Source organism: Phocoena phocoena, chromosome X, assembly GCF_963924675.1.
Source record: "Phocoena phocoena chromosome X, mPhoPho1.1, whole genome shotgun sequence".
In the NCBI taxonomy this organism is placed as follows: domain Eukaryota; kingdom Metazoa; phylum Chordata; class Mammalia; order Artiodactyla; family Phocoenidae; genus Phocoena; species Phocoena phocoena.
Window position 1 is genome coordinate 114,272,913 of NC_089240.1, and position 144,179 is coordinate 114,417,091.

At 41.3% G+C, this 144,179-nt stretch overlaps 2 protein-coding genes across 3 annotated transcripts; one reads left to right on the forward strand and one right to left on the reverse strand.

Annotated features, from left to right (window-relative positions):
* Positions 1–12,505: 12,505 nt before the first annotated feature.
* MMGT1 (membrane magnesium transporter 1) lies at positions 12,506–20,641 on the reverse strand. The gene is made up of 4 exons (XM_065901296.1): positions 20,563–20,641; positions 16,721–16,773; positions 14,269–14,372; positions 12,506–12,665 (listed from the first exon to the last, which is right to left on the reverse strand). The coding sequence occupies exons 1-4, from the start codon at positions 20,639–20,641 to the stop codon at positions 12,506–12,508; spliced, it is 396 nt and encodes a 131-aa protein (XP_065757368.1).
* A 14,433-nt stretch (positions 20,642–35,074) lies between these two features.
* On the forward strand, positions 35,075–87,551 carry SLC9A6 (solute carrier family 9 member A6). 2 transcript variants are annotated; one of them, XM_065901124.1, is made up of 16 exons: positions 35,075–35,404; positions 44,176–44,375; positions 45,999–46,076; positions 46,369–46,445; positions 46,749–46,861; positions 49,098–49,203; positions 55,256–55,397; positions 57,241–57,346; positions 57,643–57,731; positions 59,996–60,109; positions 65,938–66,049; positions 66,970–67,123; positions 73,048–73,078; positions 75,353–75,432; positions 81,102–81,207; positions 84,855–87,551. In XM_065901124.1, exons 1-16 carry the CDS (start codon positions 35,077–35,079, stop codon positions 85,125–85,127), a joined length of 2,109 nt encoding a protein of 702 aa, XP_065757196.1. In that variant the 5' UTR covers positions 35,075–35,076; the 3' UTR covers positions 85,128–87,551. The 2 variants fall into 2 exon arrangements, with proteins under 2 accessions (XP_065757196.1, XP_065757198.1); XM_065901126.1 differs by having other exon boundaries at positions 35,077–35,404; positions 44,176–44,279; positions 84,855–85,127.
* Positions 87,552–144,179: the final 56,628 nt, after the last annotated feature.

The following is a 144,179-nucleotide window of genomic DNA, read 5'->3' on the forward strand; positions in this document are numbered from 1 at the left end:
TCAGAAGTATAGAAGGCCATCCTTAAGCTGTTATCATCCAAGGATAACAAAGACTATGTCCCCCCCCCATTATTTGAATAGAGTCATGATAAAGAATGTTTGCATTTCCCATAATAGAAGAGTCCAAAGAGGGTGAAGACATTTCATTGAGCACTTACTACCTGCCAGGTACAATTCTAAATGCTTTACATCTATTAACTCACTTAATCCTCTGCAGAACCCTATGAGTTAGGCGTGATTACCATCCTCATTGTTATAAATGAGGAAACCAAGGCACAGAAAGATTAAGGAAAAATCTAATTAACTAAGGATTGGGGTAGATGGAATACAATTATATCTAGTTTTTGTTAGACAAGCATTATTGCATGTTCTGTACCTTAATACCAATGGCCTCTTCCATGAGTACAGATATAATGTGCCTCTCCCATCCCTGCCAGGACTGAGATAGAGCTCCAAAGAAGAGCCACCTTTCAGGGCTTAGAAAGAACACTCAAGGGAAAGTACCACTCCCAGGACAGTTAGAGCACCCAAAGAAATGCCCCCACCAGGGCTGAGATAACAGCTCCCAAGGAAAGCTCTGCTACTGCATAGCTGAGATAGGGTCCCCAAGGAAACTTCCTCCCCCAGTACTGACATAAACACCCAAGAAAGAGTGCCATAACTTGGCTGAAATAGAGTACCCAATGAAAAGTCCTCTCCAGGGCTTAGAGGGAACGTAAGGGGAAAATACTCCCCTCCAAAAAGGTTGAAATCCAGTTCTTGTTAGAGAGACCCAGCCGTGACTCAATGTGTGGCAAAGAATTTTTGTGGTGCCACAAACCCACCCTCTGGGATTAGAGATGTAGCACCCAAGGAAGAATCCCTTTGGCTGGGGCTGAGATCAAACACCCAAGGGCAAGCCCCTCCTTTAACACTACTGAGATAGAAGGCCCTAGGAAGAGCTCCCCTCTGCCATGGGGCTGAGACAGGGCACTCAAGCACCTCCCACCCATGGCAAAGATAGAGCATCCAAGGAAGAGCCCCCGCCCCAGGGCTAATATAAAGCACCCAAAGTAGAGTTCTTCCCAAAGTCTAAGAAACAGCCCCAAACCCAGGGCTGAGATGGAGCAATCAAGGAAGAGACTCCCCACTCCATGGCTGATAAGCATGCAAGGAAAATCCTTTCCCCCAGCATAGCTGAGATGGGGAGCACCCGCAGGAGAGTCCTCCCCCAGCACTGAGATAATCACCCAAGGAAGAGACCCTCCTCAACGGACTGAAATAGAGCACTCAAGGAAAGCCCCCTCATCAACATGGCTGAGAGACAGTGCCCGAGGGAAAGTTCTCCCACAGTGAGAGAGATAGTCACCCAAGGAAGAGTCCCCCCACCCCATGGCTGATCTATAGTACCGAAGGAACAGTTCCCCCTCCCAGGGTTGAGATAGATCGCCCAAGGAATAGTACCACCCCCTAGACTGAGAACACACAAGAAAGAGCCCCCTTGCAGGGTAAAGCACCCAAGGAAAAGTATTACCCCCGCCCAAGGGTTGAAATCCTGACCTTGTTGAAGGAAACTAGAAGCAACTCAGAGAATGGCAGTAAAGTTGTGGCACCACACCAGTGGAAATTTCTAGAAATCTGCCTCTGGGGTATCTGAGAATGTTGTATACAGAGATGTCTCACCAGAAGCAGTCTGATGTATACTACTGCCTGAGAGGGTTTCAAGGGAAGCTGCTGGCCATCGAGTGCTGCTGGCCACTATGCCCTGCACCAGCCTGGCAGTGGAGAAGCTCTGTGCAGTGCAGGGCCTGGCATTGGAGAAGCCTGGTGCCCAGCAGGAACTCTCTGTGCCAGCAACCCAGGACCCAGAAGCAAAACTTTCCCCTTACACTGTCTCTGGCGCCCTCTACAGACAAACTTCTGTGACAACTGTTACAAGAAGAAGAAAAAACAAAAATTAAAGGAAACCACCATTTCCACAGATCAGACAAAAACAGATTAATTTGGAGCTGAGAGGCAAGAAATGAATAACCAGCACACTGTATTAACAAATAAAGGAGGAAAGTCATACAATCATCTTAATCAATGCAGAAAACACAAGCGATAAAATGCAACAACTATTCATGAGGACAAAATTAAAAGCATTTGTTAAGAAGTGAATCTACCAGAAATCTATAGTGTACATTATTCCTAGTTGTGAAAAATTAGAAGTACTCCTTGCAAGATCAAGACAGGGATGTCAACCACTTCTATTCAACACTGCACTCCAAGAATCCCTAGCTTGCACCCTAAGACAATAAAAGGTAAATAAGTTATTTGGCTAAACCTAAAACTCAAAGTTGTCTACAGACAAAGAATTTGACAAAGAGAATAGCTATAAAATCAACACATAAAAATTAACTGTATTCCTATATAACAGCAACAAGAAATTCAGGAAATGTAAGTTTTTTAAGCTATTACTAAAATTAGCAAGATTATATAATAAATAAATATTAAAATACATATATAGGAATATATATAGCATATATGAAATATATAGAGAATGTGTGTGTGTATGTATGGAATGAATATAACTAAACATGTCTAATAACAGCAGACAATTATAAAATTTTATTGAAAGATACCAGAGAAGACTTAAAGCAAGGTCTACACATAGGTAGGAAGACTCAGTGTCCACTTCCTCCGCCCCTCAATTTAATGTATAAATCTAACACACTTACAATCAAAATTCCAATAGTTTTTCATGGAACTTGACAAGCTGATTCTAAAATCTATATGGAAAAGTAAATGCCCAAGAATAGCCAAGACAAACACAAAGAAGAACAAATTAGGGGGATCTGCCTTACTATCTCAAGACTTATTATTATTAACCTTTAGTAATAAAGACAGTGTGATACAGATGCAGAGGTACACGAGCTGAACAATGATATAGAATAGCAGAGCCTAGAAATAGTCTCATGCATATATGGGAATGTGATACATTTCAGAGGTGTCATTGAAGATCGCTGGGGAAAGACTAGACTTTCTTTTTGCAGCATATGGTGCTGAGACAATTGGCAATCTATGTGAAAAATAATACAATTGGATCTCTTCCTCACACCATATACAAAAAAAAATTTCAGATTGATTAAGTACTTAAATGTGAAAGAAAAATTAAGACTTTAGAAGAAGTTAGAAAAGAATATCTTTAAGACTTCAAAAATAGGAAAATATTTCTTAAAGAGGACACACAAAAAAGCCCACTAAACATAACAGAAAAGGTTGATGCAATAGTATTGGTAATGCTCTTGTTCTTAAGTTTGATGTGAGTTTACGCAAGTCCCTTTTGTTAAGTTTCAGCTTACATATATGCTCCATACATTTTTGTATGAACCAAATACTACATTATAAAATGTTTGTCTGCAAAAAAAAGGCATATAAATTACGGCAGAGAAAGAAGTCAGTACCCTTAATAACAAAGGAAGAAATAACCCAACTTTTAGCAGAAATCTAGTTTCAGTAGTGAACACGTGGTTTAAAGAAAGTATTATAAAGGCAGGGTTAACATTAAAGAAAATCATAAAAACCAAAAATCCTAGCAAGCTGTTATCTTTAATGGATATTCGTTTCACCCCATGAATGCAAAACTGGGTCAACATTTGAAAGTCTATTCTTACAATTCACCATTGTAATAGGTAAAAGAAGAAAACAACACATGACTATCTCAATAAATACCAAAATTACATTTGACAAAATTCAAGATCCATTCCTGAATTTTTAAAATAATGATAAAAAGGAGTAAGATACAAGGTTAATATACAAAAGTCAATTGCTTTCCTAAATGCCAACAATGACTACCGGAATTTGAAATTTAAAAAAGAATACCATTTACAATAGCACCAAGATAATGAAACACATATAAATCAAACAAAATATGTACAGGATCTCTATGTGAAAAACTACAAGATCTATATAAATGTAGAGATATTCCATGTTCACAAAATGGAAGATTCAATATTATTAAGATGTCAATTCTTTCCAATGTGATCTATAGATTCAAAGCAATCCCAATCAAAATCCCAGCAAATTGTTTTGTAGATATCGACAAACTGACTCTAAAGATTATAGAAAAAGATGAAAGATCCTGAATAGCCAATGTAATACTGACAAATAAGGACAAAGATGGAGGGCTCACACTACCCAAATTTAAGACTTAGTGTAAAGCTACGGTAATCAAGACAGTGTGGTATTGGTAAAAGAGTAGACATGTAGATTAACGGAATAGAGTAGACAGCCCAGAAATAGACCCACACATATATAGTTGACCTATTTTTGACAAAGGAGCAAAGGCAATTCAATGGAGAAAGCAGAGTCTTTTCAACAAATGGTGTTGTAACAATTGGGCGTCCATATGAAAAAAAAAAAAAAAAGAACCTAGACACATCTTATATCTTTCACAAAAATTAGCTAGAAAGGAATCATAGACCTAAATTTAAAATAAAAAACAATAAAACTTCTGTAAGAAAACATAAGAGAAAATCTAGATGGCTTTGGGTTTGGAAATGAGCTTTTAAATTTAATACCAAAAGCATGATACATGAAAGAGAAAATTGATAAGTTGGACTGTAGTAAAATAAAAATTTCTCTGTGATAGACATTGTTATGAGAATGAAAAGGCAAACCATGGACTGGGAGAAAATATTTGCGAAACACGTATCTGTAAAGGACTTGTATTCAAAATATACAAAGAACTCTTAAAATGCAACAGTAAGAAAACAACCGGGTTTCAAAATTAAGCAAAAGATCTAAACAGATACTTCACCAAAAGAGAAATACAGATGGCAAATAAACATATGAAAGATGCTCAACATCCTTTGTCATTAGGGAACTGTAAATTAAAATGAGATATCACTACACATCTATTAAATAGTTAAAATTTGAAACCTGACAATACCAATTGCTGGCGTGGATGCAGAGTAACAGGAAGTCATTCATTGCTGATGGGAATGCAAAATTGGTAAGGCCACTTTGGAAGACAGCTTGGCAATTTCTTATAAAGCTGAACATAATCTTACCATATGATCTAGCAGTCATGCACCTTGGTATTTACCCAACTAATTTGAAAAAATAGGTCCACACAAAAACCTGCATGTGAGTGTTTATTCGTAATCATCAAAAACTGGAAATGTCTTTCAATAGGTGATGGATAAACAAACTGTGGAACATCTATACAAGAAACTATTATTCAGAGATTTAAAAAATGAATTATCAAGCCACAGAGAGACATGGAGGAAACTTGAATGCATATTGCTAAGTGAAAGAAGCCAGTCTGAAAAGGCTACATACGGTATAATTCCAACTATATGACACTATGGAAAAGGCAAAACCATGGAGACAATAAAAAGATCAGTGGTGAACAGGGGATCAGGGGAAGGAGGGGGTTGAACGTGTGAAGCACAAGGGACTTTTAGGGCTGTGAATTTATTCTATATGATAATACAATTGTGGATACATAACACATGGATTTGTCAAAACCCACTGAACTTTAGATCACAAAAAGTGAAACTTGATGTATATTTTTAAAAATCATTTAGGTCAGGGGAATCCCAGGATAGAATGCAGAATGTGACAAAACAATCTAACTATATTACAAATTTTTGAAACAAACGTACTGAAGATAGTGGGCCGGAAATGTGCCGACCTAAGTAACTTTGGAAATGAGTGGAGTCTATAAAACGAATGGCAAAAAAACCTTATACAATCACTGTGCTTTGGTTGAAAAAGTTGTTTCCCATGGGAATACGTGTTAACAATTCTGAAAACACTGCACTTGTATACTGGAATTAAACAATTCAAGTAAGTGGGTAGCAGACAGTGGGAACCAGGTCTCTCAGTGTTGGGGTGGTTTACAGATAAGCAAGGGGAGGAGGTTAGAATGATACATGTGGTGGTGGATCAAACATCAGTAAGAACTTGTGCTTCACTTAATAGAAATACAGATGTTACATACAGGAATATTTATACATATGTGTATAGGCACAAGTTAGTACACACCCATATATTTCCTTGCTCTGTTAGCTGGAAGGGCCTTGAAGAGACAAAACACCAGGAGCAACTGAGCACAACTAGGGCCCAGATCTTGGTTTCTAATACCATTCTCCAATAAAAAGAACCAGGTTCCTTGGAGAAAAGGCTGACTCTAGGACTGGGGAAGGAAATATACAAGATGAGCCTGGAACATCTCGTAGTGCCAGAAAGTAAGAACTGCTGGGGAAAAAATCCACAGTAATGGGAGTGATGTCAAAGGGACACAAGAGTCAAATGAAACGGCTACCAATGTTCAAAACTGGAACAATTCCAGCAACAAAATGAAGTAGTATTACATGATAACCCAGAGTACAAAATAAATTAATATCCATGAGCCAAACTCATATAAATAAAATATTGAATAAATTAACAAGTGGGGGAGAAGAGACATACCGCCCGTGCAGAATTCCAAATAATTGATGTAGATACTCCATCCTCAAGAAGGTGAAGCATAACTCCCTACTCCCTAAGTGTGGGCTGTGCACAGCGACTTCTTTCCAAAGAGGACAGTACGGAAAGGGTAACTCTACAATGGAGAAACCTGACAAACACTGCTTTAGGTGATCAAGAATAACATCAACAGGGAATTCCCTGGCAGTCCATTGGTTAGAACTCCGCGCTTTCACTGCCATGGCCCAGGTTCAATCCCTGGTCGGGGAATTAAGATCTTGCAAGCTGTGTGGCACAGCCAAAAAAAAAAAAAATCAACATTTATAATTCATGTTAATAAATGTATGCCCTGGGTATGATAACAATGGCACACATAATCCAAGTCTAATAATTGTAAAAAAAAAAACACTGGACAAATCCCAGTAGAGGCACATTGTACAAAATACCTGACCAGTATTCCTCAAAACTGTCAAGGTCACCAGAAATAAGGAAAGTCTAAAAAACTGTCACGGCCAAGGAGAAGCCTAAGACATCGCAGCTAAATGACCCGGCACAGCCAAATAAATAAATAAATATTTTTAAATGAAATTTAAAAATGCAATGTGGTATCCTGGATGGAATCCTGGAACACAAAAAGGGCTTTTGGTAAAAACTAAGGAACTCCGAATATTAACTCCAGTTAAAAATAATGTAGCAATCTCTGTTCAAGGATTGTTATCAAATGTACCATGCTAACATGTTAACCAGTGGTGAAACTGAGGCGGGCTATGTGGGAATTTTCTGCACCATCTTCCCAATTTTTCAGTAAATCTAAAACAGTTCTAAAAAATAAATTTAGAAAATACCATTTTAAAAAGGAGGTAGAAGGACTATTTAAAAGAGACTAGAGAGACAAACTAACCAATGTAATTTGTGAACCTTGGTGGGGGCAGCTATAAAAGTCATTCTGGGGATGCATGGGTAAATTTGAATAGATCAGATGGTTCATCCTTTCCTTAAGTGTGAGAATGGTATTGTGGTTAAATGGGAAAATGTCTTCACTCTCATAGGAGAGGCATGCTGACATATTTAGGAACGTCATGATGTGATGAAGTGTGATGATGAAGTCTGTAACTCACCACAAACAATTCAGGAGGGCTTTGAAAGAGGCACATTTGGAGAGAACAAAAGCAAAAGTAACAAAATGTTAGGAATGGTGAATCTAAATGAAAAGTATTTTGGCACTCATCAAACTATTCTTTGACACTTTCTGTAAGTTTGAAATTTTTCAAAATAAAATTTTAGGAAAAATATCAATAGGATTTTAGAATTGGATAAAATGATACTAAAGTTCATCTAGAAATATAAACATGCAAGAATAACTAGGAAAAAAATCCTGAAATAATATTGTGGTATGGACTAGCTATGCCAAATATGAAAATGCGTAATAACTTAAAAGACTGCAGAGTTCAGAAACAAATCTAAATATATATGGAAACAATGTATGAGGGATGGTTTTTCAAATCAATGTGGAAAAAAGTCAACAAATAGGGTTGGGATAACCAGATAGCTATTTGGAAGAGAAAAATCTTGAATTCTTACCTCACTCCTTCCACCTAAATAAATTCCAAATGAAGCAAAGATTTAAAGGTTAAAAAAAAAACTTAAAAGTACTGGAAAAATACATTAAATTTATTCTTAAATGTAAAGAAGGCCTTTCTAAAGCAAGGCACAAATCCCAGAAGCCATAAAGACTGATAAGTTTAACTACATAAATAAATAAAACTCAGGAAAATATTATTAAACATATGACAACAGACCAATTTTCTTAGCTTACAAAGAGCTCATACAAACTAATAAAAAACAAATCATCTAATAGAAAACAGAACATGACCACACAGTTCACAGGAAATGAAATATAAGTAACCAATAAACATGAAAATGTGTTCCATCTCCTTCGTTAAAATGCATTATAACTTCATTAAGATGCAAAATACCATTTATTCACTTTCAGATGATCAAATTTTAAAAGGTTGAGGGCCCAGTATTGGCAAAAGCCTCATAAATAATTATTCTTATACATTATATGTGGAAGCATAATTGGGCAAAGATTTCTGGAGATCAGTTTGGCAACAACTACTGACCTGAAAATGAAAACTATCCTTTGACCCAGCAATTCTATTGCTAGGAAGTAACCTTGTTAGTTTAATCTCATTATATGTACAAGTAAGTTCACTGCAATATGGTTTAGCAATAGTAAAACATTGCCAACAACCTGAAAGCCCATCAATGTTTGAACATTTATTACACATCATATATTAGAATACCACACAGTCATTAAAAAGAATGAGGTATTTCTGTACATACTGATACAGAAAGATCTTATAAGACACAGGTAGCAAAAAAAGCAAGGTACAGAAGAGTGTATACAGTCTGATTCCATTAATGTAAAAACTTTTTAAGTATATATTTGCTGGCAAATAACGTTTTTCCTGAAAGAATATACAAGACACTTAAAGCTGGTGACCTTTGGAGAGAGGTATTAGGAGGAGGGAAGGGAGCAGGTTTTAACCTCATGCCTTTCTGTACCATCTGGGGTTTTTGCCATGTGCATATATTATCTTTCTTTTTTTCCTTTTAAAAGAATACTTGATTAGTAGGTTAGTTTGAGATATTCCTGTGTAGATTTGAATACTAGTAGTGCTATCTTTCAAAATACTGCAGATAAACGCCAAGCTTTGCGAACCAGAACTTCCTCTTGGATTTCCATTAAACTTTAGATTTGTCCCCTGATGCTTTAATCATAATGATTTCCTGTTAAGTATAAATTTCCATTTTGTCATGGCAGTTTGGCTATACAACACATTTGTGCTGGAATGATTAGACACTGCTACTCAAAGACCAATATTCTTATACTCCAAAGGGCATTTGATAATTCATAAATATAAATATAAATGAGATTACACATTCTATTTCAACTCTAAAAAAACATAAAATTGCAGTAAGACTTTACATGTACAATGAAAAGTAAAGTATCCACTGAATTTAGTAAAACAGCATCACATTGGAAAAAATAGTCATTAAAATTAGATCTTACGTTTTTCTGGGGACAGAGAAACAGAAGAAAATGAGATTAAAAGTAAAACGAACAAACAAACAAACAAAACAAAACAAAAAAAAAAAACCACTACCAAAAACAGGGTGAGACAATCATTTATTTATTGGACAGGGCAAGGTCATTTAAAGAGAGGAAACATATCCAAAAGACTGTGTTTAGCTTGGTGTTACAGGCATCGATGCTCACAACAAACAACACTACTCAGTACATCATGGAAACAGGCCACATACAACCAGGGGGATGCTGTCATGCCACTCAAAAATAAGCCACAATGCTTAGAAAACAATCATTAGGGAGTTACAGAGCATCACAGTCTCTAATTCACCAATCTGCATTTTCTGCAGCTGGCCCACTAGGGCCATAGCATTTGGCTGGTTCCCTGGTCATTAAGTCTTCCGATATTCTAGAGAGCCTTCAACAGTACACACTTCTGAATGTCACTGAAATCACAGTCAACTGCAGGCTTAACTAGCTCGCATGACTACATTTTTGGCTACCTTAGTACTGCCTCATAGTAGTATAAATAGAATTCTGAACTTAATCCATTTAGCGCTGTTATGAAGCACCCAAATCACCCAAATCCTATGGTACCTACTTTTAAAAGACAGCATAAATTCATTGGAGGAAATTAAAGAAAAAATTTGGGAAGCTCACCTGACCAGAGGTATACAAGCTCCTAGCAAAATTAGACACAACTGAAGACTGCTATGTCAATTATTTGCCACGTTATTTGGCATCATATTTAGCAGGACTTTCCTGACTGGGCTATCCATATCAATATCCATTCTAGAGACTAGACAAAAATATTATAAATAGTAACATATCATGAATGCTTGGTTCTGAGAAAAAACTATTCAGCATAAGACGGACTGAGAAACCTGTTAGGTATGTGACCCTCCCTCCTTACATCTATTGATTTTTACAAACCACTTCCTTTTACGGCAATCAGTTCTCAAGAGGAGAAGTTCTCACTCCACATAGAACGAAACCATATTTGGGAAGCCAGTCATGAAAGCCCAGATACTGCAGGAATCCATTCATATTAAATGACCAGAATAGACACATCTACAGAGACAGAAAGTAGATTAGTGGCTGGGAGGCATTGGGGGAAAAAGACACGTAACCGCTAAAGGGCACAGGGTTTCTTTCTGGGCTGATGGCAATGTTCTCAAATTCACTGCGATCATGGTTGCACAACTTCATGAATATATTACACCAGTGAATTGTACCCTTTAAATGGGTGAATGGTAAGGTATGTGAATTATATCTCAGTGAAGTTATTATTAAAACATATTAGGAAAGAAAGACAGGCCCCCAAAGAGAAGAAAATAAGACGCTCTTGCGAATCAAGTCATACCTGAGGAAACGGTACACAGGCCTGATGTAAGGAGCTTGTTTCTCATACACTGTTCTGATTTAAATACAACCACTTTAACCCCTGACTTCACATTTTAAACTCATTCCTAAATTATTTTAGGTTTTCAACAGATTTCTAACTTTGTTCTCCTTAGAGAGCAGAGTCAGTGTTCCACAGACAGATTGGGTTGGCAAAACAAAATTAAACAATGAATAAAAACCCAATGACAAAATAGTCTTGTACTTCAGGCTGTGTTACCAGGCAGAAGAGAAGAGCTGAGGTTCATTACTAATAGGAAAAAATGTCTTCAAGGATAAGGACATCTCATGACTCTTGCCTAAAGCACATTTCCTTTTCAAATCTGCATACAGTTATTCCCTTTATACCTATACAATTCAACAAAAGCAATGTTTCCATACCTGTATGATTCAACAAAAGCAATGTTTTCTATGAAGAAATGTAGAAATGTTAAGCTTCCTGCAGATCAAAGAGCTAGCCAAATTCCCCTAAAACTGAAACTATTGTTTCTAAAAAAATTCTTCTCTGTACCCTCATCCTCACCTTCAGCAACATACAATGAAGATGGAAAACAAATCAGAAGCTATGAAACAATTTCTTCAATGACCTTAATTATTTTTAAAGACATGAGTTCCAAATATTTAGAACATATTTGGCCCAATTCTGTTGAAGTCTACCTTTAATGAGAAGGTTTCCTTTATTTTTACTAATTCATTAGTTTAGTATGCAATAAAATAACAGATTTTGAATAAGTTAAACTGGTTAATGACAAGTAATCAGTTTTCCTCAGTGATTACTATTCTTCTACACAGGCAGGATAATTAATTCATGGATGGTCTTTTTGGTCTATCTTCAACTATTCTTACACTACATAATCAATTCGGGACATTTTTTACCAATAAATGAAGAGAACACAAGTAGCTTTACAGCAAGCTGAGTTCGTTAAGTATATCTGTATGACAAAGGATTTCTGACACAAAAATTGCTCGCTGCACACAGAAGCCCAGAGAAGTGATGAAACAAGACTGATGTTAGGAGGTATATGGGAGCAGGGTAGGGTGAGAAGTAATGGGTAAATTAAAAACTGGCAAGTATCTGCTGAAGCAGAGCCACTTTTTAGGGGGCATAAGAAAAACTTATAAGTCACCATTTTGGTCTACTTTAGAGAAGTCCATTTGTTGTTAAGAACTTAAGACCATTTTACTATCATTCACGCTGCAAAATGCAGTAGTCACACTATCTCCAAAAGGATCCTAAAAACTGTAGTGCAAAAGAAAAGAAATCTAAGAAAATAAATAATTACAAAACCATCATTTTTCAAAGAAATGTTTTCAAAACAGTGACTTTTACAAAACATGTGAATTTGTTTTAGATGAAAAAAGAATTCTCTCTCTATGAAAGATCAAAGACTCATTTCACAGATAACTTATATTGCATTAATGATTTGATTAACAGTGTATAAACAAGGGTCATAGACTTTTTTAATTAGGTCTGAAAGATCAATATAAATACTGATGGGGGGGAGTGTTTTGTACCCCAAACTCCAATATTCCAGCTCTGTGTCCTGTCCTATTCTGTTATTATAATTTGTAAAAATCTTAACGACGCAGTGATTCAAGTTTTCGTAACTTCAATGATGTGTTAGAGGACAATGCATCTTGGTTTGAAGAATTTGTTGTATCCGAAGGCCGGAACAGTACTCGACCGCGATGATTAAATACATAAAATGATGGGTGATTCCTTAATGTGTCAAATGTCCTTAAAAGAAAAAAAGCATCAATTTTAGATAAACCTTTATAAAAGCTTATTTGAAAATAAGCAGGCTTCTAATAAATTATGAATTTGCTATGGATTATAGTTTTAACTAAGTTTAAATCCGTAAAATCAGACTATAATTGGTAAACATACTGTATCTCACTTTCTTCCTGTACAAGGAAAATAAGAAACCCGGAAATGTAACATAAAACCCTCAAATTTTTTAATTCAGGCATTCCTTCCAAGATGCCTATGAAAACACAAATAATCGCTCAACTTTAATCACCTCTATAAATCTAACACCAGCCCATGCCAAATAGTCCTTAAAAAAAAACAGTACATAGAGTATAACTTTGATTATTCTCACCTGGCCCTCACTATTCAAGCCATCTGATAATTGTACAGATCTGTCTTCTAAGAACCAAGTACAACGGAAAATTCCTTTTGGCCCTTCTGTACCTGCTGTTGTCCAAACTCGTATATTTTGCTACCACCTACTAAATTCATGTATCTTGCTACCACCTACTTAATGCCATTCTGTTTTACTTCTTTCTTTCTAAGCCCCTTGCCTGTGATTCTTGGTAGACTCTTTGTAAGAACTGTAGTGGGTAGTGATAGTGGAGTATCCTTCCATCTTTCCAGTGAGATATATGCAGTCTAAAAAAAGTTCACAAACACCTAAGTGTATGGCTTTTGGTATTGGTTTGTTTTTAAATATTAATTTCCTGGAAGGAAAGAGAACTTTTCTTTTGATAAAAACTCAAATCTCAAAGTCAGCCCACCTGAAAATCCAAGCATACCCCAACATAAAATGGGAAGCCTGAGATGTGACTATTTAAAATGTAAATTAAAAAGTAAAAGTAAAAAGGGGATGAATTTCCTCTAACACATAAATGTTTATTGTGAATTCTTCTAAGGAAATACTGTGTTAAAATTTCTAGGATCAAGAAGGTGGCTAAAGTCCAGAGACGGAATTGAATAAAGCTAAAGGATGATTTTATGCAATTCAGAAATATGGAAAAGAAAAGCAAGCAAAGCTCATGAAAATAGCTTAGAAGTAGTATAGGAGAAAAAAGAAAGCAGAATAACAAATATACTTTAGTCCAAGGATAGAAAAGGGCCTAAGAGCAGAGTTTATGTCACAGACTAGGTTCAAGTGATAGAGGAAACAGAAAACCTCTTAATCTTCCAAAGATTAAGCTGGGTCAAGAGGATAAGAAGAGGAAAAGGGAAGGGAGGGAAGGGAGGGAGGAAGGAGAGGGAGAAGCAAGGCGGGTGGGGAAGAAAGAAGGAAAAAATTCCTGAGGGAATATCTTCCTATATATCTATTTCCATCCACCTATCTATCCAACCAGCCAACAAGTAATTTAAGAAACCATAACATAACATCTTATTCTGATGTCAATAATCTGTCATTCAACTTCCATTTTTCCTGACACATCAAACACTGCCTCAATTTTTTTACCTCGTTACTCATACAAACTGCATAATCGAAATGTAAAAACAAAACCGACTTTTATGTACCATAAAAAACATAGATTTTAAATTATGTAAATGAAGCAAAACCCCCATGAAATTAAATGCCTATGAAAAGGAAAAGACTTACTTATTTTTTAGTTCTGAAGTGGCATCCATGTCTTTAAACTCCCCTGCAATATGAACTATACCATAACAGGTAACTGCAAAGGCCAGAAGTGTCTGAAGAACTATCTGTGAGTATAAAGATTGAAATTACTAAACAACATACAAATATTACTATAAAAATTTACAATTTTCTCTCCATCTCTTTCTAGCCTCTTAACAGGTATTTCTTCTAGATCCTATCAAGGAGTCTCACTTTAAATGATTTGGACTCAGACAAAACAGTATCTTCTATAAGTTCTGTGAATCGGCTGCAAAGATACTTCTGGGTTTTGCGCAAATAGCAAAAACAGGTACCAAGCCATTCAGAACTCAGTTATCAACTATTACCAGCTTCTAAGAGCAACTATGAATGTTTTAATGTATTATTGTTAAATATCACAGAGTATAAAAAGAACACCCCTTAGCCACCACCTAGCTTAAGAAACAGAACATTACCAGTACCCTTCAAGGTCCAGGTACCCCTCTCCAATTATATCCTTCACCCTCCCTCCCAGTTAACTATTGTCCCCAATTGTTTATTAATCAGTTCCTTGCTTTTATTTATAATTTTACCAGCTCTGTATGTACCTCTAAAACATACATTGCTTACTTTTGCCCATTTGAGCTTTTTTTGGGGGTGAGATTCCTCCCTGTTGAAGTACATAGTTGTAGTCCATTCATTTTCATTGTATTTCATTACGTGAAAATCCCACAATTTATACATTCTACTGTTGATGGCTATGTGGGCTGTTTCCTGTCTGTGACTTCTACAACATCAGGATGGATATCTTTGTGTATGTCTCCTGGCACACGGGAGTGCAACCACTGGTGTAGAGTATACACAAATTCAACTTTATTAGGTAATACGAAACTGCTTTCCAAAGAGGTTCTGCAAGCAAAAACTTGCAATGTTTGATATTAACCAACATGGGATTACAGGCATATTTTATTTTCTTGATTGTGATTTTCTGTATTTTTCAAATTTTCTCATTTGTAAACAGAAGAAAGTTATTTTAAACAGATATAAATGAGTGTGTATATGTGTGTGTGTGCGCGCGCATCTACCACAAAACAAAGGTGACGGGAGAATGAGTTAATAGCCATATCCACCATGTCTTTAATTATGACAATTAAAGTCAAAATTAGCCACAAGCTATTATTCTTTCTAAACTAAAATTTAATGTCATCTGTTATACTGGTTTACATCCCCACCACCAGTGTACCAAGACCCATTTCATACAATGCAATCATAGGCATCATTAACAAGGATGTGGTAAATCTATGAGTTGTCATGAAAATATGTCAAGATAAATTGTTAAGTAATAAAAAGCTAGTTATGAAAGTATACATATATACACATAACTCTTTTAAAAGAAACACTCTGTGTTTTGATTACGTAAAACTATACATACACAAAGATAATGTTGTTTATGCATAGAAGAAAACTAAACTACTGATATACTCCAAACTGTTGGGAGTAGAGGTAGAATTGTGAGCAACGGGGTCAGTTTCTTTTTTTTTAATTGTATGGGGTCAGTTTTACTTTTGACACTTACTGGTTGATTCTATTACAAAGAACTTACTACTTTCGTTCTTTAAAATCTAATAAAGATTTTAAAAGGGGGGGAGGGGAAATTCCCCGGCAGTCCAGTGGCTAGGACTCTATGCTTCCACTGCAGGGGGTACAGGTTCAATCCCTGGTCGGGGAACTAAGATTCCGCAAGCCACACGGCGCAGGCAAAAAAACAAAACAAAAATCCAATAAAGATAAAAAACTGTGAGTGAAGTTCACATATTATTTCAGCTTTAAAAAAAAGCACTTCCTATTTTTCTTTAGTTTTACCACCTATGTATCTCTCCCTAAACAATGTTTTGTTAGTTTTACTTGTTTTTAAACTTTATGTATAAAAGGAATTTTCTTAAAAAAAATAAAGTCAAATAATCAACTTAAGTCCATCTCAGACTACAGACAGAGCAACTTCTAGAAAGACTATTATAAACTAAGTTCTAGGGAGTTCCCTGGCTGTGCAGTGGTTAGGACTCCACACTTCCACTGCAGGGGGCCCGGGTTGGACCCCTGGTCAGGGAACTGAGATCCTGCAAACTAAGATCCTGCAAGCTGCGCGGCATGGCCAAAAAAATAAACTAAGTTCTAGAAACCAAACAGAAATCTTTTGTTTCCAAATCTTTGGGTTTTATAATGAGTGACAAAATGTAGATAACAGATATGCTATTTCATCTCTGGAAAATTAAGAGAATAAAAAACCAAAAAAAATTTAAAATATATGTTAAGCTATGTGGCTGATTTTTAAAATATATATACATATATATTTTTTATTGAAGTATAGTTGATTTACAATATTGTATTAGTTTTAGGTATATGGCAAAGTGATTCGGTTATATATATTTTAATGGAATATAAATGACCAACTTACATCTATTGGCAGTGATTCATCTTCTTTTTCTGTTAATCGCATATAAGAACGATCTATAAACCAGAAGCATACCATTAAAGAAATTGTAGCCCATTTTTCTTAAAATGCAAGCAAATCTATATACCAAAGAAGCAACTGACATGTGCTACAAAAAGTAATGCTAATCCCGGATTCCTCAAAAACCTCTATCTTCTAAGGCAGTCAGTCTGATCTTGAACTACTTTATTCCCATCATGACCTGCTTTGTCACCTTATAAAACAGGAGAAGAGTGAAAAGTGAGCAAATATGAGGAAGAAATACCTAAACATAATTTTTCTTTCATTACTACAGGAAAACTAGAATTCTCTGAAATTCTTTCACTAACTGGTCAAAGAAATCACAATTATTTAAAAATTAAGTCTACAAAAAATCTCAACTCTGAAATAGCACCACCATCACATAATATGGACAAAGTAATATTGTTATGGAAATGTTTTTCCTGAGACAATATGCTGGGGGGTGTTGGAATAGGAGAAATTCCGGGACATCAATTGCTGCTTATATGATTTAATTATAATTCTGCTACTGCCTTAGCCTCAGGAGGTAGCAAGGTATGAAGGAAAAGGATCAGGATTTGGAAGCTGAAAAGCCGAGATCATAATACCAGCTCTTCAATTTATCGTAATCTCATTCAATGTAAGACACCCTCGTGGATTGTAACATGTATCTCAATTTCAGAGTGTTAAAATGTAGGAGTGGGAGGTGGAATGTGCCTGAGAATCAAAAAAATACAGTATCTATCTTTTCACTGCCTAAATTTCTGCAACTGTAAATTGGGAATATAAGGATCAAATGAGACACAGGATAGGAGGTCTGCCATAACAAAGTTCGTCACGGCAAAGACCAGCATGGCACAGCACCCCAGGGTGCTACCTGCTGCCACAATCTGACAGGACACAATTAGCCTCAAAGGTAAATATTGGTCTCTTTCCAACATGAGGATTATAAAGAGGTCCCACTGCAGTGACAAATGCCACAAGGCATGCTCACCTCACATAAAAACACAAAATCCTAATTCTAGAGGAATCTTGCACAATCCCTACTTAATCACATGCTTAAAACCTCAAATTATTGTGAGTGAGTATGCACTGACTCTTAAAAGAGAATGTGTCTAGAAACATTTCTTAAGTTTTATCTCACAGGTTTCATCATAAGGACAGGCGTAAAAGAAAAATCAAACCAATACCCAAATAGGTTTTGGCTAACTTCCTACTGCCTGTTCAATTCCCAGCTACCTTTCTTCTTTGCATGAAGCCTAATCTGACTCTAACTCCAGCTTTAGCAGGGCATTTCCTCATCTGTAAAATGAAGGGGTTGGACTTCGGTCATCTATCTCCTTGCTCTAGGATAGTAAGATTTTACAGCTGAAGTCTATTGTAGAAAATGACGCAGTACCACTGTACCCTAATCTCCTCTAGGGAAGCTATTCTAAAATGAATGTACATACAAATCACCTGGGGATCTTATTAAAAAGCAGATTTGATTCCATAGATCTGGGGTGGGGGTGTCTGAATTTCTGCATTTCTGACCAGCTCCCAGATGATTTCCAAGATGCTGGGCTAAAGACCACACTTGATCAGCCAGACTCTAGGCACCTTTCTTAACCCCTTCCCCCCACCCCCTGAAAAATGACTACTCCCATCTCCATGTATTTTTACATACTTTTAGCATAGCATCTATATTACTTTATGGTGATTGTTGCTTGATGCACTTCTTTCTCCACTTGACTTTGAACTCCCTCAGGACATCACTGCACCTTCTAGCACCTAAGCACAGCGCAATTTCAAGCAATTACTCAAGACTGAATTTTACCAAGCAGTGTAGCACACAGGCTCTAGAATCCAACTGCTTGTCTTTGAAACCCAGCCCCACCATTTATCATCTCTGTAATTTTGCACAAGTTTCCTAGCAGTATGTCTCAATTTCTTCATCTTGCAAAGACGATAATAACAATAATATCTACCTCCCAGGGTTTTTGGTAGTATTGAATTACACAATACACGTAAAATGCTTAGCTCAGTGCCTGGCACATGATAAACATTTAATAAATGTTAGCTATTATTATTGTTATCATTCAAGATTGGAGCTTTGGAGAAACTGTCACAGAAAGAGGAGCCTGAGGAAACATGACAACTAAATGTAATATGATATCCTGGATTGATTCCTGGAATAGAAAGAAGACATTAATGGGAAAACTGGTGAAATCCAAATAAAAGCTAGACCTTACTTAATAGTAGTATACCAATGTCAGTTTCCTAGTTGTTACATTATAACATAGTAATGTAAGGTGTTACCAATGGGGGAAACTGAGTGAGGGGTATACAGTAACTCTCCGTACTATCTTCGCAACCTTTCTGTAAATCTAAAATTTCAAAATAAATTAAAAAAAAATAAAGCTGAATTTCTGCCAGACAAATGTTGTCATAATACCTGTATGTAAAAAGTAATTTTAATAATTGGATCATTTAATTATGTACAATAAATAGAACAAAACGTTTTATCTTGAAAACAATTGGAGCTTTGAGGAATTCACATTTCATTTGCTACTTTATTCCTGAAGATGGAAAGTAAGGTAGCAAATAAAGGAATAAAGTTCAACTCTGAATTTCTTTCCTTCATTCAACAAATTTATTGAGTACCTAGCTGGGAACATTGTGCTGGGCACTGACATTACAGCAATGAACAAAATACACATTGTCCCTGCCCTTATGGGCTCTATAGGTTAGGAAAGAGCTCAGCAAACTTTTCCTGTAAAGGGCCAGATAATAAATATTTTAGCTTTTGCAGGCCTTATTATCTCCATTGTAACTACTCAACTTTGCCCTTAGAAAGCAGCCAGACAATACCTAAACGAATGGGCGTGGGTGTGTGCCAATAAAACTTCACTGATGGACACTGAAACTTGGATTTTATATAATTGTCATGGATCATAAAATTATATTCTTTTGCTTTTTCCCCCCAACAAATTAAAAATCTAAAAACATTCTTAGCTCATGGCAAAAACAGGAGGGAGGCTGCATTTGGCCCACATGCCAGAGTTTGCTAACTCCTGGTCTCGGAGAGAAGGTAGACCTCAAAACAGATCAGCTGTCTCACTGCACTGCATCCTCTGCTGGACTCCAAGTTTCCTCTTGACAATACAATTGTATATGTGTGATAAAGCACTTTTGTTTTTTTTTCATTTAAACTTCCCAATCACTCTCTGACATAGAAAGTGCAAGAATTAAAATCCACCTCAGTGAAGCCTCAGAGAAGGGACATGATGTGCCCAAGGTCACAGATTTAGCGGTAAAGCAAGTTTCTAAGAACCAGCCCCTCAGTCCGGTGCTCTTTGCCCCGCATCACAGTGCCTCCCTGAGGCAAATGGTCATTTAACTTGTCAGTACGCCTGGACAACCCAGGAGTGCCCAAGACGTTGTCCACCTAGTTGTCATGGGACCATGAGCATCCGAGGTCCTCGATCTGAAACTTTGCCAGCCCCACGCTGGATCTGACATCACTTGTCCCGGATTCCCGGATAGATCCCCTCTCTGCCTACCCTGCAGCCCACCGGTCCCGTACTGAGCCCTCTCCCCAACACCCACTTCCAACCCTGCTGCAACCCCAGGTGCCCCACTCTTCTCAAACTCAGACTCCAAGCCTTCCACCGGGGAGCCCCGCACTGCTTCTCACAGCCACCCCAAACTCTAAGGTCTCAAATGACCGTTCCCGGGACACGCGGTCCTACACTCCCTCAAGGGTGCGCCCACACGCCGCCCCCGGAGTCCCGCACGGAAGCGATCGCCGTCCCTCAGGCACTTACGCTGCGCAGCGGAAAAGGCCGCGTGGGCTAGGGCAAAGAGGCCGATGCCCACCAGCCCCTTCCACAGCGACGGCGCCATGACTCCGGAGGAGTAGCAGCCCAACAAAAGAAGCGAAGGGCGACGGAGCTATTCCTTCCTCCACCGGCGGGTGTCCGCGCAGCGCAGAGAGATGACGTCAGTGAACCTCTGGGCGCGAAGCGCCCAAGAGGTGGGAAAACCAAAGAGCCGTGAGAAAGCGGAAACGGGGATGCCGGGAAGAAGGGGAAGCGACACGGAAAACAGTCCGCGAGTACCGAGGGGCAGGGCCTCCACCGCGCTGCCGCTTTGCGAGGGGCGGAGCTGAGCGGACGGCGTAAAAGAAGAGGCGCAAGCGGATCAATGGGGAAGTGGAGTGGAAGGGCGCCAGCAAATGAACGCGGGCCGCGGGGCAGGGGGCGGGGCCTGTGGAGAGTTCCGGGCGGGGCAGAGGGACCCTGGGCTCTGCAGGCGGTGGTTAAAGGCGGTCAGTGCTGGCTCCCTACCCCTGGGCTGGGAATTTTTGTTTGTTTGTTTTGCTTTTCCCTCAAGCTGTGCCCTTTGTTTTCTGTGGACCTTTCCTGTACTTCAGACTACTGGGAACCGCGGAAGGAGGCAAGGGTGTGAAAGCGAGGGGGCGGGTGGGGTGTAGAGGAAAACCACCCGGCATTTGGAGCCGCAAACACGTCGCACGCGGGGGACACTCAGTAAAAGTTAGTTCCCTTCTCCTTACCTTCAAAAGGTCTATGAGAAAGATTCACGCCCAAAAGGGTGTAGCGCGGTGGGAGTGTTTTCGTCACGTAGAGAACCAGTTTACACTAGGGAGAAATGAAAGGAGAGGAATAAAGTGATGCTAACAACAAAGGCCCATCCATCTTCTGTCTCTCTGATCAGGATAAAATATACTCTCCTTTCTCGATTTTTTTCTTTGTCTTCATCCCCTACACTATAGACATTTTACATTGACCTCTTTCCACTCTATTCTCCTTTGGCCAGCTCACCTATTCATACCCACTGCTTTCAGCCATCGTCAATATTAGTGATTCCAAGTCGACATCTCTATCTCAAATGTCTTTCCTGCGCTCCAGACCTGCATTTCCAACTCCCTGCTGATCATTTATTTCTATCCTGTGGCCTTTAACACTTACTATGGCCAAAACAGAATTCACCCCTTTTCCCAAACTCCACCAACTCCTCCAGTGCCTCCTGACTGGTTGGCACAATGTTGTAAACTGCATATCACAAGGTAAATGCAAAGTGTGACCACCATCCTTTGCCCTTAGCCCTGTCAGAATTCTACGTTTTAGCTGCATCAATTTGCTCACTCTTACTGGCTACTAGACGCCTATCCTCTCCACTCTTTTAAATTTGCATTCTTTCCATTCCTGATCTCCCTCACCTGCTCTATTTTTATATCACCTTCTAACATACTCTATAATTTACCTATTTATTATGTTTGTTGTGTTATTATTGTTTACCAGCTCTCTTCCTCCAGGAATGTAAGTTCCAAGAAGACAGAGATTTCTGTCTATACTTAGAACGTTGCCTGTCACATGGTAGGCATTCAGTGTTTGCTGAATGAATGAATGAATTATGGGAAAGAAGTAGAGAGGGATGTATCCTCCTTTGAAAGAATCTCTATAGAGAGTCCGTCCATTATTTTTGAAGTGGATTCAAAAATCCCTGTGGACTTGTACACACCCTTAGATTTTGGTAGCACTTTGATTGATGATAAGCATTTTCCGATATACTTGAGCTTCCTCAAAGCTGAAAACGTTGAGAAAATAAAGAAGGCATCCAAGAGTCATCAGATTTCCTCAACTTTACCTATATAGTTTTTGTCCTGGATCCCATTTTCCAAACATTTAATTATAGTCATTATTTTTCTCTGGGCCCTCTCCAATTTCTTCACCTCTAAGCCGAGAGTTGACACGGTACTTGATCAATGTCAAGTACAGTATATTGTATTCCTTACAAATGTAGCCCTATTTATAGACCTCACAATCAGGTCGAACCAGGAAATAATCTCTCTGCACTTAACAGGAAAGTGCTTCCTTCTCCACCGCTGGGAGGTGACAAGGTTGAAAACATAGGTGATCCAAAAAAAAATCTTAAAACTTTGTTTTGGCTTTGATAATAGTCAAATTGAAATTAGTTTTTTCAGGTACCCTATTAAATTACTTCTGTTAATTTATCTGAAGCAGAAAATGATTAGAAGTTTTCTTAAAGGAGCTGAGATCTGGTGACTTTCTTTTAAAAAGATGAGGTTATAGAAAAAAGAGAGAGCCAGTAAGGAATCTGGTATTTGTATAAGCCACCAATACATTATCCTAGTCTTCAGGGAAGTGACCCCTGTCCAGGCCTTGAGTTTTGTTTTCTCCGTTACACTCTTAAAATGCATTCCCCACTCTCTTATTTTGAATCTGTTACCCACATACTGAGTGCAAGCTACCTAGTTTTACATTTTCTAGAAATAAATAGTTAACTCATATTCATGAGGTAGGATTTTGTCTCATCTATAGATTCCACCCTGAAAGGAAGCCAAGATATTCATAGTCACAATTACTAAGGAATTTACTAAGTCACAGTTACTAAGTAGCTTGGGTCCACTCATGCAGTGTTCTCTACGTTAGAGTTAATCCCAAAGGTGCAAGTTACAGCTAATGGCAGCAGTGTTTTCACGAGCTCTTAGAACAAAAGTCAAACCTCATGAGAAAGAGCATTTAAATTCCTGGGTGACCCAAGAAGTGCCTTTAGTTTTCCCAAAGAAACAGCCATCGTCCACATGCACAGTGGATAAATGATGTGGATGTTATTAAAGGTGGGGATAACCATCTCTAAAGCATTTCCTATGGAGATGGAGATGTTGTTTATGAAGGCTCATCACTGTTTCCCCAGGATAGTTCGTTGAATAGAGAAAGCACTGCAATCCCAGAATTGTCTTCAAGTTAATTAACTTTGTTACATGCCACCCAACTGGAGGAGTAACTTCATACACCACATCCATGTACCCATTTCCCAAGCAGATTCTCCCTCTACCTAGCACGCTCTGTCCTTTCCTACTTAGTTCAAAAACCCACCTTCCCTAGAAATATATTCCTGACTATTATAGGTATCTATAGGAGCCATATATCTATTGTAGATGCTAAACCTTTCTTCAAGCTATTTATTACAACCCCCCGGATCACAAATTCTAGAGGTTTACTACTATATAAACTAGTGTTTTATATATATATATATATATATATATAAAATTCTTTACAAAAGTAATGTCTGCTCAGTCTAAGAAATTCAAACAACAAAGCAATGTGTCTTCCTCTTAAAACATTAAGTGGTGTGTTGGTATTCTGAGTTTTGAATCTTAGTAAAAAGACTGGTTACTTGATTCATATCTTTAAGATTATTTTGCTGGAAGGTTTATACTACTGTGGTTAAGAACATATGCTCAAGAATCAGATTGGGTTTATTTTTTTATTTATTTTTTTCTTCCAGTTTTATTGAGATATAACTGACATACAGCACTGTATAAGTTTAAGGTGTACAGCATAATGATTTGACTTCCATACGTCATGAAATGATGACCACAGTAAGTTTAGTGAACATCTATCATCTCATATAGACGCAAAATTAAAGAAATAGAAAAAAATTTTTTTCTTATGATGAGAACTCTTAGGATACTCTCAGCAGCTTTCATATATAACACCTAGCAGTGTTAGTTATATTTATCATGTTGTACATCACATCCCTAGTACGTATTTATCTTTTATAAGTGAAAGTTTGTACCTTTTGACCGCCTTCATCCAATTTCCCCTCCCCATAGCCCCCATCTCTGGTAACCACAAATCTGATCTCTTTTTCTATGACCTTGTTTGTTTGTTTTGAAGTATAATTGACCTACAACACTATGCTAGTTCCTGTTATACAACATAGTGATTTGGCATTTCTATAAATTTCAAAAGGATCACCATGATAAGTCTAGTTATGATGTCACCATTCAAAGATTTTACATAGTTATTGACTAGATTCCCCACACTGTACATTTCATATACATGACTCATTTATTTTTGCAACTGGAAGTTTGTACCTCTTAATCTATATATGTGATTATTTTAGGCTTCTGATCTCTTAAGTTCAAACACATTTTAACAACCCTGCATTTTTACTCCCCTCCCCCCATATTTACTGTTTTGATATCATGTTTTACATCTTTTGGTTTTCTGTATCCCTTAACTAATTATTGAGAATATAGATAATTTTATAACTTTTGTCTTTCAACCTTCCTACTAGCTTTATACATGGTTGATTTACTACTTTAATGTGTTTTTGCCTTTACCAATGAGATTTTTCCTTTCATAATTTTCATGTTTCTAGTTGTGGCCTTTTCTTTTCCACCTCAAGAAGTTCCTTTAGCATTTGTTGTAAAGCTGGTTTAGTGGTGCTGAACACTTTTTTTTTTTTAGAGGTTTGAGAGACGAAAATTATTATTTATTTATTTATTTATTTATTTATTTTTGGCTGCCTTGGGTCTTCGTTGCTGCACGTGGGCTTTCTCTAGTTGCGGCGAGTGGGGGCTACTCTTCGTTGTAGTGCACTGGCTTCTCATTGCGATGGCTTCTCTTGTGGAGCACGGGCTCTAGGCGCGAGGGCTTCAGTAGTTGTGGCACGCAGGCTAAGTAGTTGTGGCTTGCAGGCTCTAGAGCGCAGGCTCAGTAGTTATGGCGCATGGGCTTAGTCGCTGCGCAGCATGTGGGATCTTCCCAGACCAGGGATTGAACCCGTGTCCCCTGCATTGGCAGGCGGATTCTTAACCACTGCACCACCAGGGAAGTCCGGTGCTGAACTTTTTTAGTTTTTGTTTGTGTGTAAAACTTTTGATCTCTCCATCAAATCTGAATGAAAGCCTTGCTGGGTAGAGTATTCTTGGTTGTAGGTTCTTCCCTTTCATCACTTTAAATATATCATTCCACTCCCTTCTGGCCTGTAGAGTTTCTGCTGAAAAGTGAGATGATAACCTTATGGGAGTTCCTTTGTACGTAACGTTGCTTTTCCCTTGTTGCTTCTAATAGTCCCCCTTTATGTACAATTTTTGCCATTTTAATTACAGTATATCTTGGTGTGGTCCTCTTTGGGTTCCTTTTTGCGATTCTCTGTGCTTTCTGGACTTGGGTGTCTGTTTCCTTTCCCAGGTCAGGGGAGTTATCAGCTATTATATCTTCAAATATGTTCTCAGTCCCTTTCACTCTCTCTTCTTCTGGGACCCCTTTAATGTGAATGTTAGTAGCTTGATGTTGTTCCAGAGGTCTCTTAAGCTGTTCTCATTGCTTTTTTTTAAGTTTTTTTTTTTTTTGGCTGTGTTGGGTCTTAGTTGCGGCACGAGGGATCTTCGTTGAGGCATGCAGGATCTTTCGCTGAGGTGCGCGGGCTCTTTGTTGCGGCACACGGGCTTCTCTCTAGTTGTGGCACACAGGTTCCAGAGTGCGTGGGCTCTGTAGTTTGTGGCATGTGGGCTCTCTAGTTGAGGCCCACAAGCTCAGTAGTTGTGGCATGGGGGTTAGTTGCCCCACAGCATGTGGGATCTTAGTTCCCTGACCAGGGATCGAACCCGTGACCCCTGCATTGTAAGGCAGATTCTTTACCACTGGACCACCAGGGAAGTCCCTGTCCTCATTGCTTTTTATTCTTTTTTATTTTATATGCTGAGCTTCAGTGATTTCCACTACTCTGTCTTCCAGTTCGCTGATCCGTTCCTCAGTATCATCTAATTTACTGTTGATTCCTTCTAGTGTATTTTTAATGTCAATTATTGTATTCTTCATCTCTGTTTAGGTCTTTATATTTTCTAACTCTGTTAAAAACTTCTAACTTCTCACTCTGTTCATCCAATCTTCTCACAAATTCTTTGAATATATTTACAATCATTACCTTGAACTCTTTATTGGGTAGATGGCCTATCTCCACTTCACTTAGTTCTTCTGAGGTTTTATCTTGTTCCTTTGTTTGGAACATGTTTCTTTGTCACCTCATTTTACCTAATTTGCTGTATTTATTTTTATGTATCTGGTAAGTTGGTTACATTTCCTGACCTTGCATAAGTGGCCATTTGTAGGAGATATCCTATGCGTCCCAGCAGCACACTCCCCTCTGGTCAACAGAGCTATATGCTCTAGGGGTGCCCCCTATGTGAGATGTGTGGGTCCTTCTATTGTGGTTGGTAGTCTGGTAGGCACAGCTGGCCCCCAGTCTGATTGGTTGCCAGGTCCTGACTTGTGCAGAGGCTGCAGGCTACTGGTGGGTGTGGTCAGGTCACAAGGTTGCTGGCTTGAGAGCCCCAGTGGGTCCCAGGGCTAGTGCTGGCCCACTGGTGGGCAGAACCAGGTTCTGGGGTGGGTGGTTGGAAGGCCGAGGTTCCCAGATCTGCTGTTGGCCTGCTGGTGGGTGGGGCTGGCTCCTGACAAGGTTGGCTGTGGTGTCCAAGGTGTCCCAAAGCTGGCACTGGCCCGCTGATGAGTTGGGCCAAAACCCGGGGTGGCTAGCTGAGCAGTCCAAGGTGTCTCACAGCTTGTGTTGGCCTGCTGCTGGGAAGGGCTAGGGCCCAGAGGATCCCAGGGCTAGTGCCAGCTTGCTGGTTGGGCAGAGCCAATTTCTCGGATATCTGGCTGCAGGGTCTTGGAAGTCCCAAAGCTGGTGTCAGCCCACGGGTGGGTGGGACCAGATCCCAGGCCACTGGCTAAGGGGCCCAGAGTGTCCCGGAGCTGGTGTTGGCCTGCTGGTGTACAGGGCCAGGTCTTGAGGACTGTGTCAGCCTGGTGGGTGGGGCCAGGGCCCTGGGGATCCCAGGATTGGTACCCACCCACTGGTGGGTGAAGGTGATCCCAGGGCTACTGCCAGTCCACTGGTAGGTGCAGCCAGGTCCCAGGGTCTCTGGCTGCAGGGCTCTAGGCGTCCCAGGGATGGTGCCAGTGCACTGGTGTGCAAGGCCAGCTCCTGAGCCCTCTGGTGAACAGGGCTGGGTCCCAGGGCAGCTGTGGGCTCAGGGGTTCTTAAGGCAGCAGGCCTGCTGGTGAGTGGCTCTATATCTCCTCTCAGCCAGTTGCTTGGCCTGAGGTGTTCCAGTACTGGTGCCAACAAGCTGGTGAGTAGGGGCAGGGCCAGGTCCCTGCACTAATAAGCTAGAGGGAGAATTCCAAAATGGCACTTGATAGCACCAGTGTCCACGTGGTAGAACGAGCTCCCAAAAATGGCTGTCGCCAGTGTCTGTGTCCCCAGGGTGAGCTGCAGTTGCCTCCCGCCTCTCCGGGAGACTCTCCAAAATCAGCAGGCAGGTCTGACCCAGGCTCATTTCACATTACTGCTTCTGCCCTGGGTGCCGGAGTGTGTGAGATTTTGTGTGTGCTGTTTAAGAGTGGAGTCTCCGTTTCGCATAGCCCTCTGGCTCTGCCAAAAGTAAGCCTGCTGGCCTTCAAAGCCAAACATTCTGAGAGCTTCTGTTCCTGGTGCAGGACCCCCGGGCTGGGGAGCCTGATGTGGGGCTCAGACCCATTGCTCCTTGGGGAGAACCTCTGCAATTGTAATTATCCTTCTGTTTGTGGGTTGCCCACCCAGGAGTACAGGTCTTGAGTATACTGGGTCTCTGTTCCTCCTACCTGTCTCATGGGGGCTCCTTTTTTATATCTTTAGTTGTAGAAAATCTTTTCTGCTAGTCTTCTGGTCTTTCTCATCAATAGTTGCTCCACAAATAACTGTAATTTTGGTGTGCCCATGGGAGGAGGTGAGCTGAGGGTCTTCCTACTCTGCCATCTTGGCCACTCCCCCTAGAATCAGATTGGGTTGAAATCCTGGCTTCTCCTTTACTACCTGTGGCAGATTGGACAAGTTACTTAACTTCACTGTGCCTCAGTTTCCTCATCTGTAAAGTGGGAATAATAATAGTACTTACCTGTTAAGATTGTTGTCAGAATCGAGTGAGCTGTTTACAAGTTGTTTACAATAATCTCACACACAGGGAGCACTCAATAAATTTTAGCCATTGTTATTATTGTTGTTGAGGCTCCTGTTGCCTCTTCTAGCTATTTTTCCAGACTGAACAGGCTCTGTATCCCTTTAGTCTTTCCTAAAACATCGGTTGCTCCACCCCTCTGATTTTTTTTTTTTTTTTTTGCGGTACGCGGGCCTCTCACTGTCGTGGCTTCTCCCGTTGCGGAGCACAGGCTCCGGACGCGCAGGCTCAGCGGCCATGGCCCACGGGCCCAGCCGCTTCGTGGCATGTGGGATCTTCCCGGACCGGGGCACCAACCCGTGTCCCCTGCATCGGCAGGTGGGCCCTCAACCACTGCGCCACCAGGGAAGCCCTGATTATTTTAATTGCTATTCTTTGGACTGTTTCCAGATCCACTAATATTTCTCATGGGGTTTCATTAGTACATCTGCACAAAGTATCCTAGGTTACTTGTCTGAGGTTAATACGAGTATTCATTTCAAATAGCCTTGACACTGAAAATGACACCAAAAATCTTATTTGCTTTTTTAGCACATTGGGCTGGTATGTTCAGGAAATAAACTGAAAACTCCAGCATAATTACGTTGAGTTCTAACTGATATGTGTGACCTTCTATTCTTCCTTCTACTCTTTGAATATAGGCTTTCCCTATACTACTGTCCTAGTACTGGCTCTCTTTCTACTCCCTCTTCTTTGGAGAACACATGACTCCCACGCTTCAATATTGTGCACATAGCTCCAATTTCTGTCACTGGTCCTGACTTCACTCCTGAACTCCAGACCCCAGCTTCTAACCACCCATTTCGATACCTCCACTTGGATATCCCACCAGTCCCTTAAATCCAACTTGTCCAGAGCTGAGCTCTACCTTCTGACTCCCGTTTTAATGCTATTAGTAGTCTTATGCTTTCCAGTTGTCCAGGTTCAAAACCTTGGAGTCATCTTTCAATACTTCTTCCTCAAGCGCTCCCCATCCACCCACCAAATCAGCTGCTAAAACAGGTTGTCCTACCACCCTCCACGTTGGCTTTCTCACCCAGCCTCCCGTTTCCATTCCTACTGCATCCCAAAAATTAAGGCCTCACTTCTTTTCAGCAAGACTACCTTTCCAACCTCTTAACTGGCCTCCCCCATCACCCATCACTCTGCATTTCATTTATCCCCCTTTCTGTTGCCAAATTAATACTGGAGAGGTTTTGAGCAGGGAAATGAATGAGTTAAAATTATTTGTGGCATTAAGACCTTCCACAATACGGCCTCAACTTAGCTTTTTCAGCCTTTCCCCCAACATATGAATTAATTAATTCAATGTTTATCACGCACCTCCAAAGAACCAAGGACTGCAGCAAATGCTGGCCTAAACTTATGTACACTTTTCAATTATTAAGTCCTTCCTGAGCACTTACTATGTACCCAGTACAGTAAAGTCCTCTTTCTTTTATCCTTGAACTGAACCTAGGTACCTAGGGGAATTTAATGTCATCTACAAACATGGAGATTTCCTTGGTACTCAGTGAAATTGAAGAGACATTCACTGATGCTCAGATATGTTGTATTGAGTACCTGTTTTGGTTAGGCCTTCGGCTAGAGGCTGTCAGTAAAGAAATAAGTAATGCCTGGTTCCTGCCCTCAAGATACTCATGACCTGTGGCATCAGAAACATTTCAATCAAACATAATATTTCAGGAGGGCTAAGAGAGAGATTTGCCTGGGGAGGGGGCGGGGCTCTGGAAGCCCATAAAAGGAGCCCCTAACTCAGCCTGAGGGCATCCTGGAAATCTTGGTGACCTTTAAACTGAGTTTTGTCAGATGAGAAGCTAGTTAGGTGAGGAATGCGTTGAAGGACTCTTCAAGCAGAGGAAGAACATGGCAAGGCACATAGACACATGAGAGCACATGAAGCTTTCAGGAAACTACAAGGAGTTCAGAAAGGCTGAAGCACAATATATTTGGGGGAGAAAGACAGGATATATGGTGAAGAAACAGTCTGGAGTCAGGATGTGTGGAGCTCCGTGTGCCAAGCTAAGGAGCCAGAACTGAAGGCCATGGGGTCAGTGGAGGGTTTGGAGCAGGGCTGTGATATATATAATCAGACTTGTGCTTCAGAAAGATCCCTCTGGTAAAAGTGTAGAGTAATGATTGGCAGAGGCCGAGGCAAAGGTCAGCAAACCTTTCCTGTAAAGGACCAGGCAGGAAATACTGGAGGCTTTGCAGGCTATACAGTCTCTCTCTCTCTCTCTCTCTTTTTTCCCTCATATTTTCTTTTTTTTTTAAACATCTTTATTGGAGTATAATTGCTTTACAGTGGTGTGTTAGTTTTTGCTTCATAGTGAATCAGCTATACATATACATATACATATATCCCCATATCTCCTCTCTCTTGCGTCTCCCTCCCACCCTCCCTATCCCACCCCTCTAGGTGGTCACAAAGCACCGAGCTGATCTCCCTGTGCTATGTGGCTGCTTCCCACTAGCTATCTATTTTACATTTGGTAGTGTAGATATGTCCATGCCACTCACTCACTTCATCCCAGCTTACCCTTCCCCCTCCCCGTGTCCTCAAGTCCATTCTCTATGTCTGCGTCTTTATTCCTGTCCTGCCCCTGGGTTCTTCAGAACCATTTTGTTTTAGATTCCATATATATGTGTTAGCATATGGTATTTGTTTTTCTCTTTCTGACTTATTTCACTCTGTATGACAGACTCTAGGTCCACCCACCTCACTACAAATGACTCAATTTCCTGTCTTTTTATGGCTGAGTAATATTCCATTGTATGTATGTGCCACATCTTCTTTATCCATTCATCCATCGATGGACACTTAGGTTGCTTCCATGTCCTGGCTATTGTAAATAGAGCTGCAATGAACATTGTGGTCCATGACTCTTTTTGAATTATGGTTTTCTCAGGGTATATGCCCAGTAGTGGGATTGCTGGGTCGAATGGTAGCTCTATTTTTAGTTTCTTTTAAAGAACCTCCATACTGCTCTCCATAGTGGCTGTATCAATTTATATTCCCACCAACAGTGCAAGAGGGTTCCCTTTTCTCCACACCCTCTCCAGCATTTATTGTTTGTAGATTTTTTGATGATGGCCATTCTGACTGGTGTGAGATGATACCTCATTGTAGTTTTGATTTGCATTTCTCTAATGATTAGTGATGTTGAGCATCCTTTCCTGTGTTTGTTGGCAATCTGTATATCTTCTTTGGAGAAATGTCTATTTAGGTCTTCTGCCCATTTTTAGATTGGGTTGTATGTTTTCTTGATATTGAGCTGCATGAGCTGCTTGTAAATTTTGGAGATTAATACACAGTCTCTTTTGCAACCACTCACTCTGCCTTGTAGTCCTAAAGCTACCACAGACAATCAGTGAACAAATGGGCATATCTGTGTCCAGTCAACTTTTACTGGTGGACACTGCGATATGAATCGCACGGGATTTTCACGTGTCAGAAAAGTCTTCTTTCGATTTTACTTTTCAACCACTAAAAAATGTCAAAAGCATGCCATACCAAAACAGGCGGCAGTGCAGACGACTCTTTTGAGAAGCTCGGTCTGAACGGGAGGAGAGAAATGCTGCGGTAGAAGAGGGGCGTGTGGACTGGAGGGGCGCGGGCGGGGTGCTGTTTCTTAAAAGAGACCTGAAGGCGGTTTTAGAGAACAGGAAGGGGGTGGAGAAGGAGTCGCCGAAGATGGTGGAGGGAGATGACAGTTGGAGTAGGTCCTAGAAGAGGCAGGAAGGAGGTGGCGGGATGCGGAGCGTAAACTGGGGCTTACGTTTCATAAGGGAGGAGGGAACAGCTCTAGCACTGAGGCTGGAGGGCAGGAGGAATGCGTGGGCACTGTTGGTATATTGAAGGGAGACCGCAGGCTGAGGACGGTGAGGACGGTGAGGACTGTTTACCTGAGGATCTTGATTTTCCCAGTAAGAAAGGAGGCAAGTCTCGAATTCCGTGTGACTTACCTGTACGAGCATCGAAGGCGGGGCTGAGGTGGGTAGGCGCGGGGCGGTGGGGGGGAGGGGAGAGGAAGCTGTGAAGCAGATACCCAAGTGCTTGGTGAAAGTGCGAGAGAGACCAGGAAGTCGTTAGAAGACCGGGAAAGGAGAGGGTGTTAGCGCTTCGAGGCAGGGTGGAGCAGTAAGGAGCCTGGAACAACAATCAATGGGGAGTGAGCGGAGTTCCCGCTCCTCCTTCAGGCCACCTGATACTGGGCGTGAGCGTGAGTGTGTGTGTGTGTGTGTGTGTGTGTGTAGGACAGTGGAGTGGTGAGGAAATAAGCAGCCTCCACTTGAAACAGCGGCAGAGCTTGTGATGTCCTGAGCAAGATTCAGGTACCGGGAAAAGGAGGAGATGGAGAGGGCATCGGTGCAGCAACTGTGAGGGCTGGGCAGTTTGTTCCTAGTGGAGGGTACTCCAGAAAGCACATGACAAGGCTTGGCAGGGGGCAGCAGTACTGAGAGGAGAAACTGGAGGGCGAGAGGCACACAGGGCACTGTTGGGTTGAGAAAGAAGTACATTCTGAGGGGAGCCAAGGGCTCATGGAGTTGGCCTGCCTGATAAAATTATCGGCCTCTCAAGATTCCTCCTGGAACTCTGCTCTAACGAGGTTGCTGGGGAAAGGGTGAGAGTGGGGATACTAAATCGCTGGGGCCAGTAAACAGAGGTAGAGTCTGGAGCTTGGAGACGTTTGTTAACTCCCGCCAGGCAAGCAATCTGTGGCTTTCGTTTTGTTTTGGTTTTTTCTTGAGCTCCAAACACTAGGAGAATGAAAAATGGTTTTGTGCCGGGGCAAAACAGCCTTGGGTTGGGTGGTTAGGCCTGAAGAAGCGGGGATACTCCTTTGCTAGGTCTTCTGGGGTGACAGAGATAGGTCTGGGGCAGGGGGGCAGTGGGGAGACTGGGAAGGATCCTCACTTGGGTTTCTTGTCTCTACACAGCCCAGCCCTGTTCACACAGGGCAGTGAGGTTAGGCTGGAGGCAGGGTATAGGGGACGGGCAGCCATGAGGTTGGGAAGGGACAGGCAGACCCAGGTACTAAGAGGAGAGACTGGGCTCAGTCACTGGCACAGCTCCTGACCCAACAGGGATAGAATTCAGACTTAAGCACCATTCCAGCACTTTTTTTTTTTTTTTTTTTAGCTCACCATCCTCACAGAACTTAATGAGCTGGTTAATGGGAGTGAATCCACACTGGGACAGCTGGGAGTTGCCTGGATGTTGTTTGCCTTAGCAAAGAGGTTATATGGCCGTAATGGGGCCAAAACGTTTGAGAATCATGACTTCTAGGCAGAATGATAGGAATTGGATTGATAGCTAGTATCATCAATGGTATGAAAGAATTGAGAAAGACTATATGTCGGTAGGGGTAAAATGAGCTCATTTAAAAACATTTTTAGTTTTGGAGATTGGTAGGAGCCTCAGCAGGATATGCTCAGCATCCAACAGGTAGAGGCCTGAAGGGAGGGTGGCAGGTCAGGACTTGGGATCTGGAGTTCATTCCTGCAGAGGTAGAAATGAAACATTCTAGAGAAAGTCTAGAGGGAACAAAAAGCCCACAAAGACTAATGAGTGATCTGAGGAGAATGGAGAAAATAGAAATCCGCTGTTCTCAAAGAGGTGAGGACTGTGAAAATTCTGGTGTGCAAGGTTGAGAGGCTGAGAACAGGGAAAATACCCTTTGAGGAAGAGAGATGAGATATGGTGTCAAAGGTGGCTTCTGAGCTGGGGAGATCTGCTTTAAGATAGAAGGGGAAAGGAGCAAGAGGGGAAGGAGAAACTGATCACAGCACAAAAGATTTCTTCCTGGGGAGGGAGGGGAGTGTTTGGAGCATGGGTGAATTTGAGCACAAACCGATTGAATCTTTGTGAGATTGAAGACTTTCTCTGCAAGAGATGACTCACACCAGGTAATTTATGTGTAGAGAAAACCGAGCATACAGACACACACATAATCCTTGCCTTTGAGTCAATTATTTGTGAACTACTACAGTGCTGTTGTTTTTTTTCCCTACGAGGACAGAATAAACAGAATCCGATTTAAATTACAGATGGGGATTTAGGCCCTTCCCAAGAGGACAACTTCTTATCCTGTTAAGAGACACTGGGGGACAATATTGAGATGGGTTATGAAAGATCGATTCCCCTGAGAGCTCTAAGAATAGGATCGAACTAGACAGAGCGCAATCTGCCACGCTTTGATTACGCTGAGCCCAGGTTTCTTTTCCAGAAGGCAGTGGGCTAGATTCGACGGTCTTTCATTGCCTGGCAGCGGAGCCTGAGCGGGGAGCTGGTGCAGTGGGGGACAGAAGGCCAAAGGCTTGGGGCCCAGCGCGCTGGGAGTGTCGCGTCCCCTTTAAGAGCGGCGGCGGGGGCGGCGGCGGCGGCGGCGCGCGCTCCGACGGCTTCCCTGGGGCCCCGCCCCTTTCCCGTGAGGCCTCGGGGAGTGGTCCGACAGCCGGCGACTGCGGGTGAGGAGCGGGGCCGGGGGCGGGGGGAGTTATGTCTCGGCGCGGCTGGCTGCGGGCGCCCCTCCGCCGCGGCGTCGGCGGCGGTGGCCCCCGGGCCCGCCGGCTCACGCTGCCGCTCTGGTTGCTCCTCGCAGTGGGAGTCTTTGGCTGGGCCGGGGCTTCGGACGGCGCTGGCGGAGAAGCGAGAGCCATGGACGAGGAGATCGTGTCAGAGAAGCAGGCGGAGGAGAGCCACCGGCAGGACAGCGCCAATCTGCTCATCTTCATCCTGCTGCTCACGCTCACCATTCTCACGATCTGGCTCTTCAAGCACCGCCGGGCCCGCTTCCTGCACGAAACCGGCCTGGCTATGATTTATGGCAAGTGCCTCAAGCCCGTGTCCGCCCCTGGCGCTCCCCCCCTTCTCTGCTACCCGGCTGCCTCGCCTCCTCTCCTGGCCCTGCACGGCCTACGTTCGGCTCCCCTTCCAATTCCTTCCATTTTCCGTCTCGCCTTTCTCCCCCACCCCCGTTTCTCTCCTTCGCGCTCCTTTTTTTCTGCTATGCCCCTCGTTTCTCTGCCTTACCCCGTTTCCTCCTCAGCCTCGCCCCCCGTTTTCTCCGCCTCGCGGCCCCCTTTCCTCTGCCGGTCCGCACCTTTTTTTCCTCCGACCCCACCCCCTTTTTCTTCCGCACCCGCCACCCCCTCCGCCTCTGCCTACCGAGCTCGGGACCTGGGATTGAGGATGGGAAGGGAGTGGGTGCGGTGTCTCAGATTAGACTGAGGACTGGGGGAGGGGAAGCCAGCATAGCGATCCATTTCTCTGGGTGTCAGTTCGTTTAAGGTCCATTGAAGCTGCAGTAGTATCTCTGCTGCTCAGCATCTGACGTTCTTTTGGAGCCAGAGTCCACCTGTCCTCATCACCCAGATCTTGCTACGCCCTGTCCTTTGGAGGCTGAGAATGAAAAGCTGACTCCCGTGTACCCCAAGTAAAAACCTGAACAGGAAAGAAGCCAAAGAAGGCTTAGGGCATTTTTGATGACGTTCTGATGTATTGTACTATGCCTGTAATATCTGATATGGATACGTATGGTTGCCTCTTCTAATTCAGGCCGTGCCGCGGTGAGGACAAGAGGTAAAGATCTTCCAGCAGCATGTTGTACTGTAGGATGATCAGGACAGTTCGGCCAAACAGTAATTAGGAACACCACGCATATGCGGTATTATGGGTGACTTGCTGGTAGCATAAGATTATTGACGGATCGTTGAGTAAATGGCTTCAGTTCTTGTGTCTTAGTGTGCTTTCTTTGCGAGGTTTCTTATTTATCTTTATTTTTTGGTCATGAGGAGAGAAGGGCAAATCAAACCATGGACTCGGAGGCATTTTGGCCTCATGAGAGGAAAAGATGCATATTGCTGACTGTCTTAATCTAAGATGACCGCGGAGGCATGTATGGCTGGAGAGATGAGGGCAGACAAACAATCCTTTCTGTGCAGTACACGAGTGAAGATTATCTTCATTTGGAACAGGCTTAAACTGATGAGCTTGTTGAGCTTTGTGTCTCAGGCTTGCAGATAGGTGGGAGAAGCCCTGGCACAAAAGGACCTTTCTCCACACACGCCTCACCCCCCCCCCCCGCCCCTTTCCAGTAAATACAGGCTTCTGGAATGTGCAGCTCAAGGGTAGCATAGCAAGGAAAGGTAGTTGTGTCCATCAGGAACATGCAGGAACTCAGGATTATTTTTCATTTGTAAGGTAATAAAATTCTAAGCCTGTGTGCAAAATATCTTTGCTCCCTAGGATTCTTAGTTTTTAGACATATTGGGTGGTTTTCATATTTCATGGGGGTTTTTTTGCATTCTATTTGCAGCGCTCCTTAAGCTAAATTAGCCAGATAAGCTATATATCTCTATATAATTTCTCTGTATACCTGTATGTGATTTATTTACTGTCCTCAACAAACCTTTGCTACTCAGCCTACTATGTTATGCACAGAAAATACAAAGAAGTATGTGATCCCCACCTTCAAGGAACTTATCCTTCTTGGGTAGACAGGTCATATAAAGAAAATAAAGGCATCTTAAATTCCATTAAATGCCAAGTAAGTATTACGGTGTTAAAAGAAGGAACTGATCACAGAAACCTCTTTCCTGTAGAGAGATATAGTGTGATGAAGTGGTTAAAGATGTAAGGCTTTAGACCAGAGGTCTGCAGATTTTTTCTGTAAAGGGCCAGAGAGTAAATATTGTCGGCTTTGTGGATCACATCAATCTCTGTGTTGTGAAAATGTGTTGCATTTTCTTCTTTGTTTTGTTTTTTTCCTTTCTGTAAACCTTTAAAAATTTAAAAGCCATTCTTAGCTCTTGGGCCATACAAAAACAGACCATCACTGTGATTTCCAACCCCTGCTTTAGAGTCAGACCTGGGTTCCTGTCTTACTATGCCAATAACTCTGTGTGATCTTAGGCAAGTCCCTTACCTTCTTACACTGTCATCTATAAGTTAGGAACAATGATAGTAGCATTATTGTGAGGAAGAAATGTTTTTAGCTTAGTACCTGACCCCTAAGTAAATGCTCATTAAATGAGAGCTGCAATACTATTATTATTATTGCTGTTATAACTGCATTTTCTCAGGTTAGGCTCAGAATAGTTCTTTTAATTATTCAGTCTTGTAAGTTAAGAGGCAGATATAGTATTTTTTATAAAAATCAAATAGGGACTTAGAATTTCCCCGAAAATATTTGCTCTTTGGTTGTTGATAATCATTAACCTCCTCTAACTCTTGGGCTAAAGGAGAAAAGTGGGATTACTGATTGCTTTCCCTGATGTTTCTAAGTTAATGAAAAGTGATGGAGTACCTTAGTGTTGGTATTTTGTGAAGGAAAAGCAAGGGTATCTCTTGTGGAATATAAAGTGAAAGAGTGTTATCTGTGAGTCGAATTGGGTTGATTTGCCACGACTTGGCATTCTTTAGCCTGTCTCATTTTCTCAATATGGGTGATGGGGGCTGTGGATGAACAGCCTCCTGACCAACTCTCAAGTCCAGTTTGAGAAAAGATGGGGCTGGGTCAAAGTATTTTCACTGCCATGGAAATGGACATTTTCTAATCCTAATTACCATCTGCCATTTACCTATTTTTACGACTCTTGTACCATTATAGCTGTTACGTTAATATATTATTTTAAGACCTTTATTTTTCAGCTTGACTTCCAGATGAAAGGGCTTCTTACTCTGGGAATGTCCAGACCTCCAAGATTCAGCCCACTGATGATTTAGCTCTAAATCCCAGAAAAATGCTACTTAAAATAAGCTTCTCCTTTATTTTTTTGAGAAGCCGGGGTAAAAAGAGAGAGAGAGATTAAGTTGCCAATGTGGTCAGTTTCTAGATTGTAATATAGCCTAATTGCCCCAGTTACAATGTCGAAGCACCCAAGTGTTCTGTTTATTGGGCTAGCTTGCTTAAGAAGCTTAAAAGTGAGTCACCGTTAGTAAGTCTGAAAAGTGATCACTCACTGCAGTATGCTTACAGATGGTATAAAAATCAGAAGACAGGGAAGCAATATTTATTATGCCTTAAACTACAGCATCCAGAGTCCTAGGTTTAACTAATGCGATTTATCAATAAATATTTATTAAGTGTCTTTGATGTATGCGATATGATGAGAAATACAGATATGAGTCATCATCCCTGTCCTCAAAGCACTTACAATCTAGTGACTGAATAGGTAGTGTTTACTGAGCATTATAATGTGTTAGACACTGCTTAGGTGCTCAACAAATATCATCTCATTTAAACCTCATAACGACCCTGTGAGACAGGTACTATTATCTTTCCCATTTTACAGATGAGGAAATTGGGGCACAGGGAGGTTAAATGACCTGCCCAAAGTCACATAACTTGTAAGTATTAAGGCAGGATTCAAACACAGTCAATCGGCCTCAGGAGCCCCATTCTGTTAGCCCCTTAAACCATATTGCCTCATGTTGAAGAGATAAAACTTATCTATAAAGACAAAACAGGTTAGTAGTATCATCACTACATATGAGGAAACTGAGGTTCAGTGAGAAGTTATGTACCCTAGGATCACAGACTAGAACTTGATGGAGCCAGAATTCATACTTCTATCTGCCTTCCAAACTTGTGCTTTTTCTCCTACACTCTACTGTACTAAATTTAATAAGGTTGGATATGAAGGGAGTTAACACTTAAAGTTACAGGGGTTTTGGAGGTGAGTTGTGAGGGAAGCTTATGAGAGAATGGAGACATAATCACCAGAGAGCAAGTTAGTAGTGATGAGAGAGCAAGCAGGTGATTAGAAAATTATAGAGACTTTGGAAATAGAAAACCCAGATTTCAGTTCTGGTTTTGCCACTTAATGCCAAATAATGTTGGGCAAGTCATTTATCCCCATTTTATAGATGAGAAAATAATGACTGAGAGATTTGTAGTAGTTCAATTAGCTTTTCAGACAGAATCTAACAGCATTCTTCAAGAAGTAGATAAGTGTTATATATGTACATACACACAATATACACACACACATAAATAAATACACACACACATACATACACTTTTTAATCTGTAGAAATCTTATCAATTTTGGCCGCACTCAATACCCCAGTGATGTTCCTTCCATATTTTTGACTATTAGAGGCTTCTAGTGTGATAATCTGGAAGAATGTGCTGAAATCCATTAGAAAACCAATTTCCACTGTGAGACTCATACAGTGTTGCAGCCTTGGGTGATACTGAGTTCTGTATCCCTGGGAGGGTCTCCAGCACAAGAGGGTCAGGAATGTGTAGGAGGAATGGGACTTCTCTGTTTTGTGAAAGATATCTCTTTGTGATTGTACTCTTTGTTGCCTGTTAGTGATAATTTTAAATTTCATGATATCAGTAGTTTTTGTGCCTCTATCTATGTAGGAGGCTAGAATTTTCTGCCTTATCCCCTTAACAAAGCACTCCTTTTGTGTACTTTCTGTTTAGTGAGAATTGCTTTAACTCTGTGATTAGGATTTGACCTTTCACAGAACCCAAGTTAACTTGATCTGTCAACTGTATTCAAAGAAATTCCAATTTTTCAGCTGTCTGATGCTTTTATAAAAGGATCTTGATTTTTTCCAACCTAAGTAATTGTTCTCCTTGCTGGTGTTCTAACTGTCAAGGTGTGTGTTTCAGATTTGTCCAAGTGCTGAGCCCTCCTCAGAGCACCCAGTGACATTTCAGCATTGGGTCAGGGCGCGGTAGAACCAGTGGGTACTCTTCCTTACACAGTCAAGCTTGGGGATATGGAAAGAATTTATGCTGATATTTTTACTGTTTGTAGTAGCTTAACTGTGATTTTTACACATAAATGTAATGCGACAACTTACTACTACTGAACATCTTAATTAGAAGGTCTTGTGAGATAGTAGAGAAAAGAGCTGTTCCTATATCATATAGGCAGGATGACTATGGATTGATAGCCTTTTCTCTCCCAGGTTATGTTTATCAAACACGGTTGATATCCAGCCATCACTTTTTAATTTTGTTTCTTTTTTTGGAGGTGAGATATTTTCAAAGTGTATCTTTCATTTATTATTTTTAAATTTTAAATAAATTTATACCCCCTTCACCCATTTCTACCACCTCCCATCCCCATCCCCATCCCCATCCCCATCCCCATCCCCATGTCTCTGGCAACCGCCAATCTGTTCTCTGTATCTATTGAGCTTTGTTTTTTATTTTTTTTTTAGATTCCACATATAAGAGAGAGAATACGGTATTTGTGTTTCTTTGTCTAACTAATTTCACTTAGCATAATGCCCTTGAGCTCCATCCATGTTGTTTCAAATGGCAAGATTCCATTCTTTTTCGTGGCTAAATAATATTCCATGGTGTATATGTACCATATCTTATCCATTCATCCATCAATGGACACTTAGGTTGTTTCCATATCCTGGCTATCGTAAATAATGCTGCAATGAACATAGGGGTGCGTATATCTTTTTGAGTTAATGTTTTCATTTTCCTTGGGTAAGTACCCAAAAGTGCAATTGCTGGATTATATAGTAGCTCTTTTTTAAATTTGTTGTGGAACCTCCATACTGTTTTCCATACTGGCTGCACCAGTTTACATTCCCACCAACAGCACATAAGGGTTCTCTTTTCTTCACATCCTTGCCAACACTTGCCATTTTTTCTTTTTTATAATTGCCATTCTAACAGGTGTGAAGTGATATCTCATTGTGCTTTTGATTTGCATTTCCCTGATGATTAGTGATATTGAGCATCTTTTTATGTACCATTGGCCATCTGTGTGTCTTTTTTGGAAAAATGTCTATTTAGATCCTCTGCCCATTTTTTAATCAGATTGTTATTTTGGTTTTGAGTTGTATGAGTTCTTTATATATTTTGGATATTAGCCCCTTATCAGGATATGATTTGCAAATATTTTATCTTTCATTTATTTTAAATCTGAACCTTTGTTAAAACGTTTTTTAGGGTCGATGTCATTGTACTGTTTACCAGTTACTCGTTGCTGCTCACTTAAAAAAATACATGTGACTGTAAGTTGACCAGAAGGATCCTTCATCTCTGCTTCCTTCTCCCTTCTCAGCCAACTACTGCTCTTACACTCCCCGTTTCTGCTTTATCACTTCCCACTCTGGTCTGGCTTCTGCTCCCACCTCTTCACTCAAACTGCTCTTAGCAAGGTCACCTATGACCTCCTTGTTGCCAAACCCAATGGACACTTCTTAATGCCTGTCTTCCTCGACTTTGCTGCAGCATTTACTAGTTTTCACCACTTCCTCCTCTGTTCTTCCTACTCCTGTGGCTTTTCTTTCTTAGAGTCCTTCATCATCTCCTTCTCCTCTACCAACCCCTTAATTTTGGCATAAAACTCCGAGCATATATCCATAGTCCTCTTCCCGCTTTGTTTGCTCCCTAAGTAATCCCATCTGTGCTTCACTTCAACCATCTTATGACTGCTAAGTGTATATCTCCAGTCCAGATCCACCCCCTTCCTTGAGGTCCGGATCCCACATACTCAACTGTGCATGTGTCACAGGTACATCAAACTCAACATGTCCAAAACGGAGCTGCGCATTTCCCCCTGTAAGTCTGTTCCCTGTCCCACTGACTGGCCCTCCTACCCCCCGATTGCCTAGGCCAGCTTACCCACCTAGTTGCCAAGTCAATTTAGGTTCCTCTTAGTTTTTCATCTCCCTTCCTCCCCGTCCAGTCAGTCACCGCATCCTTCTACAAGATAATACTTTCTAAAAAAAATCCCCCTCTCTCCCTATCTCTGCTCTCTTAGATTAGGCCCTGCACTCTTAGTGCGTGAATGACCTCAGTGGCCTTCTATCTGGCCTTTCTGAACCTCTGTAGTCTAGACCAGTCTTGCTAAAATAAAAATCTGATGTCAAGCCCTTTGACATCTATGGTTCTGTGGCTTCCTTTTGCTTTCAGGACAAAGTCTACACTCCCTTCCCCAACACGTGAGGTCTCTTGTTTCACACCTCAACTCTTGCCACTTTATATCCCAGCCATACTGAACTATTTATGATCCCCTAAACGGGCTGTGTTTTCTCACTCTTCCTTGACTGGGTATGTACTACTATTCCTCCTACCTAGACAACCATTTTCTCTTACTTTGTTACTTGCTTAGGTGATACCTCTGGAAAGACTTTCCTAATGTCCCACTCCCTCAGGCTTGCTTAGGTACATCTTTTCTGTTTTTATAATACCTTGTATATATGTGTATGTGTGTGTGTGTGTGTATATACACACACACACACACACACACACACACACACACACACACATATCGTGTTATAATTGTTTATTCAGTCTGTTTTCACCAACTGGACTGAGAGCTGCTTGAAGGCGGGACCTTGTTTTCATTTGCGAACCCCGGGGGCCTACTTAGCATAGTAGTCCAATCATATATATTAAAAGAAAGGCTGACTGGTTAGGGTGAAAGAGAAAGGAGAAAGGAGACAGGAAGGTAAAATGCCACTAATAGTGGAGTTAAGGAAAGTTCCAGACGTTTGAGTTCAATTTGCAGTTGAGGTATATCTATACACTGGAACATTATTTGACCGTAAAAAGGAATGAAGCGCTGATACATGCTGCAATATGGAAAACCCTGAAAACATTATGCTAAGTAAAAGAAGCCAGACATAAAAGGTCACATATTGTAGGATTCTACTTATATGAAATGTCCAGAATAGGCATAGAGAAAAAGTAGATTTGTGGTTGCCAGGGGATGGGAGTCAGGGTGGGGGAAATGGAGAGTGACTGCTAATAGGTCTAGGGTTTCTTTGTGGAGCAATGAAAATGTTTTGGAATTGGATAGTAGTGATCAATATCCAACTTTGCGAATATACTAAAAGCCACTGAATTGTACAGTTTAAAAGGGTAAACTTTGTATAGAATTCTATCTCAATAAAATCATTATTAAACATTTTGATCAGTATAGGTTTATAGTACCTAGATCATTGTGCATATTTGAATGTCAATATGATGATCTAAGTAAAATTCCAGCAATACATTGACATCATAGTGTCAAAGTCAGGACTTCTGTTCCATGTTTTGATTTTGAAACATATTTTAAAATTAAAATCTCACCTTTTAGTATTAGAAGAACTCGATCAATCTAGAAAAATTATTGACTTTCCAATTTGTAAAATTTGTGTTATTTGGCCAGCCATGTGATTTAGGAATAACTTGAGAAATGCATGTGTTTAAGTCTTGTGAATTGATGGATGGAGGTGGTAAACACATTTCTAACATGATTACACAGTTAGGTTGGGACACCTTGGAGCATATTCTGTGTACAGATGACTTGAAGGTATTTCCTCATTTTGTTACCTTCCTAATCACTTATTTATATCTTGATCTAGGGACGCAATGATACACGTTGTTACCCTAGGGAATGTTTTCCCTTCCTGTCCCACTGGCTTATATGAATATCGAACTCTTAGATTTGTGAATTTAGTAATACTTTAAAATGTAACTTCATTTGGTCTAAAAATGAGTTTAGAATCACAAGGGACTATCATAAGAGGTTTTCTGTTATCAATTCAAAGGTATGTGTGGGGTACAAAAGAAGTAGTCTCTGTCTGAAAGAAGAGCTTATATTATTCTTTTATTATTTCCAGGTCTTTTGGTGGGCCTTGTGCTTCGATATGGCATTCATGTTCCAAGTGATGTGAATAATGTGACCCTGAGCTGTGAAGTGCAGTCAAGCCCAACTACCTTATTGGTAAATGTTAGTGGAAAATTTTATGAGTATACGCTGAAAGGAGAGATCAGTTCACATGAGCTCAATAACGTTCAAGATAATGAAATGCTTAGAAAGGTAAGTTCTTCGTTAAAGGGAATCTTTGGATTTTTTTTAAGGTATATAATAGCAGCAAAGTGATTCAGGAGAAAAATAATGCATTTTTAATGATATTTAGAATAATCAGTCTTTTCAAATGGAGTAAAACCTCAATTAACGAATGTAATGCAAGGCTAAGGAAATTGACATGTCTATAGTTTGCTTTTCTGATTGAGGCTAAGTACTACAACCCTTTTTGTTTCACTCTGTAGTGTTTACAGTTGTAATAAATGGTGACCAGTATTGAGTGAAGCAGAATTTATAAGTGTTTCTTTCAATTTGCTTATGGCCCTTAGAGTTTTATAGTACTTTAGCACATTGAGTTTATTTGATAATACCTAAAATATTCCATTAATATTTTTTTGAATTCTTTCTTGCCTTGATTGTGTTCTGTGCTGAGCACAAGTTAATCTTTCTTTGATTCATAATCTGGCACAACTTCAGGGGCCTCAGCCTGAGTATCAGGTACTGTACCATGGTGTGCGTGAAGCTTGATGTAGGTTGGGTTGCAGTCTTACTGGCTTCCAGACATTCCTGGAGTTGCTTTCTCCTGTCCTCCCCATAGTTGCCATCCTGAAGCTTCTCAGGGCCTCTTTGCTCATGTCTCTGTTTTCGCCCACCCTTGGCCATTTGCCTCCACTTCTGCCTTCTACATTGGCAGGACTTGGCTTTTATAGCTACTTGGTTGTGTTCCTGACCATCTTTAATGCTTTTAAAAATTTCATACAAACTTACAGTTTACTTTGCAGCAAGAGTTTTTTTTCCACCTGTGGAAAATTCCAGTTCCTTAAGAGTTCTAGGAAATGAAATTTTAGCATGAGTATGTGTAGCTGCTCTGTGTTCATGTCAAATACTACAGCCTTATGAACAGAAGGGGGCGTCTGTATTATTATAGGAAATAGGTATTAAAAGGAATGGGCTGGGGCTTCCCTGGTGGCGCAGTGGTTGAGAGTCTACCTGCTGATGCAGGGGACATGGGTTTGTGCCCTGGTCCGGGAAGATCCCACATGCCGCGGAGCGGCTGGGCCCGTGAGCCATGGCCGCTGAGCCTGCGCTTCCAGAGCCTGCGCTTCCGGAGCCTGTGCTTCGCAAAGGGAGAGGTCACAACAGTGAGAGGCCCGCGTACCGCAAAAAAAAAAAAGGAATGGGCTGTCAGGACTAGAAATCTGACTTGTGCAGAAACTTTTTACCACAATATTATGTTATATACCTTTAGAGATGTTACCTATGCAAGAAGTCTGTTTCCTCTTGCCAACAACAATGCTGTACCCCCAAATTTTATGTTGCCAGTTTTGGGTCTCTTATTTAAAGCAGACATGTTCATACTTTCTCTTATTTAAAAAATTTTTGCTATCATAGTATTTTAAGATACTTTGCACAGATAGGACTTAACTGATTGTTCCAACGCCATCATCTGCTTGTCATTTGGTTGAGAAGTGGAATAACAGCTATCCTATATGAAATATTTTTCACTTACCACAGTGGTAATATTCTTGCCTTTTGCCAGTTTAACATTTAATCTTTTTTTCTTTTTGCTCATTTGATAATGTAATAAGAAATCTTCTGAGGGAATTCATCTAAAAGAACTCTTTATTTTAACAGGTTACTTTTGATCCAGAAGTATTTTTCAACATATTACTTCCTCCTATCATATTTTATGCGGGATATAGTCTGAAAAGAGTAAGTGCTTTTGTATTTCATATACTTTGAACAGCCTTAAACTCCGTGGACTTTATCATCTTCGACACCTTCAGAAACAGGCAGTTCCTTCCAGGTTCCCCTCCCTCCTCCCTCTCCTATCCTTTTGACATGCTGAAGTTTATGCCCATACAAAAATTCTTTCTCTTACTTATTTCCTTGAATGAATAATGCATTTAATATTAGCATAGCACACTAGAATAGAAAGCCTTTTCTTTTTTAAATAATCGGTGAGTATTCTAACACGGTGTAACTTTTTTTTTTTTCCCGTCAGAGACATTTCTTTCGAAACCTTGGGTCTATCTTAGCATATGCTTTTCTTGGAACCGCAATTTCTTGTTTTGTAATTGGGTAAGTACTTGAAGCTTAAAACACTTTTAGCCTTCAAATTATCATTTTACAATAATACATATTTGACTTCTGCAGTATTGTATTCTTGAATGTGTCCAAGAACTTTTGCAGTAAAATGTATTCACACAGATAAGTTGTTTGAATTTTCCTTAAGGCTAAGGCATTACCATATTTAAATGACATGCAGTAAATTTGGGATTAGTCACAAAGTACTACAGTAGACCCATCTTTCTGTTCTTACTGTATTGTAACTTCTTTAACAGTTGATTTTTTTTCTAAAGTAGACATATGTTTATTGAACAGATCAATAATGTATGGCTGTGTAACACTGATGAAAGTAACTGGACAACTTGCGGGAGATTTTTACTTTACAGATTGCCTGCTGTTTGGTGCCATCGTATCAGCAACTGATCCAGGTATGTTTTACATGAGTGTGGAGCTTAAGTACTTAAGTTGTACAGTGGTTTTCCATCAACACACATGTACGTATTTCTTCCTTTGAGGTATAGAATTCAGGATTAGGTACTCCCTATCTTACTATACTTTCCAACTGTGGAGGAAAAAAACAAAATTAATGGCTCCTTTTGGCTTAAGCACACATTTGTTTCTTTTTACTGTATTTCCTATTACTAGTCCACAATTTGATGATGTTTAAATGAGGGCTGTAAGGTATTTTCTTCAGAAATTCAGGTTGGTCTCTATCCCTAGTGACTGGGTATAGAAGATGAACTATATTAGTTAAGATGGGTAATAACTATACATTTCCTTTCAAGCCTCTAGAAAACAGATCCCTAAAAATCTGTTTACATTCAGCTATCTGCATTTAAGAGTAAGAAAAAAAGTTTTAAAATGATTGTTAGAAGGCTGTTGTGCTAGAACAAGTGTGATTTGGGGTCATTGGTGGGCAGTAATATACATTAAAGAATTGTTTTTATAAAATTGGCTTTTGGATTATAAAATAGTTTTGATATTAGCATGACTAGAGAATGAATTTAATTGTATTGAGTTAGATGAGTTAGATGGTAGTTTTTCTAATATAGTATTGGTGAGCTTCACAGCTACATTCAGATTAAGAACTTAGAGAATATATAGGCTGAAGAGCAGAGACTGCATTTTTTGAACTAAAGATGCAAGTTTTCTTTTACTGATGCTAGATTTTAGATCCTTGGTAGAGGTTTGTTCTCTTTTACCCTTTGACCTTGTAAGTTAATAATCTTTAATTATCATCCAGCATAGTCAAAGGTTATCTCTGAATTCCTATGTTAACTCTGATAACACAGAGTGTTATAGAAAGTAGGAAAATATGCTCTGTACTCTATAAGAGATGATTTTAGAAGCTCAGAGGACATTTTAGAGAGGTATTTGTATAGTTTGGCATTTTTAGAACTGAAAAGCAAATCGCCTCCTTAAAGATAGTCAGGGCTGCCCCCTTACTGTTTGTAGCTGTTCCCATTATCAGTATGAAGTTGGGATGGTTTTTGCAGGAAGCCAGTGGTCTCTGTTTTCCATGTTCTCTTACTAGAAGCAAGGTCCTCGACTTTTCAAAATCCATGAGAAACCTGAGTCAGTTGGACTGGCTACATTACTTAAAACTGGTTTTGTTTTGGTGGGAGTATTGCCTGGATGGCTCAAGCAAAACTGTTCTGCTTATATAAAGCTGGATAGTTATATTTCTTCTGAATTATATAGGTATTTGCCCATATAATAATTCTATTATTTTGCAGTTGTTCACTTGATAGAAGGATGAGCCATAGGTTCTCTTTTTAAAATTCTACAGCATTGCTCCTTTTCTCCTTCTCTTGGTTAGCTTTGATATCAGGATATTCCAGATGAAATGCTTTGCAGTAGAAACTATATCTTTTAAAATACAAGCTTCCTGTTTTTTGGTTGGCATTTGAAGAGACTCTCCCAACTCTGGTTATAATAATCTTTCATGTCTGCTTGGGTTTATTTAGCAAGTGAGCTGTACGTGACTCAGCAATTAAAGTTATAATGCAACTTCAGTCTCTTCTGATTTTCTAAGAATTCTCATGTAATTGTTTCCTAAGAGAAGGTTTTTTTTTCTTCTCAAGCTGTAAAAGCCTGATGATTGGATTCTTATTAAGTTAAATATAGCAGCTGTAATTCTGGTCATAAATTTTATCCCAACCGAAAACCAAACTTGTGTTTTCATTTCCTACTGTCTTTGCTAAACCGGTGTGCTTGAAATTTGTAAGTCAAATAGAAGTGAGTTGTAAGACTCCGAGGAAAAAATGAAGTTTGCAGCAGGAAATGCTTTTCATAATAGTTTTCTTCATCAAAGATTAATGATCACCTGGTCTGTAAGAAATTCTGCATGTATTTTTTATGGAAAAGAAATGTACAAGACAAGATTATTAGCATTTGCGTGAAGAATGTAGGCCAACTCAGTCCTCCAAGGTTATTTTCAGCTGTTTGTAAGAGAGAGAAGGGAGATACTACAGGTACACAGTTATGGAAAAGAAAAATATTGACATAAAATTACTGAATCTTTGATATGGTAAGAGAATGTTTATTAGGATTGAATTCTGAGATGAAGAATGAATTTCTAAATAGCTATTACGGTCATCTGTGAAGGGAAAAATGTTATATTTGTAATGTCTTAATATTCCTCTGACTCTTTCTACTTGCTAGTGACTGTTCTTGCCATATTCCACGAGCTTCAAGTTGATGTTGAACTCTATGCACTTCTTTTTGGTGAAAGTGTCCTCAATGATGCTGTTGCCATAGTGCTATCTTCGTAAGTGTTTGTTTTCTTATTATATTCTGTATATTGAATGTTAGGGTTCTAAGAACCAAAAGTCACTTATTGAGTGAAGTGCATTATGAATGGAAACATTTGAAAAACTGAAGCATTTTTTTCCTCTTGAAGAAATATATACTTATAGATAACGTGGAAAATGCACGGAAGAAAAGGAAGGGAAAAAAATGATATGTACTCCTGACACCTAAAGACAATTACTGTAAACATTCTAGGACATTTTTAAAAATTCTTTTTTTTCTATGCATAGTATTTTTACATAGTTGTGATTGTAGTGTATGTATAATTTTGTATTATGTTTTAACATTATAACATGGACGTTTTAGTTTTTCATCAAATTAAATTTTGGGCGTACATATATATTCACATGGTTCAAAAATCACAACGATATAGAAAGGTATACATTGAAAAGTCACGTTCTTACTCCTGTCCTCATCCACCTGTCCCCGTAGCCCCTTACATAGGTAACCATTTTATTAGTTTCTTGTGTATCCTAGTATTTCTTTATTCAAATGTAAGCACACATATGAATAAATATTCTTATTTGCCTCTTATTTCTTATTTTAAAAGTAGCATGCTGTATATGTTCTATACCTACCTGACTTTCTCTCACATAACTATATTCTGGAGATCTTTCTGTATCAAAACAAGGAATTTTCTCATTCTTTGTTTGCAGGCGCATAGTATTCTATGAACTGTACTATAGTTTATTTAATCAGTCTCCTATTGGTGGAATCATAAAGGGTTTTCAGTTCTTTGCTATCCCAAATAATGCTGCAGTGATTAACCTTGAACTTAACCTGTTTTATACATGCACTGGTATATTGGTGGGATAAATTCCCAGAAGTGAGATGAGTGGCTTAAAGGGTAAATACATTTGTAATTTTGTTACATTGCTAAATTGCCTGTCAAAGGTATTATGCTATTTTGCATTTTAACCACCAAATTGTGGGAGTGCCTGTTTCCTCATAGCTTCACCAACAGAGTATTTGTCAGACTTTGGTATCTTTGCCAATTTGATGATTGAGAAATACCTCATAGTTTAATTCATATTTCTCTTATTTTACATAATTTCAGAAACTTTTTAATTTTTAGAAGTATTAAATAATACACTTTTTAAAGATAATGAAAATGAGCAATATTTTAATCTAGTTGTAGAAATTACTATACATGCTACCAGAAGGTGTTTGCAGGTGAAAGAATGGGTCTGAACCTCTGAGGAACTCAGTCCTGCCAACTCACTCCTGCTAAGCAAATATCTAATCCTATAGACAGTTGCCTTTACTCCACACCAGAACTTTCTACAAGAGAGAAGTAAAACCCCTTCACCTTTCCTCCTTACTTTTATTTCTCTCCTTAATTTCCACTTCATTAACTATAAAAGAGTAATCAGTCACTGACTCTGGTTTACACAGCTTGATTGCCCCCATTGTCTAACAGCAAAGTGAAAATTATCCTTTCTGAGATGTAACACTAATCCCTTAAATGTTGTTTATGAAGCTGTGCAAAAGATCAAATCTTCTTTTGTGAATGTAATGTATATAAATTCTACCCCCTCCACCATATTTATTGCCAGATTTTTTTGCAGCTGTCTACAACTAATGTAAATTTAATTTAAGAAATAAAGCCCAAAGGCTAGAACTAATATTGATACTAAATGTATGTACCTTCAAGGATGATAGGTGCAAAGTAAAAGTTTTCTATTGTTTGAAGGGAGGAAGAAATGGATAGTGTGGTTATAACTTACGTGTTATAAAAAGAAAATGAAGCTACAAAGATTGTTGAAGTTTTCAGCACAAAAGAACATGTAAGATCACCAGTGCTACCAGACGAAGAGAATAGGGTACAGGTAGTTACTTTTAGCATCAATTCGCCATCCTAGATAATTATTCTGCTACTTAATCGTTTACTAATACGTGTTCCTTCCTCATTGCCCTAATGGATTAAGAGTCAGAAAAATCTCCTTTCTGGTCCTATCTTAAGCTGATGTGCCCTGTGCCTTAGTTTTTCCATTAATAAAGTAACTTATTTCCTGCAACTTCAAGAACAGTTGAATAGTATTAAAAGAAGAAAACTCATCAGAAAATTTTGAGCTTGGGGGTGTACGTATCAGTGTTGGTGAAGAATAAATGTGTTAGAAAGAGAGTGCCCTTTCCGTTACACTTCTCACAAAGAGGAAAGGACTTCTTGTCCTTCTGTTGCAACCTTTCTCAAACAGGGTCGTGTGAGAGAATTTAAGCCTTGTAGAGAACGATTCAAGTGATTCTTTCCTCAATTTTCCTAAGGATGGTACATAGCTAGTACTATTCTAGATTCACAGGCGATGAGTTAACTCATTCCATAGTCTGCTGGAACTGTGGTGGAGAAGGACTGTATCTAAAGAGTATCATACCCGGGGAATCATTAGCTGTGTAAGTATCTTAATAGAAGTGAGCAAATGAGTTCCTGCCCAAAAGATGAAGGGAAACCAGTGATGTTGCTGGCTATGGGAGGTCACTAGCTGGAGTGCTCGGCGTTATGTTTTTCATCATCTTTCATTTGCCTCTAAAAGTACGTTAGATAGAAATAAATAGTCTACCTTGTGTTGATTTCTGTTTGATGATTTTCTAATGTGTATATTCTATAGAAACAGCCTTTTACAAAGAGGGGGGCCCCTTTCTGAAGGACTTCTGCTTGGCAATTAACAGGTTAAGACATCTGTTCTTGAAATTTATGTTGGAAGTTGCTTTTGTTTGCTTTTTGACCTGTTAGGTTAGCAGTGACTTTTTTTTTTTGTTAACGTTAATGCTTTTAATCTGGTGAGGGTGGAGTGAAACTGGTTCCCTCATATATTGCTGTATGAGGTAGAGCTGTGTGTACTGATGTAGTGTCATACATATCTAGTTAGAGATGAAGTCTAGGTTGCATAGCATACCTCTGAATGGATATACCATGATTACCCTGGAGACCTAAATTCATACTACTTTAAAATATGTTTTTAGGGTCATTTACATTTTATAGAATATAAGTGTGAGTAAACAAACATGGCTGACAAACTCTTTAACTTTACTGGTTATCAGAGATATACATATTAAATTAGTGGCCATTTTTACCTATTCAGTTAACAAGAAAAAAAATTGTTAGTGAAAATAGTTACTGCTGGTAATGGTCTAGTACAGTCATTCTTAACCGGGGACAGTTTTGCAGCCCCCCGCCCCCCAACCAGGGGCTATTTGGCAGTGTCTGGGGACATTTTGGTTATCATGAATGGGAGGAGGTTGCTACTGGCATCTAGTGGGTAGAAGCCAGGGGTGCTGCTAAATATCCTTCAATACACAGGACAGCACCCACCACCCAACAAATGATTATCTGGCCCCAAATATCAATAATGCCAGGATTGAGAAACCCTGGAGTTGTAAAACTATATCACTTGTACATTGTTGTTGACATTGAAATTGGTATTACCTACTCTTTTATATTTTATCATTATGATAATAAAATTAATATTCAAAGTAGTTGACTTAGAAAGTAGAAAATTCCTGAAATTTCAGCTCTCAGAAATAACCACTATTAAGGTTTTTATCCAGATTTTTTCCATTAGGATATTAGCATACATATAAATATATTAACTTTTAAACAAAAAGAGGCATAGCACTATACGTGCTTTTCTGTAACTTGCTTTTTTCACGTAGACATTGTACTGTATTAATACCTCCATTATCCCATTGTATGAATGCGCTACAAATTTACCTCTCCAACCCCCTGTTGATTAATATTTGGTGTTTTCTAATATCGTACTATTGCGAATAGCACTGCAGTGAACATATTTATGTGTAAATCTGTGTGAATCCTTGAGAGTATTTCTGTAGGATATTTTTTAGAAGTAGAATTTCTAGGCCAATGGATATGATCACTAAAACGTTGAGAGATGTCATATTTCCCTCCTGAAATGTAATACAGATCTATTTGAAAGCCATTGTTCAACATGTAAAAGGAGCCATAGGTATAGTAATACCCTATTTCTAGGAATGTAGCACAGGAAAATCGTCCAAAATTTGTAGAAAGCACAAATAAGTTCTTTCACACTGTTATTTATAGTAGCAAAAATAATAGAAGCAAAACTTTTAAATGTCCGACAGAGAGGAAATGGTTAAATAAATTATGTTATATCCATTTGGATCATTTTTGAAGTCTTAAAAAACCATGGTTAGACTGTAATAATTCTTACGTCATTGTCAGTTGAAGAAGCAGAATTCAAAACCATATGTTCACTATGATTACAACTAAACATGAAATAGCATGCATGTAACAAAAAGAGGGGAAAGAAATACAGAAGGAAAATAATAGATCTGTCAGAGTAGTGGAATGATGGGGTGATTTTTTTCCCCCTAAATTGTACATTGTATTACTCTCAGGATTTTTTTTAAGTATTCATAAAAATGCTACTGCCTCAAGATAAAATGTTGACTGATGTAGAAAAGATGAATTAAGATTTCAATCCAGAGGCCAACATTTGACTGAAAAGGAAGAAAACAAACCTGTCATCTCTTCTCAGCCCACCATGCTTTTCCTGTGTTCTTATACATTTTAGTGATTAAAGAATAAAATAATGATTAGTGTGAATCTTGAATTTCCATGAACCAATCCAGGGAAAGCAGTCTCAGGAGGCGTGGCATCGATATTTTGTTCTTGCCAGCATTTTGAAAACTATCGCCAGGGAGGAAGGTTATTGTAGCAATATCCTTTCTTTTCTCCAGCCAGCCGCTATATTTTCATGCTATAATGTAGTCAAATCTCATTTACAGTGGTGGAGCCCTTTATGCGTAGGTAAGATAGCATGACATTAAAGGCCATTTCCTATTCACTGAAATAATATCAAATCTACCAGTCCCAAAATGATCTGGTCACTTTGAAGATTTAAATGCAAATGTTTAAATTTTTCAATTCAGATTGAGTCTCAGAAATTTCTAGATGCCATTACCAGAAATTCATGTTAGAGTCATACTTCAATAAAATAGGTAAAATTAGGAAATTTTAGCTTGGTCTTAGATTTTATTTTGTTTTGTTCTGTTTTTTAGTTTAACCAGCGAGGTATGAAGAGAACTTGGTAAACATGGTATAGCAAGGCCATTTTTTAGCCTTGAACCGTAAAAAACATTGCAGTAACCACAGGGAGAATTCATTATATTCTTCGGAATGTGTTTTTTCTGCTTCTTTTCTTCGACATGACTTGCATGATGTCTTTGAGTCTGGCTTTATTATAGAAACACTGGCACCTCAATTAACTGAGATGAGAACTGATTTAGTAATGGTAGGTGCTCTTGCCAGAGACCCACTAGCAGCAGTGATTTTCTCCGCTGTATTTACTTCCTGGGGCGACTGTTTTAAAAGAAGTATTTTTAGACTAGGTTTGAACTGTGAGTTCAAGATGGAGAGTGTCCCTTCTAATTGCTTGTCTTGGCCTCTTACAGAGTGGCTTTCTTTCAGAAGTTCGAGGTGGAGGATCCAGCTGAGTATGCTAAAAGTACTGTCAAGTGGATTCTAATTCATTGGCAGGCCTTTCAAGCCCTTTTATCTATAAAAGTCCATTTCAGTGAATGAATAGATAGGAGGCATTGGGCCCATTCTGGTATTCTAAAAGTTGAAAGGGTACTTTAGTCATCTTTTTTTTTCCCACAGGAAAAACAAAATGTGACCGGGTTGAGTATTGAACAATATTCTTTATATTCTTATGCCTCTGTTGGAAATACGGGGAATTTTTCATTAGTTTGTTCACATTAGTACATTAGGGCTTTCAGGCACTCAGTACCAGGAAGTCATAAACAGAGTCACAAAAGAATAGTACTGCACAGTATCTTGAGGCTGGAGGAAAAGGCTTGGTCCAACCTTATTTTGGCAATTCAAATCCAAAGCTTTTGGTTTTTATGCCCTCTGATTTCATCTTCAAGCTCTACACTAGGTAATTTTTTTAAATTTATTTTACTCTTTTTTAAGATAATGTTTTAAAAGTAAAAGTTGCCTCTTAGAAGTAAGAACCACCTCTCTTTTGTAGCTCAATAGTAGCATACCAGCCAGCCGGAGACAACAGCCACACCTTTGATGTCACAGCCATGTTCAAGTCTATCGGGATTTTCCTTGGAATCTTCAGTGGCTCTTTCGCGATGGGTGCTGCTACTGGAGTGGTGACAGCTTTAATATCCTTTTATTCTATTTATCTTTTCTTGTTAACCTCACAGAGTCATTGAATACTGTGTTCCATGGTCTCCACTAGTTCCATAATTGACATAGTGTTATAATTATGAACCTTATAAACAAGTACTTGGTTTGAAAACATTAGGCAATCATCTTTACCAATAAATAAAAGAATTTCATTGTTTTGTGTAGGACTTCATGCCCTCAAACACTCACTACAGAATTCTAATTGGACACAGTGACCCTTTGGGGGTGAACTTTTTTTTTTTTTAAGATCCATCCACTTTATTTATTTATTTTTTAACATCTTTATTGGAGTATAATTGCTTTACAATGGTGTGTTAGTTTCTGCTTTATATGGGGGTGAACTTTAAGGTTGTAGACTAAATTGATATAAAGGTAGATATATTCCAAAGAGCCTCTGCTTGTTCTGTACGGCTGTTCATCCTGGCAGTATTTTGCTCTTCGTTTAATAGGACAAATAGGAATGTATGACCTCGATGCCAGTTGAACAAAATAAGGTTCCCAGGTTAGGATAGCTGGGAGTTCATCTCAGCTGTCACCGATTTTAACCTTCTGCTCTCGAGTCCTATGCACTGCCACTAATTTGCTGTTAGAAATATTGAGTAAGTCAATCTTGTATTCATTCAAAAACAACCCTCTTTTTTTCTTACTCATTGTAGTTTTAAGTTAAAATATAATAAGTTAAAATATAATAGAAAATGATAGTTTAATAAATGGATCTAAATTTTCTGTTATTGGATTCTTTAAGTGCAAATATCCCTAAAATTCTGGAACTTCAGTTTTCCTTTTTATATCAGTGTTTCATTCTTCAAAAAAATTTCTTGATTGCCTGCTACATGCCACATGCTATGCCCTGTGTATCAAAGATAAACAAGACAGACGTGGCCTCTGCCTTTTGGAGCTTCTGATATAGAAGCATTGACACTTCACCTCATGGGACCTCAGTGTAGGAAGGTAGATGGCTGGGACAGCAGGGAAGATGAGTGGGGCTTGATCTCTAAAGAGCTTCCAGCTCTAAAACTTCTAAGGTACTTTCATATAAAACAAGTACTTTTTCTGAGAATATATTCATTTTCTATACTTCAGTTTTGTGGTGGAAGAAACTTGTCTTCGGGCTTTTTACAGACGAACTGAGGCATAAAAGGACAGTGAAAAGAGTTCTGAAGAAGGACCAGGATTTCTTCCCTAGCATAAGTTCCTTGAGGAACTTAATCTTTGTGTTGTAGTACACAGTTGTTGAAGAGAATGTAGACTCCAGCCTGAGATTCGCCACAGCTTGACACGGGCCCTTCCACTGGCAAGTAACATATACTTGTTAGACTAGTATGAGTGAGGGACGTGCCTCAGTTTCTTCATCATGGAATACTCCACATCACAGAGGTGTTAGAGGATTAAATGAACATGAAATCTCATGGAAATGACATATTTCTTAATAGATATAAATTGCTATCATTATGGAAGCTGTCTTGCTTTGGGTCACAAATTAATAGAGTTGGCATGTTGCGTATCTGATCTGTCACTCCTGTCCTTTACTGTCATGTCTATTCTTTACTGTGTGGTTTCTAGCAAGGCATGTGATACCCGTAAAACAATTGATGGACTAAGCTATAGGACTTTCTCATGGAAGGGAAGGCTGCTGACTCCTTAGTACAATGCTTGTATTCAGAGTTTCTTTGCTTTGGTACCTCCTTATTCTGTGACTTTTGTGTTAGAGACTGGAGAACCCTTCTTTTGCTTTTATGCTTGCCTTGCTTCGACTACTATTTTTTCTAGTCACACTTCTGTATTATGAGATCTTGTTATCAACCTTGACAGTATTACGTGACAAAGTTCACCAAATTACGAGAGTTCCAGTTGTTGGAGACAGGCCTGTTCTTCTTGATGTCCTGGAGTACCTTCCTCTTGGCTGAAGCATGGGGTTTCACAGGTAGGTTACTTTTTCCTTTTAATTGTAAACCCTTACAAGGAGGGACTTAGCCAGTGATTTTTTTTCTGTGTGTGGCCCAACCCCTCTAGTGTTTGAACACACTTGTTAGGGTTGGGATTCATGCTGTCACTTTAGAATGTAAAAGATTTTCAATGGAAGCGGTTCCTCTCAACAAAGTAAGTCACAACCGAAAATTTTAACACTAAGCATCTAATTTACTTCTATAAAATAAGAGCCCCCATATAGAAGTTGGGAACTCTCCTTTTATGTGAACTTGGAACTTGTTGTATTTATAGGTGTGGTTGCAGTGTTGTTTTGTGGCATCACACAGGCCCATTATACATACAATAATTTGTCCACGGAGTCTCAGCATAGAACTAAACAGGTAAGAGAAACTTTATAGTTTGTGAATAAACTTTTCCTCCTTGCAGCAAAACAAATTTTTTCTTTACTGAAAAATAATCTTTGTTCTGTTCAAAGTGATGTCTGCTCATTTCAACTCCTCTTCTGTTGACTCCAGAGATAGATGGGATTGTCAGATTGAAGGGTGACAGCTTTTAGGGTATAGATAGGTCAGCAGAATAGCCAGGGGCTGTTATTATTGTGGCTCCAGTGGTCAGTCAGTTAGCTTCCTTTCCTTGTTTCCCTTGTCTTATGGCTTTTTATCCTTCCAGTTTTATTGAGATATAATTGGCATACAGCACTGTCTAAGTTTAAGGTGTACAGCATAAGGATTTGACTTACATACATCATGAAATGACGACCACATCATCTCATAGAGATACAAAATTAAAGAAATAGAAAAAAATTTTTTTTCTTGTGATGAGAACTCTTAGGATTTACTGTCCTAACTATTTTCATATGTAACATACAGCAGTGTTGATTCTATTTATCGTGTTGTACATTACATCCCTAGTACTTATTTATCTTATAACTGCAAGCTTGTACCTTTTGACCACCTTCATCCAATTCTCCCTCTCCCCACAACTTGCCTTTGGTAACCACAAATCTGATTTCTTTTCTATGAGTTTGTTTGTTTGTTTTGAAGTATAATTGGCCTACAACACTATGTTAGTTCCTGTTATACAACATAGCAATTTGGTTTTCCTATACATTTCAAAATGATGACCATAAGTCTAATTACCATCTGTTACTGTACAAAGATATTACATAGTTATTGACTATATTCCTCACACTGTACATTTCATCCCCATGACTCATTTATTTTGCAATTTGAAATTTGTACCTCTTAGTCTCCATCACCTATTTCTTTCCTTCCCCCACCCCCAACTCCTCTGGCCACCACCTGTTTGTTCTCTGTATCTGTAACTCTTTTTCTGTTTTGTTATATTTCTTCTTTTTTTTTGGTTTTTAGATTCCACATATAAGTGAAATCATATAGTATTTGTCTTTCTCTGACTTATTATACTTAGCATAATACCCTCTAGGTCCATCCGTGTCGTTGCAAATGGGAAGAATTCATTCCTTTTCATGGTTGAGTGATATTCCATTGGGTACACACACACACACACACACACACACACACACACACACACACACACCACATCTTCTTTATTCATTCATCTATTGATAGGCAGTTAGGTTGCTTCTGTATCTTGACTATCATAAATAATGCTGCAGTGAACAGTGGGGTGCATATATTTGCTGAGCTCTTAAGTTCAAATGCATTTTACCCCCACCATGTTTATTTTATTTTATTTTTTTTTTGCGGTATGCGGGCCTCTCACCGTTGTGGCCTCTCCCGTTGCGGAGCACAGGCTCCGGACGCGCAGGCTCAGCAGCCATGGCTCACGGGCCCAGGCGCTCCGCGGCATGTGGGATCTTCCCAGACCGGGGCACGAACCCGCGTCCAATGCATCGGCAGGCGGACTCTCAACCACTGCGCCACCAGGGAAGCCCCCTACTAGCTTTATATATGGTTGATTTATTACCTTTATTGTATATTTGCCTTTACCAATGAGGTTCCTTCTTTTGTAATTTTCATGCTTCTAGTTGTGGCCTTTTCATCACAGTGATGTGAACAGGTGGAGGTGGGCAGGCAGCAGGGGAGGGTACAGAGCACCAGGCTATAATGTGTAAGCCCTACTCCCTCAGTGAGGGCTGAGACCCATGTAAAAAGTGAAATCACATGGCAAGGTGCTGTTGTGAGGGTCGTCATGAAGCATTCTGTGCCAGGATAAAAGGATTTGAACTGGATCTTACAGCCCGTAAAGAGGGACGTGTCTTGGAACTGCCATAGTTTTAGGGATTGCAGGGTTACCAGTTAGGGTCCTTTCACAGCATTATGGGTGGGAACTGATGAAAGTTAGACTAAGGCAGTGGCAGGGACAGCAAAGAACATTGCAAAAGAAAAATTGGCAGGGTTTGCAGGATGAGGACAAGAATGACTGAATATGGGGATTGAAGAAGGGAAGCTGATTGGGGAAGTGAAGGGGTAACATTTCTGGCTTTTTCTGTGGGCCCAGAAAAATGTCATCTCTACATTTGCTCCCCTCTGAATCATGAGTTTGGGGGGATATACATGAACGTTACATATTTGAAGTATCTGTTTCAATATCTTAGTAATACTCATGTTTTCAAATTATGTAACTTTATTTACTGGACTAACCTTTTAAAATTTCGTTTCAGTTGTTTGAGCTTCTCAATTTCTTGGCAGAGAATTTCATCTTCTCCTACATGGGACTGACACTGTTCACATTCCAGAATCATGTATTTAACCCAACATTTGTGGTAGGAGCATTTGTATCCTTTATTATGTGTTCCATTTTGGAAACTTCTTTTTAAATTGAGATTTGCATGGGTTTTCTGGAGGAATGATTGATAAGAATACAGTTAAATATATAAAATTTTCCTCTGAGTAAAGCAAATCAGGATTTCAACTTTTTTATCTATTGTATTCTATTTCCATTTTTTGTTTATCACACAAATAATACTAACAGATTGAAATGACAGAAAAAAAGTCTCCTGCCATTCTGCCAACCCCAAAAGATAAAACTGTTTGTCCTTGATTACTGAAGGGAAGAAAGAGAGATTGGGTGGTGGGGAGCAGTTTGCAGTCTGCCACAGGGCAGTAGTTGAAAGATGATGAAAGATGGAAGGAGGATCACCCACCCCTCCCTCCTTCCTTCCTTCCCTCCCTCCCTCCCCCCATCTCTCTCTCTCTCTCTCTCTCTCTCTCTCTCTCTCGTTGAGTTTTTAAAACCCAGCTGAAAAGGAGAAGCTGATTACATGAAAGACAGCAATCAATAGTGCCAGTCTCATGAGAAGGCAGGAGGAGATGGAACCCAAAGCACGTGGGGAGGGACGGGCCTGCAGTGGGAGGGAGCACAGCTCCGCCATTGTTCCAGGAAAGGGTAGGGTATGTAGAGATGAGGGTACATTTGCAAGATGGCGTTCCTGTCTGATTACTTCTATTTTTATCTGTAAAGTAGGAGGTGAGAGCATCTGCTGAAAGTGAGATAGGAGCAGGTGGCCTATCAGTTATCTATTATATAACAAATTACCCTAAAACTTAGCAGCTTAAAACAACAAACATGGATTATTTCACATGGTTTCTGAGAGTCAGAAATCTAGGAGCAGCTTCACTGGCTGGTTCTGGCTCCAGGATCCCTTCTGAGGTTGTAGTCATGCTCTGGGCTGGGGCTTCACTCTCTCGAGACTTGACTGGGGATGGAGGAGCCACCCCAACCTCACTGACACGGCTGTTAGCTGGAGGCTTCAGTTCTCCTCCGCGTGGACCTCTCCATGGGGCAGCGCACAACATAGCTTTCCCCAGAGTGGGTGAGCTGAGAGAGCACCAAGATGGAGGCCAAAGTGCCTTTTATGACCTAATCTTGGAGGTGATGTACCATCACCCCTTCTGCCATTTTCTATTGGTCACACAGACAAAACCTGGTACAGTGTTAGCAGAGGCTACACAAGGGTGTGAATACTAGGGAACCCTCTAGGAGGCTGGCTCCCATAGGTGATAGGAGTTTTGAGGAGAAGGTTTGGAAATAGTGGTTGCAAGAGTGGGAAAGTGAGTTGACCAAAAGAATGCAGTAGAATCGCTGAGCAGTGTTAGGGACCCACTTGAGTTTGAGGAATAAGTATTAACAGTAGAATCAATCTGCCCCGTTGTATGACTTTGTCCAGGAGAATTTAGCTGTAAGCGTGGAGAAAATAGATAGCTGAGTCCGTCTGAGTTTGGTGTTTTGTCAAGTCGGTGCAATGAAAACAGAGGGGTAAGTGAATGCAAGGTATTGGAATGAGTTTTATTAAGATGTGACTAAAAAAGGAAATGAAGAAGGGAGAGGACTGACTGATGGAAAAGTAGCAGGATCTTTGGACTGGAGGTCCCAGTGAGGTGGAAGAATTATCCAGGATAGATGAACATGAAACATTGTGGTCAGAGAGAGGGATGTTTGAATTAGTGATTTTCAAAAGAAGTACTGTTTTTTAAAAAAACACCTCAGAATGAAGATTCTGCCAAAAGAGATTGGCAGAAATATTTCTTTAATTAAAGCTCTAAGTAGGATCTGTGTTAGAAAGTAAAGTATTACTGAAATGCCATTCTGCAGTCTTAGTCTTCTGAGAATTAACTTCAGGCAAAAAATGATAAAGCCTTATTCATAAGAGAAGAACCTTAGCTGGAAGACTCCCATGAGATCAGTAACTTCATATCCTGCTAGTCTATGAGAAATTTTTTGAGCAGTCAAGTGGTTTGATCCACTATACTTATCCAGAAACAAGGCTAAATATTCTCTATAGGTTTCTGAGTCTGTTAGGAATTGAAGTTCCTCGATACAGAATCCTACCACGGAAATTGACTCGTACCAGGAGAGAGTTGCTCTCTTGCTGTCTATGTCTGTTAGGATATAGGTTTGGTTTCATGTGGCAATGACCCAAGTTAACCAAGGTTTAAAGAGGATAGAAATGTGTTTCTTTCTCATGGGAAAGTCTGGACTGATGTGGCAAGCTCTGCTCCACAAAGTCAGCAGGGACCCAAGCAGCCTTACGAGCATCCTTAGGGAGTTGCCCTTGTTCTTAGGGTCCCAGGTGGCTCACCCCCACCAGAACATGCACACATCACTTCCACCTAACACCCATGGGCTACACCTCCCAGCAGAGGAGGCTGGGTGTCTATATACTCAGATGAAAATTGGAGGTGATGGAGAGGAGTATCTACTACTATTGAGGGAAGAAAAAATAGATATTGGGGATATAACTAGCGGTCACTGCCACATTGACCCACATGTTTTGTTGTTACTGTTTTATTTTCTTGTTTATTGTTTTTTTTCAGGGAATCACTACTTTTAATAACCTTTGGATTCTAAACTAGTTTTAGATTTACAGAAAAATTGTAAATACAGAAAGTTCTCATATACCCCACACCCAGTTTCCCCTATTGTTAACATCTTACATTAGCATGGCATGCTTGTCACAATTAATAAACCAATATTGATACATTATTATTATTATTTATTTATTTATTTTTGCGGTACGCGGGCCTCTCACTGTTGTGGACTCTCCCGTTGTGGAGCACAGGCTCCGGACGCGCAAGCTTAGCGGCCACGGCTCACGGGCCCAGACACTCCACGGCATGTGGGATCTTCCCGGACCGGGGCATGAACCAGTATCCCCTGCATCGGCAGGCGGACTCTCAACCACTGAGCCACCAGGGAAGCCCTTGATACATTATTATTAACTGAAGTTCATACTTTATTCAGATCCCCAGAGTTTTTCCCTAATGTCCTTGTTCTCATCCGAAGTCCCATCCAGGCTGCCACATTTTGTCGAGTCATCATGCCTCTGGAGGTTCCAGTTGACTGTGACAGTTTCTCAGACATTCCTTGTTTTTGATGACCTTTGACAATTTTGACGGGGTACTGGTCAGGTATTTTTCAGGGTGTCCCACGACTGGAATTTGCCTGATGTTTTTCCCGTGTTTAGAGCAGGCTTGTGTGTTCTTTGGGAGGAAGACCACAGAAGTAATGTGCCATTCTCATCACATCATGGTAAGGGCACATACTTATCAGCATGTTAATAATGTTGGATTTGCCTGTCTTTCTTAATTCATGATATTGAGCATTTTCCATGCCCTTTATTGTTAAAAAAGAAAAGAAAACATGTGAGTAAAATATGCCTCTTGAAATTGTCTTCTTGAAAGGTTGCCTTCTTTGGAAATTTTTGGTCGATTTTTGACCCCCCAATTTTTTTTGAGGGGAGGTGTCATTCATGGGTCTGCAATTATTGTGAATATTAAGTGACCATTAGCACTGTGTTTAAATCTGCTGTTGCAGGAAACGGCCAAAAGGCGGCAGCGTTTCTCCATTCCCAAGTCTGGTTACTAGGGCAGCAGAGCCTTCCCGGAGGTCGTGTTCCTAGGTTGTAAGTTAGCCTGGAATGTGCCAGGAAAACTCCCCCTAAGTTTATGCCTCACTACTTCTTGTTCGTTTTTTTTTTTTTTAATTAATTTATTTATTTATTTATTTTTGGCTGTGTTGGGTCTTAACCACTTAGCCTAGATAGCGTTTGTCAGGTTGCTCCATTGTAAAGCTCCTCAATTTCCCCCCTTTCTATGTTGTACTGCTTAGAAGGGAGTCACTACAGGGAGCCACACTTAGGGACTGGGGAGTTCAGTTCCACCGCCTCGAAGACAGCGTATCTAGAAAATTATTTGAAATTCTTTCCACGGGAGATTTTTCTATTCTCCCCCATTTATTGTTTTAAGCTATCACTTATTTATATCAGTACAAACTCATTGATATTTATTTTATACTTCAGGTTATAATACAGTACTTCTTTTAAAATTGTGTTGCTTGACCTGTTCCAGCTTTGGCCACTAGAAGCTCTTTCAGTGAGCTCCTGTGTCCCTTGTGTTTTTTTGTTTTGTTTTGTTTTTGTTTAAATTTTTGTGAATGCTTCCTCACTTTCTGGAACTATAAGGTGCTTCAGGCTCATCTTATATATTTTCTGCCCCAGCCCTAGAATCAGCCATTTCTCCAAGGAGCCCTGGTTCCTTTTATTGGGGAATGGTATTAGAAACCAAGATCTGGGCTCTAGGTATGCTCAGTGCTACTGGGTGTCCTGGTTTCTAAGCCCCTCCAGCTGACAGAGGAGGAATATATATGTATATATTAGCTCCTGAATATATGTGTATCTATAAATATTTACATAGGTAGCCATCTGTATTTCTATTAAGCCAGATACCAATGTCTCCAACTCTAATCCGTTACCATATGGGTCATTCTAGCCTCCTCCCCTGCTGATCTGTGAATCCCCATTCCAATAGTGGGAAACCTGGCTCCCACCTTCTACCATCCATTACTTAACTGTTCCATTCCAGCATGCATAGTAATATCAGGATTGTTACCCAGTGCTCCCATGGGAAGCAACTTTATCAATGAGCATGTAATGCTTATCTGCAGTTCCTTTTGCCTTTAGTCCTACAAACTCCACGCATTTACAAAGTTACTTAGGTCAGCACTGTTTTCCCCCACCTTTTTTTCCCCCCCACCTTCTTTTGTTTTTAATCTTAGATTTTCCTTTATATTCCTTTCAGAAAATGAGGTGGAGACTGTATTGTAACTCCTGAAACCAAAATTGTACTTTAAAGCAAGAGTCTCTATAGAGAGAAAACTGGAGAAAAAGACACTAAAATTGGTTTCTAGTTAAAACTATTCTTAATTCCAATTAAGCCTTCCCTTTGAAGCAGGGTGAAAGTGTAAACTCAGAGGAGTACATCAAGGTTAGCAGGAATTTCAGTGGTATGAGGTGTTTGAGCTGCCCTTTGTTCTGAGGAAGCAAGGGCAAGTTTAGCCAGTATTACTCTTCCCCCTACCAACACTGTCAGTTAAGATGAACTAGACTGTTATATTAGTAATCTTAAGGTTATGCCAAAGAAGCTCTGTTTTTAAACATGTTCCTATTCATCTAATGAATGTCCTATATCTTAGACCTGCAGTGTCCAATTTGGTAGCAACTAACCACATGTAATTATTTAAATTTAAGTTAATGAAATTAAATGAAAATTTCAGTCACACTAGCCACACTTCAGGCACTCATCATGTTGGAGAGTGCAGCTATAGTACTATCGTGGCAGAAAGGTCCACTGGATGGTGCTGAGTCAGACAGTGGAATCTAAAGACTGTTACAGGGAGGGGGAAGGGTAAGCTGAGATGAAGTGAGAGAGTGGCATTGACATATATACACTACCTAACATCAAATACATAGCTAGTGGGAAGCAGCTGCATAGCACAGGGGGATAAAAGCTCGGTGCTTTGTGACCACCTAGAGAGGTGAGATAGGGAGGGTGGGAGGGAGATGCAAGAGGGAGGGGATATGGGTATATATATATATATATATATACATATAACTGATTCACTTTGTTATACAGCAGAAACTAACACACCATTGTAAAGCAATTATACTCCTGTAAAGATGTTAAAAAATTTTTTTAATTAAAAAAATAAGTGAAGACTGTGTGTTAGAAACTGAGCTCCCTAAGATAGTGTTTCACCATCTTGAAGGTATAGTGTAAAGAATGTTAATAATAAAAAGAATTATCCTTAACTTATTAATAATTTTAGATTGCTATTTTCTTGGGAAGAGCTGCCAATATTTATCCCTTGTCCCTCCTACTTAATTTGGGTAGAAGAAGTAAGATTGGATCAAATTTTCAACACATGATGATGTTTGCTGGTAAGTTATAATTCCCTCTCTTGCTTACTCCAAGAAACAACTCACAGTGCATACACCAACTTGATTTCAGATGGAAATGATATGCTGATAATGTGAGACTCCCTTAAATATTAAAGTTGCAACCTCCAGTAGAAAATTCTTTTTAAAAGTGTGCCATTCCCTTCTATGGGGATTTTTTCATGTTCTGGTTCCCAATTCCCAGTTCGGAACTATGTCACGTGTAGTGGAGGAGGTAAAGATGATGCATTTTCACACAAAAACCTGTATGTGAGTGTTTACGGCAATTTGTAATTGCCAAAACCTGGAAACAGCCCAACTGTCTGTCTTCCAGTGAGTGAGGGAATAAGCAAACTGTGGTACATCCGTGCCATGGAATGCTCCTCAGCACTAAAAAGAACAAACTAGTGATACACACAACAACATGCATGGACGTCAGAGGCATTATGCTGAGTGAAAGAAGCCAGGCTCGAATGGTTACATACCATATGTTCCATTTACGCGACATCCTCAAAAAGACAAAAGCCCGGCGATGCAGAGCAGATCAGTGGTTGCTAGGGTTTGGTAGGGTGATGAGAGGTTAGACTAAAATGAGGGTAGCACAAACGAATTTGGGAGAGGGGCGATGAAACCGCTCTGTGTCTCACTTGTAGTAGTGGTCACACACCTCTATACATTTGTCGAAATTCATGGAACCGTACACCCAAAAGAGTGAACTTTAAGTAAATTTTAAAACAGATTTCAAAAAATTGTTAAACGATCAATGCCTGTATCATCTGCTAATTCTTTTTGTATTTGTTTGTATATACTTTTGTATGTTAAAATATATTACGTATTTGTTCATGCTCTTCTAAGGTCTCAGAATGTGCCCTATTTCTCTGAATTTATGAAGCTCGCATTGTCCTTCTTCCATTCCCTTGTAGGCCTTCGTGGTGCAATGGCATTTGCCTTGGCCATTCGAGATACTGCCACTTACGCCCGCCAAATGATGTTCAGCACCACACTTCTGATTGTGTTTTTTACTGTGTGGGTGTTTGGTGGTGGTACCACCGCCATGCTGTCATGCTTGCATATAAGGTAAGTAGTGAGGGGCCCTCATTTTAATATTAAAATATAATATGGGTTGTTTTAATCATGAGACAATTTTGAGCTTTGACAGGTCTCTAATATTTCGTTTCTTTTAAAAAGTATATAACATGTAGTACAGAAAAAAATGGGAAACATGCAAAAGAAGAATAAAAACTGTTGTTAACACTTTTGAGGGATGTCTTGCCAGACCTCTTGCTGTGCTTTACATATTTTTTTAACAAAAAGGGGCAACACTTCAGGTACTCTTGTAAACTGATTTTTAAATGTAATATAGCATAGACATTTATGTTAGTAAATATCATTATTTTAGTGGCTGCATATATTATAATTTATTAACCAAATCCCTACCATTGGACTTTTGTATTGTTTCTAGGATTTTGCTGTTATGGCTAACAATTGAGGATTTTGCTCTTACTGAGTGTGAACGTTTGTAAATGCATACACCATTGCACACTTATCTATTTCCTTAGGATGCATTCCTAAAAAGTGGAATTGCTTGGTCAAGGGATATGCCTCTATTTAAGGTTTATGATCCATATTACCAGACCGGATCAAAAATTTTCTTATATTTGCAGTATATGAGGCAGTCCGGTTTATCCCAACCCCAATCACAACTGGATATTGTCATTCTTTCTCATCTTCATGATCAGCATGGTTCCTGACCTGGCAATCCAAGGCCAAGGTTGTGACGTCTTAGTCTTGAATGCACACTAGTTAATGTATTCAATTGGAAAGCTCCCTTGTATCTCAAGAGTTCTGCCTTTGTTTCCATGGGTATAGCAGTGTATGTTGCTAAAGCCTTTGTAGATTTTACTTCTGTGTTTGGCTGTAACTTCATAGACCTTAAGAGCTACTGAGCTTCCAGCATGTGTAAGGTTCATTAGAAAAAACAGTATTTCGCATCTTATAGAATCTGTTCTCCATTTTTTTCATTCTATTATGCCTTTCTCTTAACACTCTAAATTGCAGCTGGCGCTCAGACTTTGAACGTTGTTACTGCCTTTCTCTCCCTTTACTGTTCAAATCCCTTTCTTACAATTCCTGTGCTGTTATTGTAGATAATTGAAAATACACCAAAATAATGTTCTTGTAACCCTGATTATTACTTCAGGGAGGACCTGGCATTTGTTGAGAACCTACTATGTGCTAGGCATTGTGCTAGGTACATGTTACATATTTGTCTAATGACAATCGCTCCATTTACAAGTGAGGAAATAGAGGCTTAGGAAGTTTCTAAGTTATTCAAGGTCATACATATCATTAAGTGGTGGACAGAGGAGCCTCCAGTCTCACTTAATTTCTCCTAGAATGCTGCATCACGAAATGAGGGTGGTCCATTTTCGAAGGATTAAACTCCTTTTTTTCCTCAAGAGCTTGTAAATGAAGGCTCTTCCTTATTCTACTAAGAACAACAAAATTAAATGTGAGATAATTTAGGAAAAATAACAGTCTTAAGTGGAGTCTCAGTGTTTAAGTAGAATCAGTTCTCTTCCCTAACTGCCTTCCACGTAAACCAAACCAAATACCCACGCTTAGCCCCCCCCCCCAAAAAAACCCCACAAAAACCTACCTATTCACATAAAGTCGAATCTACCTCACCAGCTTTGCAAGCTTTTTGGCTCCATCTTGCCTGTCCTGTAGCATAGTTTGGCATTCAGTTGTATCCATTACTTTACAGTCTTAGGTTAACTCTTGTTACTGTTGTTGCTGTTTGGGGTGGGGGGGGTTTTGGCCTCTTTTCAAACAGAGACTGGAATTTAAGTTTTTCTTACCTCCCCCCAAATTTGTCTAGTACAACTGTGAAGATACTAAAAAGTCCTCCAGGTTTAAGATTCATGCAGGATCAGACCTGACTTTGAGTTCTTGCCCCTTCGTTTAGTAATTCTGTGATCTTGAGCAAGTTCTTTAACCTTTCTCAGCCTCAGTTTCCCCGTTTGTGACGTGTGTAACAGTACCTCCCTCCCAGGGTTGTTGTAAGGATTCAGTGAGCTAATTAATGTCTGTAAAGCCTTTTATTCATTCATTCGATAAATACTGATTGAGAACCAACTATGTGCCATGGTTCTCTAACTTAGTGGTTCTCAACTGGGGGTGATCTCCCCCGCCAGGGACATTTGGCAGTGCCTGGAGACATTTTTGATTGTCACAGTCTAAGAGGGGAGGCCAAGGATGCTGCTGAACATCCTCCAGTGCCCAGAGCAGCCCTCACAACAAAGAATGATCTGGACCAAGATGTTGGTAATGCGAAGGTTAAGAGACCCTGGTCTGGAGAGGTACAGTGATAGTAATAAGATAGAAGAGGTCCCTGGTCTCATAATGTCTATACTGTGGTGGAAGAAGACAGATAGTAAGCTAGCAAGTAAATAAATGAAGATGACAATTTTAGATGATGTTAAATGCTATGATGGCAAACAAGGTACTATGATAGTAGCTGGGGATAGATGTATTTTATAGGTGGAGGTCAAGAAAGGTCTCTCTGAGGTTAGATTTGAGCTCAGTCTACCTGAATGACAAGATGATGCCAGTTAAATGGTGAGCAGGAGGAAGAGCAGTCCAGGCAGAGGGGAGAGCATGTGCAAAGGCCCTGAGGTAGGCACAAATGTAGCCTATTGAATGGAAAGGAACAAAGGCCACCTAGCTGGACTACAGTGACTGAAGGGTAGGTAGGAAACAAGGTGGGCAAGATCCTTTAGGGGCAGGGGTTGGCAAACGTGTCCTGTAAAGGGCCAGAGAGTAATATTTTAGGCTTTGAAGGCTGTATGGCCTCTGTCTCAGCTACTCAACTCCAGCATGAAAGTCCCATAGACAATATGTTGCCGTGGCTGTGTTCCCACAAGACTTCATTCACAAAAGCGGGAGGTGCACCAAATTGGCCTGTGGGCTGTAGTTTGTGGACCCCTGCTATCGGGTCTTATAGGACACAGTAAGGAGTTTGGATTTTAAAATCCAAATTGGCAATCTTGTAGGATTTGAAAGCAAGAAAGTGACATGATCTGTCCTGTTGCGTGGACAACGGCTCCTCAGTGAGTGAGAGCCAGCCAGCTCTTCGTAGGTCCTTTCGCATAGTCTGTGACAGTCACCTTTGGCTCCTTGTCATTTACCACACATACTTTGCATTTCTCCATCTCCAAACCTTTGCTCACACTGTTGCCTCTGCCTGAAATTCTCTTTCACTCCCAGGAGACGGCACAGCTCAAACGCCTCCTCCTTTTGCCCTCTTCTTTTCTCTCAGCACCACTCTTCCATCTGCTTAACATGGAGTACCTCTGTTACAGCATGTGTTTCGGTCAGCCTTGTAATAATGATATTGTTATAAGAGCTACCATTTAGAGAATGTTAGTGATGTATGGGACACTGTTTTAAAATCTTTAGACACATTTTCTTGTTTAATCCTTGCAGCGACTCTGTGTGGGGTCTGTCATCCCCATTTTCCAGGTGATCGAACTGCGGTTCATAGGGCCGCATAACTTGACTGAATTCAAACAGCTAGAAAGGAGATGAGGTCAGATTGGAACCCAGCCCTCCTGGATTGCAAAGCCCTTAGGGATTATGCTCTAGTTGTGTCTGTCTCCCCCACTAGTCTGTGAGCTCCCTGAGGGCAGAGCCGTGTCTAATTCATGTCTATGCCCTGTGCTTAGCATAGTGCCTGGCAGATAATAACTGCTCTGAGAAATTTTATTACCTTGAATTGGCCTCCAGTACTGTTCCATCTGAGAATTACAAATGTGCTGTCTTCAGGGGGCTTTCCTGGTGGTGCAGTGGTTAAGAATCTGCCTGCCGAGCTTCCCTGGTGGCGCAGTGGTTGAGAGTCCACCTGCCGATGCAGGGAACACGGGTTCGTGACCCGGTCCGGGAAGATCCCACATGCCGCAGAGCGGCTAGGCCCATGACCCATGGCCACTGAGCCTGCACGTCCGGAGCCTGTGCTCCGCAACGGGAGAGGCCACAGCAGTGAGAGGCCCGCATACTGCAAAAAAAAAAAAAAAAAAAAAAAGAGAATCTGCCTGCCAATGCAAGGGACACAGGTTTGAGCCCTGGCCCGGGAAGATCCCACATGCCGCAGAGCAACTAAGCCTGTGCACCACAACTACTGAGCCTGAGCTCTAGAGCCCGCGAGCCACAACTACTGAGCCCACATGCCACAACTACTGAAGCCTACACGCCTAGAGCCCGTGCTCCACAGCAAGAGAAGCCACGACGATGAGAAGCCCGTGCACCGCAACAGAGTAGCCCCCGCTCACCCCAGTTAGAGAAAGCCCGCACACAGCAACGAAGACCCAATGCAGCCAATAAATAAATAAATAAATAAAATTTATTAAAAAACCCAAAAAAACCCAAATGTGCTGTCTTCAGGACCACTAGATGTCACTTGAGATACACAAATGTGATTAGAGTTTAATCTGGCTAAGAAGATATTAAACAGCTTCTGGCCATCTTAACAAGGAAGAAATGAGTGTTTCTTTCAATTCTGAAGCTGGTCGTGGCCATCTCTTTTCAAGTCTTTGGCCCTGATTCACTTGCCTTCCAGATAAGGTCGTGCATCATTTTCCTCCCTTCAGTGTTACTGGGCTGCTCCTGCTACAGCTTCTCACACTGCTATTTTTACTGTGTTGTCTGTAGTAGTGACCTTAATCGATAAACATTTGAGCACCTATTGTGTGTCACATACTGTGCTAGACTCTGGGGATACGGAGATGAATTGGGACATGGCCTTTACCCTCAGGGAGCTCACAGTCTTTTGGGGGAGACTGACTGGTAAATAACTATACTGTGCTAAGTATTATAATAAAGGAATCTAGAAAGTGCTGTAAAAGCACAAAGGAAAAATCCCGCCTGAAGGGGCCATAGAATGGTTCCTTTGGAACTTGAAAAAGGAGGACAAAAAAAAAAAATAAGGGGCAGTACATTTCCGAGAGAGGGAACACCATGAGCGGAGGCGTGGAAGCTCAGGGGAGGACAGGATTTGGGGAGAGGAGCAGTCGGTCTGGTTAACAGCGGGTATGTGGGCGAGGATGAGGGGAAAGCTAGGCTGGAGCAGCGGGGGAGGCTAGTTTGTAGAGTCTTGTATGCCACACAAAGGACTTTAGACTTGACCCTCTGGGTTGCAAGCTGCTCTCAGAGTCTTTTGTCCAGGGAACAAGCCAGTGAGTTAGTTCTCTGCTTGAGACAGCTAACTCTACAGGAGAGCCTGGCAGCTGGGCAACCTTACAGCCAGTTGCTCCAGACCCCACGAGTCGGAATGAGGCCCGAGTTTGAGCAGTTGGAAAGGAGAGAAGACCTGAGAAACAGTTTAGGGGAAGAATGAGCGGGGTTGGTGAGTGCTCGTGCTGAGGGGGTAGAGGAGTCAAAGAGAGCTTCTTCATAATGAAGCTGTTCCCTGGGATACGGAAAGCAGATAAGAAAGAATTCTGAAGAACCAAGGCTAATGTCTGTCCATTAGCCTATGGGAAAACCCCTGTAATTGGACCCTCTCTGCAGTCATAAGAGGATGTTGCCGTGAGAGCCGAGAGGTCCGAAAACATGCAGCTCCCTCCTGGAACTGCACTGGGCCCAGCCTTGTTTTTGGAACTACGTTGTAGTTCTTATTCAACCACTGGGGCAATGCTGCTTTCCCTGACTCCTGCTTGTAGTGGACTTACAGAAGAAAAAGTTCTTTTTCTGAAACTGGTAAGTGGGATTGGATTGCAGGAAGAGAATATTAGTAGACCCTGCTTGCCTTAGGGTCCAAGCTGTGCTAAGGAGAGTGGTGGGAGCCAAAAGTCTACGTCACCAGCCATCGAGAAGCACGAAAATATTAAGCATTCCATAGCTTCTGTGTTGAGAAAAGCAGTTGCCTGACAGTGCCTGTATGTGAATAGACAATTTTTCTTTTGACTTCAAGATCTCATTTTCCTTTTGTATTTCTCCTTTAGGGTTGGTGTTGATTCAGACCAAGAACATTTGGTAAATATGCATTTGTGTTGTCTCTGGCATTTCTGTCAAATGTGTAGTCGCTTGGAAAGAAAACAAATCTACTGTAGACTTCATGTCACTATTATTTAGATCCTGTCCTATTTGCATCAGCTTTTAACTGACATCATTCCTGGCTTTTCTCACTGCTCGATAGAGACAAAACTGAATTTTAGGCAGCGTGTGGTTATCAAGGGTGACAGCTCTCCTATCTTTGGGCCAACCTGGGCTTTGGCCACAGACGAGAGCAGTCCCTTAAGTGCTCCTGGGTTTTCAAGTGACTGCTCTGGCACGGGGAGCCTTTTTCCACTTTGGTTTGCGCATGAAGGCTTGTCTCTGATGTAAGCCCCACTCCAGCTGCTCTTCCTGTGTAACTTTCAAATTGGATGACCAGCAGCTGCCCTTGAGAACTGCCCAGAAGCGTTGGACTCTTCAGCCAGTCTTTCCTGCCTGTTCAGGAGAATGTGCTTTCTTACCCCGTGCCTCAGCCCTGCCCATGTTTCCTTGCTTACTTCCATGTGTCGCTTTCTCAGTTGTTTGTCTGAACCTGAACCTGGTAGACTGAATGCAGTGTGACTCAGTGCCTTCCCCTAGACTGACCACCCTTTTCTGGTATTTTCCCGCCACTTGTTAATGCTTTCTGAGCACCACTGACTATGTGCCTCTGCCCTAGACATGAGATGGGGAATCACAGAAATGAGGTTTTTGAAGATGGAAAGCATCTCTTTAAAAACACGGTTCTTTTTCCTGTCTGAAACAAGCCCTGGTTTATTTGTCTTCAGAGTGTAGTTTAAAAATGTTTTTTATCAGATTCATTTCCTGAATGCTAATTTTGCTAGCTATTGAGTGCTGAGTGTGTACGTGACATAGTAAGTACTTGCCCCTTTTGTGGTCAGAACCTTAAAGTATAATTTCATGGGCTTGCACTATTTGTACAAGGCTGGATAAATTCCCGTGATGGTGAGCTGCTGGGGTGCTTTCCAAGGGGCAATAGCTCCTCAGTGCCTCCACCCCCACGGCCAAACAAGAAGAGTTACCAAACAGGCCCTCGGACAAACGCTTGATCACCATCTGCGTAAGTCTCCGCTTGCTATGTCCCCTCTGTCGCCACAGAGGACAAATGGAAATGGAGTGACAGGGAGAGAGCCAGGTAGGTGAGTAGCAGCTGTGACATCCAGGAAAAAAAATCTCATTTTTACCTTGCCCTCAAAGCCGTATGGATGCCTTGGCTCAGTATATTGTTCACTCAGTATTTCGAGTGTCCACTGGGAAGCCCAGAGGAAGATTTTAGTAACTACGGAGCGTGTGGGAGTTGGGTGTACAGGTGCTCATGTAGTGAGAGATCGTGTGAGATTTACAGATTCGTCGCTCTTCAAAAAGTGGAGACTGCAAACCAATGCCTCCTGATGTGAAAGGAAATATGGGTGATTCTCCGCTCTTGTAAGCCCATACAGTGTTCTCAAACATTTTTATATTGTCTATGTTTTGATACTTGTTGAGAGGAAGAATCATTTATTTCGAAGATCAGGAAGAACAGGAACCAAAAGCCAGAATCTAAACTCCGTACTCTTCGAAAATCCCGGAAACATAGAACATTCATGCTGGATAGAGCCTTCGAGTAACATTGTATACATGAAAAAACTCCGCTGGAGAGAGGGAAAGGGAGTTGCCCAACTAGTTCGTGTCAGAGCCGAGAGGAACCAGGTGGCCTAACAGCGCCACTGCTGGCCGACCGCATCATATTACACATAAGGACCCAGTTTATGTTTTGGGGGAGCTGTTTTTGAAGAGGCCTGCTTGCTGTTACTTTTCCCTCCTACCCAGTCAGGCTTAACATGGAATTTCCCTACTTACTTACATTTTGTTAGTGTTCTAAGAACATAGTAGCAACTTTGAAAATGCCAGTTAACTTTGGGACCCATGACAACTCCCAGAGATCGGGATGTTGATGGGATGTTTTCTACTTAAGGTGCAGTTCACATGGGTGTAAGCCTTTCAGATTTAGGGGATGGATTATCCCACACTAATATTTTTAAATGCCAGTAGACTCATAAATCAGTAAGCAGCCTGAGTAATAAAGGTGTTCAGAAAAACACTTCAATTTTTTATTCCCAAGCCGCAGTGTACAAGCTGTTAAATTTCTCATGTTACCCATGTTGGAGAGTATCTCGTGTGCGGTAGGCTATGTTCCTGATTCTACAAAGAAATGACTCTTAAAAAAATGTGTTTTTATCTTTGTGTATGTATTGATTTATGATCTGTTTGCAGGGTATTCCTGAAAGTGAAAGAAGAACTACCAAAGCAGAGAGTGCCTGGCTTTTCCGGATATGGTATAACTTTGATCATAAGTATCCTTAACTGAGAAAAAAAATGGCAGTATGGACATGGACGCTAGAGTTTAATGGAACAACGGTTTTGACCACTCTCTTCCTGAACTGGAATATAAAACCTGCCTTTGATCTTCCCTTTCCCCTTCAGTGTAGTAGAGAAGGTTACCAGAGGAAACCCACACAGATGAATCCTCTGAAAACCCATGGAACCAGTAAGGACTGGTTATTGCAGAAGCTTGCTGTGTGCAGGGACTCAGGAGCCCTTATGATAGACTTGTTTTGATATATAGGTTTATTTATTGAGCAAACTTTAATATTTATTGTCCTTTAGCTAATCGAGTGAATGCCGCAAAAGGGATTTGTTGGTGTTTGTCCGTGTGCTTGTTAGAGTAAAAGAGGAAAGACTGCCTTAGGAAAAAACATGAGAATGAGAAATTCAGTGATGCTAGGTACCGCAGTAGTCAACGATGTCGTTTTTTCTCTGACCTTTCCACAGACTGGGAGATTCTCCCCTCCATTCAGAATGCCAGTGCTTCATTGTTTACCAGATTTCCTTCTTGTCCTATCGTAACAGTCTTCTTCATAGCTATACTTTGGGTCGGGCTATATATAACAACCTGTTTAAATCATGCCTTTTAAAAAACATTTTATCACTCACTATTTATTAAAATTAATTTCTTATTTGAAAGTTGAACTAGAAAAAGGGACCATGGAGTTCTTTCTGGCTAAGACTTATCAGTAAGGGAATCAAAACCTGGTTTATGTTCCATTGAAGCAAATTTGGGACAACCATGTAAAATGTTTTTCCCTTGCTTTTGACTTTCTGATCAAAACCTTCTATGTTTACAAAAAATGCGCTTGACAATTATCATTAGAAGCTACTATTTACTATATTCTGTTTGCTAGATTTTTACATTCACTTTTTGCGAGGACTCAAAATTAATATACAGGAACATGAATACTCGCTTATCTATGGTATTAAGACTCCTATTAGAGGGAGAGAGATCCTGGCTCCTTAAAATTGTTTAATGAGGGCTTCCCTGGTGGCACAGTGGTTGAGAGTCCACCTGCCGATGCGGGGGACACGGGTTCATGCCCCAGTCCGAGAAGATCCCACATGCCGCGGAGCGGCTGGGCCCATGAGCCATGGCCGCTGAGCCTGCGCGTCCGGAGCCTGTGCTCCGCAACAGGAGAGGCCACAACAGTGAGAGGCCTGCGTACCGCAAAAAAAAAAAAAAATTGTTTAATGATTATGTCATTACTTTTGGCTCCATTATCAGCATTTTGGGTATAAGCCACTCCCATATCTCTTGGGATTTTTTCATCCCTCTGATTTAATAAAAATTGTTTAGTTTTTCCTTCGTAAATGTTTTGTATATTTTCTGCATAATATACAAAATAATTAAATGATCCTAATGTAGAGAAAGAGTAGAATAATATTTTTTTGTATTCTTATAGAAGTGACCACCAAGAATTGACTCAGTACTACTAGACAAAGACTTGGTAATTTTAATACCTAGTGCCCTAGTATAATTAATCATTCATCATTCTAGATTTCAGTTCCTTTGTGCAGTCCGTTTGTTCATTTGTTATAATTGAGATATAACTTAAATACAGTAATGTATACAAATCTTAAGGATACGGCTTAATGAATTTTGACTTATGTATACACCTGTGTGCCTGCCACCCATATAAAGATATGAAGAACATTTCAAGCACCCCAGAAGGCTCCCTGTTTTCCCTGCAGTCAGTAATGCCTTCCCTGAAGGCCTACCCTATCCCAGCCAAAAGGGCGGCCACTGTTCTGATTTCTTGCAACATGGATTAGTTTTACCTATTTTTGATCTTCATATAAATGGAATTATATACTATGTATTACTTTATGTTTTGCTTCTTTCAGTCAACATTGTGTAACTTATCTATATTGTTGCCTGGACCAGTAGTAATTCATTCTTTATCATTGCTGTGTAGTGTTCCATAAATAGTATGAATATACTACAGGGTTTTGGTTTTTGGGGGCTTTCTTTTTTTTTTTTGGTTAAGGATATCTCAGAAACTATTGTTGATAAACATTTAGGTTGTTTCCTGCTTTTGACGATTATAAATAAAGCTAAACATTTGTACATCCTTTTTTTTAAAATAATCTTTTAATTAATTAATTTATTTATGGCTGTGTTGGGTCTTTGTTGCTGCAGGAGGGCTTTCTCTAGTTGCGGTGAGCGGGGGCTGCTCTTCATCGTGGTGCGTGGACTTCTCACTGCGGTGGCTTCTCTTGTTGCGGAACGTGGGCTCTAGGCACACGGGCTCAGTAGTTGCAGCACGTGGGCTCAGTAGTTGTGGCTTGCGGGCTCTAGAGCATAGGCTCAGTAGTTGTGGCGCGTGGGCTTAGTTGCTCCGCAGCGTGTGGGATCTTCCCCGACCAGGGCTTGAACCCATGTCCCCTGCACTGGCAGGCGGATTCTTAACCACTGCGCCACCAGGGAATTCCCTGTTTGTATATCTTTTGATGAACATAGGCACTCATTTCTCTTGGGTATATACCTAGGAGTGGAATTTGGAGCAAGTGTATGTTTAGCTTTAATAGATATTGCCAACCCGTTTTCCAGAGTGGGTGTAACCAATTTACACTCCCACCAGCAAGTTAAGTTGTTCCACATCTCCTCCAAAACTTGGTATTGGTCAGCATTTGAAATTTTAGCCATTTCAGTGGGTATGTGGTGATATCTCATGTGGTTTAATTTGCATTCCTCTGATGAGGTTTCCTTTCATATGTTTATTGGCCATTTGGATATCCTCTTTTATGAAGTGTGTCTGTTAGGTTCTTTTGCTCACTATCTAATTGAACTGTCTTATCTTTTTTTTTATTTACTTGTAATTCTTTCTACATTCCTGAATTGAGTTCTTTGTTAGTTATAGGTATTGTGACTATCTTCTCCCAATCTATAGCTCACCTTTTCATTTTTGTAATCCTGTCTTTTGAGGAACAGAAATTCTTCATTTTAATGAAGTTTATTTCATTAATCTTTTCTTTTATGGTTAGTGCTTTTTGTGTCTTAAGAGATCTTTTATATCCCAAGGTCGTGAAGATATTTTCCTATGTTTTCTTCTAAACATATGATTGTCTTAACTATCACATTTAAATTTTCGATCCATTACAAATTGATTTTTGTGTGAGGTGTGGGTCAAGACCTATTTTTCCCGTACGAGTATTCAGTTGACCCAGCACCGTTTATTGGAAATGCCATCCTTAACCCACTGTATTGCAGTGGAAATTTTGTTGTAAATCACTTGGCCATATAAGTCGGGGGGCTCTTGTTTCCGGACCGTCTTTTCTCTTTGTCTGTTTTTACATCAATACCACACTCTCTTAATTATTGTACTTTTTAATAAGTCTTGCTATCCAATAGGAGAAATTCTACAGGTTTGTCATTCTTTAGTATTGCCTTAGCTATTTTAGGTCCGTGGCATTTTCATCTAAATTTTAGAAACAACTTGTCATTTTCCATACATACATGCACACTCATGCTCACACACACACAGAAAAAAAGCTGCTGGCAAATTATTGAATTTGTATTAAATCTGTGGATGAATTTGGAGAGAACTGACATTTTAACAATATTGAGTCTTCCAATCCATGAACACTGTATATCCTCCATTCATTTAGATCTTCTTTAACTTCTCTCATTAATGTTTTATAGTTTTTAGTGACTGGTCTTGCACATCTTTCATTATATTTATCTCTATATATTTGGTATTTTGGGTGCTATTGTAAATGGTATGTATTTCATTTTATTTTATTTTCTATATTTTTGCCCTTACTATATAGGTATACAATTGGATTTTTATATATTGGCCTTGTATCCAGCAATCTTGTTAAGTTTACTTACATTTCTAATAGTTTTTAGATTCTATTTTCTATGCACATAACCAAGTGAATAATAATGTTTTATTTTTTCTTGTCCAATACCTTGTATTTTTTTTATGTCTTATTATATTGGCTGGACATTCCCAGTACAATGTTAAATGTAAATGATGATAGCGGGCATTCTTGTCTTATTCCTGACCTAAGGGGGAAATTTTTCAATATTTCACCATTGAGTATGATGTTAGCTGTCAGTTTTTGAGATATCCTTGATCAATGTAAGAAAATTCCTTTCTATTTCTAGTCTGCTAAGAGTTCTTAGCATAAATAGGTATTGAATATTATTAGACGCTTTTTCTACATCAACTGAGACGATCGTGTATTTATTTTTTCTCCTTTAGTGTGTTATCTTGCTGATTTTCATCAATTGTTTGAATGTTAAGCCAATTTTACATTACTGGAACAAATCCCACTTGATTATGATATTATTCACTGTGTATGTCACTAGATTTAATTTGCTAGTATTTTGTGTCTGATTTTTGTGTCTTTTCATGAGAGGTATTGGCTCGTGATTTTTTTTTCTTGTAATGTCCTTGTCAAGTTTCTATAGGAAGATTGTGCTAGTTTTATAAAACAGGTAGGGAAGAATTTTTCTCTTTTTCTATTTTTCTGGAGGAGTTTGTGTAAGATTGGTGTTATTTCTTAAGTCTGGGAAGATTTTAACCAGTGAAGCCTTCTGGGCCTGGAACTTTTTGTATGAAGAGGTTTTTAGTTTCTTTAATAAATACAGGACTATTCAGATTTCCTTTTGTCAATATTTGGTAAGTTTTAGTTTTTAGGGAATTTGTTCTTATAGAGTTAAATACCAAGACTTACTAGCCCCCGTACTAGCCTGTTAAGTACCACTAAACTACGATCTGGTACTTTCTGTACTTAATGCACTAGTAGAATTCATCATTCCAGATTTTCAGTGGTTTTGTGTGGCAAGATGTTTTATGAGCTATGTAAGTGTGTTTATATGAAGTACTTTAATCTTAGAGTTTATAAATACGAGAATTTATGTAAACTTCTTTGGCCTCCTCATTTTTAATTGAGAACAACCTTAAGTTGTAATTTTAGAAAGTAGCGAATATGTATGTGTCTTTCTCCCTTTTTCTGCTTTTTCTCATGATTCCCTCTTTTTTTCTTCTGAGTATCAAATATATTGTTGCATCTGTTTTTATTTTTATTTTTGGAGAATAGATGAATACTGAAATAAGAGTCTATGACAGAGGACCTCATGATGTGTAATTTTTTAATGTTTTTAGAATTGAGTTTCCTTTGATACTAAAGTTTCAGCTCATTGAAGAGGCCAGCTGAATCTACAATAAATAGTTAAAACCATCTTTATTGCTATATTCTACTACTGGAATATTTAATCTCTTTTTAGGCTCTTACCATTCTTTAGTTTCTTCCGTGTCTCCTTCAGCGCTAAATTGAGAGTGATTTTGTCTTCCTTTTGGCTTTAGTAAAGTCAGAAATGCAATATGATGTAGTGGAAAGGGCGGAGGATTTGGAATCAAGCCAATCTGGGTTCGAGTATTGGTCCTCCATTTACTTAATTGTGTGACTTTAGGCAGATGATTGACTTCTATGAGCCTGAGTTTCCATATTTGTAAAACAGAGATAATAATAAAATCTCCCTCCCGTTGCATAATAGGGTCATGAAATGGGACAACATTTGCTATCTGAATTGGTAGGTACACTGTGACAGTGATTGTTATCAAACAGATTGTTCTTTTAAATTGGTAAAGAAAGGAACGCAGCTCTTCCTTAACTGGCACAGCTATCTGAAGCCTCTGTTGACGCACAGTGGGCCTCCTCTCACGACAACCCTCCCTGCCTGCTGTGGACCCGTCGCGAGATGCCTAACCAGCCCCCAGGCTTATGAGGTAAGTTGGTTTTATCCAGAACCTAAGTTCTTCATTAAGTTAAATTTAAAACTATCTGTTCTGTGGATGGGTTACTGGTGTTTTGTTTTGTTTTGCTTTGCTTTGCTTGCATTTAAGGTATAAAATCCTCAAGCAGGAATATAAACATATTTTGTTCAGCCAGAAAATGCACTGAAATCTATAAATATAATTCACCGCCTTTGAGCCGTCATTTGAAAAAAGATATAGAATAGCATCTCATCTTACTGTCAGTGATTTTAGTAAATCTATTTCCATGCTGGTTTTCATTTATTTGCAGCATGTGGCCTGAGCTTAGTACTAACTGCGTATATTGTAATCTATAAATCAGGGTCGTCACAGTCATGTGGAGAGGATTACTAAAACATTTTTTGATGCCCCTAAAGTGCAACAGATGCTCTTTTATTTCGGGTATTAGGGAAAGTTTATCTACCTGTGTACCGTATCGCTGGGAGGCATGGATATATCTAGATATAATCTAGATTCCATATTTTTTCCTTAGCTGCCGACATAAGATTAGTGATTCAGCAGGTATTGCCACAAAGAAAGAAATGACAAATGCTAACCAGTTTTTATTTTAAAATATGAATATTTAATTTTTCAAGTTCTTTTTTAAAAACCTTTACTTCTAACCCAACCCTTCAAAAATAATCTGGTGCATCAAATAAAGTGCCCATGTTAACAAAACCCACCAATTTTGACTACTCTGATGCAACACCTTGAGTTGAGAGATGAGGCTGTGGTAAAGCAGTGTAGACGTGCACCCTCCAGTTCCCTGTGACCGCCTCCGTGGTGTTTTCGAGCAGATCCCACAGAGAATGGATGGGGAAGAGGAGTCTTAGCAGGGGTGGCACCTGGGTCAGGCAGGAGCACCCTGCAGCGTTGTGTTATGTTGAGTCAGTGCACAGTTCCGACAGACTACTGGTGGGCTGGGGGGAACACCCTGTGTTGTCTTGTCCCTCCCTGCCACTTTGCCCAGGCTCCCATATCAAGCACGGCCCCCATTCCCTCTTTACCCTGTTAGCCCATGTGGCTCTGTGCTGAGGGGTCAGCCAGCTTTGTCAGTTAAGTCATTGAGATCTGGCTCTGGGATTCCAAAGACCCACTCGCCATCACCAAAAGCCAGAAGAGTTCCGCAATGCCTGTGTGTCCTGTGGATAGCAAAATACGGCATTGTTCTATTCGTTTCCTTGGGCTGCCATAACAGAGTACCCCGAACTGAATGGCTTCACAACAGAAATTTACTGTTTCAAGTTCTGGAGGCTAGAAGTCTGAGGTCAAGGTGCCAGTAGGGTTGGGGCCTTACGAGGGCTCTCTCCAGCTTCTCGTGGTTTGCTGGCCATCTTTGGCATTCTTTGGCTTGAAGATGCATCACACAGATCTCTGTCTTCATCTGTACCTGGCGTTCTCCCTGTGTGCGCGTATGCCTCTGTGTCTCCAAATTTCCCCTTTTTATAAGGACACCCACCAGTCATACTTGCTCAGGGCCCACACCAAGGACCTAATCTTAATGTGATCACCTGCAAAGACTCTATTTCCAGATAAGGTCACATTCACAGGTACTGGGAGTTAGGATTTCACATCTCTTGGGGGGGAGTGTGGGGGAGAGATACCATGTAACCCATAACAACCATAAAACTTAATTTTTTAATTTTATTTTTTGCTATGTTAACTACTTATTAAATTATAAAAGTAGCATGCTTGCAGCCAGATATTCAAACAGTATGGAATGTACAAAGTGAAAAATAAAAGTCGCTCTCTTTCTCCCACCTCCATCCCCCAGAGGCAGTCTTTATTAAGGGTTTATTTTGGATACTCCCTGCTATAGTTTATCTACACAAACTTATATGTGAATATATAGCTCTCTTTATTGTTTTACACAAATGGGATCATAATAAGAGTATTATCCTGCTACTTGCTTTTTTCACTTAATGATACAGCATGGATATGTTTCTAAGAGTCCATGAGATCCCTTACCTTCTTTCTATTGGTGGCTGCACAGTGGTTTTGCCAAGATTGATTTAGTCTCCTGTGGCTAGACCTTTACATTGTTCCTCCTTTTGTTTTTTTGTTATTACAAACAATGTTTACAGTGAATATCCTTGTGTATATAAATTTACCCAAGAATATAAAGTTATAAAGAATAGATTTTAAAGGTTAAGTTGCTGGGTCAAAAGTCATATGCATTTTAAAATTTGGTAGATATTGCCCCAAACCTGAAACTTAATAAAGTCATTAGAAGGTGCTGAAGAGCCCCTGCTGACGAGTGAAGGTGCCACAGAGCTTTGAGTATTGCTGAATTAAGCGATAGACACGCTTGTTAGACTTAACTGTTATAACTGGATTGGGCAGGAAGGGATTATGGCTGGTTGGTGGAATGGGTTTGTTTGGTTTTTAATTCACATGTCTTTGTCTTTGTCTTTGAGTATTTAGGCAAATTTCTAGCAACAGCAAATTTTTTTTAAGTTTAAAAATTTTTGTCCAATTGTGCCCTCAGTCTATTTGACCATCTTAGACAAAGTTAAAGATTTTAAACACGCACAGGATAGGAGAGCTGAGTGTAGGATGTTTCTGTCAGCTCTACTTCCCTCAAGGAGTATTAGTCACAGACTTTTTTGCTAGATCAATATGAGTATTTAGAATGATTCTTACTCTACATTTTAAAAAATGACTTTCTGATTTTTAAAAGTAATATGTACTCATTATAATAAAATTTCAGATAGTACAAAAACATAAGAAAATGAAAACCACTAGCAATTCTGTCATGCAGAGCTAACTATCATCATTTTGTTGAATACCTTCTAGACTTTCCTGTGCACATGTACACTTTTTAATTTGCCACAGTGGCACTATATATGCTAGACATTTTTCCCTTTTCTGGAACTTTATTTACATTCTTTTTGGCCCCAAAGTTTCCATTAGAACCAACGCCCATTGAGCTGGGTGACAAGTGTGTAGTGAGGGTTCAGTATTTCTAGGTATTGTTGATACGGCAGTAAAAGCTTCATTTATATAAATCTGTTCAACAATCAGTTGAACTTATATTTAGCGAATACTTTCTCTGTGCCCCCAAACTGTTAGGTGATTGAAGTACACAGCGTACAAGGGACTTAGGGTCTAGTGCGGGGGGTGTGTGTGGTGCAGACCACTGCCTGAGCAGTTACGCAAAGGGGTAAGTGCCACTCTAAGGAGAAGACTAAGTACAGGACGCTAGGGGAGAACACAGGAGGACCCCTAAGCTAGCCTTGGATGATCAAGGAAGACTTCTGGGAGAAAGTGACTTTTCAGCCAAGACCTCAGTGATAAGTAGGCACTAGTTACATGAAGGAGGGGAGAGGGGACAGGACGTAAGAGAAAGCACGAGAGATTTGGGGCAGCTGTCAGCACTTCAGTCTTCGGGCACACAGTGAAGCGGGTGAGGTCAGGGAAACAGAAGGTGGTGGGAGATGAAGCTGAGGGGCCCAAGTCGCACAGTGTCTTTTAAGCCAAGGTGAGGACTTTCGACTTTATCCTGAGGGCAGGGAGCGGCCCCTGAAGCTTTTTAAATAGGGCATCCTTGAAAATTCTGCTATTGGAAATGTTTCTTGAATTTCATAACAATTCGCAAAACTTATTTTATTTGAATTTAGAACCAGGAACAGTTGAAAGATGATGACTCCGATCTTATTCTCAATGATGGTGATATTAGTTTGACGTATGGAGATTCTACCGTGAACACTGAATCAGCATCGTCCGGTGCCCCTAGGAGATTTATGGGAAACAGTTCTGAAGATGCCCTGGATCGGGAACTTGCATTCGGGGACCATGAACTGGTCATTCGGGGAACACGCCTGGTTCTTCCTATGGATGACTCTGAACCCCCGTTAAATTTGTTAGATAATACAAGACACGGTCCAGCCTAAGCTTACTCATTACTCACTTAGTGATCTGTAAAATTTGCACATGTGATTGTGAAGAAATTCGTACTACCTAAAAAGTCCCAGTGCATGTCTCTGAATGTTTAAGCTGTATAAATGCTATTTATATGGCATCGAAAGACTATAAATACCCTGTACAAGGCAGATTGTGAACAAACTCTTAATGTTTTATTGGCTGCACTATGTAGACTGGATCTGTTTTAGAAAGTTAATTTCAGTGATGTCGTGTGTCCCAGCTTTATGTCCCAGTTCAAGTATACAAGGTGACAGATTTACTCTTTCTTATATTTACTTGACACTTAACCAGAGTACCGAGTTCTCGTGATATGAATTAATTTTAAGGCAATGAATTTGTGGGAGGGGAGGGAGAGGAAGAGGGGGGAGTGCTAGCAGGAGAAGTTCCTTAGTCGGGAAACTTGTATTGATTGCTGCTGCCTCTGTCGTGACCTTTTCCTTTCCTTTTTGTCCGGTGGCCTGTTGTGGTGCAAGAGGCCAGTGGCTCTGGATCTTGCCCCATTCAGATTGGGGAGTGAAGTGCGGGGGCCCTTTGCCCCCCCTTGCCATGAAAAGAACAGGTTTGTTGGCTACAGTACACTGCTACTCGGAAAAGAAGGCTGCACATGACTTCCAAGACTTTGTTTCTTTTCTTCCACTCCAAGACCTGGGAAGGAGTCGCGCCATCCAGCCCACTTAGCCAAAGTACAGTTGTATATAGTTCAGAGCACTTGATTTCGATTTGGAGGGGCTGGGGCAGGCGGAGAGGGGGCAGAGGCCAGGAAGGGGAGTAAGGAGCATGGTGGTTTCGGAGAGCTCTCCCCCCAAATATGTAAATACTATATACCAGATAAGTTTAAATAAGAAATTCAATTGCTGCTTACTTTTTGATTATGTACTTTATGTGTATAGCAAGCTTTGTGGTCAGAAGTTTTTATATGAATTTAAATCGCTGCTCTTTAGCAGCCAAACAGGAGCAAAATGTAAAACTTTTGAACTTACTTGTGTCTAATTGTCACTCATTAGTCTTTAGTTGATGTTAAAAGTTAATTTATGAATCCATGACCGTTCCACACTACACCACAGCCAGTCATGAGAGAAGTACAGCGCTGCGGAGAGCTTGCTGTGAGGGCGGTTGCTCCTTTGTGTGCACCAGGTGTAGTTGTCTTCATGCTCATGTGACATTTTAATATGAAATACCTAAGCTGCCATGTTTGTTTTGTTTTTTTACAGTTTTCAAGGAAGAGTACATAACATTGCCCATTTCGTATTCAGAGTATGCAAGTGGATCCTATTTTGTAAGCTGCAGATACCTAGTGGTGCATTGAATCTTAGCGGGGGGATCCTTTCCGACACTGATACTGACCCGTCAAAGTTTCAGAAGAAAACTAGAAACTTCTGTGGGTTTTTTCCCCCTCAGGTCTGAGTAGCATTGCCTTAAATCGTACCCAATTCAAAAATGGATTTGTTTATGCGATGTTCAAATTGTCCAACACAAAACATCTTTGCAAACAAAATATGTACTTGTCTTCCCAAAGGTTTCCTTGCTGTGATGCAAACACTCCTTGCGATTTTGAGGGAATTCTACTGTTGGACCCTTGAGTGGCAGCTCTAACTGTTGGCATAGCCATTTGTTATGTAGTGGTAGTGACTTTCCTGCTATGCAGGAACCCCGTGAAGTGTGCATTTTCTACAATGTGTGCCTCTTCATGCAGTCAATAATTTCTTGTTAATGTGTGTTTGAGGGGCTTTGAACTTCAGCGTCATTTACCCACGAAGTCATTCACGTTGTAAAAGGTTATATAAGAAATTCACAACTACCTTTTTTATCCTGTCAAGTTACTGAGCTCACTTTATGAAAATTGCTGTAAATACTTAGCATGACAAATTCAGTAACTCGTCTGTTTCAGCATGCATAAGACCTTTTCTTAGGGAAACTGATAAAGTTTGAGTCAACTAAATCTGCCTTCGTACTTTATCAGAGGGGAACCAAGTCTGCTGCGCTTACATCAGCATCTGGAAGATTCTCCTCTCCTCTAATCTGCGTGCGCATCTCCAAGCAAAGAAGAAAAAACAAACTCTGCTCATACATCTATTGGTTTGAGACACCTGAATGAACTTGGATGAGGTACAGTCTGAGTTCCCATCATGCACAAGTAGAACTGTTCTCGGACTTGTTTTTCTGTTCTTTGTGGACCCTACACGTTTGAATGACTTGAACGTTGCATCTTTTCAAGTTATTTTTTAAGGTTCCTTGGCATTTTATCCTAGTTGTCCGTGTTTGGCAATGTGCTATTAAAGTAATAGACTTTTAATCTTTTATGTATTTTTTGTTTTCCCTTGGAGTTCTTGGACAGATGTTATAGTGGTTTCTTTTAGGAAAATCTGTCATTAAAAAAATTATAGCCTTGCAAATAACCACTCACAGTGTTTGAGTCAACAGTTTATTCTAGTGAGAAGTAAAGAGTGCTGACTTCATTTATTTTTCTACCTATATACCTACTGGGAAAGGGGGAAGACTGATGTTTTAAAAAGCAACAAACAGAAACCTAACGGAACGTAACTTACGGGGTGGCAAATTTTTGGTGCTTATGTGTGAGGCTGGATGTATTTGCTTATGGGACCATTTAAGAAATACGACTCAAAGCAGTCGAATCTGTTACATTGATTTGTAGCCTGTTAGCTCAGTGGTGGATAATGTCATGAAAATGTTAGTTCCATTATATGGGGGGAGTAAATTCTGTATCCAGTTAGGTAGAAAGGCAGTTGCAAGTTGGGTTGAGAGCACGATCACACAAATAGTCCTTCTTCCAAGTTATAACAGGTCTTTCTCTTTGTACGTAAGAAGTTTTATAGGTTGGGGTTGGTGACAGCAGCTTTGATGCTCGTTTCTTGAACAAATGCATGTTTCCTAATTCACAAATAAAACCCTGCATTAGATTTGAGCAAGTCTATTTGTTTACCTGACTCAGTGCACAGGTGTAAGGAGATGAAAATGTAGATGTCTTGACTTCATCAGAAAGTCCTTGCCAGGAAGTACTGCACACAGATGATGCAGCATTGAGGTATGAGGCTTGAAATAAACTGGGAATGATAAAAATAGTACTCATTTTTTTGAGCCCCCTTAGATCCAGGCAGTGTATATAGGAGGTGTTCTTTTCATCCACATTTCAATCTAATCTTAAGCATGCTTTGTGTTATTCTCCTTTCACAGATGAGGGAACTCAGGTGGAGGGAAGTTGTCACACTGCTAGTAAGTGGCAGATCCAGGATTCAAATCCAAAGTCTAGATTTGTTACCTGCTACTCTCCCAGCTCCAATAGCACGCGATGGGCTAGTCCATCTTGAGTATAACTAGAAGGATGATGAAAGGAGTTGCAGACGTCCATCCTGCTGCCCATCCACCGCCTGCTTGCCATCAGGCCAGGGTAGGGCATGAAGTCTCAGCTCTGTCCTTCCGTCTGCTGCACTGTTGGCTGCCAGACACAAGTTCCCCTGGTTGGGAAGTTTCTTGAATTCTTAGTGAAGTGCCCTCCTGTATCTCTTTGAGCCCATGGGTGAGGCACCCTGGCTGGTGCCATGCCTTCACACTCTGCCTTCCAACATTTTCACCAAGGGGCCCACCTTTTATGGCAGACCGCGAAGTCCTGAACAATGGCTCTGCACCCGCAGAGTTTGGTGTAGTAGAAAAAAACCAGGGTTTGGAGTTACACATACCTGGGTTCAAATCATTAATTCATTCAAGAAATATTTGCGTACTTGCTTTGTGCCCCACGCGATGGCTATAGCAGCAAATAACAGCAGTTCCTGCTCTCACAGAGCATACGCTACAGGGGATGCCAACAGCTCTCTCACGGCATTGTTGGGGATCATTCAGGCAAGAGAGACTGAGTGCCTTCGGGTAGGGGAATATCTACCTCAAATAACCAGCGAATAACGTCAAATACAATCATCACACGATGGAAAAATGCAGGAGGCTCTGAGAGGGCCCTGTAATTCGGTGATGGGGGATAGGGAAGCTTTTCCTGACGACGGGATATTTAAGGTTAGACCACAGAGTAACCGGAGGGTCAAGCAGTTGACAGGCGGCGGGGGTGGGGGGGATGAGGAACATTCCAGGCAGAGTGAACAGTGACAGCCTCCGCCTGTAACTGATCTTCGACACAACATTCATTCAATCAAATAGTTATGGAGTGACAAACGTACCAGGTACTGTGCTATTTACATAGCGAGAGGAAAAAAATGGATGCCGGCCACCCTCTTAGTACTCATACATTAGTGTGCAAGACAGGAAGTACCCAGCAGTCCTAATGAGGAACACCTTGAACCCAAGCCCGCCCCTGCAACTTTGTCCCTCCAGCCCTCTCCCACCGCTCCTCTGAGGCAAGTCCACGGCCCTCTTCTGGGTCGCAGCCTTCAGACGTTGGAGAAGAAGAGCTGGTGTGTCTTCCTTGAGTCTTTCCGCCCCGTGCTGACAACCCCATCGCCTCCCTGTCTTTCAGACACGCACCGGAAGTCCACTGTTCTGGACATCTTTATGAATGCACCTGAGAGCACATTGGCTGTTTGTTTCAGTGGCCTCGTCTCCCTCATCTTATGGCGTCACCAGAAAGCCTGAGCCAGCCCCCTGCCATCACGGAGCTTCCAGTCGGGGAAGGCCAACCATAAATAGACAAATACGCACATCAAGTAATTAGAGACAGGGATGAGTACCAAACAGGAAACGGCGTAGAGGGTACTGGGTGCGAGGCGGTGGCGGCCCGGTGGCTGTGGAAGGGCTCATCGAGGAGGCCTTGCCTCAGGAGGTGACACTAAAACCAAGGCTTGAAGGAACTGCCCAGGCAGAGGACAGCGAGGAGTGGTGGGAAGGTCTGCTTTAGGGTAGACGCTCAATGAATGTTTGTCAAAAAGGAGCGAAACGTCCTCCTGCCCTTTACTGAGTTGGATTTAGAAGGCCAGCATGGTGGAGTGGGAAAGACAGAGGCGGGAGGCCAGCCCTGCCTGCCGCTGGGCATGCTGAGGAGGCTGCTTAAGCCTCTCTGAGGCTGTTTCTTCCTTTATAAAATGATGACAGGTAACGGATCCCGCAAACATTTATTGAGCTACTGTCATGTGCCAGCCCTGAGGTAGGTACTGGAGTATGATTCCAGCCCCAAGTAGCTGCCAGGCCTGTTTGGGGGATCAGGTGAAGTGATGTACCTTGAAACGTTTTGACCAGGATTCAGAAGGCTCTTGACATTGAGCTTGAGTATTCTGTCAGGTTTTGCTGGTGAGGTGCTATATGAATAAACTATGGAAAACTCTCTGAAGACCGTGCTTCTACTGTGGGTGACTTTCCTTCAGAATCTCCAGTTCAGCAAGTTGGAGGTTTCCCAAGCGGTTGCCATGGTGAAGGCTGAACTCTGAGAACCGGCTTAGCCGGGGCTGTCATTGCTGGAGCCTGAACTCCATGAGACCTGATAGTTTCTGGACAATTCTGTCTGCTGAGTGAAAGAGCCCCTTTCCTTTACCAGGCACCCGTACCGCCATTGCAGCCTGGGAGCCCTGCCCCCGGTGTCCTGCTCGTTTTAAACTTGCTGCTGTCCAGTGGGCGTGGGATCCCACTCGAGAGATGCAGCTTAACTGTGCAAGTTCTTTCTTTTCGCCGTGATGGAAAAACGCATTGAAAGTTGTGTGAGCGCTTCTTGGAAACAAGGCTTAATTTCTCCAGATTTGTTGGAACTGAGGTTGTTCACTGTGTGTTTAAATACTAATCCTACCAAAATTGCTTGAGAAGTATTCAGTTCTTGGTTGCCTGGGGAGTCACAAGGCTTTATTGCATGATTTTTTTTTCTTTTGTTCGCTTGAATTTCCTATACAGCTGTGTTCCCATGTGGACTAGGCAGAAAGCATGTGAGCTGTTTTTTCATCTGAAAAATCTGGAAGACTTCTGTCAGATAATGGAAGCTGACTGTTTTTCCAATCTGAGAGCTGGTTTAGTGTGAGAAAGCAAGATAATGGCGATAGGACCCCCTGATTGTGCTATAAAATTGTTTTTTTAACACTTTCTTGGGACCAACAATCAAAGCTCCCTTTTCTAAGGGGAACCAAGAAGCTGCTATTTAAACATTCCAGCCAACCAATATTTTACTTCCTAACTTCCAGTCAGCAAACACTGAGCACCTCACAGGGTCTGAGCCCTGGACCAGGCACTAGGAACACAGAGGTGACTTAAATCATGGTTTTGATATAAAGGCAGCTGCAGCCAATTAGGTAAAAGCATTGCAATCATGTAAAAAGCATTTAGAAAGGGACCGCTATATGGGATTCAGGGCCCTTACCCATTACTGCTTATGGTGGGCGGAATAATGAACCCTAAAGATGTCCACACCCTAATGCCTGGAACCTGTGAATAGTGACATGGCAAAGAGACAGTTGTAGATGGAATTACGGTTGCTAATCAGCTGACCTGGAGATGGGGAGAGTATCCTGGATTATCCAGGTGGGCCCAGTCCAGTCACACGGGCCCACAACATTGGAGAACATTTCCTGGCTGTGTTCAGAGAAAGAGATGGCTAACAGAAGCAGGGGCAGACAGATGCTGCATTCCTGGCTTTGAAGAGAGAGGAAGGCGGTCTCTAGAAGCTGGAAAAGGCAGGGAAGCAAAGTCTTCCCCCAGAACCCCTGGAAGGAAAGCAGCCCGGCCGACACCTTGATTTTAGGCCAGTGAAGTTGTGTCAAACTTCTGACCTACAGAACCGTAAGAGGACAAGTGCAGGTTGTTTTAAGGCACTATGTTTGTGGTAATTTGCTATAGCAGCAGTAGGTAACTAACACATTGCCTTGGAGGGAGAGGGCATTTTGTCTCTTATTTAGTTTTGAATGTCTGCTCCGTGTCAGGCACTGTGAATGGTGCTGCGGGTTCAGAACTGAACAAGATCCAGAGTCCACCGTCCAGTGAGGGAGACTAGCAAGTACGCAGGCAACATGGCACTGGGATGGAGGAAAGTCCGGATGATAAATGCCCAGCTGGGAGAGGGGTCAGGAGGCTGGGGAATGCCCTGCCATTTCTGTGGCTTTAGCCTAGCTTTAACGGACACTTCCATGTTACTCACTGGTGTAAGAGATTTTCCCAGGCCTCCACGCCCACTATCTGACCAGGGAGTGGCAGTGTGTGGAAGACATGACCATATTTGGGTTCTAGAAGGATCAGTCTCATTGTGGCTGCAGTGGGAAGGATGGCTTTTCCGGACAGAGGAGGAGCGAACACAGGGATGGTGGTTCAGGTGAAAGAGGGCGTGGCCTGGACTATAGAAACGTCAGGAGGAATGGAGCGGAGGGAACAAACGCAGGAGACATGTCGTCAATAGACTCAAACAGGACTTGGAGACTAAATGCGGTGAATGAGTGAGGGGTGAGGTGGGTTACGATGATTCCCAGCGATCTAGGTTGGGCAAATGGGTGTGTGGAATGGTAGTACTGCAGTTTTAGAGAATCCCTTTTTTGACAAAGACGTTCAGAAATGTAGGCAGGAAAGGTGCAAATCTAAATTTGCCTCTGGAAGGTGAGGGGAGATGGAACCCAAGCAGGAAAAGAGGAGTGAGAGAAAGGAGCTCAGGGCTCCAAATGAGAAAGTTGGGAGGGGATGAGAGGATGCAAGCTTGGAAGACACCAGGACTTGCAGTCTATTCTCCCATTATGACCGAAGAACACCTGGAGCTTTCTGCTTGGGGTGGCGTCTGGGGAAAATAATTGCCTTAAGCAAAGTACAATAGATGGAGGAAAAAATAAATGATTCTCCCTCACAAAAAACAGAATGCTTCCGAAGTTCTCCGGGAATGATGGGTGGTATTACTAGGAAACTTTAAAGAGTGCGTCACTCTGGATTTCGGTGTATCCTCCACTGGTCTGGCCAGGAGAATGAAAATATATGTTGTGGGCACTCTAAAATACAGTTCTTAGCATTTTCTGGGAGGGTCAAGGGCCAAAGAATGAATCCTGGATCTGGAAAGGAAGCCTCGGCTAGTTGGCCAGACCATTTCTGGTTCTGGGGAGGTTTACATGTGAGCAAGGAGACTGCTTCACTTTGTGCTTTTCCCCAAAGACTGTTGCAGGAGTTCTTTAGCAAATCCAGTGTAGCGTCCAAAGCCCTCTGGTATGCTGTCCTCAAGCACTGTGTGCCATTCGCTTGCTGAAACCGTCGGTGCCGGAGCTGCAGTCTTTGTGGACATTTGAGCCAAATAGCAACTGTGGGGACAGAGTTCATCAAAAAATGCAGAGAGATTCAAACTTTTTAAAAATTGATTTTTGCCCCAAGAGAAGGAAACCAGCAATTGACAGTATAACTGACAAAAGAGAGCATAGAGGCCTATATTAAGATGAAGGAAACATCTGGTTTTTGTTTTCTTAACTTTTATTAATTCATCTGAGGTGTGAGTCATCAGCTCACCCAGCCAATGTTTCCAAAACGAAGTCTTCGTTGCCTCCGGAGTTGTTGGGAAAAGTCAGTTCAGAACTACCTTGAGAGAAAGATGATCCACAGAGAGCTGTCATTGAAAAAAAAAAAAAGTAACGTTGATCCCGATAGGTAGTTCCTAAAATTGCTTTTATGTTAACTCATGATTACATTCCTTCCTCAGCAGGATTTTATTCCCCCATCCAGAGATTGTAGGACTGATGTGCTGATCTAAAAAATGTATATTTTTATATATGTATAAAATGTATATTAAACTCAGAACCTCACAAAGTATGCCCTTAACCTATACAGAAAACTTCATTGGCTTACCTCAGTCTTTCCCTGTAGACGGCAGGGTTAGATGTATAGCCCCTGGAGACACTAGGAAGAAAAAGTGTCCTCTCTCTCTCCCCAAGGTTTTCTTCAGCTGACACCAATCCCACCCCAAAAGGGGGTTCAGATGGAGACACCAATGAGAGGAGAAGATTACTTACTGGGGTGAGACCCTACCACCATCTGGGTTAGTGATGCTGCATTCTCACCCACTCCTCTTGATGACTAACATTACGTTTTCAAGACAGCTGGTCAGAGTTCACAGTTGGCCTAGAGTTACCGTCCAGGACAAATTTGGCTGGTCTGGGTAATAATGTAGCCAGCAACTTTGCTCTCATTACAGTATACTCTATCCAGCTGAACTCTACTCTTTTTGACCCAATGGTAGGGATGTCAGTAGGGGGATTCAAACCTCTGCCTTTCATAGGAGACCAATGACTTGATTCTCCTAACCATTCATTCATTCAACAAACTTTATCTGAGTGCCTGCGCAAGGTATTGGGAATTCAGAGGCGAATAAGACATGGTTCCTGCCCTCAGGGAGCTCACAGTCTAGCAGTAGAGACACTTGTAATTAGATGAATTACTATTCTGTGATTCCTGAGGAAGTTCACGTTGAATTGAGCCTTAAAGGATAAGTTGGATATATAAGCCTGGAGCACAGGAGAAAAATCTGGACTTTGGGAGCAGATGAGATCCCCAAGAGAAAGTATATAATAGGAAGAGTCCTAGAAAAAAAATACAAAACAACAACAAACAAGCAAGCAAAACCAGTGACGTTTAAAGAGACTAGAGAGGTTGGTAGAAAACGAAAGCAGTGTTACAGATATTAAAGGAGAAAGAGTTTTCATTAGGAAAGGATGGCCAATAGTGTCAAATTCTGTAAAGAGATCAAGTCATACAAAGATAGGAGAGCATCCATTGGATCCAGGAATATGGAGACCAGTGGTAACAGTAAGGGAATGACAAAGCAGGTTTAGGAGAGACCTGTTGACTGCTTGCATATGGGAGGTGAGGAAGAGTGGGAGGTTAGGGATGACTGTCAGGTTTCTGGACTGAGTGACTGGTGAGTGGTGGTTCCATTCACCAAGATGTGGAACCCAGGAGGAGCAGAGCAGGGAGACAGGGAAAGGGAAGGAATTCAGGTTTGGACACACTGAGGACACATCATGTACCTATGGGATACCCAAGTGGAGATGTCCAGTGGGCCTCTGGCTTTATGGGTCTAGAGCTCGAATTTCCTAGTTTGTAAATAAAATAGACTAACATGGCCAATTTTTTTTCTGTAGAAAACTCCATGCCATCTTTTCATTTTGCCCTTAACCAGGACCCATCGCTTAGATATTTTCTAATTTTCGGTATTTCTCTGTGATTTCTCAACTGATTTTATCTGAACCAGGAGCAAGTGTACATGCAGTTTCTGTACCACACATCTGAAGCCACTTCTGAGGAGAAACAGAAGAATTTACAGGTTAATAAAAAGTAACTGGAACAGCTCTTCTGTCTGTATTGAGCCTGTTGCCCATCTCCTTTCCATAACACTGATTTATTCTAGAATCTCCTCTTGTTATTGTTTACCTAAGGAAGAAGTGGAAGTAGCTTCGATGCTACCTCAATTATAACAGCATCTAATGTCAGTGTTTATAGACAATGATCTGATTCGATATGAAATAAAGGGCAAAGCAGCCTCAAATATTTAAATGATATGACTGAATTTGAACAGCAGTGTCTACCCTGGTCACTCAGGACAGGAATTGTAGCACCCATCCCTATGCCATACACACAGGGGGTCCTCAAGTCCTTTTGTGTGAAGGAGGGTCTGTGTCTAGGCACCTCTCTCTCCTAATACAGATAATCTTATGTTCTTGCCAGTTTCTGGTCATGTAGTTTCCTACTCAAAGGTAGTCTTTATGTTGTGTCCCTTGTAATAAATGAAAACCCCAATCTTCGTAAAGAAAATTGTGTCAGTGGCTGGTCCTTTTCTCGATTCTCCATCAGACTGAATTTACTTATTTATTTATGTATTTAATTTTAAGATTTTTTTTTGATGTGGGCCATCTTTAAAGTCTTTATTGAATTTGTTACAATACTGCTTCTGTTTTATGTTTTGGGTTTTTGGCCACGAGGTATGTGGGGTCTTAGCTCCCCGACCAGGGATCGAACCCGCACCCCCTGCATTGGAAGGCGAAGTCTTAACCACTGGACGGCCAGGGAAGTCCCCTGAATTTAGATATGATACTGGCAAGAGCAACAAGGTAAATGATTAATTTGTGATGTGTCTGGTCCAAGGGGGATTATTTTGACAGTCTGTTCTAACCATACAAGCAATGTTTCTAATAATAATAAGTTTTATTAGATGTTGTCACAGATGTAAATGTTTCATAAAGTTATCACTCCAGTTGTAAATCATATACTTGAATTCATACTCAAGTCACCTCATTAAATACCAAGAAAAACTATGTCTTTCATATATCCTGGTCTCAAGTCACTTTAAAAAAGGAGTAAAACCAAAACACCAAACTCAAGCCCCAGCCATTTATGGCTGAACTTGAAGAGACTGAGAGGAATATGAAATTTTTTTTATCTCTTTCTTTAATCTTCCTTTTGAGATCATATCCTCCAGATTTGTCATTATCTTCCTAGGTCCATTAGATTCTTCAAAAAATAATAGAACCAGAGAAATGATCCAGACTCTAACAAAAAAAATTCTGATTTATTGAGGAACAATTTATATACGATAAAATTTATCCTTTTAAGTGTGCAGTTCTGTGAGTTTTGAAAAACACATACGATCATGTAACTATCACCACGATCAAGATACAGAACATTTTAATCACTCCAAAAAATCCTCCTGTGTCCCTTTTTTTTTTTTTTTTTGTGCAGTACGCGAGCCTCTCACCGTTGTGGCCGCTCCCGTTGCGGAGTACAGGATCCGGACACGCAGGCTCAGCGGCCATGGCTCACGGGCCTAGCCGCTCCACGGCATGTGGGATCTTCCCGGACCGGGGCTCAAACCCGTGTCCCCTTCATTGGCAGGTGGACTCTCAACCACTGCGCCACCAGGGAAGCCCTATGTGTCCCTTTGTAGGTAGTCCCTTCCCCACCTCAGGCTCCTGGCAACCACAAACCTGTTTTCTGTTTATATAGTTTTGCCTTTTCCAGAATGTCATATAAACAGAATCACATAGCAATGCAGCCTTTTGCAGACAGACTCTTCGCTTTTAAAATTAACATTGTTTTTCAGGTAACAAAGATTAATACATGTTCATCGTGGAAAAATGAAAATACTTAAGAAACAAGAAGATATAAAAATGCTTCCCAAAGAGAACTATTGTTAATGTTTGTATGTGTTTCCTTCCAGTCTTTTTTCTGTATGTGCACTATGAACTCCAACATACAGAAACAAACAAGTACAAGATTGGAATCCTACTGTACACAGGATTTGGGATTTTTATTTTGGATGTTTAAAATAAATATGTTTAAAATAAATATATCCTAGGCATATATCCAGAAAAAATGAAAACTGTAATTCGAAAAGGTATACACACCCCAATGTTCACAGCAGCACTATTCAAAGTAGCCAAGACATGGAAGCAACCTAAATGTCCATCAACAGATGAATGGGTAAAGAAGGTGTGGTATACAATGTTCATTGCAGCACTATTTACAATAGCCAGGACATGGAAGCGACCTAAGTGTCCATCCACAGATGAATGGATAAAGAAGATGTGGCACATATATACAATGGAATATTACTCAGCCATAAAAAGGAACGAAATTGAGTTATTGGTAGTGAGGTGGATGGACCTAGAGTCTGTCATACAGAGTGAAGTAAGTCAGAGAAAAACAAATACTGTATGCTAACACATATATATGGAAGCTAAGAAAAAAAAAGGTTCTGAAGAACCTAGGGGCAGGACAGGAATAAAGACGCAGACTTAGAGAATGGACTTGAGGGCACGGGGAGGGGGAAGGGTAAGCTGGGACAAAGTGAGAGAGTGGCATGGACTTATGTACACTACCAAACGTAAAATAGACGTCTAGTGGGAAGCAGCCGCATAGCACAGGGAGATCGGCTGGGTGCTTTATGACCACCTAGAGGGGTGGGATAGGGACGGTGGGAGGGAGACTCAAGAGGGAGGGGATATGGGGATATATGTATATGTATATGTATAGCTGATTCACTTTGTTATAAAGCAGAAATTAACACACCATTGTAAAGCAATTATACTCCAATAAAGATGTTAAAAAAAAGATGTGGTATGTATGTATGTGTATATATATATACACATACACACACACACACACACACACACACACTGGAATATTACTCAGCCGTAAAAAAGAATGAACTAATGCCATTTGCAGCAACATGGATGGACCTAGAGATTATCATCCTAAGTGAAGTAAATCAGAGGACAAATATCATATGATATCAGTGATATGTAGAATTTTTTAAAGTGATACAAATAAACTTATTTACAAAACAGAAATAGACTCACAGACATCAAAACAAACTTATGGTTACCAAAGGGGAAAGGGGGTGGGGGAGGGATAAACTAAGAATTGGGGATTAACAGATACACACCACTATATATAAAATAGATAAACAGGGTCCTACTGTATAGCACAGGGAACTATATTCAATATCCTGTAATAACCTATAATGGAAAGGAATCCGAAAAAGAATATATATGTATAACTGAATCACTTTGCTGTATACCTAAAACATCGTACATCAACTATACTTCAATTAAAACAATATTGTGAGCATTTTCTTAAGGATTAACTCTTTCTTGAGGGTTGGAGGCAAGAGCCCAATCAGGCTCAGGAATGGACAAGAAATAGCAGCAGAATCACCATGACCCAGAGGAAGAAGATCCAGAGCTGCCTTTGCAGGCCCTGTGCCCTCTGTATTTGGTTTCCTGGGCTGCTGAGTTCCATTTGTTTTCATCAAAGCCTATTTTTTGTTGTTGTCGCTGGCTTGTTCTCAGACTAAAACAAACACTCCCAGGATGAGTTCAGTGCCCGTTCCTCTGGGGCCCAACGGCAGAGAACTTTCCACACCATATGACAATTGCTCATTTATTTTGTCCATCTCCCCCAGTAGATGGTGCACCCCTCGGGCCCAGGCACCGTTGTCTTATTCGTCTCATTTTCCCCATACCTGTGGCATATTACTCAGCCAAGAGGAGACACTAAGAATGCCATGAATGAACAAATGCACGAACCAAGATGAAACATTCTCTTCATAGGACTGGTTGCTGCCACTCATGTTTTCTTTTTCCCTCTCTTCTGCTTTACACTCAGAAGAGGAAGGGGAAAAAATACCTTTGGGGGCATTATTTTTGGTGGCCATCACAGAAGGTGTGGCTTTTGCTTTCAGATGCCTTGGTATTTCTGATTCACAGCTCCACAGTCTGACAAGGTAGCCAACTGACGCCTTTTCACATTGCCAGGGTGTGCCTCGTGCGTTGTCCTGTGGAACCAGGCCAAAGTGGCATTGTCAAGGAGATGTAAACTGCAGAAAATGGACCTGGCCGGGAGGAAGAAAGAGACAGTCTGCTCAGAGTGGCGGTTGACGGGCACCCAGACCTGTGAGTGATTAGCTCATGCTTTTCGACGGTCAGGTCAGTCCTCGTCCAGGCTGCCCTTCTGGGGATTGGGAGAAAATGGATAGGGTCTGTGTTAAAGAGCTAGGGTAAGGTGAGAAGAGTGAGGGTGAGGGGAGATAGAAGGCAGAGTTAAGACCATTCTCGTTTCCCTCTTTGAGCCTAATCATTTGATACTTTTCACGTGGAATAGTAATAATAACAGTTGCCGCTTACTGAGTACCTCGTATGGGCCAGGGGGCAGGGTTAAGCCCTTCCCACGCATTGCTTTGCTGAATCTTCACAAGCATCCTCTGGTGTAAGCGCTATTATTGTGTCTCTTTTACAGGTAAGCAAGAAATTGAGGCTAGGAGAGGTTCAGTGAATGTCCGAGGTCACAGGGCTGCTTAGTTCCAGTGCCTGGGGGACAGTGACCACTCTATCCGTGGTGGCTGTTACGGATATTATCCCTACTCTTAAATCGGAAGAGATGGCTGGTGCCATGGGCTCAGAGGTCCAAAGGAGGCTCTGAGATGCCGACTCTCGTGGGCCTTCTGGAGCTCACCAGCTCAACGGGCATGAGGCCCCCGACTCCCCTTTCTGCCTCTTTGAGGTTCGGGAAGGTGGCTCCTTGGGTGGTGGGAAAAGTGATGCCGTGCTTGTGTTTGGCTCCTTGTTGGTTCCCACAAATGCCCTTCACATTTTCCATTTTCTGAGTGCTTTTGTGAAACAGCTATGATGTGGTTGACAGTATTTGTAGCCGGAGCCAAGTCAAGCCTTCCTCTAGAGGAAAGCTGGAAGCTTTTAAAGGTCTCGTCAGTGCTCACGTAGCCCACAGACCTCTTCTCGGTGGCGCCCGAGGCTGAGCACAGTGCGCTCATTGATGCCCGCGCTGCTTCTCCGGCCGGAAAACCAGCACCGTATCAGCCTGGCTGGGCCTCACCAGGGCCTTCCTGTCTCCAGGGAGGCCTGTGCTGGAGCCTCCAATCCGCCCGTGATGCTCTTCGTGGTTTAGGGACTGCTCAAGATAATTTCCTTTTCCATCTTTTCTGCAGTTTTGTTTTTTTTTTTTTAACCAGGACCCAGGAGAATCTTTGAAACTTAAAATCACCCACGTGCCAGGAATCCCCACAGCCTCCTTGGGAGGGGTAGATGAGCACCATATGCTGTTTATAGAAAAATAAATGGCTTCCCCCCATGAAGCACATGGGCCTGAATCACTGGCTAACCCCTCTTTTACCTTAGCAGCTGGAACAAGGCCCCTCTGGATGAGGAGGCAGATGCAGAGAGCAATTTGCCTTGAAAAAGCCCCAAACAGTTTGTGTGAGAGCCACGTCTCCTAGAGAGGCAGGTGGTAGGCAGGCCAGTAACCCCCGTGGGGGGCCAGCCGAGGGAGGCAAGAGAAGAAGGCAAACAGGTAGCGCCCTACAATGACCTACCGCCTCCCCGAGCAGACTTTCAGAGGGGTCCCCCGCATCCTCATGACCCCTCGCAACATCGGGAGCCCCAGGGATGGTGGGGGAGGGGAGAAGGGAATCTCTTTTCTTGGACTTCAAACACCGTAAGGCTTGGCTTAGGCAGTAGCTGTTCATTCATTCATTCATCTGTCGAGTGATTATTGAGCAGCTACCAACCGTTTGTCCCCAGTGATGACCCAACCAGGACACTGGGCCAAAACTAAACGTCTGGAAGTGAGACAGGCTGAAACTCGACAGCCCCGGCAGCTAGTTAGCGACTAGCTAACTAGCTAGTTAGTTAGTTAATGTCAGCTGCTACATTTCAGTGGAGTTCCATTCATTCAGCAAACAATTCCTGAGCCTCTACCGCATTCCAGACACTGTGCTCGGCACTTGGGTTATCCGAAGGGAGAACCCCGGCTCCAAGCAAAGGGCATTTCAGATAACAGTAGCTAACATTTACTGAGTGCTTACTATGTGCCAAGAGCTATGCTGAGTGCTCCCCATTCCTTATCTCTTCAAATCCTCATTCCACAGCTGACAGGGAAGTCTACACAGATGCGGAAAACTGAGGCTCAGATTCCACCGACTTGCTCCAGGTCACCTAGCCAGAAAGTGGCAGAGGTAAGCTTGAAACATCCAAGTGAGGCCAGATGCCTGAGGCTGTGTTCCTTGTGCATGGCTGCCTGCTTCCGTGGGCAGTCCGCTGCAGCCCTCAGTCCAAATCGGGCCCACCGCCTGCCTGTTTTTATATTGCCTGAGAGCTAAGAATGGCTTTTACATTTTTAAATGGTTGAGAAAAATCAAAAGCAGACTATTTCATGACATGCGAAAATTATATGAGGTTCAAATCTCGGTGTCCATCCGTACAGTTTTATTGAGACACCGCCATACACATTCATTTATCTATGGTCTAAGACTGTTCCACTCCCAACGGCAGAGTTCAGGAGTTATGACGGAGGCCTTAACAAAGTCAAAAACGCCATCTAGCTCTTTACAGGAACAGTTTGCCAATCCCCTGGCCTTATAGGCCACTGGCAGAAAAGGAAGCAGCTCTTAGCCCTTGTCTGAACTCAGGTGGCTTCCAGAGCCCTGGTCTCCCACCCCAGCCTCCTAGCAGCTCAAGGAGGCTCAAGCGAGCATGTCCACCATGGCCACATTTGATTTATTTTCAGCACTTCTTTCAAAGTCTGTGAGGCCTGAAATGTTTAGGGTAGTAATAGAATTTTCCTCAAATGTTTAGATGAAAATGGAGACGGCAGATCTGGGGTTCTTGGTGAGCAAAGCCCTGAGAGCAGTCCTGCTGGTCTTTGCTGAGAGGCGCCACATTATCTCAGGCTCCCCTGGGAGCGGCCTGCAGGGCCTTATATGGGCATAATCTCCGGGCTTGTCTCCCTCTGCAGTATGGTCAGACCCACTTTTAAGGTGATGTGTGAATATTTCTGGTTTTCCCAGTTGCTTAAGCTGTGGGGAATTTAACTTCTGCTGCCCTTGCAGGAAACATGAATGCTGTCAACTTCTGCACACATCTTATTTGTCCAGGAAAGATGACAACTGCCTTCTTTCTGGCTTTCATCTCCCTTCTCATTTGTCTGTAGACAGAGGGAAGCATTTTTGCAAGCCGAGTAATGGGGGAAATGCCGCTTCGTTATCCTAGCTGTTTCCTGGGATTAGTGTGTTTGAAGAGATGTCGATAAGAAACATTTACGGCACGCCTCTAGGCGATGGTGACGTGTGGGACATTCGAGGTGTATTATGTTACTCAGACCTCACGGCATTCATTCATTCAACAGGTATTTATTAAATACCAACTAAATGCCAAGTCCTGTTCTAGGCCAGGGCTACAACACTGAATAACATTGCCCCTCGTGGAGCTAACCGTTTAGTGGGAGAGGCAGACAATAAACAAAGAAAGAAATATCACAAATCGTTACAGATTGTGATGAGTGACATAAAGCCAAAGAACGGTGAGCCAAGACAGACTAATGGGGAGACCTACCCGAGACTGTGGGTCCAGGGAAAGCCTCTCAGAAGAGGAGACATTGAGGGTGAGACCCGAAGGATAAGAAGGAGATGTCTGGGAGACTCTCAGTAATTGGACTGGAAGAGTTGGGTTAAAGTTCATGAAGGAACTATGCCAATGACTCAGTTGACTGGAGCTTCACACTGAGGAACCCAGGACTACAGATTGTTGTGTTCTAGAGACCTTAACCTGGAGCCTTAACTTAAGCAAGCCCTGGAAAATATAGCTGTGGTTCAAAGGAGAACACCTGGGCAATATGGAGCTCTTTCCCACGAGCCCAGCGCTGTCTAGGCTCTGGAGATCCAGAGATGTATCAGACAGCAAGGAGCTCTTGATCTGGTGGAAGAAATCAGTCATTTAATCGAACAAATGACTCAACAGTGTGGTAAATACCATGGGAGAAATATGTACAAAAGAGCCCTAAGTAGCACAGAAGACGGGGTGCCGAACATATTTGGGAGGGTCAGGGAACAGACAAAGGAGGCTGAATTTTGACTTTTTTCATTGAAGTGTAGTTGATTTACAATATTATGTTAGTTTCAGGTGTACAAAACAGTGCTTCAATATTTTTGTAGATTATCCTCCATTTAGAATTACTATAAAACATTGGCTGTATTCCCTGCGCCGTACAATATATCCTTGTAGCTTATTTATTTTATACATAAAAGGAGGCTGAATTTTGAAGGGCAGGAAGGGCCTTCTAGAACAAGGAACCCCATGAGCAAAGGCCCAGAGACATGAAACCACATGGCCCTGGGCCTTTGGGGAATTAGAAGTCACTGTGTCATGTATTTTTGAGTCTGGAGTACAAGATAGAGAGTGGTGGGCCTTGAGGTTGGAGATTCCAGCGGGAGCAGGTCACGGGAGGGCTTTGCGAATAAGTGTTGGGGATTTGGGCTGCACTAAAGGTATGTAAACACAAGAAAGAGATCTCCCCATCAATTTGCCTTGATAATGCCCCTCTTGTTACCTAATCCACTGCTTTAGACTCGATTTTCTAGGAAGCTATGGTATTTCAAAGAAACTGCCTGATCCTTTTCTAGACAAATTTCATGCTTTTGGAAGTAGCTTTTTCCCCCTAAGTAATTTCTACTTTTCTTACAACTTTTCAAAGCATCTACCATATGGTATTTCTCCCAAGTGAGAGATTATTACCCCCTTTATTTGGGGCGGGGGAAAGCTGAAATGAAGTCATCTGGCCGCTGGAGTGACAGCTGCAAGGGGCTATGTGCTCTGGGGTGGGGGCAGTGGCAGCCGCCCATGGCTCCCTTCCCTTTTCCCTTGCTTCCCATTATATAAGAGCATTTTTGCAGCGATGAGCTCGGGGCTTGTTCTGAATATTTTAGGTGTCGAGCATCCTGTTTTTCTCTGAGTAATGTGACCCTGTCAATGACCCACTGCATTTCAGAATGACATCATGGGATTAAACTGAGAATGGTTGAAGAGAAGTGATTATAGGCGTCTAGGGATCTCAGCTTGTCCCTTTACCTTTCAGCAAGTTTGGAGATGCTGAACAAGAAGAAATCTGCAAATGAGTGTTCACTTAGCAGAGGGCAGGGGTCACCAGGTATGGACTGCAGGCCAAATCCAGCCCACAGAGCCAATCGGGCCCAGGCTGCTTTTGCAAATAAAGTTTTATTGGCACTTAGCCATGCTCATTGGTTTGCATATGGTCTGCGGCTGCTTTCGCACCACAAAGGCAGGATTGAGCCTGTGTGACAGAGCCCACAGGGCCCATGAAGCCGAAAATATCCACTATCTGGCCCTTATGGAGAAAGTCTCCCCCTCAGGACAAGAGCATGTGACTTTAGTGGCCTCCCCCATCCCCTGCCCGTCCTCCCCAAACACCTGGCACCACAAAAAAGTAGAGATTGATTTTTAACAAGCATATCAGAGCTTTCATATTTCTTCAATGACATCAGAACTTTTACGTTCATTAACTGAGTGTTGCCCTTCCAAGAGGCTCCCTCGGGACATTGCACACTGCTGCCGATGCTGCTGCCAGCGTGCGTGACCTCACGGGGGCGCTCTTAGAGGAAAGTCATGTGACACCTGAGAAAACCCGTTCACCTTCTCTATTGGGACCCAAAGCTAGCACAGCCTTGTTGGAATACGTGCCTCGTGGCCATGGATCAAATGTTGACCGGGTGTTTAAAAAATTCCATCTAGCACTCAGATTATCCCAAGAAATTGGCTGCAGGGTCTGAAGGTCATTTCCTAAAAGGTGCTCCGCACACGAATTCTTCACAGGCAAGTTTGCCTCACCCAAGGAATTGAGAGTCAAGGTTATATTTTACAAACACTTTGGGGGATTTTGCTGCATGTTTTCTGCACTGGGCCCATTTGATTTCTCAGAAAATGACCCCTCAGCATGTGGCTTTCTCCTCCCTATTTAGGGACTGCTTCTCTACTTCAGAGGCCTTTCCCATCCGCCCCGCATTTCCCCATCTCTTTACGGCTGCTGGCAGTGGATTTTACTGTGGCTTGGTGCATTGGACCCATTCGGCTAAAAACAGCCTGGGCTAAGGGCTGAGGGAGTCCTTTGCCCAGTTCCATGTCTCACAACCAAGTCTGGATGGGAAAGAGTCCCCCGGGGGCCGGGACTGGGATGCTGGGAGAGAGTGGAGACAGTGGGCATGGCAGCCTTTGGTGGTCCCTCTTGTCTCCCAGAGTGCTGTGTGCTCTGGGCTGCTGTGCCGGGGCAGGGCTAGAGTTTGGTGGTTTCTGCAGACCATGAAATGCTTTCTCATTTTCCTTTAAACTCATTCTGTGACAGGGATATTGTGTGGCCAGCCCTGAAGCAAAAAGATAACCAGTTCAGCAAGTTGCTTTTTCTGTGGTTGTCCTTTCTTTCTTTTTTTGTTTTTCCAAGAGCCACCGCCTCCCACACAAAATGTCTACATTTCCTGAGCTCACAGTGGCTTTGCTGATTTCTGCGCTGCCAGAGTCTCAGGCGCCGTCCTTTGAGGGGAGTTCCTCAGCTCCGTGTGTGTACTTCTACCTCCCATTAAAGTAAATGCGCTTGCGTGATGGAGTGTGATCGAGTGGATTACTAAGAAGCGAAGAGGTGCACTATTGGTGGGAATGGAAGCTGGTACAGCCACTATGGAGAACAGTATGGAGGTTCCTCAGAAAACTAAAAATAGAATTACCGTATGACCCAGCAATCCCACTACTGGGCATATCTCCTGACAAAACTCTACTTCAAAAACATACCTGCACCCCTATGTTCATAGCAGCACTATTCACAATAGCCAAGACATGGAAGCAACCTAAGTGTCCATCAAAAGAGGAATGGATAAAGGACATGTGGCACATATATATAATGGGATACTACTCAGCCATAAAAAAGGAATGAAATAATGCCATTTGTGGCAACATGGGTGGACCTGGAGATTATCATACTAAGTGAAGTGAATCAGACAGAGAAAGACGAATACCATATTATATCGCTTATATGTGGAATCTAAAATATGACCCAAATGAACTTATCTACAAAACAGAAACACAGTCACAGAGAACAGACTTGTGGTTGCCAAGGGTGAGGGAGGGGTGGGGGAGGGATGGACTGGGAGTTTGGGGTTAGCAGATGCAAACTATTGTATATAGAATGGATAAACAACAGGGTCCTACTGTACAGCACAGGGAACTATATTCAATATCCTGTGATAAACCAAAATAGAGGAGAATAGGAAAAAATATATAGGTATAACTGAATCACTTTGCTGTACAGCAGACATTAACACAACACTGTAAATCAACTCTACTTCGATAAAATAAATTAAGAAAAAAAAGAAGCAAGGAGGATGAGGCTGGAGCCACAAGTGTAAATTCCTCCCTGTGCTCCTAGATTCACAGCCTTCACCCCGGCCTCGGGGGGAAGGCTGGTCATTTCCAGTTGACTCAGTTAACAGACACTCCACTGGGGGGTAGTTTGGGTTGGGAGGCTCTTTGGATCTTCTGAGATTTTCTTGTTCCGGGAACCAGAATTTAAACTTGAGCTGTTATCACTAGCCCTGGATGCGGGGTGCGGCCTGATCCTGATGTTCTGGAGTCAGCTCTTTTGTGTCATGGGGCCCAAAGGACAGCTGAGAGCTCAGCCCACTCACCAGAGGTGGCGCAAAGAGAGAATGCTGGTCACGCCACATGCGTCTGTACTACAAGTGTCTTCATTAACACGTATGTCCTTGGCACGTATGATTTTCTGGCCCCGCTGGACCCCTTTAAGGGTAGGAATTATGTCTTCTATTATTTGAGCAACACCACACAGGGTCCCCTTGGACCAGAGGGCACATAAGGTGTGGAATTGCCTACAGCAATATGTGAAACAGCAAGCAAATGGGACTTCGGGGAGTTTGGTCTTATATTGGGGGGCTTAGTGTCTATTCTGGAGGTATTTAATAATCAAGCAGCCTTTGAGTGGCAATCCTCTAAGGGTCGAATCCCACAGGACTTCCGTCAATCAGGCAGCATTTGGGGGAACTTGTGCTTTGTTCATAAAAAGTCTGGCATAAAATGTCTGGTCCTTGGGAGGTGTCCAGACTGGCATGGCTGGCCACCAAAGGGGGAGTGGGGAGGAGGGCTCTTTGCGAGAGAGCTGTGTAGTTTTCAGTTTTTAAAAAAGAAAGAGGGTGGCTTCAGAAATGTTTGTTGGAAAGCTCAGAACCTCGATTTTGACGCTGAGCAAGGGAGAAGTTCCGTTGGAAAGGGCTCATTTAGGTTCGCTTCTTAGTATTCACAGAAGCGAAGAGCTCGATTTAGTAAAGTTGGATGAGTTCCTGAGACCAGAGCTTCTGGAGGTGGAGTGATGCCTTTCTGTTCTTGCTGTTGGACGACTGGGGGTGGAGGATGCGAGGGTAGGGGATGGGGAGAGGCAGGGCAGCAATGGAATGCAGGGACTGTTGGCCAGTATGTCTCTTCACTGCCCTCCAGCAAAGCTGAGACTGTTCGAAAGCTCCGTCCTGCCCTGGGTCTAGCCAATGGTAAACTGGTTTTCATGAGTGTTCGTTTGACATCTGTGTCCCAGGCCTTACTTGTTACCGATTAACCAGCCTCCATCATCCATCAGAAGTTCTGAGAAGCCACCCTCTGCCAGCCCCTTCCTTTAGGAAGCCATGGCGGGGAGAGACATTGGGGGCTATTTTTTCTTCTTGCCATACCAAAGGTCTGCCCCATTTGGAAATTTAAGAAAAGAACCTTCCCAATTGTCCTTCTCTCATGAGTTTCAGAAGCCATTCATGCTGGGCGAATGTTGGCCACTGTCCTTAGGCATCCACCGATGACCCATCTTAGGCCCCAGCTTGTGAAGGAGGCTTCACAAGCTCCTCACTTAGTTTACAGCTTCCACTTGAGAACTGTCAGCTCTCCTCTGAGAGTTATATTTGATTAATTGATTGATTCATTCATTCATTGGTTCACTCATTCAATTCATCCAACATATATTCATCCCACATTCATGCTACCACATGCCAAGCTTTAACCTGGGTGCTACGTTATAATGTGGGGCAAAACTGGACAAGGTCCCCGATCCCATGGAGTATACATTCCTGCTGGGGAAGATAGGCCATGAACAGATAAAAAATAAACACACAGGCAAGGAAAATATCCAGCAGTGGCAAGTGCAGTGCAGAGAATGCAAGTAGGGTGATGTGATAGTGAGTGGATAACTAGCTCTGATCGGTGGTCAGGGCTAGCATCCGTGAGGAGACGACCTTTGACCTGAGATCTGAAAGATGAGCAGCCAGACTTTTAAAGATGCTGCTGAGGAATATTCCAGTATAAGGATAAGCTGGTGCAAAGAGCCTACTATGAGCTCGACACATGGCATCCAGAGGGGAACAAAAGACAAGAGGTCCCTGCCCTCCAGAGCTTCTAGTCTAGATGGAGAGACAGAAAGTCAGCAGTTACAACGCAGTCAGATCGACGCTATGACAGGAAGAGTATGTAGAGAGCTCTGGAAACATCGAGCAAGGACCCCGAGGGCTAAGCGTGAGGGTCAGAGTGGGCTTCCTGGAGGAAGTGGCATTTGAGCTGTGACATGAAAGATGAGAAGTTAGCCAGGTCAATAGGGTGAAGGTGAATAGCGGAGAAGAGGGGAAACACATGTGAAGGGCCCGTGCTCACCATGCACATCTGAGGGACCAAGAGAAGTTCAGTGTTTAAGGAAGGGGAAGGAGTCATGCAGGGGAGACCAGAGAGGTCAACACGGGCATGTCATGGATTGGGGATTTGTATTCTGATGACAATGGAAGAACCATTACATGGTATTGAGTGGGGGAGAGACATAATCCAATTTGTGTTTTGAAAAGACTATTGATCTGGCTGCAGTGGGGGAGCAAAGAGGCAGGAAGATCAGTCAGGACATGAGTCCTGCCATCCAGGTGGGAGGGGATGCTGGCTTGGATGGGGTGATGGATGGAGACAAAGACATGTCATGAGCTATTTAGAAGGTAAGACCGACAGGCCTTGATGAGGGATTTGTAACTGGAGGTGAGTGAAAGAGAAAGAGGAATCGGTGATGTCGCCCAGGTTTTTGGCCAGAGCCACTGGATCTGTGCTGATGCCATTTACAGAGATGAGTGACACAGAGGAGGAGATTTGGTGAGGGCGCTCTGTTCTGGACGTTTGGGTTTGAGGCGATGTCTAGTAGGCGGACAGAAATACTGAAGTCCAGAGCCCAGAGAAGAGTCCTGGCTAGGAAGAGCTGTCAGGAGATGGATGGGAGTCTTGGCAGTGGAGGCCATGGGAGCGGAGAGGCAAAGCCAAGGGAAATAACCAGAAGCAGGATGAAGACAGAGAAAAGAAGAAGACCACAGACTGAGCCCTGAGACCCTCACGGCCACGTTGGGAGTTCAAGCAGCGGAGCAGGAGTAGCTGGTGAGATAGGGGGAAACCCCAGGTTATCTTCACGGCAGCTGAGAGAAGAAAATGTTCCAGGGAGGGGAGAGCTGTCGATGTGTCTCACCCTGCCGCCGAGCATTGAGGCAGAAACGATGGAATGACTGGGTACAGGAGGTCACTGGTGTTCTTGACCAGACCTATTTCAGTAGAGGCGAGGGGAGGTGGAGCCTGACTGGCGCCAGTGGAGATAAAAAAGAATGGGATGCGAAAAGATGGAGATAGAGCCCCGGAGGAAAGGCAACATTTTGCAGTTGGAGGGCAGCCCAAGATCGAGTTACTCCTCCGCTGGCTGGGAAGAACTCAGCTTGAACCCACAGTGGGCTGTGCACGGCGAGTCACTCGCATGAATTCTGTATTTATTTACTCAACATGTAACAGCCTACACTCTCCTGAAGGGAAAAAGCAGTGGCCACACTTTACAGAAATTGAGGACTCCTCACTGGTCCTCCACGCTTCGCAGGAACCCCCTTCACAGAAACCCTCATCACCAGCTGACACAGGCTTCCCCTCCCCTGAATGCATCCTGTTCACCCCACTCTCCAAAGGCTTCGTAAAGGGCCCTCCTGTATGCTGAGAAGGCAGCACAATCGTGATCAAACTCACTCATTCTTCTCTTTCATCATTTTCTAACTGCCGGTTATTAAGTGCATTGTATGGGCCCTGAGGATAAAGCACTGGAAAAGACAAATTCATGGAGCTTGGATTCTAGTGGAAAAGGCAGACAATAAGGGGGAAGAAGATAACTAAAGAAGCATGATCTTTTCAGACAGCGATGAGTGCATTAAAGAAAACAAAATAGAGTAACGGGATGCATGGGTGACGGGAAGGGGAGGAGAGAGGTGTGAGAGAGGCTCATTTAACCACGAGAGTCAAAGAAGAGCTCCCAGAAGGGGAGACATTGGAACTCCCTACAGAGCTGCCCTTGTCCCCTTCCTCCCAATAACAATGACATCTGCTTGGGCTGCCATCACAGCCACGACCTCTTCCACTAATAACACCACCACTACTTCGGTACCCACTCCAGCCTCTCAGTCCCTTGACATCCTTTCCTCCAATGATCTTGTTCTCCCTCAGCCTCACCTCAGCCACTCAATTCCATGATCATACCCTAGACCTGGCCATTACCAATTTTTCTACCAAAACTTTCAATGTCTCATTGCAAGGCTAGATGGGGGACCAGCATCTCCTATCTGTCCAGCTCACTCCCAACTATCTTTTGACCCCATGAGACTTCCCATCCGTTGATCCTACTACCTTTTCACCATACCTTACTCCCTTGATGTCTCCTGTCCCCTCCTTACTGAGCCTGCACTCCATATTCAGTCGTTGTAATCACTCCCTTGTGTATGCCCCAACTTAATGCCCTTCTCACATCTGCGTACTTACTTGGCAAAACCCCAAACCTGGTTAAGTTCACCTCTCTCCCTGCTCTGCACCTGCAGCTGAACTGTGGCTGAAGGAAAATACAAAACCACACTATCTGTTCTCACTTTAAATTCATGATTAATAGCCACAAGTGGATCCTTGGAGTTGCCTGGCAACCAAACTATTTTCCTAGACATTCACTGTCCAACTCGTGTGGAAGACCACGTCACATCTACTCCTCTCTCCTAAAGCCTCTGACACCTCTTCCCCCATTTTCACTCTCAGTAAGTGATCTAGTTTCCTATTTTATTGAGAAAATAAGTGAGCAGAAGATAAAAAGAACTTCCCAAAGCTCCCACAACCAAATAAGTTACATTGGAAAAGGTGTGTTTTCTACCTAAGGGCAGCTTTTCCAGTTCCTCACTAGATCCCCACCCCGCTATCACCTACTCAAGGATGTAGCTATAACAATTCCCCCCTCTCTCTTCTAAGTCAGCCATTTTTTCTGCTCTACCACATCATTCCCTTCAGTGAACAAACATGTCTCTTGACTCACTTCCTTCTCTAGCAGCTGCCCCATTTTTCATTTTTCTCTTTCCTTTCACGCTAAAGCTCCTTAAAAGAGTTGTCTATACTCACTGCCTCCAAATTCCCTCCTCCCATTCATATTCCTGTGTGTGTGTGTCTGTCTGTCTGTCTATCTGTCTGTCTCTTCCTCATTAATTTATCATACACATATGGAAAAGAGGCAGAAAGATGGTTAGCAAGGAAGGCACAGAATTGTAGAGGGCAGTGGAAATGGAAACCATACAAAGTTAAGACCAAAGGAGTCCTCCATTGAACAGTGGATCAGCTCTAGTGTCCAAGAGGAATAGAAAAACATTGTAATAAAAATCTAATCTTGAGAATTCCTTAGAAATGTAATTCCATGAAAGCTACGAGACTTCCTGGATATACAATAAGAATTCCAGTTGTATCAGCAAAAATTTCTAGACGTCATAGATCCAGAAAAGTATAAAGCAATATATTGAGATTCTTCTACTAGATTTTTTTTAAAGACTATGTTTTTACAGCAGCTCTGGGTTCACAGCCAAATTAAGAGGAACATACAGAGATCTCCCATATACCTCCTGCACCCACACATGCATAGCCTCCCTTATTAACATCCCCACCAGAGTGGGACATTTATTACAACTGATAAATGAATACTGACACATCGTTATCAACCACAGTCTATAGTTTACATTAGGGTTCACTCTTCGTGTGACACATTCTATGGATTTGGGCAAATGTATGACATGTATCCATCATTACAGTATCATACAGAGTATTTTCACTGCCCTAAACATTTTCTGTGTTCTGCCTATTCATCACTCGCTGCCCCAACCCCTGGCAACCACTGATCTTTTCACTGTCTCCATAGTTTTGCTTTCTCTAGAATGTCATAGAGTTGGAATCAGACAGTATGTAGCTTTTTAAAGAATGGCTTCTTTCACTTAATATGCATTTAAGGTTCTTTCATGTCTTTTCATGGCTTGATAGCTCATTTCTTTTCAAGTGCTGAATAATATTCCATTTTCTGGATGTACCACAGTTTTATTTATCCACTCACCTATTGAAAGACACCTTGGTTGCTTCCAAGTTTTGCCAATTATGAATAAGGCTGCTATAAATATCCATGTGCAGATTTTTACGTGACATAAGTTTTTAGCTCCCTCGGGTAAATACCAAGGAGTGTGATTGTTGGATCATATGGTAAGAGTGTGTTCAGTTTTGTAAGAAACCACCAAACTGTCTTCCAAAGTGGCTGTACAATTTTATACTCCCACCAGCAATGAATGAGAGTCCCTGCTTCTCCAAATCCTTGCCAGAATTTTGTGTTGTCAGTGTTCCACTTCCATCTCTTTTTTTGCCCTTAGAATTTATTTGTTGGAAAGAACTTGTTGTTTATCCTGTAGAATTCCCCACATTCTCTAATTCACTGACTGCATCCCTGTAGTTTCATTTAACATGCTCCGTTGTCTCTTGTGTTTTCTGTACATTGGTAGTCGAATCTAGAGGTTTAACCAGATTTAGTTTGATTTTTTTTAAAAAAGCAAGACCATTTCATTGGTGGTGGCATGTGCCTCCATTAGGAGGTACGCAAGTATGATAATGCCTCCTGGTGTGATTTTAGCAGCTTTTGCTAGTATTGCTAATCTAATACACAGGTTTACACTGAGGGTCGCAACGTGGTGATATTAGAATTCTATCATCCCATCTTCACTTATTAGCTAGAAATACTTCTATAAAGAGAAATGCCCCCCTCACATGGTTTTCTAGTGGTACCATTTTCCTAGAAAGGCAGGAAGGATGCTTGATTCTTTCTATTTTCCAGTTTTCAAAATAATGAGTTGGATCCCTGGCATCCTCCAACAGTGACCAATGGGTTTGTTTCCCCATCTCACTCCAGTCAAGGCTTCACCGCCACCATTCCACCTAAATGGCTCTTCTCAAGATCATCAGTGACCTTCATGATGCTAAATCCATTGATGTAACTGCAACCTAGGTTAAGTCTGAGCAGCACTTGGTAACACTTCTGTTGAAACATTTTTTCTCTTTCTTTGCAGGACAGTCCACTCTCCTGGTTTTCTTTCTACCTCACTGACCACTCCTCAGTCTCCCTTGTTGAGTCCTCCTCTTCTTTCCAACTTCTCTTTTTTAAAGTGAGATATAATTCACATACCATAAAATGTACCCTTTTATAGTGTACAGTTAAGTGGTTTATAGGAGAGTCAAAGAGTTGGCAATCATCACAATGATCTCATTCCAGAACATTTTCATCACCCCAAAAAGTAACCCGTTATCCATTAACAGTCACTCTCCATCCCTGCCTCCAGCCCCTGACAACCATAAACCTACCTTCCATCTCCATGGATTTGTCTATTCTTCTCTCTGACTTCTTAACATCGGAGTGCTCCAGGGCTCAGTTCCTCTTTCTCTTTATCTATCCTTACTCCCTGGTGATCTCCTCCAGTTCCATGGCTTTTAACACAATTCATACACTGCTAACACCAGCATGGACCTCCCCCCTGAATTCTAGACTTGGATATCCAACTTCCTACTTAGCCTGCCCGAAGTGGGTGTCTAATAGACATCTCAACCTTAACATGGTCAAAACAAGCTACTGATCTCCTGAAATGTGCCCCACCTCTATAGTCTTCAGCTCGGATTAACACAAGCCCCTCCTTCCAGTTGCTCGGGCACCAAAACCTTGCAGTCATCTTTGAATCCTCTCTTTCACTCACACCCCACATTTACTAAATCAGGAAATCCTGCTGGCTCTAACTTAAAATATATCCAGAATCTGACCATGTCTCACGACCTCCACTGCGGTTACTCTTGTCTCAACTGCCATCATCTCTCATCTAGTTATTTCAAAAATCTCTCTGCTACCACCCTTGTGCCTTCTATAGCTTTTAACCCAGAAAAGGGTGATTCTTTAAATATTTGAGTCTGGTGACGATGATGGCATTATATAAGAATACCTATTACATATGTAGCACCTACTCCCTGTCAGGAGTCCCTCATGGCCTTACATGATCTCGTCCATATTACTCCTCTGACCTCATTTTCTACTTCTCTCCCCATCGTTCATACCACTCTATGCTGGCCTCCCTGCTGTCTGAACACCGCCCCCCACGCTTCTGTTTCAGGGCTTTGGAGTTGCTATTGCACCTGCCTGAAACATACTTCCCCCAGGTAGCCTTCTGGCTCCTGGCTCACTCCTTCACTTCCTTCAGGTCTTTGCTTACATGTCACAGTCTTAGGTGACCACCCATCAAAAACTGCAACCCCAAACTCAATCCCAGCTCCCCCTATTCTCTTTCCCTGCTACGTTTTCCTCCACAGTAATTATCACCTTCTGACAAGTTACACATTTTACTTATTTATTCTGTTTATTGTTTGTTTCCTTTCAGTAGATTTAAGATCTATTAATGAAGGAACTTTGGTTTCTTTATTCACTGCTGTGTTCCCAGCACCTAGAACAGTGCTGGGCAAATAGGTGCTCAATAAATACTTGTTAAATGACTGAATCCTAATACTAAGTACCACTTAATAGACACAAACTGTATGGCTAGACACCTTACATGCATGGCACTACCTAGTTTTCATAACAACCCTAGGAAGTCGTATTATATCCATATTTAGCAGATGAGGAAGAGTTAAGTGAATTGCTCAAACTCACACATCTGGTAAATGCTAGAACTCCAAACCTAGCTTCCACAGGGTCACAGCATGGCTGCTGTCACCTCCTCTCAAGCTGCCTTGTCTCAAATGAGTATTATTCTATGGGTATCTTTAGACTCTCAACGAAAACACAGAACAGGGACCCAAATAATATTTACATTTTAGAAGATGTCCAAAAGCAGGCTGTGCTTTGTGGGTTTGTTTTTCTTTCATGGTTTCGCATCTTTGGAGCTCCAGACACACAGGGCAAACTTGGTCCTGTTCAGACTCCGGAGATGACAGAACTGACATATGCATCAATGGGAAAGAGCAATGTGATAAGAGTGGGAGGTGAATCATTTTCTGGAGAGAAAATTGTGTACGGCAGAGGCCATTTATCATGTCATATCATCACTGAAATTATCTCCCTGCTGCCTGCTGGCCCATCAGATGCTTTGCTTCGGTGGCTTCCTTCGTGCTATTTAAGCAAATGAAATATGCTCGCTTCTAGCTTGATTTGTTTATGTAATATTTTGTACTGCTCTGGTAAGAGAATGTGTTTTAATAACTTTATGTCCTTTATAGATAGTCACAGATACTTGTGACAATATTTTTGCAGCCGTATAATAAAATAAGAATTGCATTCTGGACAGGGTCAGATTGACCAACACTTGCTGGAATAATCCTTTACGTTTGGTGCAACTCTACTAAATTAAATGCAGTGAAAGCAAAATCACTTTATCGTGAGTATAAAGATCTGGTGGATTTTCTACATCGGTGGACTTTAGTTTGGGAGGGGCAGGAGGAGTGAGGTTGAAGAGAATGTCCTCAAAAAGGGTCATAATAGGGTTTTTTTTCTACGCTGCTTCATGAAGGCGAGGTTTTTATAAATTTATTTATTTTATTTATTTTTATTTTTGGCTGCGTTGGGTCTTCGTTACTGCATGTGGGCTTCCTTTAGTTGCGGCGAACGGGGGCTACTCTTTGTTGCGGTGCACGGGCTGCTCACTGCGGTGGCTTCTCTTGTTGTGGAGCACGGGCTCTAGGCACGCAGGCTTCAGTAGTTGTGGCTCGCGGGCTCTAGAGAGCAGGCTCAGTAGTTGTGATGCACGGGCTTAGCTGCTCTGCAGCTTGTGAGATCTTCCCGGACCAGGGCTCGAACCCGTGTCGCCTGCGTTGGCAGGCAGATTCTTAACCACTGCGCCACCAGGGAAGCCCCAAGGCAAAGTTTTTAACGGGTGGTTCTGTAAATGGACTGGAGAGGCTAGACAGCATTTGAAACTGTTCTCTCTCTCCTGAAAACATAATGCTGGGAGTTGATATTAGCGTCATTTACAGAGGCACCTCGGAGAAGTTGCAACAGCCTTACCTTCTATTTCTGGTCCATTTCTAGTTAAAAATGTGTGATGCTTTACCTTAATAGGCATCCCCACCGACTACTTTCAAGAGATTGCAAATGGATAGTAAGGATTGAACATAGGTGTCAACATTTTCCTTTCTTTGAGATTTCACCTTCCTTCCCCTTGGTGCCATTCTTTGCTTCTTCATATCTGGAAAGAGGCACAATGCAGCAGGACTCCTCTGAGCACCGTCTCCACACCGAGGTCATTTAGCAACTGCTTAAACTCTTCCATGATGGCCAGCTCTCCTCCTTTTGCAGAGCCCCTGGCATTAGAAGGTTCCTTCTTAATAAAGTAGAACCCAAGTCAGTTTCACCATCACACCTACCACAGGTTTAACTCTGCCCTTGGGCGTGAACAGATATGCCCTCTTCCAAATGCCAGCCCTTCCAATATTCAAAATGAAAACTCTTCCACATCCCTCCTTAGTTGTTTGTCTCAAGTTCTTCCGTATATGGCAGGGTTACTTCTCATTACCATCCTAACTCTTGGCCTCTGGTTCCACTTAAATTTGTCAACAACTTTTGAAAAATGTTGTATCTGGTCTCTAAATCTAAGTCCGGTTACCAACAAAACAACTCATTGGACTTTTGCTCAACTTCAGATTGTTGTCTTAGTTAGTTAGAAAGATCATTCCAAGGCTTTATTTTCCTAGTTAAGAGTTCTTTCTACACCCCCGTTTTGTCTTACATGACAGAATTAAGATCCAAAGAGATTTGAAAATGATGGGCTGGAACCAACAAGATGAAATATAACAGAGACTTTGCATCTGCTAAAGCGGCTTAAATTACTTGCACTTTAAAAATTGCCATGTCACATGGCTGACTCATACAGAACTTGGGGTCAGCTGAAGCCCCCAGGTCTTCCTCATGCCCTACTTTAAAACTGTTAGACATTAAAGATCATTTTGTTGGTTTCAACCCATTCTCCTAGCCTGTCTGGATCTTTTTATTATTTTAACTTTTTATTAGGGTATAATTTAAGTGCATAGGTCTTAATTGTACAGCTTGATTGATCTTCACGCATGTGCACACGTGCGCGTGCGCACGCGCGTACACACACACATCCCTCTAACCACCATTCAGATCAAGAAACAGCATTATCAGCACCAACAGGCTCCCTTGTGCCTCTTTCCAGTCAATAACTCCCATCCCAAGGTAGCTACTGTCCTGATTTCTAGCATTGTAGATTAGTTTTGCCTGGTTTTGAACTTCATATAAATGGAATCATACAGAATGTACTCAATTGTGAATGGCTGTTTTTGCTCATCCATTATGTCTGTGAGATTCATCTGCACTGTGCATGTAGTAGTAGGTTGTTCTTTTTCGTTGCTAAGTAGTAGTTCATTAAATGAATGTGCCACAACTTGTTAATTCGTTCTCCTGTTGATGGAAAATTGGGTTGTTTCCAATTTCAAGCTAATACAAATAAATGCTGTTATGAACATTCTTGTACATGACTTTTGGCAGATACATGCATTTATACTACGTCTAAACCTGGAAGGATACTTACTGGGTCATAAAGGACATATATGTTTAGCTTTAGTATATGCTGTCAAACACTTTTAAAATGTGAATGTGGCAATTTACCATCTGTGATGGCCAGTTTTATGTGTCCTGGCTAGGGTACAGTCCCCAGTTGTTCAATCAAACACTAATCTAGGTGTTTCTATAGAAGTATGTTGTAGATGTGATTACACTGCATAATCAGTTGACTGTGAGTAAGGGACATTATCCTGGACAATCTGGGTGGGCCTGATCCAATCAGGTGAAAGGTTTTGAGAGCAGAGCTGAGGCTTCTTTGAAGAAGAAATTCTGCCTCTGGACAGCAGCTTTGGCTCATGACTGAGAGTCCCAGACTGCCTTTCCTGTTGGTCTACTCTGTGGATTTCAGACTTGTCTAGCCAGAACCTACAATTGTATAAGCCAATTTCTTGCAATAAACCTCAATATATGTTTCATACTGGTTCTGTTACTCTGAAACCTTAATGATACAGATTTTGTACCAGGAGAGTGCTGCTGTAACAAATACCTAAATATGTAGAAGTGAGTTTGGAAGTGGGTAATGAGTGGAGGCTGGAAAATTTTTGAAAAGCATGATAGAGAAATCCTACGTTGGCCTGAACAGACTGTTAATAGAAACATGGATGTTAAAGATTCTCCCAGGAAGGGCTCAGGAGGAAGTCAGGAACATTGGAGAGGAAGCCTGTATCATCTAGAGAATTCATATGTCATCATAAAGAGAATGTTGGTAGGATAGTTTATGCTCTTCATTTTTCAAATATAGATAACTCAAAATGTAATTCTAGAAAACGTTCAAGTGATCCACAAGAAGGCAAGAAAAAAGAAACAGAACAAAGAGAAAACAATAATATGGCAGACTTAAATCCTAACATATCAATAATTGTATTAAATTTAGTTTGTCTAGACTTCCCTGATGGCGCAGTGGTTAAGAATCCGCCTGCCAATGCAGGGGACACGGGTTTGAGCCCTGGTCCAGGAAGATCCCACATGTCCCGGAGCAAGTAAGCCCGTACGCCACAACTACTGAGCCTGCGTGCCACAACTACTGAAGCCCATGTGCCTAAAGCCTGTGCTCCACAACAAGAGAAGCCACCACAATGAGAAGCCTGCACACCGCAACAAAGAGTAGCCCCTGCTCACCACAACTAGAGAAAGCCCACACGTAGCAACGAAGACCCAACACAGCCAAAAATAAATAAATGTGTATTCATCAAACAACATAGCTTCAAAATACATGAAGCAAAAACTGATAAGAGTCGAAAGGAGAAATAGAAAATCCACAATTATAGTTGGAGACTTCAATGACCTACTCTCAGCAACTGATAGAAAAATCAGCAAGGGTATAGAAGAACTCAATATCGTTAACCAACAGTATCTAATGGACATTTATAAAACATTCTGCCCAATAACAGCAGAATACACATACTTTTCAAGCGCCCACGGGACATTAATCAAGATAGACTCTATTTTGGCCATAAAACCAACCTCAATAAATTTAAAAGAGTTCCAGTCATACAGAGTATGCTCTCCAGCCCCAGTGGAATCAAACTATAAACCAACTAGAAACTAGAAACTAACACAAAGATAACAGAAAAATCTCCAAGCACTTGGGAACTAAGCAACATAGTTCTAAATAATCCATGGGTCAAAGAAGGAGGCTCAAGGGAAATCACAAAATGACAATGAAAGAACAACACATTAAAATTTGTGTTACAGAACTACAGTAGTGCTGAAGGGAAATTTACAGCACTAAATTCATACATTTGAAAAGAGGAAATGGCGCAAATCAATAATATAAGCACCCACTCAAATTGAAATGGAAAGGCAAGAACTTAGGAGAGCTTAAATCAATTTTGAAAAAGAAGAATGAAGTGGGAGAGATCATCCTACCACCCAACGGTAGCCTTATTATATAGCTCCGGTAATCACTTCAGTGTGGTATGGGTAGAGGCATAGACACACAGACTGGTGTTTAGCTGGATTGGGGCAGGTGTTGGCAAAAAGGTTTTCTGTTGTGTTAGGCCACCTTTTTTCTGGCCCTTTGGGTAGGGAGAGCAGGCCCCTCAAGGAGCTTTTCTTGTCTGTGCCTGTTGGTGGTTCCAGGTTGCAGACTTTCCCAGCTCCCTGTTCTGGTTATATGGGAGGCAAAGGGAAACCCAGAGAACTCACTGCCTTGTCCTTCCTGAAGTCCCAAGGTCCCTAGCAAGTCCACCTTCTTCTTTCCACCTTTTAGAGTCTTCATATGTTGGTTTATGTCCAGGTTTTTTTTTTAGTTGTTAGAGGGGCTTTTCCATCTTGATTAGACCAGGAAGTCAGATTTCTTTCTGGGTCTTTTTGAAACCCAATTCTGTCATGCAAGGTATTTAACCATCCCTTCCAAGCTGTATGCCCCTCCCAAATTCAATGAATTTGTCCTCTAGTCTTTTTTTTTTTTTTTTTTTGAGGTACGCGGGCCTCTCACTGCTGTGGCCTCTCCCGCCGCAGAGCACAGGCTCCGGACGCGCAGGCTCAGCAGCCATGGCTCACGGGCCCAGCCGCTCCACGGCATGTGGGATCCTCCCAGACCGGGGCACGAACCCGTGTCCTCTGCATCGGCAGGTGGACTCTCAACCACTGCGCCACCAGGGAAGCCCTCTTCCTAATAGTTTTAATATAGCATTCTCGTTTTGTTAAGCATGATAGATTTTTTTAAAACCAAAGCTTCAAGAGACTGCTCTATTAAGTTAGTATGTGGGAGAGAGCTATAGCTTAACAGTCCTCTTAACCGTATCTTCTTTTGTTTTATTTTATTTTATTTTTTTTTGGTACACGGGCCTCTCACTGTTGTGGCCTCTCCTGTTGCGGAGCACAGGCTCCGGACGCGCAGGCTCAGCGGCCATGGCTCACGGGCCCAGCTGCTCCGCGGCATGTGGGATCCTCCTGGACCGGGGCATGAACCCGTGTACCCTGCATCGGCAGGCGGACTCTCAACCACTGCGCCACCAGGGAAGCCCTGTCCTCTAGTCTTTATTCCAATTATCGATAAGAAATGTTGAACAGAACAAGGGGTTATGGAGTCTGTCCCTGTTTTCTTTCACTTGTTGTGCTTTATTCCCAGTCTGTCTCTAGCCTCTTACAGTTTTCTGGCTGACACTCCCAATTCTGCATATTGGATCCAATTTGTCTATTCCATGATTACGCTCTTCCTGTGAGTTTATTCTTGGTCCAGCACAAAATAGCCCTGCCAAGGAACTCCCATTTATGGGTAAAGTATATGAAAAAGCTCTTGCTTACATAAAGATAATCTGATGGTGGTGGCTATCTATATACATTAACATGTAGGAACACCAGTTGACACAGAGGATTTTTTCTCCCTCCTCACCCTTCTCTTTTCTGACCCCAGTCAGATCTGGAGCACAGAAGCCGTCTAGACTGCCAAGGAATGCTCACATGGGATGCATCTTTTTTTATTGTCTAAGATTTTATGTTCAAGATCTGTCATTTCTGATGAATTACCAAATGCCAGACACAGTGTTAAGAGCTTTGCATATAGTGTGTCTAATCCTCACAGTAGTGCTAGGAAGAAGAGACTAGTATTATAACCATTTTTCAGCTGAAACTAAGGCACAGAGAGGATAAGTAACTTGCCCAAAGTCACACAGTCACGATTTGAACCCAGGTCTCTATAACTAGAGATCCCAAACTCTTCTTCATGCTGTTATTATATTCCCTTCCCCAATGACCTTGCGATAAAGAGATTTTATCCTTGACTGACATAACAACTGACCCAACTGGCTACGCTAATTCACCCTAAGCCATTGCCTCTCATTGCTGCCTTAGCGTGCCTTCCTTTTTCAGCTTAGACCAAACATGGAGCAGGGCTATAGGGAACAGGGAGAATGTCTGGGGAATTTCGATTGGGAGGACAAGGGAGTATGGCATCACAGGGATAGTAAAAGCCTGGATTATGAGCCACAGTCCCAGGGTGATAGACCTATCAGGGCACTGTAGGGGCAAGTGCAGCCTGTGAATAAGGATGGGAAGAGTACTGGTCAGAGAGTGAGAAGAGCGCATTTTTTCTTAGCATGGTAACATTTTTCAAATTTATGTTTTATTTAGGTATAGTTAGGGTTAGTTGTATATAGTTCTATATATAATAACTATTATATATAGTTATATATAATATATAACAATATTATATTAGTTTCAGGTGTACAACATAGTGATTCAATATTTTTATAGATTATACTCCATTTAAAATTATTGTAAAATATTGGATCTATTCCCTGTGCTGTACAATATATCTTTTTTTTCATTCAGCAGTAATTTATTTATTTATTTATTTATTTATTTAACATCTTTATTGGAGTACGGTTGCTTTACAATGGTGTGTTAGTTTCTGCTGTATAACAAAGTGAATCAACTATACGTACACATACATCCCCCTCCCTCTTGCGTCTCCCTCCAACCCTACCTATCCCACCCCTCTAGGTGGTCACAAAGCACCGAGCTGATCTCCCTGGGCTATGCGGCTGCTTCCTTTATAGCTTATTTATTTTATACATAGGAATTGGTACCTCTTAATCCCCTACCCCTCTCTTGCCCCTCGCCCCTCCCCTCTCCCCACTGGTCACCAGTAGTTTGTTTTCTAACCTCAGCTGTCAGTAGCAAGCTGTTTGACTTTGGGCGAATTACTTGGCCTCTCTGAATCACAATTTTGTCATCTGTCATTGAGATGGCTGGTATATCAAAGGGTACACACAGGTGTCCTGTGGGCTGATAAGACAAACAGATTTGTTTTGTTTGGCTACCTCAGAGTTATAAAAAATATCTGATTTTAAGCACCTTTAAGGGAGGCATGTGCTTTGCAGATCCATGTAGGCTCCACCACACTCTCTGTGCATCCCACCACCCGCCCCAGGCGGCCGCACTCTTAGTTTATCTGCCAGCTCCTGAAGGCATTTTGGATTTTGGCCACTGGTCAGTCTCCTGCATTCAGCTTCCTAAAGAGATATCCAGCCCTCATCTTCTATGCACGTTATGCTCATTGCAAAGTAAACTAAGTCTATCCTAGCAAGTACCGCCTGGTAAAGGGAAACGAATCTTGGACTAGGAATCACAAGGGGTCTGGGCCGGCCTCTGCCCCACACAGCTGAGTGATTCCAGGTGAGGCAGCCAACTCCTCTGATTTTGTTCACTTGTCTGTGAGATAACATGCCCTGCTATGCTCACAGCACCATCGTGGAAACCAAACAGTATCAATGCTATGAGAAAACATCGAAAACCAGGTGACTGCCTAAATGTGAGGGATTAGTAATTAGTTACTACTGCTCTGCTCCCAATAGACACCAGCCTAGAAGTGCCTGTTGATTACAGTGGGTGCCATCCTGATGGGCTGCGGCATCCATTCTGATGGGTTGGTACCTGCGCTAGATCAGTTGTGCAATATTTTGAGTATCACCCCAGTGGCTGCCTGGAAGGAGAGATAAGAACACTGTTGTCTAAATACAAACCTGTTGGCTATACTTTATAATATTTCAGAGCAAGAATTTATGCACACCTAGTCTGACTTTGTTTCTCTTTCTCCTATGTAAGGTCTGAGGCATTTGAGAAGGGCCAGGGTTCAGGAGAACCCTGTGGGGACTCAAATGTGGTTGGGATGGTCATGGGGGGGACTATGGATCTGTTAATGTTATGTCACCAACTGTTGTAGTGGCCCCCAAAAGATATGTCTACTCTCTAACCTTTAGAACCTATGAGTGCGACCTTATTTGGAAAAAGGATCTTTGCGGATGTAATTAAGGGTTCAGAGGTCATCTGGATTCTCTGGGTGGGACCTAAATCTAATGACGTGTCCTAATATAAGACAGATGAGAAGACACAGATACAGGGAGAAGAGGAGAAAGCCATTTGAAGACGGAGGAAGAGACTGGAGTGGTGCAGCCACAAGCCAAGGAAAGTCTGAAGCCAACAGAAGCTGGAAGACGCAAGGAAGGATTCTCCCCTAGAGCCTTTGGCCGTGCCTGACACCTTGAAGTTCAATATTTCTGGCCCCCAGAACAGAATAAATTTCTGTTGTTTTAAGTCACTAAGTTTGTGGTCGTTTTCTATAGCAGCCACAGGAAATGTACACCCCCCATCCCTTCGCATTCAAAACGTATGTTCACTCAGTCCAGGCCCTGCTTAGAACACCGAACGGCATTACATTCTTGGTAATTCTTGTACTTTTAAGTTTTAAATTGTATGCTGTGACCTGTTCTCTTTAACCATTCAATCTGTGATAATGTTTCATTTCACCCCTCAAAAAAGGCTCTGGTGTTATTCGATACTGTTTTTTTTTTTTTTTTTTAACTATAAGGATACATCATGAAATGTACCAGAAGTGGCACAGGCTTTACAGTCAGACAGACTCAGGTCCCAGTCCCACCTGATCTACCTACTAGCTGAGTGGCCTTTGACAAATCAGTAGCCTCAGTTGCTTCATGTGTGTAGTTGGGTTAACACTACCTCCCTGGCAGGGTCATCATGAGTGTTAAGGGCAATGAGCCCACGGCAGACGTGCAATAAACAACAGCTCTTGATGCTCAAGAAATGTTATTCTGTGTTGGCTGTTGAACATCAGTGAAGTTCCCTGTCTTCCTGAGTCCACAATCTTCTTTATTTTCAAAGGTGGTCCTGCTCCAAGGCTCAGCGATGCTGCTTACCACTCTCCTTATTCACGCTGTTCCGGCCATTCTGGCTTCCATGCTGTTCCTCAGACATGCCCAGCACGATCCATTCTCGTGGCCTTTGCACTTGCCATTCCCTCTGTCTAGAACACTCCCAGATGTCTGCACGCCTTGTTCCCTTACTTCATTCAGGTCTCTACCCAAAGGTACCATCTTATGCAAGAGGCCTTTCCTCACCACCCTAAACAGACACTTCCCCGTCCCTCTCTATCACCCTAACCTGCTTTATTCTCATTTAAAGGCTTTGTCACCACCTGACATATGTATTGATATTTGTGTACTACATGTCTCCTTCCATTAGAATGTAAGTTCCAAGGAAGCAGAGCAGAGATTTTTGTCTCCTTTGTGAACTGCTCTATCCCTGGTGCCTAGAGCAGTAGATGCTCAACACATATTTGTTGAATGAATGAATGAGTACCTAGTCTAGCTGAGAAGAGAAGTAAATATTCAATTGTAATGCAGTGTATTCAGAGCTCTGATCTGTTTGTACAGAGTAGGGGCCCCTAGTCTGGCTGGAGGCTGGAGTGGGCGTAAGAATTATTTTAGAAAATTTTCTTGGGGCAAACACCATCTCAGCTGAATCTTGCAGCATGAATGGGAATTTCCACACCTGGAAGGTGGGAGATCAAACAGTGTTGCAAAGTCCCATAGACTGGAGATCTCAGAAATTTTGATAGTTCAGTGTGACAGAAAGGAAGGATGGAGGGAAAGAGGGAGGAAGCGAGGGAGGAAGGGAGGGTGAGGGAAGGAAGAGGAGGGAGAGGAGGAAGAAGAAAGGAAGGGAGGGAAGGAAGGAAGAAGAGGAGGGAGACAGGAAGGAGGGAGGGAGGGAGGGGAGGAGGGAAGGGAGGAGAGAGGGGAGGAGGGAGGGGAGGAGGGAAGGGAGGAGAGAGGGGAGGAGGGAGGGGAGGAGGGAGGGAGGAAAGAAGGAAGGAAGGAAGGAAGGAAAGAAGGAAGGAAGGAAGGGAGTCTGTGCTTTCAAGAAGCTCACAGTTTAGTCCAAGGGATAACCATATAAACAATTAAAATACAGTTTGTTAAAATTGGTGGTAGAGAGATTTTCAGGGTACTGTGGGAACCCATAGGGAGAGGTCCTCCCTCTGTGAAAGAGGCAGGAGCTGTGGAGGGAAAGAAAAGGCTTAGCAGAGAATCATTCACTAGGCAGACAGAGGGGAGCAGCCCCAACTGAAGAAGTACCAAGACTTGCAAAGATGGGCTTCCTTGACGGTCCAGTGGTTAAGACCCTGCGCTTCCACTGCAGGGGAAGCGAACACCAGCGATGTGAGAGGACTGGAATGCCCAGTGCTACAGAGGAGAGTGGGCCTTGGAGGCTCGTGGGCACAGAGACCTTTGGTGCCACAGGAGAGGGTCTGGATGGTATTCTAAGAACATTGGAAGCCACTGGGAAAATTTAAGTGGAGAGAGGTGAGAATGTTACAGATCCACGATTAGCTTCTAATCGTTTCTATCTTCTATCTTCTCTAGGAAGAATCTGTTGGAAGTAAGATCAAGCCTAGAGCCAGGAGACCAGGTAGAAAGCTGCTGTAAATATCCAGGGATGACATGTTATGGTGGCCTAGACCCTGGCTACTCAAAGTGTGGTCCAAGACCAGCAGTGTGCGCGTCACCTGGGAGCTTGTCACGCGACCAGAATCTCAGGCTCCACTCCACACCTGTGGGATCAGAATCTGCATTGTGATAAGATCCCCAGGTGATTGGTGTCCACATTAACATTGGAGAAGCATTGGCCAAGACTGAATGGGGATGGAGAGGAGGGTATAGACATGACAGAGCTATTAAGGTGGAATTGACAGGATCTAGCATCAGATGTAGTGATCCTTTCAAAATTAACTTATTTCTCCAGCTGCTGACATTTCCATACTTTCATCAGCGAGAGCTCCAGTTGACGGCACACTCTCCTGTACTGGGTTCACAGCGTGGCTGAGGAGCTAGCCTCTCTTTGGATTCAGAGCTAGCTGTAGACAGAAAGCTGGTTTCTTTACAGGAGCCCCAGCAGATGGCCCCTTAGGCAGCTCAAACTCAATAAAATGTAAAATGGACCAGTGTAGGATAATTCCACACTTTTTTTTGTTTTTGCCAAAGCAGATTTAGACTCCAGCTGTTTCAATAATTTCTTTAAATCTCTTCAAAGACAACAGTTGACTTTCATTTAAAAGCGCTGGAGGGGAGGGAGGAATTGAATTACCTTGAGAAGTTTGGAAAAGTAAACCGTGATCTCTTTATTCTAGTTGCAAAGGACAAAAGTTATCATTGCTTTCATTGTGGCTACATATCTTAAACTCAGGAGTTCACAGGTTTCTATAACTGCTGTTTAAAATATGGGGAATGGTGGGTGGGTTGATCTGGAGCATCCTTAAATACCAGAGGATCCAGAGAAGAATCCCTCCCCTTGAATAATAATTCCCATATGGCATTTTTAGAAGGAAACTGACTTCACCAATGCGTCAACATGTTTATTCCTATTAGATTAGGATAACAGTTACTTCAGCTGCTGACCTCTTGTTTCTCTGTCCTCTGAAAACTCCAAGGAAAGCTGTCGATTAACGAAAAAGAATACTCTCCATTAGACCATGGCAGCCATGGTGGAAAAGCATGGGACTCCTTACTAATTTCAACTTAGGAGGAAACTTATTCAGCACATATTTGCTGAATGCCTTCCAAGTTCAAGGCATTGTGCTAAAAGTGTTCTTAGTTGCCATCAGCAGAAACTGACTCTGGTTAACCTAAGGAGAAAAGGAATTCACTGGCAGGAAATCAGGTAGCAAACGGAGTTGACAGGAAGGCCGGTGAAACAGGCTTGGAAACGGTCTGAGACTCAGGGAAGCTCAGGGGTCAGCATTCCAGCCAAGTTCACACCCCAGGAACAGACTGGACACTGCATGCTGGCACCAACACACCTTCTGACTGGTCACTTTGCTTCTCCTCTTCCCCATTCCCCAAATCGACTCTCCACAGAGAAGCCGGAGTGATCCTTTATAATGCAAGTCATACCATGGGCCTGTTTAAACCCCTCCAGTGGTTTCTCATCACACATAAAATAAAATCCAAGCTCTTCACCACGGCCTATATGGCATTACTTGATCTGGCCCTTCCTCTTTGATTCATCTTCCACCATTTTTCCCTTGCTCACGAAGTTCCAGGCATGTGCCAACCTCTGCTCACTGCGTGGTGTCCTAATTACCCAAATTAAAACAGACCTTTGTCCAGTCATTATCTATCACAAGACCGTCTTTCATTTTCTTCGTGGTGTCAAAGGGTTTTGAGACCACCATTCAATATCTGAGTTCCATTTGAGATGCCTGTGTAATCACCTGTCAATTAAGTAGTTGGATATATGAAGTCTTTTTGTTGTTTCAGGCTTTGGGGCTTTGTGTTTTAATTTTCATTGTATTTTAATTTAATTTTAGTTTGTAAAAATTAATCAATCTTAAGTTTAATGAGTTATATACCTCTGCATAACCAACACCTCAATCAAGCGGTAAAACATTTCCATCACTCCAGAAAGTTCTTCCATGCCCCTCCCCCACCCAATGATCTGATTTCTATCCTGTAGATTTGTTTTGTCTGCTCTTGAACTTCATATAAATGAAATCATGAGGTATATACTCTTATGTCTGGCTTCTTTTGTTCAACATAATCTTTTTTAAAATATTTATTTATTTATTTTTGGCTGCATTGGGTCTTTGTTGCTGCACGTGGGCTTTCTCTGGTTGCAGCGAGAGGGGGCTACTCTTCGTTTCCTTGCGCGGGCTTCTCATTGCGGTGGCTTCTCTCATTGCAGAGCACGGGCTCTAAGCATGCAGGCTTCAGTAGCTGTGGCTCACGGGCTCTAGAGCACAGGCTCAGTAGTTGTGGTGCACGGGCTCAGTAGCTCCGCGGCATGTGGGATCTTCCTGGACCAGGGATCGAACCCATGACCCCTGCATTGGCAGGCGGATTCTTAACCACTGTGCCACCAGGGAAGTCCCCAACATAATATTTTTGAGGTTCATCCGTGTTGTCGCATGTATCAGTAGTTTGTTCCTTTTACTGGTGATTAATATTCCAGTGTATTAATTTACCACAGATTTCCCTTTTTCCTGTTGATGGATGTATGTTTTGGTCCTTCACCCCTAGTTTTTGACTATATGAATAAGGCTGCTGTAAGCATTCTTATATGACTCTTTTTGTGGACCTATGATTATATTTATTTTGGATAAACAACCAGGAGTGAAATTGTTAGCTCATAGGAAAGATGTATATTTAACTTTAAAAGGATCTGGTAAACAGTTTTCCAAAGTGGTTTACCATTTTATATTCCCACTAGCAATGCGTGAGTTTTCCCATTGCTCCACATCTTTGCTAACATTTTATGCTATCAATCTTTTTTATTTTAGCCATTCTAAAGAGTGTGAAATGGCATTTCACTGCAGTTGTAGTGTGCTTTTCCCTGATGACTAATAATGTTGAGAACCTTTTCATGTGTTTATTGGCCCTCCATCTACCTTCTTTTGTAGAGTGTCAAGTCTTTTGCCCATTTTTCTATTGGGTTTTTTGGTCTTTTGTCAGTTATATGTATTGTGAATATTTTCCCCAATCTGTGGCTTGACTGTTCATTCTCTTAATGGTGTCTTTTGATGAGAAATTTTTAATTTTGATGAAGTTTCATTTATCCTTATTTTTTCTTTTATGTCAGTGCTTTGTATATCTTGTCTAAAAACCTGTTGCCTATCCCCAGGTCATGAAACTATTCTCTTATATATTCTTCTAGAAGCATTATAGTTTTAATTATATCTAGCTGCATTTTGATACATGAGGCATCTCAAATTAATTTTTAAGTAAACAGTGAGGTAGGGGGTCAAGGTTCATTTTTTTTCCTTAAGAATATCTGGCTGTTTCCAGTACCATTTGTTGAAAAGACTATCCTTTCCCTATTTAATTGCCTTTGCACCTTTGTTGAAAATCAACTATGTGTGTGTGTGTGTGTGTGTGTGTGTGTGTGTGTGTGTGTGTATAGGCTCTCTATTCAGTTCTATTGATCTATTTGTCCATCTTTATGCCAGTACTACACAGTAGATTTAGAGTATGTATGTATGTATTAATTCATGTAGTGTACACCATCCAAAGTTTTTCTTTTTCAAGATTGTTTGGTCTAGGTCCTTTGCATTTTCATATAAATTTTAAAATCAACTTGACAATTTCTACAAGATAGATTTCTTGGGATTATAAATGCGACTGCATTAAATGCATAGATCAATTTGGGGAGAACTGACATCCTAACAATATTGATTCTACCAATCCATCAACATGATGTATCTCTCTACTTATTTAGGTCTTCTTTAATTTCTTTCAACAATGTGTTTCTTTTTCAGTCTAGAGAGCACAAATGTCTTTTATTAGATTTTTCTCTGGCTGTTTGAAGATTTTTGATACTATCATAAGTAATAATGTGTTTTAATTTTTCTTTTCCCAGTTTTTCATTGTTATATATAGAAATACAATTAATTTTGTATACTGACCTTTTATATTGTGACCTTACTTAATTTGCTTATTAGCTCTAGTGATTTTTTTTTGATTCTTTAAATATTTTTCTATACACAATTATGTTATCTGAATAAAAAGTTTTACTTCTTTCTTTCTAATTTGTATGCTTCTTATTTCTTTTTCTTGACTTATTGCACTGGCTAGGACCTCCAGTATGATGTTGAATAAAGGTGATAAGAGTGGACATCCTTGCCTTGTTACCAATCTTAGGGAAAAGTACTCAATATTTCACCAGTAAATATGATGATATATAAGTCTCAGAGTGAATACTCTCTCTGCTGTGTGAAAAAAGGGCTCAGTGGATAAGAAAGGCTAGAGATAGAAATTTGTGACTTATAATTATAGATGGTATATAAAGCATGAGTCCTGAGGAATAGTGAAATTTAGAGGTTGGGTAATAAATTAAGAATAAATCACTAACAGGATGGGAAAAATGAAAAAGGTGCCATCAGAAGGCCAGAAATAATAATAGATACTATTTATTAAGGGCTTACTATTTACCATGAACTATTCTAAACACTTTTAATGTATTATCTTATTTACTCTTTGCATGAATAGAGAAAGACAGGGATCCAGCAAAAAGACACTGAAGGAGAAGCTTGAAGAAATTCAAGATGTGGGTGGTCGCAGGAACCAAGAAAAGAGATTGTCCTAAGAAACAATGACTGACTTCTGGATATTGCTGAGACACAAGGTAAAAGACCGAAAAATGTTCCTTTGATTTGCCAACATGGAAGTTGGCTGCCTCGGCAAGGGTGGTTTCAGTAAAGTACAGTCTGGAAGATAGATTGAAATGGGTTGAGGAGTAGATGGGAGCTGAGGAGGAAGAAGCAGTGTTAAGGAGATGATCTTTGGAAAAGTTGGGCTATAAAGGGGGCAGAAAAAAAGAGTATCAGTTGGAGAGGACTGTGGGGTCAATGGAGGAATGTTCATGCCCCCAGGGCTCCTGCAGCACTGGCCTTCTCAGATTTCTTCCAAAGTTGCCTTTGTCCACACTATTCTTTCTACGTACAAAGTTCTGTCTCCACTCTTCTCCACCTGACAAGCTCTTATCCTTTAAGATCCATATCAAATGTCCACTCCTCTGTGAGGACTTCATTAAGTCATGGTAAAGTGAACCACTTTCTCCACCACGCTCCTAGGTACCACGTACACAATTCTATTAGAACATTCAACACGTAGATTTTAATGTAAACATTTTGTTTGTCATTTGTCTCCCCTATTGAACTATGCCTTCCTCCAGCGCAGAGGGCAGGTCTTACTAATTTTTGCTTATTTCTTTGTTAAAAACCCTCCATTGGATGGAATATTACTCAGCCATAACAAAGAATGAAATAATAACATTTGCAGCAACACAGATAGACCTAGAGGTTATCATTCTAAGTGAAGTAAGTCAGAGAAAGGCAAATATCATATGATATCATTTATATGTAGAATCTTTAAAAATGATTCAAATGAACTTATTTACAAAACAGAAACAGACTCACAGACATAGAAAACAAACTTATGGTTACCAAAGGGCAATGGTGGGGGGAGGGATAAATTAGGAATTTGGGTTTACAAATACACACAACTATATATAAAATACATAAACAACAAGGACCTACTGTAAAGCACAGAGAACTATATTCAACATCTTGTAATAACCTATAATGGAAAAGAATCTGAAAAAGAATATATATATGTATATATATATATATATCTATATATCTGAATCACTTTGCTGTACACCTGAAACATTGTAAATCAACTATACTTCAGTTAAAAAAATAAAAAATAAAATTTTTTAAATTAAAAAAGAAGATGTGGGGCTTCCCTGGTGGCGCAGTGCTTAAGAATCCGCCTGCCAATGCAGGGGACATGGGTTCGAGCCCTGGTTTGGGAAGATCCCACATACCGCGGAGCAACTAAGCATGTGTGCCACAACTACTGAGCCTGCACTCTAGAGCCCATGAGCCACAACGACTGAGCCTGCGTGCCACAACTAGTGAAGCCCATGCGCCTAGAGCCCGTGCTCTGCAACAAGAGAAGCAACCGCGATGAGAAGCCCTCAACCACAAGGAAGAGTAGCCCCGCAGGCTTCTCTGGTGGTGTAGTGATTAAAAATCTGCCTGCCAATGCAAGGGACACGGGTTCAAGCCCTGGTCCGGGAAGATCCCACATGCGGCGGAGCAACTCAGCCTGTGCGCCACAACTACTGAGCCTGAGCTCTAGAGCCCGCAAGCCACAACTACTGAGCTCACGTGCCACAGCTACTGAAGGCTGCGCGCCTAGAGTCCATGTTCCGCAACCAGAGAAGCCCGCGCACCACAACGAAGAGTAGCCCCCGCTCGCCGCAACTAGAGAAAGCCTGAGCACAGCAATAAAGACCTAACACAGCCCCAAATTTTTTTAATTAATTAATTTTTTTTTTTAAAAAAAGAGTATCCCTGCTCGCCGCAACTAGAGAAAGACTGTGCGCAGCAACGAAGACCCAACACAGCCAAAAATGAATAAATTAATTAATTTTTTTTAAAGATGTGGTATTTAAAAGAAAATCCTCCATTGGAAATGAGTGACTGGTTACACAGGTGTGGTCAGCTTGTGAGAATTCACCAAGCTCTACACTTACACTCAACAAAAAGGATTTTTTTTAATGCACAAACAATAAGAAAATAAAATACTCTTTCCCCTCCCCATTGTCTTCAGGTTAAAATCCAATTACTGAGCACCTACTGTGTTCCCAGCACTGTGCTAGGTTCTCAGATGATCCCAGCAAGCACCTTTCGGTCCCCCTGTCCCTCCCCAGCTCTTAGTCTATGCTGGCTGGAGCCTGGAGATATCATACTCATGTCCTGCTCTGGGACTGTGGGTTCCAGAATGGTCAAATCCTTGCTTGGCTCTGTAGGGTACTTTACAAGGAGTTCAAAACTGCTGGATAAACAAAGAGAATGAATTTACAAATGTTTTGGACTGCATGTTATACTTCTGTTAATATATTCTGGAAAATAGCAAGGTCTTTTGCAATAATATCTTCATATTTCACATTCTGCTTGTGAGCAATTATCTATACATTCCTGTTGGGCCGCATGCCATTAACCAAAGTTCTGAGAAATTGATTTCTGGACCAGTGTGATGGAATGTTCTACCTACTTTTTTTTTAAAACATCTTTATTGGAGTATAATTATTTACAGTGGTGTGTTAGTTTCTTCTGTATAACAACGTGAATCAGCTATACGTATACATACATTCCCATATCCCCTCCCTCTTGTGTCTCCCTCCCACCCTCCTTATCCCACCGCTCTAGGTGGTCACGAAGCACCGAGCTGATCTCCCTGTGCTATGTGGCTGCTTCCCACTAGCTATCTATTTTACATTCGGTCTACCTACTTTTTTAAGGTTCAGCATAAACTTTCATATGTTTCTCCAAAAATGAAGAAGCAACCATCTTATTTCTTCACTTACAGCACTGGAGTGTATTACTCACACTTAATCTGTGTTTAGCAATCTGAAATGGGACCTTAAGGGTGTTTGAATTCCTGGAGCCTTTCACATTTCCGGACTTCAATTGAGTGAGATGAACACACTACAAGAGTAGCCATCTGTAAACAGGGGAAATCATCCCATATTAAGCAATTAGAATCAGAATATGGCTTGTGTAACAGTCTGGTTTTGAAGTCTAGCCCTGGCTAAATGTCTGACTTCAGCTAAATTGTTTAATTTCCCTGCTCTTAGGCTCTCCATTTTATAAAATGGAGCAAATACTATAATCTTTAAGATGAGCAGTTTGAAGGAATATGCTAACAATTATAGAGCTGTTTGCTCGGAGAGAGTATGATTACCCATATGAATCCCTTTATTTGAAGGAAAGATAATAATTCTGTCCTCTGCTTACAAATCTCCTTAGGTGTTCTTAGGCAGACGTCTTTAAGAAAACATAGGGACACCGAGAATTGTACACTTAAAATGGGTGAATTTTACGGTATGTAATTGATCCCTTAACAAAGCTGCTTATGAAAATAGATATAGGTCCACTTCAGCACCATGTCCCCAGTCTAATAGGATTCATGAGAGAAATTTCTCTCAGGTTTCTATGCCAGGAAAAACTGACCTTATCCTGAGCAACACTATGGTTTATCTTATAGACAATATGAACTTGGTCTTGCTTCCTCCTTTCCTTTGTTCACCAGGAAGCCCATGTCTAGCTTTGAGATCCACTTGTAGCATTCCAGCATACTGTTTTAACTTGACTTTTGGTTTCATTTTCTTTTTCCTACCCGAATTTTCCCTCGGTAGTGAACTTTATATATTGATTATTGTTTTATCCTGTTGTAATACATGGATTTACACGACCCACTTCACATCCTCTTTGGAAGTAGGCAGTATATAACTGACCAAACTACTACCTTAGTTACTTACTAGCAGAGGAAGGCAGTACAAACATAACAAATATTACTCCATGTTGAAAACACTGTCCCTAACCATTTTAGAGAAAGTGAAGGCGGAATGAACTCAAGCTCCACCTGGCTTACCAGGTTAAGTGGTCGTAGTGATCTACAAGAGTGGGTCTGGGGAATTCCATGGTGGTACAGTGGTTGGGACTCCACGCTTCCACTGCAGGGGGTATGGGTTCGATTCCTGGTTGAGGAACTAAGATCCCACAAGCCATGCAGCGTGGTCAAAAAAAAAAAAAAGAAAGAAAGAAAAAAAGAAAAAGTAGGTCTGCATATTACCACCGTATTCAAATGTTCAGTTGGACATCAGTGAAATTTTTAAAGCCAACACTAGTTTATTCTGCTTTCAGACATTTCACATTTGTTTTAAATTTTTATTGGAGTATAGTTGCTTTACAATGTTGTTAGTTTCTGCTGTACAGCAAAGTGAATCAGCTATACGTATACATATATCCCCTCTTTTTTGGATTTCCTTCCCATTTAGGTCACCACAGAGCATTGAGCAGAGTTCCCTGTGCTATACAGTAGGTTCTCCAGACATCTCACATTTCTCAACAACCCATACCCATTTTCCCAATGAAAGTTTACAGAGAAAGACTGTCTGGACCAAAAGGGCAAGGAACAGTAGACTGCATTTTTTTTCTTTTCTTTTTCTTTTCTCAGTGCATTTAGAATAAGAATCCTGTTCCTCATGCTGGGCTGGAGCTGGCCCTTGTGGGTTTCACCAAACTTGCTTCCTTCTAGTCTGCCTTTTGTTCACTAGGCCACACTGGCCACCTTTCTGGAAATGACCAGCTTTTTTCCATCTTGGAGACTTCAGATTTTCTGTTCCCGCTGCTTGGAATGTTCTTTCCCCAGCTCTGGGCTTAGCTAGTTCCTTTTCACCCATGGAGCCTCAGCTGAAATAGCACCCCTTGGGAGAGGTCTTCTCTGACCATCCTTTGTTTCTTTGTTTGTTTCTTTTATCATAACCCATAATTAGGTTAATTCTTTTGTTTGCTTATTTGTAGTCTGTCTCCCTCACTAGAAGGAAAACTTCTCAGAGCAAGGCTGTCTTATTCCTATGAAAAATGTTGACCCCCCCCCAGTAGTATCCCCTGCCCCCCCATGGCTCTTACCATGCCTCCCTGTTTATTCCCATTGTAGCTGTCCTTACAACCTGAAATGCTCTTTCTTTCTTTTCTTGTTTATGGTCTGGCTCTCTACTAGACTCTGAGCTCCACGAGGGCACAGAATGGGCCTGTCTTATTCATTTCCATATCGCCTGTACCCAGCACAGGCCTGGACACTGGATGAATGTCAGAGCCTTAGCATTTGTGTTTAGGACAAAACACCATGGTCACCTCTTCCTGAGTAAACACTGACTGCTTTTTACTGTCTAGTCTAGAATTGTGGTGGTGTTGGCTGCTAAGTCCAAAGGCATCTCAGTCTAGGCTGCTATAACAAATTACCACAGGCTGGGTAGCTTATGAACAACAGAAATTTATTTCTCACAATTCTGGGGGCTGGAAGTACAAGATCAAGGTGCTGAGAGATTTGGTGTCTGGTGAGAGCCTCCTTCCTGGTTCACAGATAGCCATCTTCTCTCTGTGTCCTCACATGGTGGAATGAGCAAGAGAGCTCTCTGGAATCTCTTTTATAAGGGCACTAATCCCATTCATGAGGGCTCCACTCCCATGACCTAGCCACCTCCCAAAGGCCCCACCTCCTAATCATCACATTGGGAATTAGGATTTCAACATATGAATTGTGGGGGGGCATACAAACATTCAGTCTAGCAAAAGAAATAAGAATAAACAAGAAATGATGTTTCCTATGCCGGTTGTGCATCTAAATCATGGAGAACTTAAGCACAACTTCTGAATGGTATCATAGGAATGCAGACGTGCATAATCAAGTGTTTAGGAGACTGGAAAACTATTTGTGTTACTTAGCAGCTGCAATGTTGAGAAACATATTTTATGCCTTGTGTGCACTGTGAAAATACAAACAATCTCTCATTTTTGAGCATTCTCCCAGCTCTTAATTTTTAAAATCTTTTTCATATTACAGAAGTAGCCCTGAAGCCAAACCAGATAATACAAGCTACATTGACTAGCTTATAAAATCCAGAGATTAACAGAGTTAATTGCTACAAGTTGGAGCAAACTGGGAGGGTCCCAAATTTTGAAGGAGATCTTCTTTGAGGTAGAGTACCTGCTGAGAGTTGTGGTGGGGTGGACCCAGTTCCCCACCTTGCCCCTCACCGCCACTAACATGACTCTTTTGTCTTCCACCCCTGTATCGGGCTTCTTGCCTTGGTAACTTGTCTTCATGCAGTTAACAGATCTTTTTTATTTTATGGACACAATATCATGTCATACTCAATAAGACTCTAAACTTAAATGCCTAGGAATTTGCAAACACTACACATGGATGAATGGACTTAGTCTATACCCTGCCTAGCAATTGCTGAGATGGTGGGGTTTATATGGAACCTTGCCTTGCTTGTGTCCTTTACCCATCTACTTTTCCTTAAGGTTAGATCTTCAGAGTTCCAAGAGGATTCAGGAAGTGGGCTTGCAGATTAAGTGTACTCTCAGTTGTTTTCAGCTAGGAACCAACATGTCTTTCTTATTTTCTAATATATTGATGCAAAACTCCTTTGGCACTGCTTATAGACTGTTGTACAACTTGGTATAATACTTCTCAGGCACTGAGCCTTCTGAGTTATTGCTTTCTCAAATTCCAACCAAGTCTATGGGAATTCTGTACAAAATTCTGTTAAAATACCTTGTTCGAGAATATCCAGATCATGGTTTTTCAACTCTGTCTTTGATCCTGTTCTATTTGCTAAAGACAAAGAGAATGGAATCTTGGAAACCCTAAAGCTCTTAGGTCCAGCTAGAACAATCCCTACCCACCATCCCCACTAACCATTTACCTGGGGCTACACACGTCAGCGTTACCGAGCTTGCCTGTGTTCCTGTAGCGAGCTGTCACCCTGCTTTCCATAAGGTTAAGTGGGTCCCACTCTGTTCTGTCATTTTTGGGGCAGAAGAGACAAGAATGATATAGCTATTGTTTTATTGCCATCTAAAGAAGCATTTATTTTATAAATAAGCACCACCTTAGGAATCAGAAAGAATACAAGCTGGCCTTGCAAAAATGTGTCAAGATTTAGTCATTCACTCACTCAACAAATATTTATCAAGTTTCTACAGGTGTCACTCACTGTGCTATATGAGGCAGATACTGTAGTGAACAAAATAGATAAGGTCCTTTCTTGGAAGGAGATTACATTCTAATGAGTCTCCTAACAGAAAAGGTCTTCGTGAATATAAATTGAATAAATCTGGTTGAACATTTGTTTGCCTGACCAGCCTAGTTTAGACCCTTATTATCTCTTGTCAGAGCTATTGCACCATCCTTCTAATTAAGTTTCAACCCTCTCCAGGTCAAACTTCACAACACATCCAGGGTTGGATTTTTTAATAATTGCATAATTTAAATATGTATTATATAATGTATGAAAATTATAAAAACAAACAATTCAGAATCAAATATCACATAATGAAAAACTACAGTCCTCCTACCCACATTTTACCACACCCTAGTTCTGTTCCACAGAAGTAACCACTTAAATACTTTTTGCTGTTTCTTCTAGTAATTATGACCACATTTCTTTAAGGTATGATTTTATTGGTACTTCTAGGTTCACCAGTTTCAGACAACATCTATTGATTTCTTGTTACACTCAAAGAGCACTAAATAGATGAAGATCTAACAATCTTACACTATACAGTTCTGTTGTAATTATATTTTTAAATAAAACAAGTGTTTACACTGTTACAACTATGTTAATATCTTTTATTGTAGAGTCAAATAATATAATATTAGTTTTTTCGTGGCATGTCTAATTACCTACTGTTTTGTTTTCTTTTATTTTATCTATTAATCTACATACCCTAAATGTTCTACAACTTCTCCATAATATTAGATATTTCATCAAGTACTCTTTTTTTCCCGCCATAAATCACGCTCCGAGGGTCTCCTATCTTCCCGCACCGGTCTAGACTTAAGGCCTGCTTAAGTTTTCATCCTGAAACTTCCCCACACTACACTCCCAGGCGGGATCCAGTTTCCTGAATCCCATTTCTTCTCCAGTCTTGTTTAATTCCCTCATTTTGCTAGAACATATCTTCCAGTAGTTTCTAAGAAAGATGCGTTATCCTTTGCTTTTCTTGCATTGAATTAATGATTGAATATTATTTTTCCTCACATTTTTTATGGCATCGCTCCATTACTTTCTAGCCTCCAGTGTCGCTCTTGAGCAGCCTGATAGTGTTCTGATTCTCCTTGGTATCATATGTGACTGGTTTTCCAGAAGGTTTAAGATATTTCCATAAATCCCTATAGTTCTGACATTTCAGCCTCCTCTGTGCTGTGCCTGGTGTCTTCAAGTCATGAGCCTCTCTAGTCCATTTGCTTGGATCTCTTTCTTGAGGATGAGAGGTGTAGTTGTCGCTGTGTGATTCAGGGTGAGGGCGAGGGTGGCGGTGGAGGTAGGGTGGGGGTCAAGGGTATCTGTCTAAGATGCAGTTCTGATCAGGTAATGCCCCTGCTCAAAAGCCTTCATGTTTCTTTCTTGCCCAGTAAAGCCAACTCCAAACTCTTCAGCATGGCATTCAATGCCCTCCAGGATATGGCCTAACTTTCCTGTCCTGATTTAGGGAGCCACTAAACCCCAGTGTTCACCTCCAGGCCAACTGGGGTCTTGACATCTCCCAAACACAACAGGGTCCTCTCATTTCCGTTGTTTCTGCTGTGCATTGGTATCCCACACACAGCTAGAATGCTTCTCTCACTGAACGATACCTGTTAAAACTCCACTACCCTTCAATGCCTCAAATGGTGCCTGCCCAAATTAAGAATTGATCTTATCGTCATCAGAACTTTTAGTACCTCTTTGGGTTCAGTCTTCACTTTGTCTTCCATGTATTATAGTCATTGGTGCACATGACTGTACTGAAAACTCTTTGTGACGATTCTAATGTAAAATTTAGGGGGTTTGGCTCCAAAGTCACCTAGCACACCAAATGGCATATAGTAGGTACTCTGTCAATGTTTGTGAAATAAATAAATCTGCGAGTTTTGTAAATGTGGAAGAATACCGTCACATTTTAACAGCTTTATGGGAATATAATTCGCATACCAGGCAGTTCTGTATAGTTGAATGGTTTTTAGTATATTCATAGACTTGAGCAGCCATCACCACAGTCAGTTTTAGAACATTCTCATCCCCCCAAAGCAAAGCCCTGTAGCCGTTAGCAGACACTCCCCACCCCCCAAATCCCCAGCCCATGGCAAACACCTACTTCCTGTCTCTAATTCTGGACATTTATTAACCGAAACCATAAATATGTGTGTGGTTTTTTAATAAATTTATTTATTTATTTATTTTTGGCTGTGTTGGGTCTTCGTTTCTGTGCGCAGGCTTTCTCTAGTTGCGGCGAGCGGGGGCTGCTCTTTATCGCGGTGCGGGGGCTTCTCATTGTCATGGCTTCTCTTGTTGTGGAGCATGGGCTCTAGACGCGCAGGCTCAGTAGTTGTAGCTCACGGGCTTAGTTGCTCCGCAGCATGTGGGATCTTCCCAGAGCAGGGCTCGAACCTGTGTCCCCTGCATTGGCAGGCAGATTCTTAACCACTGAGCCACCAGGGAAGCCCAATATGTGGGGTTTTGCAACTGGTTTCTTTTACTTAGCATGTTTTCAAGGTTCATATCGTAGCATGTATCAGTTCTTCATTCCTTTTTATTGACAAACAGTATTCCATTGTATAAATATACCACACTTCATCCATTCATCAGTTGAACGACATTTAGTTTGTTTCCACTTTTTGGCTACTTTGAGTAATGTCACTATGAACACAATATATATAGCACGTGTGTATACACAAACACATAGATACATATATGTGTGTGTGTACATATGTTTTCATTTTTCTTGGATATATACCTAGGGGTAAAATAGCTAGAACATATGTTAACTCCATGTTTAGCTTTTTGAGGAACTGCCGAACTGTTTTTCAATGTGGCTGCACAGTTTTTCCACCAGTAATATATGAAGGGTCCGGTTTCTTTACATCCTGGAGAATACGAGTTATTGTCTGTCTTTTTAATTATAGCCATCCTAGCAGGTGTGCATTGGTATCTCATTTTGATCTTCATTTCCCTAGTGGCTAATGATGTTGAACATTTTTTCACATGCTCATTGGCCATTTGTATATTTTCCTTGGAGAAGTATCCATTCAAATCCTTTGCCAATTTAAAAAATTATTTCTAATTGTATAAAATACACATAACATAAAATTGACCATCTTCACTATTTTCAAGCGTACGGTTGGGTGACCTTGAGTGCATTCACATTGCTGTACAGCCATCACCACCATCCATCTCCAGAACTCTTTCATCTTGCAAAACTGAAACTCTGTACCCATTAAACAAGGCGTCTCCCTTCCCTCCTCCCCTTAACCCCTGGCAACCATCATTCTACTTCTGTTTCTATGAATCTGACTACTCTAGGTACTTCATATAAGTGGAATCATACCGTATTTTTCTTTTGGTGACTGGTTTCTTTCACTTAGCATATTATCCTCAAGGTTCATCCATGTAGGAGAATGCCTCAGAATTTCATTCCTTTTTAAGGCTGAATAATGTTCCATTGTATGTGTATACTACATTTTATTTATCCATTCATCCATTGAGGGACACTTGGGTGCTTCCACCTTTTGACTGTTATGAGTAACGCTGCTATGAAAGTGTGCATTCAAATATCTCTTCAAGAGCCTGCTTTCAATTATTTGGGGTATATATCCAGAAGTGGAATTGTTGGATCATATAGTAATTCAATGTTTAAGTTTTTGAGGAACTGCCATACTGCTTTCCATAGTGCCTATGTCATTTACATTTTCACCAACAGTGTACAGAGTTCCAATTTCTCCACATCCTTCTCCAACATTTATTTTCTTTTATAAAAATAATTTTTCACTTACTTTCTTTCCAGTTTTATTGAGATATAATTGACATATAACATTGTATTAGTTTAAGGTGTACAACATAATGATTTGATATATGTCACATTGCAAAATGATAGCACAATAAGTTTAGTTGACATCCATTAACTCACATAGTTACTATTATTTTTCCTTGTGATGAGAACTTTTAAGATCTACTCTGTCACTGCGGTTTTGATTTGCATTTCCCTAATAATTAGTGGTTTTGAGCATCTTTTCATGTGTTTATTGGCCGTTTGTATGTCTTCTTTGGAGAAATGTCTATTCAAGTCTTTTCTCCATTCTTTAATCGGGTTGTCTTTTTATTATGGAGTTGTATTTTTTATATATTCTGTTACAGGCACCTTCCAAGATATATGATTTGCAAATGTTTTCTCACGTGTGTTGTTTTTTCACTTCCTTGATGGTGCCCTTTTTTTATTGAAGTATAATAGTTGATTTACAATGCTGTGTTAATTCCTGCTGTACAGCAAAGTGACAGTTATACATATATATACATTCTTTTTCTTATATTCTTTTCCATTATGGTTTATCCCAGGAGATTGGATATAGTTCCCTGTGCTATACAGTGGGACTTTGTTGTTTATCCATTCTAAGTAGAATACTTTGCATCTACTAACCCCAAACTCCCAGTCCATCCCTCTCGTACCCCCCTCCCCCTTGGCAACTACAAGTCTGTTCTCTATGTCTGTGAGTCTCTTTCTGTTTCATAGATAAGTTCATTTGTGTCATATTTCAGATTACATGTATAATTGATATATGGTATTTGTCTTTCTCTGTACGACTTACTTCACTTAGTATGGTAATCTCTAGTTGCATCCATGTTGCTGCAAATGGCATTATTTCGTTCTTTTTTATGGCTGAGTAGTATTCCATTGTATATATGTATTGATGGTGCCCTTTTGAAGCACAAAATTTGTTAGTTTTGATGCGTTCCAATTTATCTATTTTTTCTTTTGTCACTTGTGCCTTTGGTGTCATATCTAAGAAGGTTTTCCCTAACCCAAAGTCAGCAAGATATACTCCTATATTTTCTTCCAAGAGTTTTTTTTTCTCTTCATATTTTGGTTTATTTCCTTTCCATTTTAAATATTTGACTCTTATAAAGGGTACTAGTTTTGTTTCACTAAATTGTTATTGTTGAGCATAAGATTGTTTCTCATTTTAGAGTAAACATTCTCATGGTTAAAATATCATATTTAATTTTTTTCTTTCTATTTTTAATAGTATTTATTGTTTTCTTTCTAATTTTATAAGCAATACCTATTCATAACAGACAACTAGAAATGCATAAAAGCATAAAGTAAAAAATAACATTCACCCATAACCCCCCCATCAAGATAACCCATTAGCATTTTGATACATTTCCTCCCAGTGTCTCCATATTTTTTTCTTTTTTTAAATTCTTTTCCATTATGGTTTATCACAGGATATTCAATATAGTTCCCTGTGCTATACATTAGGACCTTGTGGTTTATCCGTCAAGGGTTTTATAGTTTAGCTCTTACACTAAGGTCTTTGATCCATTCACAGTTAATATTTGTATATGGTGTGAGGTAGGGACCCGAGTTCATCCTTTCACATGTGGATATCCAGTTCTCCCCACATTTGTTGAAGAGACTATTCCTTCCCCACTGAATGGCCTTGGCACCCTTGTGAAGAATTAATTGATCATCCATGTTAATGGGTTAATTTTTTGACTCTCAATTCCATTCTGTTGTTCTATATGCCTGTCCTTATGCCAGTACCACACTGTTTTGATTGTTGTAGCTTTGTAGTAAGTTTCAATATTGGGAAGTGTGAGTCTTCCAACTTTATTTTTCTTTTTCAGTATTGTCTTGGCTATTCGGGATCACTTGTGATTCCATATGAATTTGAGGATAGGCTTTGCCATTTTTGCAAAAAAAAAAGCTCTTGGAATTTTGATAGGGATTGTATTGAATTAGTGGATCAGTTGGGGAGTATTGCCATCTTAACCATGTTAAATCTTCTGGGGCTTCCCTGGTGGCTCAGTGGTTAAGAATCCGCCTGCCAATGCAGGGGACACGGGTTTGAGCTCTGATCTGGGAA

What these genes read in the sequence shown, in the direction of transcription:
- MMGT1 (XM_065901296.1), bottom strand. Translation starts at nt 20,641, where the DNA reads ATGGCGCCGTCGCTGTGGAAGGGGCTGGTGGGCATCGGCCTCTTTGCC. An exon ending in GGCCTTTTCCGCTGCGCAGC is followed by an intron (nt 16,774 to 20,562) that starts GTAAGTGCCTGA and finishes TCTGGTTTATAG; the next exon opens with ATCGTTCTTATATGCGATTA. An exon ending in ATGAATCACTGCCAATAGAT is followed by an intron (nt 14,373 to 16,720) that starts GTAAGTTGGTCA and finishes TTATACTCACAG; the next exon opens with ATAGTTCTTCAGACACTTCT.
- SLC9A6 (XM_065901124.1), top strand. Translation starts at nt 35,077, where the DNA reads ATGTCTCGGCGCGGCTGGCTGCGGGCGCCCCTCCGCCGCGGCGTCGGC. An exon ending in ACACATGATGATGTTTGCTG is followed by an intron (nt 66,050 to 66,969) that starts GTAAGTTATAAT and finishes ATTCCCTTGTAG; the next exon opens with GCCTTCGTGGTGCAATGGCA. An exon ending in ATTCAGACCAAGAACATTTG is followed by an intron (nt 73,079 to 75,352) that starts GTAAATATGCAT and finishes ATCTGTTTGCAG; the next exon opens with GGTATTCCTGAAAGTGAAAG.